The 144,179-nt window shown below is 42.2% G+C and overlaps 3 protein-coding genes across 10 annotated transcripts; 2 read left to right on the plus strand and 1 right to left on the minus strand.

The window, feature by feature from the left end:
- The first annotated feature begins 18,471 nt into the window (after positions 1 to 18,471).
- Positions 18,472 to 45,598, plus strand: LOC126041177 (hepatocyte nuclear factor 4-beta-like). The gene is made up of 11 exons (XM_049806534.1): positions 18,472 to 18,611; positions 22,347 to 22,530; positions 28,712 to 28,883; positions 30,755 to 30,849; positions 38,469 to 38,575; positions 39,697 to 39,852; positions 40,403 to 40,490; positions 41,292 to 41,444; positions 43,223 to 43,459; positions 44,122 to 44,235; positions 45,283 to 45,598. The coding sequence occupies exons 2-11, from the start codon at positions 22,416 to 22,418 to the stop codon at positions 45,417 to 45,419; spliced, it is 1,374 nt and encodes a 457-aa protein (XP_049662491.1). The 5' UTR covers positions 18,472 to 18,611; positions 22,347 to 22,415; the 3' UTR covers positions 45,420 to 45,598.
- A 5,699-nt stretch (positions 45,599 to 51,297) lies between these two features.
- ZDHHC7 (zinc finger DHHC-type palmitoyltransferase 7) lies at positions 51,298 to 75,993 on the minus strand. Of its 8 annotated transcripts, none has more exons than XR_007506660.1 (10): positions 75,861 to 75,979; positions 70,348 to 75,411; positions 68,792 to 68,877; positions 65,161 to 65,483; positions 62,217 to 62,341; positions 56,995 to 57,091; positions 56,442 to 56,523; positions 54,586 to 54,716; positions 53,151 to 53,527; positions 51,298 to 52,833 (listed from the first exon to the last, which is right to left on the minus strand). XR_007506660.1 is itself a non-coding variant. In XM_049805014.1 (10 exons), the coding sequence occupies exons 5-10, from the start codon at positions 65,464 to 65,466 to the stop codon at positions 53,351 to 53,353; spliced, it is 918 nt and encodes a 305-aa protein (XP_049660971.1). In that variant the 5' UTR covers positions 65,467 to 65,483; positions 68,582 to 68,607; positions 68,792 to 68,877; positions 70,348 to 75,411; positions 75,861 to 75,980; the 3' UTR covers positions 51,298 to 53,350. The 8 variants fall into 8 exon arrangements, 4 of the variants coding, with proteins under 4 accessions (XP_049660971.1, XP_049660972.1, XP_049660969.1 ...); XR_007506658.1 differs by having other exon boundaries at positions 51,298 to 52,876; XR_007506661.1 differs by having other exon boundaries at positions 51,298 to 51,925; positions 52,683 to 53,527.
- A 4,823-nt stretch (positions 75,994 to 80,816) lies between these two features.
- LOC126041272 (uncharacterized) lies at positions 80,817 to 91,504 on the plus strand. The gene is made up of 11 exons (XM_049806701.1): positions 80,817 to 81,119; positions 83,308 to 83,442; positions 84,683 to 84,807; positions 85,101 to 85,169; positions 85,667 to 85,780; positions 86,586 to 86,701; positions 86,992 to 87,047; positions 88,542 to 88,594; positions 89,245 to 89,372; positions 89,904 to 90,060; positions 90,982 to 91,504. Exons 1-11 carry the CDS (start codon positions 80,913 to 80,915, stop codon positions 91,082 to 91,084), a joined length of 1,263 nt encoding a protein of 420 aa, XP_049662658.1. The 5' UTR covers positions 80,817 to 80,912; the 3' UTR covers positions 91,085 to 91,504.
- The last annotated feature ends 52,675 nt before the right edge of the window (positions 91,505 to 144,179 follow it).

Below are 144,179 nucleotides of genomic sequence, written 5' to 3' on the forward strand. Positions count from 1 at the left end.
AGATGTCTCATGCCTCAAAGGTGAGTCCTCTAACAACGTAGCTCAGTGAATGCGTAGGTGAGGACTCTTACGTGGGTGAGGAGTCTGCCTCGAGGCATTTATCCAGCCATGCAGGTTGTCACAGTGAGACTGGGAGCCAGCAACTGGAGCACCCAATTCCCCACGAGGGCTGTGGCTGAAGGCATACTTCTTCCCTCGGCATTTTCCCTTGGCCAGCAGCTCCCTGCTTCCCATGCCAGCTATTTTGGAGCCTGGGCCAAGGTGTCTTGCTGTCTCCACAGACTGGAAAAGGAGCCTTGGCAGCAGTAGTCTGCTTTGCACCATAGGATGTCCTGACTGCCTCAGGTTGTCAGGGGATTTAACCCTGCCTGATTTGCCTGAAGCTATGTGTGAGCTCTGGTCTTTAGCCTGGTTCTCAGCTGACTAGAGGAGCTCAGCTCACTATTAATTCATGAGTAAATTATTCTTGCCGACCTTTTCATCATCACAGAAATCCGTAAGGAGAGGACTTGTTTTTCTCCCTGCTCCTTTATCCTATTAGTTTTTTAAGTGCAGTAAAAAGGGCTGCTGTAATTACCTTTCTCTTGCTGATGAACTGTGAAGGAGTAAGCTTCATAAAGCACATAAGCTTAATGAGAAAAAAATCTGCCCTGAGTCTAGGTGATGTGTTCTTATCATGTAAGAGAACAACGACAATCCCAAGCAACTATATGACTAATTTTCCCCTTGTCATTAATTATGTCTTATCTTGGCGGGGAGAATGGGACTCACATCACTGCAGTGTGTTTTCCTAATCGCTCCCTAATGAAAAAACAGTTCAGAAAAAAGAAAGCCAAGCAAAAAGCGAGGCCAGTAAGAGCGTATTCACAAGACATGCCTTGCAAAGCAGATCACACTCAGTCAAGGCAATAAATCACAGTGGGCTCTTCAAGGGGCATTGAGGAACACGGCAATTTGCTGGGGCTCTCCACACCTCATGGGATCAGAGGTTGGGGTTATGTGTGTGTGATAAGAAGGAAAATCATGACCTACATACCAGTGGGCAGTCCTTACTGACAGGTAGAAACCATTTCTCTGTAAGCTTCACTGGGCTGGATGCCCATGCCCTGACTTTTCTTGAACGTCTGCATTTATTTTCAAACTCTTGTTAATCCATTTGCTATTGGTCATGTTGAGCAATTTGTCCCCGTGTTGCCAAAGCAGGAGAGGAGGAAGAAAGAAGGTAGCATGTAACTTTCTCCCTCTCAATTTCTCACAGGGGAGAGAAGAAGGTCTGGAGGCCTCAATGCAGAGGGGTTGGATCCTGTCCTCTGAGCCACGGGAGGGTTGTCCCCCTCCAGGTTTCTTAGCATTGCTGAAAGCTTTAAAGTCTGTGTGGACCCCGAAAAGGGTCTTTGAAGGGACTTACATTAAGGGTACTGGGGCCCAGACTGTGGGATGTGTCTCTGCAGCAGTGCTTGAAGTACTATCCTCCTATAGAGAAAGGAAAATGTGGATATTTCCTTTCCTTTTGTGAATTTTGACTCAGGAGCTATATGAAACACATAGTATCGGGGGTGGTGCCTGAAATTTGGGCACCTATCTCCCCAGTGAGTGCCTCAGTTAATAATATGCAGTTGTGCTCTTGCTAATGCTCTTTTTCTGGCCTAGTGAAACTTGCTTTTCTTCCTACGTGGTGCCAACCAGAAGAGTCCAGAGCCCCAAAAATGATGTGGGCAGAAAGAAGTACTTGTCTCTTGGATGTGGAGAGAGCTAAAAGAAAGTGCCCAGCTTCCTGAGCGAGTCGGGAGGGTTATTGTGTAGGGCTTGCTGTTACCTCTGTTATGTGCACTTTGAAAGTGGGCCTAAGTCCTCTACATCAGTGAAGTGAGAGACTTGTATTGCCATTTCTATTTCACTGCCTTGAGCTTTTCTCCCAAGGCTTCCATGAGGGATGTCATTCACTGTTGTGAAGTCCTCAGATGCTGGCAGGGCCCATGGCCTCAATGTTACTGCAATTTATTGACTTCACTACTCATGGAAGAGCTGTGGGAAGTCCCTAAACTGCTGATCATTGGCCTCTGGGAGGGTGTATCGGGGAAAGACCTCGCACATCTACCCTTTCCTACCCCACTGTTAGCTGGGGTAGGAGCCTGGGCACCGAGCTGGGTGAACCTCTGCTCTGATGCAGAAAGGCAGTGCCCATAAGCAGCAAACCAACATCTGTCACGCACTTCAATTGCAGCTCATAATACTTTAATTTTTCCCTTTGTTCTCTGCCTTTTATCCTTTGATGACTTACCAGGCCACCCAAACCAGAGGAGATCCCTGGGTCTTCAGACCAGTCACTTAGCAGCATCTTGCGCAGAACCGCAATATCAGAGGAAAGAAAGTTCCCCCAAGTTCTGGGGAAAAGAGCAGTAACAGTTCTCAGAAGGTTTATTTAAACATGGCTGTTTATTTTTGCTGGAGATTGAATTACCTTCCCATATAGGAGTAATGTTTTTAGAATCCTCCTCGGTTCACCTATAATAAATCACAGTTGTCTGAAGAAAAGGAGCGGAGCTCTTTGTCATTTTTCTTTGCTTTTCCTCCATCAGCAAGTGAAGGAACTATCCCAAGAAGAATCATTTATTATGAACTTGCTTTTGACGTTGTTGGCAAGTCCTTGGCATGTCGGCTATATAAATTACTGCCCTATCTCTGGGCAGTCAGCGCACAAAGCCGCAGCTCTCTTGTTTCTAATTGTAGATTGGCAGGACCTCTACTATCGGGCAACACAAAGAATAAAGAAAACAAGAAGAAAGGCTCACAGCTGGATCTCAGTGAGGGTGGCAGGGGTGGAGGAAGGGGACCCCAGGTCCTGTTATGACTTCAAGCCATATTTTGTCCCAGTGGTTTCCAACAACCACACGGACAAAATTTTCTTTCTGGTATTGTGTCTTCTTGCAAATCACGGGCTTCGTTTCTCAGTGTGGGCAAACAACAATGCAAAGTTGCACCCAGGGCTCTTTAATTCTCTGCGAGGGGATGGCATTTGGGCTGAAGCACAGCAAAGGGACCTCAGGGAAGAGAAGACTGATGGTAAAGACTGAGACTTCAAAGAGGTTCTGAAATGGCTCTGACTCTTCTCATCCCCTCTTTTGAGCAGCTTTTCATTGAGATTTGCTGCTGTGGGCTAAATTGCTTGGAAGTATTTGGCTGATAGAACAGCTGGAACTGGTAATCTCCAGCATCTAACAGGCTCTGTTATGATGATCTTTTTTTTTTTTTTTTTTTTGCAATCACTCCTTGTTTTTTGCCACAAAGCTCTGAAAAGCCTGTATAAAGAATAACTATTTTTTTGTATAATTGTGAATGCGTACAGCTAGATAAACTGAGGTTATATAAGTAGGATAGAATCAGATAGTGCATCACCAAGTGGGCAAAGGGAGAGTGAAAACATAGGGTGAAAACCTGGCTGCAACAAAGTCCATGGAGCTTCTATAATTTTAAGTATAATTTCCTAGGGAAATTAGTTTTAGAGTACCCATCTCTCTAGCCCTGATCACTTCTTTAAGGATTGAGATGGAACAATGTTGGGAGATGAGACATAGCTACAAGTAAATATCTGCAGGGTGGCAGAAGTAGAGATGTTTTTTAGGAAAAAAGACACCTTCCCAGCACTGCCCACCATTAATATGGTAGAAATACCTTTATTTGGGAACCTGGCAGGCTACTCTGATTTACTTGAGCTAAAAAATTACGAAAGTTCAGTTCTTTCTGCTGGGTAGTTTTGTTTCAGCTGCCTCTGTTTGAGCCTTCAAATTATTAGACTTTTCTGAGTATCTTGGTGTAAAGTTGTTGTGCTTTGTGCGGATTCATCCACGAGAGTAATGTATATTATGCTTTTTCTGCAGTATCCAGGTAAACTTTGAATGCAGCCATACTGCAGAGCTGCCCAAGTAATCAATTTTCAATCTCCATCTCTCCTTAGTGGGGTTTAGGATTTACAAGAATTTGGAGGGTGCATGGTGTTCAGCAAAAGCATTTCCCCAGATTAGATGATGCTCATTCTTTGGTCTCCTTTAAAAATATTATAAGAAATTTCTTCAGACCATGAAACTCAGAAGGTCATATTAGAGTGTTACACAAATAATCCAGGTTTTGGGGATCTTGTCATGCTAAATGGATTCTTTGGCATCAACTAGTTTTATTATGGACAGAGCCACAGCAGAGCCACATTAGAAATGGATATTGTTACAACACTTTCAGTATCAACAATGCTACTTGGAAAGGAATAATGTATTCCAGATGGCTATTAAGAATGTCTGTCCTTTTTAGAAGGGATTTTTTTGTTTAGTTGATTTATTCTGATAAAATTTGGGATAATTTAGACTTCGGTCAAATAATCAGTAAACATGAAGATAAGGTTATTCACAGAACGGGCAGTCTGAAAAGCTACTTTCATTTAATTCAATTAGATAGGTTTTCATATCAGTTTTATTTCTTTTATTTTAAGTATTGTTGCTAATTTTTCATCGTGAAAGAGAAGGTAGAGTACAGTTACTGAAGACATCAAAACTGCTGGGTTATGTCCAGGGCTTTTCCACACAACTGGCAAGTAATGGGACCGCAGTTAACTGCGTAAGTAAGTGGGTGTAATAATAGCCATTGATAGAACAGATGAGATTTTGAGGAGCTTGAATAAAAAATATATCTCAATTTGTGATATATATCACACCAACATTTCTCACCAGGCCTGTAAGTAAGTCAGGCACGGAACTGGAGCTGAACTCTTTGAAATGAAATTAAAAAGATGTTTTAAATTTGGCTTTTTTCTTCTGCTGAAGGCATTTGAGGGAAGTCTAGATGCTGTTAGGTCAAGCTAAAGTTACTGTAAGCTTACAGGGACTTGGTTTCTACAGGGTCTAAATCACCATGTCTCTGTATGCTCCTCCTTTGTCCTGGTCCTCTGATAACACCAATGGTCTGCATAACACTGATGAGGACACACTTTGTATCTCTTTTTCCATCACTGATGTCCTTCTGTACCAAATTATCCTGCACGTGAGGAACAACAACAGACAACACAAGGCTGATACCATCCCTGGATAGTGCCGATAAGCAACAGCACGAGTAAATATTACCTGAGTAGTCTTGCATGGGACATTTTTTTTAATCCCACTCTGGCTTTCGGGTTTGGCAGGGATTTCAACTCATGGTTTCATGCCCGTCCCCAGGCACGACAGCGTGAACAAAGGCTGTTGTGACGTGCCTCAGCTTTTTATTGTCTGTTCTTCTTAAGACTTGCTGTATCTGGGCTCTCTCCCAGCTTCTCCTTAGGCCATTGCTTAGATCCTTTGAATCAGGTATTCACAGGCCCCCAGGGGTGCTGGGAAACACGAGGCATGGGGACAGCCATGGGGTTTGGGCTGGCTGAATCTGGATGTTGTTTCTGCTGAGCAAAGTCCATGGTGACCTCCGTCGATAGAGCTCAACACACATCCCTGCTCTCTGCAGCTTCTTCTCCACCATTCCCAGCAGCATCCACCCGCCTCTCCAGCCACTGGATTTTCTCTGTGAAGACTTGGTTTTGCTTTTGTGTGTTTCTCCAGCAGGCATTAGTTAAGCTGCTCACTGAAAGGCTTTTGAAGATGTTCCCCAGAGCTGGGGGCTGCTGAGCATCAAACAGTGGAAGAGCTTGAGGAGGTTTGTTAGTCCTGGACGACCAGACTCCTGTTTCATATTTGAAATAGATCTTCAGCCAGTTGGTTAACAAAATATTATGCTCAGGATAACTACCTGAGCCACCTCGCCAAGCCAAAGAGTCCTAGTAGGGTTCCAGAAAAGCCAATATTAAATCCAGAGACATCAACATTAGTGAAGTAGGACTAAATTATCTCCAGCTGGCTCTGACTCTTGCCTGAGGCACAGAAATAAGTAGCTCCCTTGAAAAGAAGAAAAGATGAAGGCTGCATTAATGAGGACCATTACAAAGCTTGTACCTCAGGTCACATTCTTTTTCCAGTCCTATCAAGTTCAGTCAATGACAATTTCTCAGCTCCCACCACTTGCTCGCCAGCCACTTCACCAAAGCCAAATTTCCTTGGCAGTGAGGAGGACAGCCAGTCCCACCGTTGGAGCATCAGAGACATGAGGTGCTCCTGCTTCCAGGGGTGGCTTAGTGTAGGTGGCAGACAGGGATCCCTTGAAGCTTATGTTGTTCTTGATTCAATTAGCTGGGTTTAACTGTTAATCATGTGTTAAGTACAATCACAACTTGCTACCAAGTGCTTCTGTCCTCACTGACCAGCATCAAGTGCAAGTCTTGAAATGTATGGGGAAAGTGATAGGTAAACATTGGCCATTGCTCTATGCTAGATGTGTTTTAGAATAGCAACATATGAGCAAATTAAAAATCAGCCTTAACTTAACCTGGATATTCAGAAACCTTCACTGTGTCTTCCTGGTCAGTTCTTATGACAAAAGTGGTCTTAGAAGGAACAGGGATTTCAGACATGAACTATTTACTGCTGTGATGTATAAGCGCTGCTCTCACATATACCATCCTGATGCCACTATCATTTGTAATTAACATCTCTAGGTTCTCTGAAAAACCCTACTTGCCATCTGAATCTATGTACATAAGTAACCACATCGAAAATGCTGTATTTACTGATACTTCCTTTATGATTAGAGACCTTTTTGCTTTTTTGAAAGCTACATGAACCCAGAAGGTCCAGTCAGACGCAATGCCCTGGGTGAAGAGCTGTATGAAAGGCTTTACTTTTGACATGAGGAAAGCTAGGAAAAGCTTCCTAACTGTACATAGAAGTGCAGAAAGATATAGCTGTTCATAAAAGTGTTGCACTTGTGCAGCACTTTGGTGTGTGTTGTTGGGCAAAGTGGAGATGGGTATAATGAGGCATGGAAAACGTAAATTCAGTTGGCGGGGATCATGGGGTGAGTAATTATCCCTATGGGAAGATAGCAGGTGGATTACTTACTGCGCTGCATCTGCAATAAGCAATTAAAGGGAAACATCTGTTTCACATCATCCGTTTCTTCTTTTCCAGGATACTCCTCCAGTTTGTCTCTCTGATATTGCAACCTGGAGACAAGTCATTTCTCTAATAAGCCTGTGCAAACATCATGTGTTCCTCTGTGGAAAGAAGTGGAGATGGCCAGGAGCAACAGGACACAGTAAGTAACATCCGGAAACATCTCCTGACTCTCTTGTTTTATTTTCTATTGGATTCTGCCTTGTTCCAATCCAAACCAGATCTGTTTCCAATGACTTGAGAACAGACCTATTCGAGGTGCAGAAAATAAATCCAGGAGCCGGCTCTGCTAAGTGTCTCATAATATCTCTGCTGCCATCTTGAGTAAGAGGAAAGCCTGAGCATCGGATCAAACTTTTCCTGTTTGATCAAGTTGCTTAAAGTGGATTTTGTTAAATTAGCCAGGCCAAACTGATACCTGGTGTGCAATGTATTGTAAAGTCTCTGTTTGCACCAGGAAATGTTACTGTGTTCTTCAGTGCTTCAGGGTATCTGTGGCTGAGGCTGAGTGTCCTTTTGCTAGTGAAAACTAATAGCAAATGAAATGTAAATGCTGCACTTGGCATGCTTTTTTTGTGCCCACCTCATGAATTATTACAAGCGTGATTTCTTTACGCTCTGAATGGATTTAATTGGGTTGTTTTCTGTTCAAAATTATGGTAAATCCAGAATAACCCTGCTTTAGGTCACACAGTTTCAATAGTGCTGGTGTAGAACTACATCCGTATAGTTAAGAGAATGGTTTTCCCCCTAGTTTTGGTAATTTCTCACTGGGGTAAGTTAGTCAGCAGCCTGAATCTAGTTGTCTATAGATTATCATGATGTGTGGGGATCTGACTGTTAACAGAACATAGACATAAAAATAATTTTTGAAGGTGTGGACTTCATTCTTTAATTTATCCAACTTGTGGTCTTGGCTGAGTAATCATTGCTTTCTCTGAAAGCCCCTTATCATTATTGCACTTGTCTGGGATTTATTTTTCAAGCAGGGATTAGGTTAAATTTCTGTAAAAAGATTAAATATACTTGAGCAGAAATGTGGGGTTTAGCAGTGCATATTGGAGTGTCATCTACTGTGTGTACAGCAAATGTTGGTTGGTTTCTTAGTATCTTGAACTAAATTCATCTATCAGTTATGCCAGTATAAAACTGGAAAAACTCAATTTGGTGAAGAAATGTATCCAACTCCCTTTAGTATGACAAAAAGTAACAAATTGCACTCTTTCTTTAATTTGAAGTACAGTTAAATTGTTGCTTAGCATGAAGTGCTTAAGCAACATTAGAACTCTTTTCGTCTAATCTCTGTTTTACAGATTAAAATACAAATATTTCCAGTGCAATAAGAATTCATTAAAGCATGCTATTGCCTAGGGAAATATGCCTCTTGGATGTGTTTCTATCAACTGTCCTGGAAAAAAAAAAACAATGTAATTAGTGTTCCATATTCTTCTAAGTAGAAAAATGGGCCGAAAACCTACTTGTATAAACTGAATATTGCAAGTATGGAGTGTAAATTGCTTACTACTGTCAGGCTGGTTATTCGTGAGGGCCAATGTAAGTTAGAAAGTCCTAGCTGGAAGCACGCAGAGGTGCTGGAGATGTCCTGGAGAAATGTGAGATGACCTGTTCTATAAAATTGGGAAAACAGAGTCCTCGTAGTGATAATTGTCTTCTTTTGTAGGTAACTTCTATGCACATCAATTAAATTCTGGCCCAAATGGACTGATTTCAGTCCACGGTGATGGTGTTTCACTCAAAGATCATGGATAGTCTCTTGGCTCGTAAGACGCTGCTAAACAATTTTCAGTAATTGCACCCGTCTCTCTTCTTCTGCATAAAGGAATCAGCACTGTGGATCAGCTCCTTGGTGCCTCTTTAAATTAAAATAATAAGTTGCATGATTAAACTCTCTCCCACACTGTGAGATCCGGATTCAGGTACATCTCATAATGCTGCAGTTTTAAAATTTTTTAAATTTTCAGTGGGAAAGACATGCATCTGGGACTGAGCAGATCTGGCCTCTGTTTTCAGCCTGCACAACTTGCTTCACTCTTCAGTTTTCCTTCCTACGTCTTATCTACTTCATTTATTATAAACAGAGACTGTTGCTTACTGCATTTCTGAACAGCACCTGGTCTAGAAGCATCCATCCCCGAAGTGCTGCTGGAATATAAATAAAAGCAATAAAAAGCCTTTTCCCTGTGCTAATATTTCATTGGTGTTTTTATGCAGAATTTTGGCCTGGAGCAAAGTATAATTGGCAGGCAGCTTTTAACTGGGGAGGCCACACTGACCTATTTCATCAAGGGACCGCAAAATAACAAACCCATGTTATGCTGAAAACATAACTGAAATCAGAAATGAAGCTTGGGTTTGAGACCTCCTCCAGGATTTAAGGCTGGCTTCCCCCTTCTCCCCCTGAAATATCTGGGGGAAAGAAAGCCAAACAAACAGAAGGACAGGGATGAGGTTATTCCACATGGCAGTGGAAAAATAGTTGTAGTACTGGGAGTTTGAGCGCATTATCTGGTACTGCACTTTAGCTGTGCCCCCCCAGATCATCCCATTCGTGTGGATGCTGCCCCTTTTTCTCCCTGTGCATGGGCTCCTGAAAGTAATTATTATTAGAGCTGGTAAAGACCTTCCATCTATCTTTCATCACTTTTTCCTCTGTTAAATCTTTCCTTCACTCTCAAAATTTTGTGTAATGTGAGGAGGCAGGATTGATGCAGGTTGGGCAGAAAAGAAAACAAGAGATGTGCCAGCTTGTTGCTGAGTTTGGCAGCCACAGGGTAAACCCAGGACAGGGCAAGGAGGGACTTCACTGTCCCTTCTGCTCTGGGCCATCAGATAAACCAGTAGGCAAAGCAAGGATGGGACAGATAAATTTCATATCCCATGTATGTACTTAGATACATATATAATATACATGTTTTATATATTCTACACTATATATACACATTATATATATTATATACAATATATACACACACATATGTATAAACTAGTAGCTAATTCTCAAAATATTGCAAAATCCTGTTTCCGTAACATGGTATGTATTGTCTCTTTCTCAATATGTGTTGTAAATACCACTGTGCTTTTTCTTCCCCCTCTTCCCTTTTTTCCTCTATTTGCAGCAGGTAAACCAGTGACACTGTTTCTGTGAGACTGGTGGGATTTTTCCCCTGGGATTATTGTTGCACAAGCAGAACTACCAACAGCTAAAGTGTAACTGCCCTGACTGTCAAGGTAAGCGAGCCCTGAGCTTTCTAGGAAACTTTTGTTGAAGTGGGCAAATGTACAACCAAAGCTGGGGAGGGAGAAAAAAGGAAAGAAGAAAAATTGGGGTTTTTTTGTTTCCTGCTCTTCACTGTTTAGCAGCATGGACTCAGCTTTGTCAGAGACATTTTCCAAAACATTGTTAGCGTTCAGAAATTGAAATTTGGTGTGAGACGTAATTTTTCACCCCCCCTGTTACTCTGAGGCAAAGGCAAATGATCATGCAATGATTCAGGTTGAGAACAACTTCGGCATCTGGAAGCTTGCAGATGGTCACTTTGGAGTCAGAGAACCAGCTGGAGGGTGCTGAAGGATGTTCCATATTTCATTCAGCCTAAATCATTGTGGTCATATTCATTCCAATAATAAAAAAATCCTTTTCAAATAGGTTTGTGAAGAACAGAGATGAGCTTCCTCCTTTGTCGTGCTTTTCTCAAACTGCGTCCCAAAAGTATCATTATGGTAAGGACATATCTCTGAACGGGCCCGGGTCTCCACGTTAGGAAGGATCTTGCTTGTCACAAGACTGGGCACAGGGATGAGAAGTAGATGACGGAGAAACTTGGTTCAGATCCATGAGGTCATTTTGATAAAATGAAGATTTTTGTGAAATTTGCCAGCTAGTGTGTCCCTTTTGATTAGATTTAGACTGGAGCCTAATAGTTTTTGCATCCGTATAGTCTTACTGAACTAAGTGGATCAGATTATGATTTGTGAAACTCTCCTAATTTCAGTGCTATTCCCTAAATAAAAGGAGTAGTTCAGTGTGATCACTGGTCATGTAAATTGGTTTATGGCATAAAAATGCATGTCAGATCTGTCCTTGAGCCTGTGACATTTACTACATATTTGGGTTCAGAAAATTTGCTAAAAACTCTGCTTTGAGGGAATTTTGACACTGTGGCTACTCATGAATGAAAAAAAGAGGATGGTGTCATTTGCTGATTAACTCCAATTTCTAAATGATTCATTTGATGTCACATACTTTTTAAGATATGAAATTGGTCTAATTAAAGACAGATGTGCAAAATATAGCCTATATGATGGATATAAGGAAAACATAATTTTCCATGTGAGTGGCAAAGCCTGCAGCCACAAATACCTCTCCCGTCTGGTAGCCTCAAAAATGCATCCACAAATATTATTCATCTCAGTGGTCTGCAAAGATTTATCAGGGGTTATAGCTTCCTGAAAACATCTGTGAAACTAGGAGTTTTGTATATGTGTGTATTTGTCACTCAGTAAACAGCCACTTTCTTTTACTATACCCACTAGTCTAAAAGAGCAGCAATTATGAGTAAGGCAGTCCGGAAGAGACTGAAGTGTTCAAAAATGGATATTATGGGGAAAATATAGCTTGATGTTTACAATAATTTCTCCAATTTAAAGTCATAAAAAGCATCTTTCCAACACGTCAATATGTCTACTTACCACTTTTTTGTGGGAGAATCTTTTAGAAAGAATAATCTGTCTGAATTTACCCCAAATACTTTTAAAATAGCTTCTCATTTTGGATGAAGAAGGCAGAATATATCCTTCTATAGACGAATGCAGTAATCCTGAAACTCCAGGAGTTGAGTAAAAGGCATCTGGTATGCATTGATTTTGATGAACAACCACTTCTTGGTTTATGGATGTTGTTGACTAACTATGTTATATCAGATTTCTTCATGGTCACTAAGGCATTTTTGAAAGATATGTCTACTAGAAATAAGAAAAAAGGAAAAGTCCCTATGGGATGTAGAACTGATAGCTTGTTCGAGATGATAGATAAAGACTGTAAGGGTACAAATATGCACCCCAACCAATACCAGCATTTCTTTCCCGCATTCACAGAGACTGGAGTGCTGTTAATGTTACTCAGAGCTTTGGTTTGTGAAGGAACCACAGCATAAGCTACTGAATGACAGTGCTGGATTAAATATTTGCTGATGATTCTTATTTTCTATCTTTCAATGTCTAGCTGCGATGGATGTTTTATAATGACTGCTTCTGCATGCGTAGCTGTAGAACAGAGACATGAAGTGATTCCTAGGAACTATTGGGTTTTCTCATCTCCTGTTTTAAAAACAGATAAAATGGGGGCTGTTCCTGTGCCTCAGTTCTCTAGACTAAACTCCCTTTTCCTATTGATTTTCTCATTTTTCTTTTTGCCTTATCCCTTTGATGTTATCCATTAAGACTGATAGATATTGTCCCCAAAGTCTCATTAATTTCTATGCGATAACCATTTCAGATAACCCATCATTTAAAAAAAATATTAATATTGCTTTAGGTTTGTGCCTACTTCAGCTTTCCAGTCCCCTGCATAACTGGAACTCTTCTACTCCAGAGCACTCAACACACGGTGGCTGAAGATCTTTCCTTCTTACCCGGATGCCGAGCTCCAACAGGATCTTTGTGTGTGTGCAAGAGCTGCAAGATCAGACTTGAAAATATATAATGGATTATTGCAGCTAAAGAGGACTTGACCTGGTTTTTTTTTGTTTTGTTTTTTTGAAGTGGTATGTCTTTTATCCTTTCTGAGCTTTTTATATTTGCACTTGGTTTACATAGAAGACAACACTGAAAGAAGTAGTTTGGAGGAACTCCATATGTGTCCTGAACTATTAATTTATCTGAAGAATGGCAAAGCTTGAAAATCTAGGGGACAAGAACAGAAACAAAAACTACTCAACAAAATGCTGCACGATTTCCCTGCTAGGAACCTTGCTTTCAGCTTCGCTGTTTACTGTAACACAGATGACGATTCATATGATCACAGCCAAAGGTCAACTCATTCTTGATGCTTCTCTGGAATGGAGCCAAAATCTGTTGGTTTCTCTCTTGTAACAGAAATACAGTGTGAAGATACAGAGGAGAATGATTTACAAAAAACTTACAACAGGAAAAGCTGGACTTTGCTGAAATTTTGATCCTCATAGTGGTAAAGCTGGACCTAGATTCCACCACAAAAGTCTTAAAATACAAAAGAAAACCAAGGAACAAGGTAAATGTTTTTAGACCCAGAACTAGGAATTTGTAAGATACAAGCCAAACCGTAAGTCCTGGGTTAATTTGGGGGAACGTTGGAGATTGCATTTTAAGAGCATGACTTTGACAGAAGAATACCTTAAAAAGGGTGCTTTATGCGATAGAAAAGGGCTTATAAAATAATAAAGGCATCCCCTAAAATAGAAAGAACAACAGCAACATAAACCACTCATCGTGCTTTCAGTGCGAAGTGAGAATTTGCACTCCTAACCTCCCACATTGGATCTGGGTCCTGAATAGCGTTTCTGTTTTCTCTTCAGCTGAGCTAATGACAGATCTGAAGAAGTGTCAACACGGCAGCCGAAAAAGCTCGAAGCGGCAGGAATGTCGTTCACAGGGGAGATGGGAGTCATAGCAAATACTCTTTTTCAAGGTTGGTTACTCCTGACTAATGGCATGTCGTTTTCAGCAAGAAAAGCCAAAAACTTGCCCACAGGCAGTGGAGTGCTCCAGACATGTCCCATGCCTACTCCAAGGAGCAGCGGGTGAGGTAATGCTGCTCCCCTCTCCCTGGCTCCTCTCCCCTCTCCCGCTGCCAGCCCCAGGTCGGGCTGAGGTATTTGCTTTAGTCAGAGGTTGATGTCACCTGCAGCTGAGGAATCCAGCCTAATTCTTGACGGCTCTGTATGTCATTTTCTCTGTTGGCAGGGGGAATTCATCTTCTGTGGCTTCACCTTCCCCCAAAAATTGCAGTTTGTGTAAGTCACCTACGTTCCCCACGTGCTCTGTTTAGAGAGATTGGCATCGCTATGCAATTCATCCCTGGTCCCTTGGAGACCTGTCTTAGTCTGGGATGAGTCACCCTCTGGACATAGGACGAGAGGAAACAGCCTCAAGTTTTGCCAGGGGAGGTTTAAATTGGATATTCAGAAAAATTTCTTCACTGAAAGGATTATCAAGCAGTTGAGTCACCATCCCTGGAGGTATTCAAAAAGACATGTACATGTGGCACTTTGGCAGTGTTAGGTTTATGGTCGGACTCCGTGATCTTAAAGGTTGTTTTCAACCTAAATGATTCTATGTTTCTATGACATGCCAGTTTTTCTTTAGTGGCTGTAGAGATACTGACATTTCCAGTCCAGATATGAAGCTTTAGTCTGGGATGGTGAAAATTAGGAGAACCGAGTTGCTCGGTGTGGTAGACGATGATCTGGAGCAGGTGGTCTGCTGCAACCCCATATTTCTCTGGCTGGCATAAATCTGGACTAGTGTGTGGGGAACAGCTCATCCCAAGGGTGATCAAGTAGGTGAATGAGGGAAGGACTGGACGGTTGGGTACTTCTCCTTTGATTTTCTTCATATGTTTTTGCTCTCTGGATGGCATGCCCCAAAGTATGTTTTCCACTTTCTATTCAGTGTTGAATATGTTAACAATTTGGAGGAGTTTGGGCTGGGTTGGTCTAAGACAGAGCAGAGCTCGGTCCAAACACTTGCGTTTATCTGAGTATGGATTTTCTCATGTAAGCCCAGCCTAGGAAAGATTCCCACGGAAAAGAAGTGGATATCATCTTCGTAGGAAGTAAGGGGAAACAGAGCATTTCCCTGCCAGAGTGTGAAACACTGTGAAAAGTCTCACCTGTGAGACACTAAAATAAGTTCATTGAAATAAGTTACACATTAATTTTGGTGAGTGAGCTGGAGTTTGACAAACGTGTTAATGCTTCCATGAGTTGATGATGTCAGATACGATCTATTCTGAATTTCTTATCTTTTCAGACAAAATGTGTTGTTCCACCAATTTTGTCGGTTTTGCTACCTGGGCCGTGAGTTTCCTCTTAGTTACAGAATGTAAAATAAAGCTGATTATGACTTTTGAAATCTCAGCCATATGCACTGAGCAGAAAGCAAGTTTCTAAGGGTCTCAAATTCAAGTCAGAAGCTGATACAATGACTGATGTTTGCAAACAAAAATAAGAACCAAAATGTTTTGTTTCTGTCCTTTTAATACTTTTCATTTTATTCATTACTAAATATTTTAACCTCCCTCCCTTCTTCTGTGAATTTGAAAGTTCAATTACAAATGAGAAATCAGTCTGAAACCAACAAATTTTCTTTTCCCCAAAAAGGAATCCTCTGAAATATCCCCAAGGAATACCCACTGATAGAGGTATTTGTTGATGTGAGGAAAAACATGCCTTTTCAAAAATATTGCAGGCGTTTCCTCTTTCTGAGAACTTACTCCTCCTTATGGAAAACAGAGGAGTTCAAACTGGTGCATGCAGGCATCAGGTGTTTTCCATGAAGTGTTTGCCAGCAAGGGACAGGTTTGCAAAGGGCATCGGGCTCCAGGAGACCCCATGTAGACTGGGAAATGAGATTTTGCTCAGATTTTACTCAGGTGTCAAAAAAAGGGGGATTTATTTCTGAAATATCAGTGACCTGTGGCTACATGAAGATATCTTTGCAAATCCAGTTGTTAGTCCCAGTGGGAGCTCCTGTTTCTCAACAGATCTGAAATTCAGGCTGTTTCATTTTTAGAAAACTAAATGAGCACTTAGCGCGTCCGAAATTCTGGCCTTGGCCAAACACACTGTAGCCAAGAATGAAAGTTATATGAACTCAGAAAGAATAAGCCATCAAGTTAACCTTTGGTCATCAGAAGAATGTGAAAACTCTTAGATTTATTCCCCAAGTCCAATTCAGTTTTCATCTGCGCCGAACAGCCACTGAAATAACTGGGAATTTCATGAACTAACCAACCTGAAATCATTGCTGGCAGTAGGGTCTCTGTGCGATTTGTGCTTGATAATTTGGAAAGACCAGAATCCATCATTCAAACCTGTTGGAATAAGTTTTTTTGGTGTGTTTTGGTGGATTTCTTTTGTTGTTGTCGTTTGGGGTTTTTTTGATGGTTTGTTTTTTGTGTTTTTTTTTTTTTTTTTTTTTTTTAAATCATCCTAAAGGAATTTTTTCAGCATACTGATTGGAGCTTGCTTAACTTTCTATTTTCCCCAAAGAGTTGCTATGGAAAATTGAATCTAATTGATCTAAAAGCAAAATGAGTACATGCTAAATGAATGTGTTTGGCAGCAGTAAAGCAAAATAAGTTTGTCTGGAGGGAAAGTAGGTGAAAGTCCTGATCCTCATGTCTTTTGCTTTTCTCCTCTCCATCATCCTGTATGATGGGTGATGTTATCCCATGTCCATCACATCATTGTCCATCATGTCATGTCCATCATGGGGACTTGAAGAAGTCTGTATGGTTAATGTCATCCCCGCTGGAGATGCTGTCAAGAAAATGAAGAAAAGCTTCTGTCCTTGCTCAGATTTTGTTCACCAACCTCAGGGTGTGTCTTATGACTGGTCCAGAAATTTGGTATGTCTAAACAACCCCAGATTTGGTGGGTTTGGACTCTAAAGGATCTCTGTCATGCCTGGAGATCTTTGAGGCACAGCTGCTGCTGCTGATGGGTTTCCAGCAGGGGATGAAGTGAGAGTTAATGCAAAACTGCCACCAAGCCAAACCCAACATGTGTTGAAGGTTTTGGCTAAATTTTTTTTGGGGGGGGACATGTTGTTTCTTGGTCAGTTGCCATTAGCTTTAATGGGAATGGTATTAGCCAGGGATGGAGGGGCCTTTTGGGAACTGTACAGAAATGAGCAAGTGGTAAGACTGGAGCCACATCTCATTTCCCCTCCCTTGTTCACATAGCTCTTCCACAGCACTGGAAGAAATAAATTGTTCAGCTTTGACATCACTAATGGAGTAATTTGCCTTTGTTGGGATTCCACCTATTCAGAGAATGGAGGAGGCTGGAACCGATGGTGGTCCATATGGCTATGCCCAGCACCACAGGGCGCTGAATGTCAGCCTTAATCCTCATCAGTGTCCTCCACGATCAGTCCTGTGACCTTCAGCTTAGGCTGCCATGACGTTGATGCTCCTAACAGGTACCTGCGTGACTGTCCTGCTTTTTAAATGTACAGCGAGTTTAAAACACAGTAAATGAATTGACCTGATGCTTTTTGGAAAAATAGAAAGATGCTACCCAAGAAATTTCTTAAACTGCTTTTATTTTATGAATAATCACTACACTGACAAAATGTTTTCAGAGGATACAGCTGGAAGAACAAGCAGCTCCTCACTATACTGTGAAAATCACAGCACTGTGGAGATGTAAGGTTTATTGTAATAAAAATACCTGAAAATGTAAAGAGATTTTGCTGCTAACTGTATCATAAATATCATTCAGTGATATGTACCATAAGAAACTGCACCCATGAAACGAAGGAACTGACTTAATAGACATCTGGTCTAGATAAATTTGTCACATCTGCCATTGTAATTATATGCTAATGGTATGATTTCACACTGCTTATAATCTCAGAAGCATACTCTTTCTAATTATACCTTACCCAGAAAAAAAGGCCTTACTGGCTTCTGTCTTTCAATTATTGTTTTTATCCAGACACCCTCTCTCCAAGTAGGTAATTTTATGGCTACCATTGCTTCTGGTACCTGAGAACCACCTGAACATTGGTGGATCCCTGCAAGTTCAGGCAAGAGTGCAATTGTTGCTGTATTTCAGATGGAGAAAATCTTCAAAACAGTGGTAGGGCTTTTAAATGTGCTTCCAAGAATAAAAAAAGAAAACTTCTGTGCCAAAAATACAGTCAGTGGCTGAAGTCTGGCTCATCATTTTGCATAGCAACAAGTCTTTCATTAGGTTTTAGAGTCTCAGAGACCTCTCCCTATGTGCAGCATAGAGTTACTTTCCTTTAAAAGCCAGCCTCCAGGGATCGATGTGCAGCTGCCATAGCTTGCAAACATCTTCTCCCACCACTTACCTCTCCAAAGAAATGTTGTTTCTGATGGTTTCCTTGTGATACTTTGTGTTCTCTCTTAATTAGTCAAAGAGTTCTTACCTTTTCTGCACTTCATCTTATCTAACAAGCATTCCCCAAAGCATCTGAATTTTATTTCTAGGAATAAGCGTGTCATCTTATTGGGACCATGTGTTCATCAGAGCCTGCCCTCTGTCCTCTCTGCTGCACATATGAGAAACCATATTGATTCATTCCCAGAGCACTATCTTTGAAAATTCATACTATTTTTATTAAACATAACTCGTTTTTTTTCTCCTTTCTCCCCTTTCCCCTGCACCCTCCAGCTATATCCAGCCTCGCTGAGTCAAAAAAGGAATAAATGGAAAACATATTAAAAAGAGGCTTATGTCCATATGGAGGAGGATTGACATCAATTTGCAAACTGGGAAGACTGTGTTATACCACCCAGTTTTGCCTTTGGTTCTCCACACACCCAAGATGCCTGTGCAGGTGAGCCAATGCCCAAGCACCCAAGGAAAGGACAGACACCCTCACTCCTGTCCCCTCGCTGGCAAACCAGCAAGGTGTTTTGCAAAAAAATGCAATTATCTCTGTATGCAATGCACTGTGGTCAACTCACCCATGTAAGCATCAGTTTTGCGGCCCAGAGGGAGGGCTCTTACATAGAAGTTCTTCCTCTCTTGTAAGGCCACTTGCTAAAACTGGTGTGTGGGGCATAGCAAACCCAAGGGGGAATATTTGCTGCTGTTGCCAGCGGGGTTTCTTCTGGGGTCCACAGCTGGGTCGCTGCTCCCCCCTCACAGCACGGGCATCTGCGCTGAGCACATGTTCCCCACTCAGGCTCTTCCTCCTCCTTTGGGTGAAAAAAGGGAGCGACATGGGGCAGGCAGATGGTTTTTTGTTTTTCTGTTCCATTCTGGTGAAAGCTCTTCAAACCCGTAGATCTACTTACTAGGGTTAATATCTCTGAATCATGTTGGAGTTACCTTTACCTGTGGTCAGTACTTGGCATATGGAAGGACCTGAGGAGCCCCATCTTTTCTCTGCACTGAGAGAAGATTAGAAACGGGTGGTGGAGAAAGATCAGAGCCTGCCTTCAGTCCCACCAGGTCTCCTCTCACCCCAGCAGCCAGGAGTTTCTCCCAAAGCCTCATGCATTCAATGTCATAGCCCTTGTTTTGACCTGGTCGGCTCTTCTCAGCACTGGCACATTGCAGGGAGGGCCAGAACATCTGCAGACACACACAGATGTTGCTGAAGTAGCTCCTGGAGAAGTGACATGTCTTCACCCCATGGGGAGCTCAAGTCCTGGGAAGAGTGTCTCAGCAAAGAGCTGTTGGTCAACCCCACAGATCTCTACCTTCAACTTTTTTCTTACTGTTTCCATGCTCTGTGAAGGATTTGAGATTCCTCCTGTTCCCAAAGTGCCTCTTGTGTCCTTGTCACATGTTCCCACCAGAGACTGACCGACCGAGGCTGATGCGTGTCCTGTGGACAATCTGGGAGGTGCTGGTGAGAAGAGCGAAGGAACTGCAGGTTTGCTGTCCTTCAGGGTGATGCCAAAGGACTGAGAGCCAAACACCAGCCCTCTCCCACCTGCCACCAGCCTGTTTCCCACATCAAAGGGAAGATTTTTTTTTGTCTAACACTTGCTTGAGGTCAACTGGAGAGACACCTCTCCCTAGCTCCCCAGCTGGTCTGCTCTCTCAGGTTAAATCATGGTAAGGTAATGGAGAAACCAGCTAGAGGTTTCTGGCTCTTGGCTGGGACAGCTGTCCACTTCATTGCAATAATGAACAGTGCTGAGTAGATGTGAGGGCACCTCAAAGTGAGCTGGATTTCTCCTGATGTTAATAAAACTCAGTCCCAGCCTTGAATAGGTCACAGCTGAATTGCAGCTGTGACTCAGAAAGTGATGTAAGAAAGCAGGAAGGGGAAAAAGAAGAAACTGTTCAACCCTCAGCAAAGTTTTAATACTCTTCAGGGCTGCTTTTGTGCTGGAGTGGTTTGGAACAGGGTGCTGACATCTGTTTGAAATAGATAGAAATGCTGCATAGTATCACTCCAACACCACCTTCCATAACAAGTCAGTCCTGATTATCAATATGGATGTGATGTTGAAATCTGGTTGTGAACTATGAAATTTGCTCTATAACCTTTTCTCATTCCCAGTACCCTTTTCTCATTCCCAGAATGAAAATTATCCAAGCGCGTCCTCATTGCCCAGCTTTCATGGGAAATAAGTCTTAACTCACTTCGGATTGAGAGATCGAGAACACTGAGGGATCTCTAAAGCCAACAACATCAGGACAGGAGCCCAGATTTCTTCTCTCTGGGCCACAACTGCCCAAAAGCATGGTAGATACTAATATGGCTATTTTAATGGTGAGGAACCCATACAAAACCCCCTGGAATTGTAGAAATGTGACAACTCTTAGCTGCCATAGTAGCAGAATGCTGAGAATCTGGCAGGATTGTGCCCACAGCTCAGTTCAAAAAAATGTGTTAGATTAATAAGCATAATCAAGACTGGCATTGAGTAAGAGGCAAGAACGACTAATCAGATGCTAACTTAGCTGATGCTGGCATTACTGAAAGCCTGGGGGCATAGTCCAAGGATAAAAACATACCATCTTATCTAACCAAGGAGTCATTTGTGTACCACTAGTTACAACATGCTCTTAAAAAAGGAAAGAAGGAAAAAAAAATAATCTATGGCACATGAAATTATTTTATGCCCCAGAAATGATAAGAAAATAAAGCTAAGTGTTCCTTCACCCAATCTTTATAGGGGAAAAGCCTGTCTAGAGTTAACCCATTGCAATGTCCTCTGTAAGTCCCTAGGATATGGAAAAATCCATTTAAAAAAAAAAAAAAAAGTGAAATGTGGATGAAATCAAAATGAGTATATCTAAGACATTTCAAAATTCAGTTTTGGCATATTTCTTGCTATTTGGAGATTGCTAGGATACATGGGGCCGCCCTGCTCCTCGGTTCAGTGAGAGTTCAGGCAGTCTGGCAATCCTCCTCTTTTCTGGCAACAGGTCCCCCTATTTCTCAAGACTCTTCTTTTCCTCCAGATTCAACAGGATGTTGAACTGGATCTCGCAGAACAGCTCATGGAAGGGAAAGGCCCTCTGACACAAACCAACGTCACTGGAGAGGGAACTGTAATGTCAGGGAAGGCATCTGGCAGGTGAAACCAGGAATAAACCAAGCACTTCAAACTATATCGCTTTGCATGGCTGTGCTTTATTTCCAGTCTTTTGCAGTACAGCTCATGAGTCTTAAAAAGGAAAGAACTTCTGCGCAAAATTCAGTAAATGAAAAAAAAAAAAAAGGACAGTCCTGTGGGGAAAAACTGGAATTGTATTTCCATAATGCAGGCCTTTCCCAGAAAAGCCAGGCATGGGTCAGCGTGAAATGCAACACCACACATCTGCGAGGGACTCTGCCCAGTTCCTCCCAACCTTTTCCATTTTCATCATTTGCCGTCGCTTGAAACCTTCTGCCCTAACAACTCTCAACCACCACCGAGCTCTTTCTCAATGGGAGCTCTGGGAGACTGGGGCTGCCTGGAGTCAGGAGAAGATGCAGGTGACAGGAACAGTGGGTCATCAGTAGGTGGGAGAAGTCACCTCCCCTCTGCCTATAGGGCAGGGTGAAATCCCATGGACGGCTGTAATAAAGTCTCATTTTTCTCTTCCAGTAGTAACTCAAGGTATGATCTGGTGTGCAGCACTTTTGGTGTTGGCCTCACATTCTCAACGCTGACCTATCTTGACGGTCTTCAACTGGTGGTCACACCGACTCTTGGTCTTCACCAGCTTCAAGTGACATCATTTGGTCTTTTTTCCCAAGGGCTGGTAGCTGAGCAAGGTGACATCGGCACGGGCATCATGTGACGTGACCACTGCTTTGCCCTGGAAGATCCGTGCATGTGCGCGAACGCCTCCCCACAGCCCTTTTCAAAATGTTTGCGCAGGAACAGCCATAAAACGGGTTGTATTGACCCAAAGATGCAATCCAAGTCGTTTGAGTCTAAGGCCTTATCTACATCATATTATCGAGACCGAGAGAGCACAGATGCACCCCGGGAAGGGAGGGGACTGCGTGCGCGAGAGGGAACGGCTTCGTCCCTTCTCTCCTGGCGCGGGGAGGGGACTGCAGGCAGAGCTGGGTAATGATTTGTCATCGCAAGGGCTGGGGTGTCTCTCTTTGCAGAGGAAACCTTGGCCGTGATTGACAGCAGGGCTGTTTTTTCGCCGCTTCCCTTGCTGTTGACAAGTAATAATGAAGCTTTGTCAGTCCATCATGGACATGGATATGCCAGATTACGTTGACTCCTTGGATTCCTCTTATACCATGCTGGAATTTGACAACCTTCGGGTGCTGCCCAATAACACCGGTGAGATTTCTGTTCGATTCCTCTTGAATAACCTCCACTACCTTTGTTATAAAGTTGAACAGCTAGGAAAGGCAGGTAGAAGGTGTGGGGCAAAGGGTGGAAGGGGTAATATTTAAGCAGCTGACCTGTCAACTTCTGTTGCATCTGCAGTTACGTTTGGGCTCTCATGGGACCCCTTCACTTGCCAGTGCTATTTTGAGATATTCTTTTCCTTGGTGGGCTGAGCATCATGTCCTGAAGAGCCCATGAGGTATTGGAAATGTTGGTAGAGCTCTTCATGGCACACCATAGGTTTATCCCTCAATATGAGTTATGAGAGGAGTTATTACCGATATTTCTTCCTAAAAATGTGTGTTTCATTCCCATATATGACCTAGGTTCATATTTTATCCTTGGGTAAACAAAAAACCCATCTCAAATGGCGTTTTTCTGTTTCTCAGACAATACACCATGTGTCCAATTTAACTTGTTCCGAGGTACTTGGATTGAGAAGCAATATCTAAATTGTTACTTGCCTTACATTTTTTTTTTCTGGCTACCAAGATGGTCTAAAAGCTTTTACAGCACACAAAGGACTTGGCTGTGAGGCGTGAGTGTTTATATGCCAAGACTTCCGCTTTGTTCACAGAAATAAATCGTATTGTGTGACATACACTTAGGTTTTGAGTAGCCAAAAATACTCTGACATAAAGTGAACACTATTCCATGAAATTAACTGTTCATTGTGTGAAAAATAAAGGACATTTTAGTCATATAGCACAAACTCAATCATGTAACCAAATGAGATTCTGATGTTTGCAATGCCTTTGGAGAGCTTTGGCAGCATTTCATTTAATTTGTTAAGAAGCTTAGTGAAATTAAGATGGGATTTTCAGGGTCTCACGTTTGCTCATCAGCTGTCTCATCGAAAGAAATCAGAGTTTCAGTAGGGCTATCATCTACAATATATAAAATCATTAGACTTATTATTGTGGGACATGGAGTGATGTCAGGAGACAAATAAAGTCAAAAGGCCCAAAGAAATTGGAATTTAAATTTGACTTCAAGAAAAACTCTGTCTGTCCCCAAATAAAAGATTTTCAATATATTTTTTTTGCCAGCTCCAGATAGACTGGATCCTATTTCTTATTCTTGCAGTAAGGTTTCCATCTGCCATCCTACTCCAGAAATGTTATTTAACACAGATGTTTCTCTTTGTCACTTGCTGCTGAACAACAAGATATTTTTTACTTTTTAGAGTGGTACAAATTTCCTCAAAATTCAAGATAATTTGGCAAGTTAACTACCAAAACCTGCTTGGGGCTCTCTGTTGTTTCACGCAGTGGAACTGACAGGTTGAGTTTTTTCTGAAGTTTATCTAGATCAGTATTGTGTTATTTGTCTAGCTGTTAATGAGTAACTGCTCTCGGGAACTAGCTGTTTTGAAATTAGCTTGTTTGACTTGGGTAAGTGTCCTCTTCTACCGTTTATAAAAATAACTTCAAAAAAGACCTGAAATGTCCATGCATGGAAATACATTGCTAACCAGCTGAGTTCAGTTCCCATATGTAACTCCAATAACAGTTCACACAGCTACTATGTAGCTGCAGAACTATTTTAAAAATTGTTAGAATCAAGAAATAATCTCATTTTAGGTATTTTTAAAAATATACTGGATGGTTTTAAGCCATATCTTTCCCGTTATGCAAGATCTGTCTGTGTCATTTCCCCAGCTAAATCTAACGGCAGTTTTGCCCTCTATAAACACAAACAGGAAGTGGTACAATATTTATTTTAATGGAATCGGGACTGTTTCTTACATTCTGAACAATTTTAAAAGCAAAAATTAGAATATTTTCAAATAAGGTCATGCTTTCTTGAAACCACCTCTTTCCTTCTTTGGAATATTATTTCATCAAAATTTGGGGTTGATTAATGATGTGCAGCGCTTCTAGTGCTAAGCCTTCTGCTTCAGGAAGCTGCTGTAATTTTGAGATTTGCCTAGATATATATTTTGGATTTTCCACCTCTAAGTACCTGCAATTTGCCAAATATTTTGAGACTAATTCAAAATAAAGAATAGAATCCATTATGGGAGTGGAGAAGGGCTGTAAAAAATTGTCTGTTTTAAATAGAAAGGATGGCAAAAGGAAATGAATGAAAATCAATGTTAATCCTGTCTTTCCTTTATAAAATATGTGTTGTAACTGCAGAAATTTCCCCAGTCTGTACAAATTTGTTTCCTTTACCTTGGCTGGCATTACAAGCCATATTCTCACTTGGGTTTTATGTGCTGTTAATACCCATTTCCTCACGCTCTTGTCAGAGTTGTCATTTTCCTTAAAATATGAAGCATTATTGAAATACTGCACTAATTCTTTAGTCAAGTGTCGGTGAACACTTTCTCCCACAGTGGTGCTCATTTTCCTGTCTCAGCACTCAAACACCACGCCGATCCTTGGGATTCTGGCACAAGGTTGGCAAAACACCTTTCCCTGCCCTGCTGTGGTCTGACCCAACTTGGACTGTGAAAAAGCCATCAAAGATATTTTGACAGTGCCTGACCATCCCTCAAGCTTCACACGTGCTTGCGAGGAGCTCTGGCCTTTCTGGCTGGCCTCTTTGTCATTGTTACTGTAGGAACACTAAATCAAAGCTGTGTTTTATCTCAAAAACTCCTCCTCTATTTGCTAAAAGCTGATGTAGAAAGTGGCTGACCTGCACGTGGCCAGGGCTTCAGTGCTAGCCCCTGTCCAGCCCTACAACCCTTGTATGCACAGGTTTCGCAATGCTGGCTTTGGCCACCAAGTTTGACTTAAACCCTCACTTATGATCTCTTTACATTCTAGCCCAGCACATGTAATTTTGTGGATTTGTTAGCTGCAAATTATGTGCACCACGACTGGCTTGGATTTCTGGGTAGATAAAAGCAAAAGTTATTCTGGAAAGTATTGCAAGGTAATTCTTTTATCCAATGTGCCTCTAGAAGAGATGTAGCCAGAAACATAACTGAAAGGAAAAGCAGCAGAGGTCTGCAGTGGTCAGATATTGTGCAGAGCTCCAGCTCTGAATGGAAGCCAGATACCATTCCCTAGCAGCATCCTCCCTGAGACCATCCTCCCTGATGTTTCTTATCACTGTAAAACTTGGCATCCTCATTTCAGCCCTGGTTAGTTAGTGACTTAGATACAGAGGCAGTAGGTAACAAAAATTTGTACGTGTTCCAGTTGTGAGCTTGGTTGACCCCAAAGCTGGTGAAGCCACTGGGATACTCTCATCAGCATTAGGTAGGCTATAGATCCCAATCTGCACGCTGCTTATATATAACTCGCAAAAGATGGTTGAAACTTCATAGCAACCTCTCTAGAGAGGCACAACAGGTTAAATGAAGCTGAATCACTGAAGTAAACGGTCTACAGTTTTCAGCTGATTTCACAGGCAGGTGATTGTGCTAGCAGGGATCCTGGCTTTCCTCTGATTTTCCTAGCAGTGATCAGTCCGTGGAAAACCCAGACATTCCTCAAATACTGGGTAGGTTTGAAAGTCACATCAAAACAGACTGCTGATGCACGCGATATCGGTTGCGTTTTTGCTCTTCTCTGAGTTAATTCTCATTTGGAACTCATCATTAGTTGGTGACAGGATTTTCTAGTTAAAATCTATCAACATAATTAACGTGCATACTGGCTTAGGGCTTTCCTTTTCTTTACTTTTTTTTTAAATTTCTGTTTATGTTCAACCAAGCTGAAAATGACACGTGGCTACCTAACAGGGACTGAACTTCTAGCTATGTATCTCCCCTAACAGAGAGCCACCCAACTTAACTGTAGCCCATGGGCTTGTCTGTGTTTTCATGGGTACAAGTGACAGCAAAATTTGGTTTGCTAACTTCCATGGGCCCTCACATACTCAGTGCTGATGGTCCTTCCTCCAGTAGTACTTGGTTTAAGGCCAGATTATTAATTTCTTCCTTATATCAACAAGTAGCTGCTCACGTCTTACTCACATAAGGGGAAAAAGTTTTCTCTGATGAGTAATTGCTTTCTAGCATTAGGAACGTTTTGCAACCTGGACCCAGCTGAAGGATGAAATGTCCACTGGAGACCCCAACTGTATGACCTTGGTTTGATTCCCCTGAAGTCAGTAGAGAAAGCATGAGTGGAGCAAAGAGAAAATTGGCCTTCTTATCTTTATTTTTGTTGTGCAAATTTTTAAAAGGAATCCAGCACAGTAGGCACATTTGTTTATGGTCATGTGTTCCTTCGAAAAAATAGATGGAGCAACAGATGCACAAATGTTTGGTAGTACAGTGACCCTTGAAGGAATATCCTAGTACAGCTCATTTAATACTGAGTGATCAAGCAAAATAAAATGAAGAATCAATGTAAAAAAAACTAAAAATCAATGTAAATTACCATTAAGCACCTCTGATGCAGACAATTTTCCCAAAGGACCCAAGTGCTACTTACTGACAAATGTCAGAGCTGGGAGCATCTTACATGGATTTTGGGAACAGGTAAATCTCAATTCCTGTCATTATGACCCAAGAATGATTTTGATGCTGTCATTCTTTCTTGTCATGTGGTTCCCATCTTGCTACAGCCTACTTATTTATTCATCCATATGTTAGAAGGTGAAATACAGATCAAAAGGGTGTTTTGAGGCAGGGAAAGGAAGTCTGACCTTTGCATTTGTGAAGTCTTAGCTAAAAATGTCTTAGCCTTAGCTAAAAAACTAACTTCCCAGTTTTTGAAAAACGAAAGCTTTATTGGCTTTTTTTTCCTGGCTTTTGATTACAATTTTCATTGCATAGCAAATATTTTCACTATATTTTTTTGATGTGTATTCATATACAAAAATAGCCTTCTCTCTCTCTCGCTCTGTATATATGCATGTTGTGTGTGAATTACCCAAAGCTATTTTTATGTATTATGCATTAGAAAACTTTCTCTAGACTGTCCGGATCAGATGCCAATTCCTCCCCTCTGAGTAATATTCTCTAAGATGTGTTGTTGCTCAAAACAACAGCAGCTGAGCTTTTCTCATCACCGCTCATCTCTTCGGCGAGGCAGGATGCATCTTGTCCCAGAGGTTTTGCCGATGTCACTGTACCATGAGATCGGCTCCCCTGGAGCGAAGAACACGCTCCCAGAGGTGCGAAAAAATTCATAAAACCAACCTGCAGTGAGTGCCCAGGTCAGGACAGACTCCACAAACATTCCTCCTCTTGGCAAGATGTAAACACTGTCATCTGCGTCTTCTCAAGTGTCTCCTTTTTTTTTTTTTTTTTTTTTACCCTTTTTTTTTTCTTCCCCAAGCAGTGCCTCAAATTAGGTGGATTAAGAGGGCAGTGAGTCTGGTGGTTAAGGCCAAGGGAGAAATTTAAAGGGGAGTTTTCAGCAGTGTATACACAGGCCAGGCAGGGGCAGAGCTATTCCTGCCCCAAATGAGTGGGTGCAAAGAGAGGACATGACAGAGGGCATTCATATGACCTAATTTTAGGTCCCTAATTTAGAAGGTCAATCTTCCTGCACACCTCTATTGCTTTCCAGTGGAAAGCAATAAGCCTCTTCAGAGGGCAATTCAGAGCAAGAACCAGACTTAGGAGAACTAAAGTAAGCCCTGTGGGAGCTGCTGTCTCTGTCTTCCAGCTGCAGAGGAGCTCTCAAGAGCAGCCTTTTATCTCCAACACCTCTATCATGTGCATGAAATAGTTTGTCCTTCCTGCTTCTGCTGTCTCTTCTCTGCTTTCTACTTATTCAAGTTTATGATGTTCTTTCCACTGTCTTCTATGGGCACCAGCTTTGAACCATGTTCTCCAGGTGTGTAACTGGGGACGTGGCTCCCCATCCCTCAAAAACCATGTATCTATCTCACATCCAGGTAAGATTTTTCTACATCCGTCAAGAAAAGTAGTGGTAATTGTTACATTCTCATGAGGATGTTGGGTTACACAGCTTGAAATCTCTCTGTGCAGCAAAGGAAAACACCAATATCAGAAGCAAAACAACTGAGTTACTCTCAGTTGAGGCTGAGAAGAGCATGGCCATCAATCTGGAGGTTTTACTAGCAACACATACTGCCTGTGCACACGTGCGTGTGGGGCTGGGTCAGTGCTTTGCTTAAAAAAACACAACTTGCCACCAGCTGATTCTGGTTTCCATCACAGAGGGGTCTAATGGTCCCTGTTCTCTGCCCACAGAGGCCATCACAGCCGAATCAGCAAACACCAACCTGCTCACCAACGGCATCGGCTCCCTCTGCTCCATCTGTGGGGACCGGGCAACTGGCAAACACTATGGTGCATCCAGCTGCGACGGCTGCAAAGGCTTCTTCAGGAGAAGCGTCCGCAAGAACCATGTCTATTCCTGCAGGTACGTGCCCCTTCTGCAAGAAATAAACACAATTTATTGACGCTGTAAATAATTTGGGGTGGAGATCAGGTTGTACAACGGGGCCCTTATCCCAAATGCGGAATTATCATTCTGTGAATGCTAACAGTAATACTGCAGTTTAGTTTCTGGCTGGAAGACAGGGAGCTAAGGAGTGAGCCAAGTCCTATCTCATCCTGGACCCTGACACCTTTTGTGACACCGAGCAATCCCTTTCATGAGTGTAAATCAAGGGAAACTTATAGACCTGAGGTTTGACTGGAGCGTATAATCTGTAAGTACAGCTTCTGGGTGTGGAGTGACACCGTAACCTTATCACAGCAAGGGAAAGCCAAGGTGGCGAAGGACCAAAGCTCCAGAGATTTCATCTCAAATGCAGTGTTTCTTGATTTTCCCGGTAAAAAGCAGCAAGCATCCAAGAACCTGCCACCCCCAAAACCTCCACCTCCCCCACAGTGTCTCCATTTTTGTTTTGAAATCATTAAACTATGTACGCTGACATATCGCTGATGATTTTACAATCATTCTGAGAACCTAGGATGGAGCAGTGATGATTCATGTCCACTTTGGCGCACAGGTATACATTTGAGAGAATTTTTTTACCGGGAGGAGGCTATAAATTATACAGCAGCTATCTTGGTTGACCTTAGAAAAATGGTGTTTATTTTAGCACTGGAGGAAGGGGAAAACAAACCCAAATACACTCAAGCCCTTCTAATTAAAACCTGGAAGTTTTTTTCTGTTCCAGAACTCTTCCTCCTTTAAGGCCATTCCACATCTTTGAGCCACCTTGTTTGTTCAAAACGATCCTGGGGTCCTTATCACTCCAGGACACACCAGCCATGAACGACACCCAGGGTGCCAGCAGCGTCCTCCCACACGGTGCCCATTCCAGGAACCATGGGATCCCTGCAAGAGGAGGCAACAGCTACTACTGATTTCTTTGAAATTTCGGCTCTCAGGCTCCTGGGAGTGGAGCTGTTGCCCCTCCGCAGGAAACCATGAATCTCTGTGGTATCTGGCAGCTCAGGGAAGATCCACAGCATTGAAGCCAAGCAAATGGCAAATGCCTGCTTGTCTGCAAATCCTTATTTGGTGAGCGGTGCTGTATTTAGCCCAGCTCAGAGCTCTGTTGTTTATTGCAGGCGTGAATTCTTTGGAAAGTCTTCGGGCCTTTGTACCTTTGGCTTTTTACCAGTCTGGAAAAATGCCTCAGCTTTTACAACCTGATGATGGTCCCAGAGCAACCCACGCCGTCTCCTCTCTGTGTGGCAGATTCCTCTTCCATCGCTTCTCCCACCATGGCAAGAACTGCCAAGGCTACATGGGCCACCCCTTGAACAGCACATGGGTTCCTAAATCCCCCATTGAAATGGATAGGAAATAGGAGGCCACTTGCCTCAAAACTAGGCTGAAGACGCAGAAGAGCTTGTGGTCCATAGTGTAATTATTCTACACAAAGCAGGACAGTGTTAATGAACGGGATCAAACGAGTCCTGATGCCTGACGTCCAATAACTGTCTGAAAGCGGGAGATGGAGTTCCTACACCACCAGGCACCAGGACAACTTGAGTCACAGTCACACTTTCACAGCCAAAACCATCACAGTCCTCGCAGGGTGGGTGGTCTGAAATTGCTGCGCTCCCAGCTGGCAGGAACGGCAGTGGGGAAGAGGAGGAACTGGGCCAAGCCGACGTTGATTCAATCCTTTTCTTGCAAACCTTTGGCTCTTCTCTGGGCTCAGGCAATGCGTAGCTCAGTGAGGTCTGGGACTGTATTTGGGGCTGCTCGGGGCGAGTAGGGTGCGGGTGCCAGGCTGGTTGTTCCATATTTTATTTCCCATCTCCTCCCAGGTTCAGCCGACAGTGCGTGATAGACAAAGACAAGAGGAACCAGTGCAGGTACTGCAGGCTGAAGAAGTGCTTCAGAGCTGGCATGAAGAAAGAAGGTAGGTGCAAAGAGATATTGCAAAACTGCCTGCTGCTGGCTCTGGCTCTACTCCCACTCCAGAGCATGATGGAGAGCAGCAGCAGCCCTGGCCTGGGGAGATAATGCTGGTGTGTCACAGTGAGAGATTTCTTGTTGAAGCCGAAAGCCCCATTTCCTATCTAATCAGGTGGGAATCTCAATTAGAGCCTTGTGACAGTATTCACCCATCCTGGGAGGCTGGTGTCTTTAGGATATATTTATACTGGGAAAGGGATGGGCTTCCTCAGGCTTTATTTAGCCTCAAACTGTTTCACAACAGAAATTCCCTTGCTAAATACCTGCTAGTGTGACTCCTAACCGCAGCTGTGACAATCTCAGCGAGGACCTCCCGTCCTCAGTCTCATAAATGCCAACAACCGACTGCTGCAGAGTAGCGCTTGGTGGTTGACTTGGCTGATGCTCAGGTAGCTTGGTGCAACCCTTAGGGCAAAGTACAACCCAAACACGATGCCTTACGGCGCGAGAGCTGCTCCTCCGTGGCGCAGGGCACACCGGGAGTGCTCCTGGGACCTGAGCCAGAGTCATACCCTTCTGTAGGTAGTGCTGTCCTCGTTGTGGGTATAGCACCATGCTAGAGCAACTGTTGGCACTACTACTGAAGGGACCACCTAATGTTGGCCGATGCTTTTTGTTGCACTTCACGTTGGCTGTATGAAGAGGGAGGTGGAGCATTGTAGAGCATTTGGGTACCAGTGACCGTCGGGAAGTGCCCTTCCAACGCACTAAAGGAAATGCTAAGTGTTACGGTGCATAATGCTAAGCAAGAGAAAAACCCACTTCTGTTAATCTATGCCTTAATTCCCTCCAACCAGCTTCCCTGGGAAAGTTTGGGACCTATCATAGCACTTCTGATCTCTGCTCATTCAGTGTTTGCATAGTGGGAGAGCATGGATGATACTATTTTACTTACTCCAAGCTTTCCGGGCAGAAGACTGTCTTTGTCTTTGGGGGGCCCAACCCACGAGAGATGGTACATCCCCCTGATGTGCAGGTAGTTGGGTGATGGTTTCAGCACTCTTCACCCTTCATTTGTGCTATTTTCCAACCCATTGACACCTAAAGGTTGAGGGAGCTAGAAAGGAACTTGAGAGTTTCTTTCCATGCCACCGAGTTAAACACCCTTTACCCACGGGGTGAAATCCAACGGGAAATTTGTCACTGATTTCTGGTAATTCATAAGATTCCACTAGTGATGAAAAAATCTTTCCAACCTTCTGACCATATGTTTTCCTGAACAAGGGTGTCTTGCAATTTGGCATAAGTCATGGATGTAGCAAAAATGCCTGCTGGTTTAGTTTAAGGGAAATGGAGTAAATACAGCAGATGGAAAAAAAAAAATGCCTCAGAGTAATAAAGACCAAACCAAAGCATATCTGGTCAGTTCTACATGGGGATGGAGCCAATTGCCGATGCAGCAAGCTCGACAGCTTGGAAAGGCTGAAATCTGGTTATCGGATCCATTCTTTTAGCTGAAGCATGATTTTTATTGGGTTTATGGTAAAAGTTATAAAACCTTGGCTCATGTCTTCATTATTGATTGTAGCTCGATGGAAGATGACTCATTTCAAGCTCCACATAGTCACATTCTTTGAAACTTTTTTTATGAGTGCACAGTCAGGTTGTGTGCTCACAAACTGCTCATGTGTTTGGTAAGGAAGGTTTTAAAGCACCTTGAGCAACTGCTTTGCGGAAATTAGCTTAGCTGACCAGAGCTATATCCAAAGCATGTGTGCAGGACTACGAATGAAATTTTCTTGCACAATTGTGTGCACAAAAAGAACACAGTTATTTGCTTTAGGGTGGTTCTAGATTAATATTAAACAGTATTGCGAAGCATTAGGGAAAAAGAGAAGCCATGTCTTGGGATAGAGCAGTATTAGGAGGATACAAATGTTTGTACAAAATCTTTTGGCGGCATGCACCAATTCATGTTGGGAGACCGCAGCTGTGACATCCACACTCAGCGTGTCCCGTTGTCCCAGCACTGGCACGCAAGAGTTTGTCACTCTCTGGCGCACACCACTTTGCAGCCAGCCCATATAATAGCAATCAGACTTTCCAGGGTGTGGTAATAGCATTGTTTGTTCACAGTAGAGGGGAAGAAGCTGGAAACGATCCTTTTCCCAGCCTGTCTGTGACAATACACCTGGGGTGGGGTGAGCAGGGTTGTGTCACCCTCGCACGCTCCCCACCGCCGGCGACCCACTGACCCACTGCTCCAAGGGTGTGCGCGCAATATCGGAAAACTTGCTGTTCCCCAAATGTTCTCATCCCAGCAAAACTAACTGATAAACTGGAATTTTGGATCCAGAGTGGGTTTGGGTTTTTTTTCCCCCCAGTCATTCTGTGTTGTAAGAAGTGACATGACACATTTGGATCTTTCTTTCTTCTTTTCCCTTGTTGGAAACAACTCTAGTCTGTAACAGATTGAGAGGGGCAATATTATCTGGCCTGGTAGAAGGGAGATTTCTGCCTAAAGAAAAAAGCCACACAATGCAAATATTCGAGCTAGCTTTAAACTGGCTGTCTATAGTGGTAGCTGAGGGTCTCAGCATGGGCTGGTGCTGGAAGCACAGCACAGTCGGGCTATAGGTTCGCTACGGGTTTGGGGCAGCTGGATGGACAGTTGTTGACAAAAGCATCAGTAGGGTCCTTTCGATTGTCTTGTTTGTACGCTCGGAATTTGATCCTGCTTTCGGAAAGGACCAGGACTGTCCCACAGATGAGCCCTACGCCTCCAGGCTTGTGCATTGAGATGGGATCCAGGTTCCATTGGCACCAGCAAGAGCAAGAAGGGGCCAAAACTTGAGTCTTGTGGGAAGTCCAGTCCCCAGATTTCCTAGAAATTAGCTCTTTCAGAAACACTCCTATCCCAATTACAGTTTTGGTATCAATAATTCCCTTTAATAACTACAAGTAAACAATCATTAAAGTTGGGACGAGGGGAGAGAAAAGGCTTGATTGAAGGCAAAGCCCTTCTTGTCTCGTGAAACACCACTATGATCAGGATTTAAGATTTTTGCAGGAGGTTCACTCCTTTGTTCTTGTTTTGTGGTTAAGGCTGGGACCACCGCAGGGTAGTTTGGGTGTTTTGGGGATTTTCTGGCTGTTCCCTTTGATTTTCTTTCTTTGCGCAGGAGAAGATTCGATTTCTATTGTTTTGCACAATGCTACCAGACAGGTTTTTGGCCACTACAGCATCAGTGGATGAGGAGTGCACCAGATACTTAAACACCCAAAGAAAACGGCAGGATGCTATTTTTAGCATCTTGCTGAGATCATGTTTAACCTTGAATAAATTAGCAGGGTGTGATTTTTCAAGTGAGCCAGGTGATCTACTCACATGGAGCTGAGTGTCTAAAAGCCTGGAAGCCTTTTGAATTGCCAGCACTGCACTGTCAGGATTCAGTTTGCTGATGAAAAAAAAAAGGGGTTAATATTTAACCTCTCATCATCATTTATGAATGTACGTGAACTCCTTTAGTTTTATGGAGAAGTAAAAAGAATTATTGTATCACTCACTGCCACAACACAGTGGGAGGATTTGAGGCTATTTTTTATTTATTTTTGTTAAATTGGCCAGGTTTACAGGACAGGTTTATTAGTGTTTCACAGGACCTCTATCTTGTTTCATACCTTTTGCTTGCACATCTCTTCTGCCAGCTTTCAGAAGGCTGGGACTGCGGTTTATTGCAAAGATGGATGGAAAAGATAAAGGATCTTCCCTGCTTTGTGATAATCATACATTAGGCCAAGAGCCCATGAAAGGATTAAATGTGCATGTACCATTTGGATTTATTTGCAGAAAAAATACACCACACCTACAAAATCAGAGGTAGCTTGGGGGAAAAAAATTATTTGTGCATATAAATTAATCAGGCAGCAGAAGGAGTAAATCTATCAGTGGAGAGAGAAACACTGTGAGCACTGGTGAACGCCAGCACCGCACTGGTGTGCTCACAGCTCCCTCCTCCTGCTCTCTCTTTATGCCATTTATTAATACATTTCCAAGTCCATTGGCATTAAATGAGGATGGTTTTAGTGGAATAATAATGGAAACGGTAACTCCCATGTAGGCTTTAACCTCTGCGGTTGCCATGGAAAGTTACTGGTTTGCTGCTGTCCCCTTCCAATCAATGCCTGTGCCTGTATTTATTGGACTCCCCAGAGGTTCCTCATCACAAGCTTTGTATGTATGTGGCAAGGCAGCAAGGACAAAATGTTTGGGAAACATTGGGTTTGTTGCAATCCCACAAACACACCGCTGTTTGCTCAAGAGCCGCTGTGCGTACTCCGCAGCCTGCCCGGCCACTGGCATCCCTGATGCCCTCGTGGTAAAAGTGCCCAGCCTTGCTCTGAATAACAAAACCCCTCCGATAGCTCCTCTATGTCAGATGGAGAATATATTTGTTTTTCCATCCTCTTCCCACAGTTAGGACATGCCGTAGCTGTGGACGATTCCCCGGAGGGAGATACGGGCACCATCTCGCCCTCTCTGCCCTTTCCCCAAGGGAAAGCCCGGGTCAGGGCCACGTTGTCCCTGGCTGGCAGCATCGGGGGGACTCGTTCCTGCTGATGTCCCCTCCTGCTGGGCTGCTGTGGCCCTTCCCAGTGGTTTTTTGGCTTTGGGAACCGGAGCATTGGGCAGAGGACAAGATTAGAGAAGAAAAAATGGACGAGCAAAATTTTGCCAGGCATATACTGGAAATAGTAGTCCCTGGGAGGGAGGCAGTGGGATCCAGCATTGGGATTTTAGTTCTTCTTGCAAGCTGGCTCAATTTTGTTGACTGCAAAGCCAAGATCACGTCTGAGCCCACACACCCTCAGGGCCAGCACTCCCCTTGAGCACTCCGGATGCCTCACCATGAGTGACCTATCCCTTCCCTTTTACAAGCACAATAAATATAGCAATATAATTACCACACAGTAATAGATTAATTTTGTGGCAGGTAAAACATTAACTCCCTTTTGTATCTAATTCTGTCGCATCTTGGGTACTTTCAGCGATAACACCCAAATCACCTTGAGAAAGTCGGTCTGTACCATCCACTTACACTTGAAGATTGAGCTTATCAGAGCATGAGGGAAGCACTGAAATATGTGCCATAAAACGACCCGGGAGAAAAACAGGCTGAGGTTTCTTAAAGGAGTCTGTGATCAGGGACTAGGACCAGGTCTGCATGGGTTTGGAGGACTTACATAAAATGTGTAACTCAGTTGGAAAAGCAAAATTTGTGTCTTCTCTTGTAAATGGGAAAAAAGAGCCCCGTCACCCACAGAAAGCTACGTGGGGGAGCACCTGATATGAAACCAGGCATAGAAGGTTGGGTGGGAACTTTCCAAGGACATCAGTGATGACATGGATTTGGGAGGGCTTGCTGCTACTCAATGCTGGATGCTGCTGCTCATCTTTCTGGTGTACCAAAAAAAGCCATGAAGGCGTAATCTATTCTGAAGATTAATCATAGATTATGTTTCCTATAACCACCTTCACCTTCAAACTGGTAGGTATCCCAGGCCAAACAGTCTTTTCCATCACCCCCCCACTGAGCCTAGGGTAATGTATTGCATCTTTTACAAATTGATGTACTTTAATTATCCAGCCCCTTGCAGCCAGTCAGGCAAGGTTGGCTCCAAGGTGCAAAACGGCTTTAGTGGCTGGACCCCAGCAGACCCCCCTCAAGCACACCCAGCTCAGAGGTGAGCGGGTGCCGACTGACAGCAAGGCTGAGCCCCACATCCTGGAAAATAAATACTATGCTCCTGCCGATAACGGGAGATATTGATTTTTTGTCACTGTGCTTGTTTTTTTCCCCTTTCACTTTGTTGGCCTCTCATCAGAGGCCAGTTAGGAAAACAGATCAGTGGCTGGGCCTGAGCTGACAAAAAAAATCCCCCACCTTCCCACTCTGCGTGCAAAATGGTGTCCACATCTCCTCCTTTGCATGAATTCAGAGAAACGTGCCCCGTGCAAAGAATGATGCGTGCTCTAAAGCAAGGCCCAGCAGCAAGGCAAAGTCTCGAAAGAGTGATGGAAAAGGATTTTGCTGACTCTGCAAAAAATTGCTGCTGGAAAAATCTCCAGTGGCCACTTTTGAGACAAACCCACACTATTTCACATCCAAGGGGTTAAAGCACAGAAGTGAGTCGCACTTTGACAGCTATGCCTAAGTCATTCCCCCTCAATAAAACCAAAAGGAGCCTGGAATTGCTGTATGAAGGAGGAGGCATGTGTTGCATTATCACCACATGCTAAATCTTCCTGCTCCCTCTGTTTTAAGGACCTGACAATTGCCTTGCTGAGCTGTACGTAGCCAAGATGTACAAGCTGTCAGGAAAATGCTGAGTCTGCATTCAGGCTCCTTCCTCCAGCCCCATGTGGGCTTGCTTGCTGCTGGATGGAGGCAATAGGGCTTGGGGGAGAAATCAACACTGAAAACAACATTGGACTAAGTCTAAATTCTGCTTTTTGTCCCTGCTGCTGTTTTACTTGAAGGCTGCAGTGGAGGCGAGTCAGTTCTTGGAGGCTGTGTTGCAAAAATAAGCTGCTGAAGCGCAGTAAATCTGTTATGTTCAACAGGCAGGGTTGACAGAGCATGGGGCTAGATGTGGCTTGTGCTTCAGGGAAAAGGATGGTTAAAGGGTGGCATGAACCTCAAAAAAAATCAGCATTTTTTTTCTAATTCACCATGGCATGGCCATGTCTTTCTGCTTGCAAAAAGCCCAGGGCTGATCTTCACTCTGCTGTGGTCACTATAGTGTGTCCAAGGTGCGTTATATCACTGTTATTAACAGTTCAGGGCGGTCTGAGCTGATCTGCAGCAGTGATTTGCACAGGATGCCGGCGGAGCTGGAGGCAAACCCTGGCTTGGTTTGTTCCCTCAGCTGTGTGCTGGCCTTGCCGCAGGGTTACAGACTCACTGAAATCACCAGTGTGATGGGCAAGGCTGAGGGAATGGTTTTAAGGGGGAATCAGCAAATGTAAGCTTCTTTTCTTTGGAGCTTCCTTGACGAGGTGACTCTTCGTGCTCTCCGTGAGCGGTGGCAATGTCCCCTGGGGACCACCGCCTGCGATGCCTCAGGGACAGGGCACACTTCGAGGCTGCTTTGAGGTGGGATCAGAGGATGGTTTTTCCAGTGCTGCCGTAGAGACAAGATGGAACCTCAAGAACATCCTGCTGTACTGGGAGCTCAGGTGCAGACATGGCAAAAAGGGTATGGGAGGCCAGAACACCAGCAGTGCGGGTGCATTGCCAAGTGAAAAGGGTCGACAACAAATCCCCAAACTCCCCGAGCTGCATCAAACCCCGTAGGACCAGCTAACATCCCTCAGGGGATGCTCTGACTGCCAAATGGCCTTATTGCCCTCTGTTGCTCCTGTGCTTGGTCTTCTCCCTCTCTGGTGGCTTTTTTCCCCTTCTCCAGGGCTGTTTAATCTCATTCCAGCCTCCAGCAAGAGTGGAGGGTCTTGCAGGCACTAAAGCCCCATCCACTCCTGTTTGGGGACCAAAACAACAGCAGCCATCGGTTGTGGGGGAATTTTCTTGCTAACAAAACCGCTGCTCACTCTCATTTCAGCTGTGCAGAATGAGCGTGACAGGATCAGCATTCGCAGGAGCAGCTATGAGGACAACGGCTCACTCTCCATCAACGTGCTCACTCAGGCGGAGGCCATGGCGCAGCAGGTATGAAATGCAGGGCCAGCCCTCCAAATGAGTATGTGGCCTTCAGCTATTCCATATGGAGTTAGGAACTCACTAAACCAACCAGGGCTGGATCTTTTTCTGCCCTTGGATGGCTCTTGTGCAAAGCCACAGGGAAGAAAATGCATTAGAGGTATCCAAAAGCAGACAGTAAAAATCCTTGGTGCATTATCAAGACAACAAGTCCTGCAAAAAACAGATGCAGCCTTTGGCATGTGAGATGCAAAGCTGAAATTCGAAGGGCTGAGGGATGTTGTAGACCCCTGGTCCCCTCTGCCCCCAGCCTAAATTGTTGCTGCATCCCTAAAAATCCATTGCATTTCATGCAGAAATTTATCCCTCCTTGCTGCACACTCTGTCCTGCTCAGAACACAATGTTCCCATCATGGTCAATTATATCTTTTCTTGTAACTTTACTGGAGCAACAATTTTAGGAGAGAAAAATAAAGGTAATAAAAACGCTAGGCTTCAGCTAACGCTGATTGCTTTTTTATTTCATGTTCCACAATGAATTTCACCCTGCGCATCCTTTAAATTCTTATGCAAATATCCTTTCTCCACTGAAACATATGGTCCAGATGTTGCATATTACATGCAGCAATGCGTCCACTTCCTTTTCAAAAATTACGATGTTTTAACCCTCTCCTCCCCCATGCAGCTTTTTAGAGCTTGAAATGGGTGGTTTGTGTCCCAGACAGCAATTCGGGGGAGAAAGGCTGGATGCATTTCATGCATTTGGCTGGCTTAAGTGATTGATGGGAAGCTGAGACCCAGTGCTGCTGGCTACTGCTGGGAAGGGGAATATTAATCAGATTTTGTTCAGAGCCAGCCTGGAGAGTGGGAAGAAGGTGGAGGAGGGAGGGGTGTCTGTTGGGACCGAGCACCACCTCGTGGAGGCTTCCCCATGGGCTGTACATTGGACAGTATATATACACTGCTGAGCAAATAAATAAGTGTGCAAACACGACGGCAAACGTCTTGTCAATGACCTGATGAGGTTAATGTCTGCGAAGGCTGCCCGTGTTATCAGTGAATCGTTGCTATCAAGGATGGCAAAACAGCCCTGATCTGGTCCCAATGCAACTGGGTTGTTTCTCTTTCAGTATTTGTCGCTGAGTCCGGCGCACAGCGCGGACATTGCTATGAAGAAGGTTGCAACCATCAATGATGTGTGTGAATCCATGAAACAGCAGCTTCTGGTGCTGGTTGAATGGGCAAAATACATCCCGGCGTTTTGTGAGCTCCCACTTGATGACCAGGTAAAATGCAAATGCCTCTTCCCTGCAAACCCACCGCCTTCGGTAGGAATTCCCAGCCATACTTTTCAACAGGAGAATCTGACATTAACATATAGATCACCCTACACAGAGAAATAAAGTAATAGGAGAGAAAGAATAATAAAGGGCAAGGGATCAATTAAAAATAAGTCAAGTAGCCAAAGTCCCCCAAAATGTAATAGAGTTGGTCACTCCAGTCTGCACAAGGATCCAGTCAAAAAAGACTGGTTTTCCTTTTACTGGTACCTGATAGTTGAATATAAAAGCCATTTATTTCCTAAGAACTGAAATTACTCAAGCCCCTCTTTTCTCTTTCATTGAAAACAGCTTTTTTGTTTAGTTGGCCATGAATGTAGCACTTCTGCAAAGTGAAGATATGCTAATAATTTCTAGCTCTTAATAGTACTTTATCTGTAGATCTGACATATCTCAGCAAACACCAAATTTGGCTTAATCGAAACAGCAACAGCTCACCGTTCTGTTCTCTGCTTTTCAAACATAATATTATTTCTTTCTTCTGTGCCATCTCCAGGTTGCCTTGCTCAGAGCCCATGCAGGAGAACACCTGCTCCTCGGGGTAGCCAAGCGGTCCATACCATACACCGATTTTCTGCTATTAGGTAAAGTAGTGAAATGCACTCCTGCTTTTATAATTTGCACACCCGTGTCATTGCCAAGTATCCTGCCTCCCTGAAATCCTCTCTGCCCTCCTGGGCATGGTCTGCACATCTGGCTTGAGAAGGTTTCTGGAGAAGTGTAAAAAAGAGCGAGCAAATTCACTGGGACTTTTGCAAGTGTTCCATTACCGCTTTGAAATTGTTGATGGGAAAGCCCCCAGTATTTAAATGGCATCTCCAGCTGCGTTGCCTTGTTTTTGTAACTGAAATTGCCAGGACACAGGCAATGAGGTATTTGGGTATCGGTGCCTAAAAACTTAGCAGAAAGGTCTTTTAAAAATTATAGTGCACATAGGTATTTCCTTTTCATGTAGCTCTCTGCCACCAAAAACACAGGTGGGATTATTCTTGGAAAAATGAGAATACTGACCTTGAAAGCCATGCATTAAAAAAAAGAGGGAGGGAGAACTTAATTTAAAAAAAAACACACCAAAAATAAAGATGCAACACCACTTGCAAACAGATGCTAGGTATAACAGAGGGTAAACCAGAGCAGAACGTGGAGCAGGCTTTGTGTACAGTGTGGGTGCACTGACATGTGCAAACGAGATAAATAAGGACCAAAGAATGAGATCGACGGCTTGCTTCTCAGTTGTGAATCTGAGTATGAAGCTGCACACTGGAAATCTGCTGCACGTGGGCACCGGGACTCTCTGGCAACGTGCCTTGGGGTAACTTCTGGATAAGACCGTGTCCGCAGAGCTAGAGAGAAAATCTGATGGCAAATTTCTCTTGTCTCCCCAGGGAATGACTTCATCATTCCAATGCACTGCCCGGAACTGGAAATCGCTCGTGTGGCCACCAGAATCTTGGATGAGTTGGTGAAGCCCTTGCGGGACATCCAGATCGATGACAATGAGTACGCTTGCCTTAAAGCCATCATCTTCTTTGATCCAGGTAAGCTTCCTTTCTGATTGCCAGGCATGTGGCTTGAAATGGAGTTGAGGGCTCTCCGATAACGAGGAAAACCCCTCTGCGGCAGCTCTACATTTCACCTGCCTCTGCTGTAATGAGCAATACTTTGCAGTGCAGCAAGGACGTGTTAGAAGTGACCTATTCCTGAACACTTTACTATTTAGCAAGTATTAACTCCAGCCAGACTGATGTGCAAGACTCTGCAGACCCTAGAGGAGTTTTGCTGCTTCTGTAGCTTGGCTTCAGGAAAGCCCATCAGTCTGAAATGAAGGAGATGGCTATTAAGGACATATATGCCTATATTGAATTATGCATAAGCAAAGTGAGTCAACTGAGCAGTAGTGTGGATCATCCACCGGAGTTCAGAAAGCAGCATTAAAAACCACAGAGAGCTGGACTGTTCAGAGTACCCAGAAATATCAAGGATGGCTGTTAACGGCTCTTGTTGGAGGGCAGGGCTGGTCCGCACAGGATGGACAACACGGAAACACACAGAGGCAAACGAAAGCTTGTTTTCAACCGTTGCTGTATTCTCATTCCACAAACACAGGGGTTTCTGTCTCAGCCTAGGTTCCCCCCAAACACTCCTGTTTCTACACGCCTGCAGCACACACAACACCTCCTCCAGGTACAACTCTCGAGTCCCTTTAGTGCATCTTGCCCTGTAGCTTGGAGAAGAGATGGGGGAACAATCCCCAGTCCAGAACAATGCCTTTTTGTCTTTAGCATCTATTAGCATGGAGAAATTAGAGGATCTTCCATTAGTTATTTTTTTTTTGCTGTGTTGGCTGATTTGAAATCAAGATGCAGGAGTTTTACAAACATCATGAACTTTGGCTCGCCAAAGAACCTGCTGTAAACCTGAGTAAGGGTGGTATTATGAAATTGAGTTTTACAAATTACCTTCTCGGCTGATCAGTATCTCAGTGAAGCTTTAGATCATTGCGACAGTGAGGCGCTGTGATTTCATCTAAAAGGAAAAAGTGCAAAGCTCTACAGAAGTGAAATTCGTTCATGCTAACAAGCGGGCATGTCATAGAGTTACATGCTGACATACAATAATTTGTTAACCACTTCATCTAATCTCTTGGTGTGGTGATCCCTAAAATGTGGTGCTTGTGGATTCTTTGTAGACTGTGAAGGAAATGGTCCAGTGAGCCAGAAATCTCAGTTTTAGATAGCAGGAGAGGCAGGAGTGGAAAGCTGTAAATTCTGGCCCTTCACCTTACCCAGAGTGCACATTTACTTGCTTAAGCAAAACTGGACCAGTGGACCATGAAGAACGAATCGACCACAGGTCAAAGACGTGAATCTAGTGTTGCAGAGGGTGTAATTACCTCATATAGGCACTAAACCTGCACGGATTTAGTGGCAGTAGTTGGGACTCAAAGTTTTCAGGGGAAAATTCCAGGCCATTTCCTTGGAAGGACAAATATGGTTCAACATCTAAATCCTTCCTCTTCACTAATGGCAGTAGCCAGACATATCCACCTGAAGCAAGCTCTTATTTTCTTACTACTTCCCCTCAAATTCCCGTTTCCCCCCCAAATTCCCCTTATGGTTTCCCTATTCCATGTGAAATAGGAAGTAGTGGCAGCCCAATGCTATTCTGTCAGATAAACATGCAGACTCTGACAGATAATTGTCAGAGGATCACTGACACCTCATCCTTTTCCCTCTACAGAACCTGATTGACAGGGTAACACTTTTTGGTTACACAGCCCAGCAATTAACTTCTTTTTTTTTTTTACCCCTCCCAGACTGCAAAGGCCTGAGCGAGCCCGGGAAGGTGAAGAACATGCGCTTCCAGGTCCAAGTCAACCTAGAAGATTACATCAACGATCGCCAGTACGACTCCCGAGGCCGGTTCAGCGATATCCTCCTCCTGCTGCCCCCGCTGCAGAGCATCACCTGGCAGATGATCGAGCAAGTCCAGTTTGTGAAGCTTTTTGGTGTGGCCAGGATCGACAGCTTGCTGCAGGAGATGCTGCTGGGAGGTACGACCCCGGCTAAGAAAGGACAGCAAAGTTGATTTATTTCAAAGCCATTACAAGTCTTTGTGTCTGGGGTTTTGTCCTTCTCTGGAGGATGTACGGTAGAGAGAACTTGGTCTTGGGAGGAGGGAAGTCAAGTCTCGGGTTGAATTGTAGCTTGAACATGGGTCCTTCTCACTCCAGACCAATCCCCAAGCCATTTTTTTCCAGCCTATCTCTGAAAATTTGATCCAGGATCAGTTTTATGGAAATGGGTACACTTTGCGGTGCTTCACACCAGCAGGGCACTTGACTTTTTAGGCAACCTACCAAACTGATGCAGTTTGCAAGAAGAAAGTACATTTTTTTTGTTAGCAACATGCAAAAGTTATAAATATATGGGAAACCTTGATAAGAGCAGTAATTGGGACACACACAGAGACAGATGAACAGTGCAGTTGAATATTAGCCGAAAGCCCAGCCATCGTGGGAGGTTGTGCCTAAACAGTGAGAAGGCGGAGAGCAAAGACGATGGCCAGAGCAGGAAGGAAGCAAAGACAAGCCAGGACATTAACCCCCGCCCACAGCGGTCTTCCACATTCTCTGAAAAAAAGAGATTTGGCCCAGAACATCTGGCTTCTCAGTAACTATGCAAAGAATGATGTCTTTTTTCACTTCCCCTGCAGGAACCACCATTGATCTCCAGTACCAGTCAGGACCTCCCAACCTCAACCTGGAACCGCTGCCAGGACATGTCCTCCCAAGCACCATGAGCTCTGTGATTCACACCGCTCCAGACCGTACGTGTCCATTTTTACGCTATTAGTGTCAGCATAATGAAGGGACTGGATAGGAAAAGCAATTAAGAAAAAGACCTTTAAGTTTCTTTATATGTTTTAGCATTACACTTGAATCAGAGTTCACAGTCCCCCCTTGCTGATGCCCTTTACTGATGCCCTTTACTATGCAGTCTGGAAATATGCTTCCAAAAAGAAGCTGAGATTTTCATGTACTAGCACGATCCAGAGGGATTTTGAGATGCTACTAAACATTACGAGATTTAAAAAAAGGAAATCAAGATTGGCGACAGTGTGTTTCTATGAATAGAGGCAGTGCTGGGAAATACCACAAAGAAGCACATGCAGTTATTAGTGGCAAGAGTTTCCCTATGTAAAGTGTCTTGGTTGCTGTGGACCAGAACACAATATAACCTGAATACAAGACCATCTTCAACCGCTCTGGGCACTGCTGCTAGGCAATGGCTATTTGTTAAGGCATTTATCCGCTGTAGTAGCAAACAGACCATGCTATTAAAAAAAAAAAAAAAGTAGAATATGAGTTGCAATTTAACAGCCACTGCCATGTAATCATGATGTCTTGCACACAGTCTCCTTCTGCCACTTATGATCATCTACCTCTTGTAGCATGTTTTGCTATTTCTCAGCCATATAAATGTTGGCATCATGTATTTGAGCTTGCTTTTTTTTTTTTTTTTTTTAAGCCACCCTGCAGCAAGGGAGTTTAGAGGGATGCTGTGTTCTGTAAATGAAGTATAGTGGCTAGCAGGTTGAGGTCTCCTCTGATGAGGAGAGGAAGGATTGAAAAGCATTTGGGGGCATTTCCCAAGCACAAAATACTGAGAAGAGTCAGTATGTGCCTATCAGTCCTCGTCACAAACAGGAAGGAAGAATACGCCTGAACATGCCTGATTTGGGATGGATTTCCCTGCCCCATGCCCAAAGCTCCTGCTCTTTGGTTCATAGGATGGTTTGCTGATTTCACTCGGGCACTGCTCCACTGAACAGTGTCCAAGTCCATTTTAATTCTGTTTCTTTTCTCTCCCACAGCATCTCCTGAACCATCCCTTCCATCTCCTTCTACAAGCACAGGCAGTGAAGACTATAAACTAGGCTCTAGCGCAGGACCCAACGCCGTAGCGCAGCTCTTGCCTCAGACAGTGATACCCAAGCAGGAGATTTTATAGGGAGAGGTGGAAGGAGAACCTGGGAGCAATGTGCAAAAAAAAAAAAAAAAAAAAAAAAGGTGCTGAAAGTGAAACAGGCCCTTTCTCTTTGCAGAAGCAAAGCACAGCAACCCCCTGCCTGTAGCTGGATCTGTCGGTCACACTCTTTCCCGTCCGTGAGTCGAGCACCAAGACTGCAGCAGGAGCCTCAGCACGGGGTCTTCCCACCACTGTCACCCTCTTTTCACAAGTGATTGGGGTTAATGCTCTTTTCGGTAGGACCAAGACTGTAAGCTCTTCGGAGCAGGGCTTCTGATTGCATTTGTTATCGCCTAGCTCGGTGTGATCACGACCCTTTTACGGCCTTCGGCCGCTATCTTCATAAAACCAAATGCCTTGCGCAGGTCCTGGTAATTGTTAATGAGTACAGCGTGTCTTGAATTGTCAGTACGAAAAGGTCTATTCCCATTAAAAATGTAGTCACACTCCCATTTCTCCTGCTGCATGTTAAGCTTTAGGATGTATATCTTCATAACATTTAGCAGGCCAGCGCTTTCTTATTCCACACAGATGTGTCTTGTTCCACATAGCCCAGCTAACATTTAATGCTGGTCAGTTATTATTTGTCATCAGGAATGGCAACATTTTGTTATTTTCTGTAATTTCCAGTATATATATATATATATATATACAGTCCAGTTGTGAGTCATTTGATGCATCCTCTACTTTGTGCGCGCACCTAACACAGCTCCGAGACGGCAGCAAGGATCTCTGCATCAGACCGTGGCTGCTGGGTCTGCTAAAACCCACAACTGGCAGGAGGCTCAAGAAGCTGTTCACTTAACTTACCAAATCACTGCTTTGTATCTTCTGCAAACTTTTACAGCAACCATATTTGGAAGAGGCAACACTTGTAACAAAAATGCCCCAAACCCCCTTTTCTCAGTATGCAGATGTGATTTTCCTGTAGCTTTGTATGTTGCTGTAATGTCATGTTTGCGACCTAAACTTCAAGGCTCTAAATTGGCAAAAAAAAAAAAAAAAAGAGGCAGGTCTCCTGTGAGCCATGTATTATAAAAAAATATTTGTATTTAAAACATAAGGTTCTTCTGCACTTAATGTAAAACTTAATCACCAGTAGGTAAACAACTATTAACCATGTTATAACTATTTAAAATAAGCCCAATAGGTGACTATCCAACCTGAAGCGTTCCTAAAGCATGGTCATTGTGTTACAGTGTTTATTTGAATGAATTGGACTTCATTAGAAAGCAGATTGCCGGATTTCTACAGAGCTTATGCTCATCTGCATAAAAGCCCAATGACCTCCATCAGACAGCTTGAGGGGTTACAGGCGGCCGTACTGAACAGCAGGGCTCGACGGGGAACTTTTAGTTCTGTCACACATCACAAATCTGCCAACCCATGTGCATCCCCGCCATGGCAAAGATGAGAAGACGGTGCCCAGCTACGGCTTTGTGAGGCTTCTTTCACTAATGCTCGTAAAGCACTTTGAGATCCTCGGATGGAGGATGCTGACTATGAAAATGCAATCTTATTGACTGAAAGAGAAGTTGGGAAGAGCATCTGAACCTTCACCGAAAGGGGAATACTTTGTTCTCAGGCTACCTTTCATTCGTTGGGGAGATATTTTAGAGTTACTATTCTACAGCACGAGAGAGAGATTTGAAAACCATTGAAGACTGGGTTGAATTTCACCTAGGATCACAACGTTTTATTTTTCTACTGTCTGTGATGAATTTGATCTGGCATTCTATGCTGATAACTTTGATTTGAAACAGCTATATCTGGAAACCAGGTTGTACTGCAAGCATTCCTGCTGCATGACAGATGCAACTGTACTTACCTAACATTGCTTCCAGTTCCTCCATGATGTAGATTACATTTTCTAGAAATTAAATGTACATTTATACTCATTAATGGTAAGAAAATAAATCTATAGCAGAAATAATGCCATATTCTCATATTTCATATGGACAGTTTGCCTTTTTTCTTTAATTCAAAGCTAAGTTTTCAAGTTTCTGTATCGATTTTTCCAATGCAAATACCTTAGGGATTTTCACCGTAGGAATTTATTTTTCATAAAAAAGAATCATCCATGGCTGCAAAGCTCAGTTTTCACTCAAGACTGATGTAATTAATAATCTAAGACATTATCTGAGAGAAGAAAATAAAATTGTCCAGGAACAAAGCAGATACCAGACTCAGCCTCCGGCATTCAGCTAGTCTGGTGAAGTTTTACGGCAAGAATAATTTACTGTCTTACAAGGGGCCTGTATTAAGGGCTAGAATAGATTCATAGCAAAAATCTCTTCCAGGCTTCCCTATGTCAAACTCCACTTTAAATTAAACCAATATTCTTATGCAAACATAGCTTGGAAGTGACTATTTTATTAGATTTCTGCTTTACTGGAATCATGATTTTGTTAACAAAAGAGGTTCATAGCCGTAATTTAAAAATATTTTAGTCATCTGGCAAGACGCCAGCTGCTTTGTCAGAACAACATGAATTGTGCATCTCAGGTAATAAAGTCTTACTTATTTCTCTGTAAGTTATCCATTTCCTTGCCAATTATAACATTTGGCTTTATTAATGTCAAATGTAGGTCTTAGCTTAACTTTATCCTGCACTACAGTATTAAGAGAAATTGCAGAAATATTTCAGAGGTGCAAAGTTACACTTAACATTATTAAGAAACTAAGACTGTGATTGTTTTGATTCATGCTGGCTATTTTCCAGAGCTCTATTTGGGTATGACAAGAGTAATGTGCATTACAGTAGCATATATGCTCCTGCAATAAAGTCAAGAAATACTGCAATAACTGAATGACAGGATTCCTCCATGAAGAAATTCAGAACACACACACACATACACAAAAAAAGAAAGAATCACGACACAAGCAAAAATATGTAACAATCTTATCAATCAAGAAGCACCGATCCATATTCAACCGCAAAGTATGTTGCATGAATTGAACTGTTACTCCATTCAGAGGAATAACACTTAAGAAAAAATAATACAGAAGTGTAATGTTGGCACATTTCATATTAACAGACTCAAGAATCATTTACAGTTTGCGTGGGCAGGGTGCAGCCCCCCCCCCCAACTTCTTCCCAGCTGGAGAAGGCTACTCAAGTGGTGGGCACTGGCCCAGAGGGAGACCCAGGTATGGTTGCCACTCAGGGGAAAGCCATTTTTAGGAAAAATGTGGTGATGCAGACAGAGCTCTCGTGTAAACCTGAGAGCTGGAGGGGAATGGATACAGGTCCCTGCTCGGGGAGGCAGGAGAATCCCCTCCCGGTCTCCCACACCTTCCCAGTTGCCCCTACGCAACAGGTATTAGGGTCTGGAATTTGAGGACCGGGTCAATGAAGATCAGGGTGTAGGTGAAGCCCTTGTCTAGGGAGGTGCCTAGGGCCAGTCGGGCAGGCCCACGCATTCTCACACCTTCTGAAAAAAGGAGGGTAATTGTCGTAGGCAACTCCATTCTGATGGGGACAGAGGGCCCAATATGCAGACCTGACCCATCCCACAGGGAAATTTGCTGCTTCCCTGGGGTCTGGGTAACTCCAGGGAACTCCCTGGTCTGGTTCGGACCTCTGATTATTACCCACTGCTGGTTGTGCAGGTTGGCAGTGATGAGATTGCAGAGAGAAATCCAAAGGCAATCAAAAGGGACTTCAGGGCACTGGGGCGATGAGTGGAAAGGTCAGGAGCACAGGTAGTGTTTTCCTCAATCCCTTCAGTGGCAGGGAAATACATTGAAAGGAACAGGAAAACACACCTGGTTAATACGTGGCTCAGGGGCTGGTGCCATCGGTGGCATTTTGGGTTTTTTGATCATGGGGAGGTTTACACAGCACCGGGCTTGCTAGCAACAGATGGTGTCCAGCTATCTCAAAGGGGTAAAACGATTCTCGCTCGTGAGATGGCGGGGCTTATAGAGAGGGCTTTAAACTAGATTTGAAGGGGGTAAGGGATAAAACTAGGTGCACCGGAGATGAGCCTGGGGGCAGCATGCCGATGTTAGGGGTGGATTCGATAACCCAGCTCAAATGCATCTATGCCAACACACGCAGCACGGGCAATAAACAGGAGGAGCTGGAAGCCATCGTGCAGCAGGATACATATGACTTAGTTGCCATCACAGAAACACGGTGGGATGACTCCCATGATCGGAGTGCTGCAATGGATGGCTATAAGCTCTTCAGAAGGGATAGGCAAGGTAGAAGAGGTGGTGGGGTAGCTCTCTACATTACGGAGTGTTTGGACTGTACAGAGCTACATGATTCTGATGGAGTGCTTATGGGTAAGGATGAAGGGGAAGGCCAATAAGGCAAATATTGTGTTGAGAGTCTGTTATAGACCACCCAACTAGGTTGAAGAGATGGATGAATCATTCTACAAACAGCTGGCAGTAGTCTCAGAATCATGTGCCCTTGTTCTTGTGGGGGACTCCAACTTTCCGGATATCTGCTGGAAATACAACACAGCAGTGAGTAAACAATCTAGGAGGTTCCTGGAGTGTGTGGAAGATAAATTCCTGACACAGCTGGTAGGTGAGCCAATCAGGGGAAGAACCTTGCTAGATATACTGTTTACAAACAGGGAAGGACTGGTGGGAGGTGTGATGGTCAGAGGCTGTCCTGGGTTTAGCAAGAGTGAAATGATAGAATTCTCAATTCTTGGTGAGGCAAGGAAGGGGGCTAGCAAAATCACGGCTATGGACTTCCAGAGGGCAAACTTTAGCCTCTTCAAGGCATAGTTAAGAAAGTCCCTTGGGAGATGGTCCTTAAGAGCAAAGGGGTCAAGGAGGGACAGACATTCTTAAAGAAGGAAATCTTTATGGCTCAGGACCAGGCTATTCCCATGTGCTGCAAGTCGAACCATGTAGAAAACGGCCGGCCTGGCTGAATGGGGAGCTTTTGCTAGGAGTCAAGAAAAAAAAAGAGAGTTTATCATCTCCGGAAGAAAGGGCGGGCAACTTGGGAGGAGTATAGGGATCGTGTTAGGTCATGCAGAGAGATAAAAGGAGATAAATTTGCAGGATCCATCCGCAGCAATGTCTGTTCCTTTGGAGAGTAAACAAGCTCTTCCCTAAAGTAGATGTAAACAGCACAGACTAACTCTTGTGGCATACAAATATAATGAAACCATTAACCTGCTTAAAAAATACAAGAAGCAGTGGCACAGAGTTTGTATGAATGTATTTGGAAACAGCAGTGTACAAAAGTGTGATATTATACCCAGGAAAGGTACTGAAGTATTTTTTAGAATTATTGCAAATGAAATATAAACTGCTTCCAGTCCTTCCATCCTTTACTGCCTTTGTAAACCTTGTTTCCTCCTCGCCCTCAGCCTTGTTGGGTCAGTTGTTCTGTTGACAATACCTGAACTGCTGCTCTCTAGGCTGCACAGTTGGCTTTGTATCTGAAGGTACAGAACTAGTGGCAAAAGACAACATTTGCACAGAGAAACTAGGGAGTCCAAAAGTGTATTTTACACCAATAGGTTGAAAGTGCGAAGCCTGAGATAACTCTGTTAAAGAGTTTTCAAGCAGTAAGTATTCACTGTGTGTTTTCCCACTTGTCTTAGAAAAACAGGTATTAATAAGATAAACAGTTACACCAGAGGATGCAGAAAAGGAAATGCCTAAGAGCAGCTAAGCAGTTAGTACAGCTTAAAACCCTTAATAAGCAGAGCAGCATTTAATTTGGAGCAATATCATCTGTTACTTGATACACATGTACATATAAGTTACAAGCCAAAGGATGCAAGATCATTACCCTGAAGTTGTTATAATCTAAATATATGTGAATATGCACGTATATGTGCAAAAAAAGTGACATATAGAGCAGAAGTTAATCAACTAAGACTTCAATTCATTACTTTATTATTTTTTTTTACATTAAAAAAATTACAACGTAACAAGGGTTTGAAAAGCCAAGTAAACCTGATTTCACACACGCACACACTTGCTAAGTCACAGGATTCAACCGCTTGAAGTGATATTTTCTGATTTTCATCAGGATATTTTATTAAACAATATACACATTAAGAGCCTCATGACAAAGCCAGACACATTTTTTCCCAATCTTTAAGATGTGCAACTGAATATGCAAAGATTCTTGTGGAACTTTCAACTTTCCCCTCAGTTACATGAGATGTAGTTTTGTTCATTTGACTGCAATTTCATTGGATGTGTCCACCTAGCAATTGTCCAGTGTTACACACCATCTCCCCCAAGCAAAGCTAACATATTACGTAGTATTGTATGTTTTGGTTCGTGGGGCCATAGGTAATAAATGGATCCCTTAGCAATTTCACCCACCCAACGGTATAAAACCTGATGAAGCTGGAATCAAGATGCCACAAACAATTACAAAGAAATGGAGAAGCAGGTCACTGGAAAAAGAATGTATAGCATCTGTAGTACGTAAACTTTATAATGCAAGATTCTTCAGCACGTTGAACTGCTTGAAGTGGGACAGATCACCAGTGCTACTGGCAAAGCAAAAGCAAGAACAGGACAATTTTAAGGCAAGTCCCAGAACAGGGAGCTATTTACTTTCTAGGCACAATTTCAAGCTATGTATCAAGGCTCCTGCTTTATCCTTTATATTGTCAGTAATTTATATAGAAGAGATTAACAATAATACAAAAAATAGTCTAAATATAATTTTTAAAGAACCCACTTTTAGCTGAATTTCATTACTTGCAGCTTTTATTTCATTACTTGCAGATTTATAAACATTTCTTAGCACTACTGTTGTCAGGCCCACATAAAGCAGTTCTAGATCTATATTGCTCTCATTTCTTGAAAGTAGTTTTTGTCAGAAAATGGTTAAATTCAAACTAATTCCTTCTATTACAGATCTTTCCACATTTAAGCTCTGTTGTACTCGAGAAAGAGGCAACTTCCCTCATTCCTCCGATGTCTTTGTTCAAGGGATCATTAAGTTAACAGCTTTCCTTCTACAAAAAGTCTGTACCATAAAAAGGGGCAGAGCAAGACCTTACAAAGACAACTGTTTTCAGTTAATTAAGTCCAATCTGCAGTACATACCTTTTAATCTCACACAGGAAGATACAGTCACTTGGTCCCACTCATCGCTGCAGCAGACTAGATACAATCCTCAAACATCTACACTTAAGTTCCTCTAGAATCAATGCATTAAGAATTGGAGATGCATATCTGAGGGCAGAATTTGGCCCACAGCTGTTAGTCAAAAGTGTTGTTTACTGAAGATTTAGAACTTACCTAAATGCCATATGAGATTAATACTGCCAAACACAAGACATGCTTTTGTGAGCCTGGGAAGACATTTGGCAGGGGTGTAACAGTGCCTCTGATGTGTTATGCTGTTGTGTGCACCAGTCCTTTGAATCACTTGCATATGAAGAATGTGTGTCTGAAGTGGGACACAAGAGTACAGCTCGGTTTATTAGGACAAGCTGAAATATAAATTAAAACTGAATAAACCACTATTCCCTGAAAACTGGATTTAGAAGGCTAGGTCTCATTTGAGATCAACTTTCACCATAATGCTCCTCCTTATGATTGACAACTGCACCTAAGTATATACTTTTTATAAAAACACACAGGTAATTCCCCAAACTTTTATCAAATAAAAAGGGTTTAACAAAAATGGATAATTAATCTCATAAAATAAATTACAGTAGCATGACATTTGGCTTCTTTAGTGTGACCATGTACTTTTCCTCTCACCTTGCTGTTAAGACCATTACAGATCCAGTTCACGTCTCTGAAAGTTAATGAGATGTCTGTGACGATAAACGTATAAAACTGCTTGCTACAAGCAAATGTCTGATATCAGTTTCACCTGGTCACAGATTATATGTAGACAGCCTTCTCTGGCCCCAAATAAATATTATATAGTATTCTTGCAAGTTCCAGCATAATTAGACTCAAACAGAAAACTCAGGTCCTCCTTTCTTTGCTCTCAGTAGAAGTCGCCTGATTCGAAATCCTGCAAAAGGATTAATCCACAGGAGTGAAGGCTGACCCCCAAAAACAGATTTCATTCCTTCCCAACGTAGTCTCCGCTCCCATGTTGGCTTTTCACTCTTCAGTCTTTCAATCTCCTGTATACAAACAGACATGCAGTGACGTACTGTTAAGTCCAAAGTTTAGTAAAGTCTAATAGCAGTTATCAAAACTGATGACTATTTTGCATTCTTTTAATGTATAGCTAGTGAGCCGATTAGTTTCTTACTGTTATTTATTTAGTAAGGAAGAAATAAGAATGGCTGATTTAGCCCTGTGGGTACAGGGCAGAAGACTCGGAACATAAAATGTGTACAAGAAGGTTGGTCTACCTCTTCCTCCCTCAAACTAAAACACAAAATGACCAGAAAAGCTGACCTTACAGTAGAGGATCTGCACACAACATACCTGCACTAGAAGTTGTTTACTCAGTTAATGAAACCAGACAATAAGGCTTCCAAGAAGGCTCTTGTACTGCAATTACTGAAGCTAGGCTTACTCTCCCAAACACATTATTTTGACAATCATTTTTTGTACTTCCCACTAATGAAGGCTGCGTATTTACCAATTGTTTTTCACAGTTACTCTTCAGTACAGAAGTACACTTTTAAACAGCCTCACATGAGAAAATTCTGAACAGCCACGAGATTCAAGTTCCTTATATTTCCTGTCACTTATCCATCACAAAACATCCTCTCAAGGCTTAACACTGCAGATCAAAGGGCAAGGGAGCCAAAGGTTCCAACAACACTTACACTCTAATAAAGTGTATGAAAGTAGAGGAAAGTGTGAAGTGTTGATACAAGATAGCTAGTTTAAGTGTAAACCTGAGAAAAGCAGACATTTCTCATGACACAAATCAGGAGTGATAGTTGAGAAGTGAAAGTCCAAACTGAAGTCAGAAGCTGTGCAATCTTTGTAATTGAAAAACCTAATTATAAAATTCATGTCCGAAAAGCAAATAATGCAAGAACTTCTCTTAGAAAGCAAACCCCAAGAAAGTATTTCAATCCTTACAACTGTAGAAAATCAAAATGATGAGCTATTTCAGATTTGGGGTTTTGTCCAAAATAAGAGCCTCCCCTCACGCAAATAAAACATCTAAACACATCTTCCCAGAATAATCATTACAGCATACAGAAGTAGAGGTCTTTACCGTTTCATCATTGCATATTGAGTGGATTTGGGTGCCAAACATGACTGCAGTGAAAGTGAGAAACAGAAAACCCTCAAGGCACAAGAAGATCATCAGGATCACAGTTACAGGTGGGGAAAAGTCACTGCATTCTGTGAAAATGACAGACGTAGTTATAAAAAAAATAAATTAAAATAATCTATAGAGCATGTTCATCCCCTCTTCAACAAACAGCAATAAAAGCTAAATATCTGACACTTGAAACAATATTTCACAATTAAAACAAAGTTCTAATTTCTAGCACTGCAGCAGCTTTATTTGCTGCCCAGAGAAATAAAGAATTTTCAGGAAGTAACACTTTTGTCTTCCTATATAGCATTTGGTACTGCATTACTGCAATCCTGCCTCAGTATTTCAAGGATCACAGAATGGTTTGGGTTGGAAGGGACCTTAAAGATCACCTAGTTCCAATCCCCTGCCATGGGCAGGGACACCTTCCACCAGACCAGGTTGCTCAAAGCCCCGTCCAACCTGGCCTTGAACACTGCCAGGGATGGGGCATCCACAGCTTCCCTGGGCAACCTGTGCCAGTGCCTCACCACCCTCACAGTGGAAAAACTTCTTCCTTATATCTAATCTAAATCTACCCTCTCTCAGTTTAAAACCGTTACCCATCATCCTATCATTACACTCCAATAAAGAGTCCCTCCCCATCTTTCCTGGAGGCCCCCTTTAAGTACTGGAAGGCCACTCTAAGGTCTCCCTTCTCTTCTCCAGGCTGAACAACCCCAACTCTCTCAGCCTATCTTCACAGGAGAGGTGCTCCAGCCCTCTGATCATCTTAGTGGCCCTCCTCTGGTCTCACTCCAACAGGTCCATGTCCTTCTTATGTTGGGGCCCCAGAGCTGAATGCTCAAATAAATGTTTGCATGTAAGACAACTTAAGTACTCGGAACTGCACATATGTAAAGATGAGAGCAGCCTGAAGTTTCATGCATGACAAACGCTGTAAAAACTATCACCACTGTCCGTTCTGACTTGCTAGTTATTCCAGATGTTCCATTTTGCTGTGATTGCTTTATTGTTTTTTCTTAATTCACCACACAAAGTAATCAGGTTCTGACTTAAGGTCACATCTCTGGAGATCCTCTGATCAACTGATTAACTCAATTATAGTTAGACAAAGAAGAAATGGGATAGTATACAGGAAGCAGAATGCTTCAAGTAAAAAAGGACTAAGATTCCATCCATTTAACGGAATAGTATTCAAAAACCAGTCCCATGGATTCCCCTGTTGCTTCAGATACCAGGAAGAACATGCGATCAACCATCTTCTGTCAAAAGCACAAGATCAGAATGAGCTCTGGCACATTGGAACACTAAGAAATGCAAGTCAGAGGCCTAAACAAACAACTGGGACAGTTTAGGAAATTTCTTTTCTACAGGAGCCCCACAGTTGGCTCCAGTAACAGAATGAGGGAGAAATTTGTTTAAGTTTCAGCTGTCGTTCACAGAACTGTGGTAGGACACAAAAAGCCCAGCTAGCAGCTCCAGGTAATAGAGTGCTGAGGTGACTGACGACCAGCTATCTGTTTCCTTCCTATTACAGAGGTAGTAAATTTTACTATGTGGAAAGGGAGTGAGAATGCCCTTGACAACCACAGCTCTTACAGTGAATGACTAAAGGAAAGGGGAAAAAAAAAAAAAAAAAAAAAAAGAGAGAGATGGGTAAACAGGTATGAAATATTTTCAGGACCTCACTTTAAAAAGATCTAAGTCCTGTAATATTTCATACGTGGGACTGAAATAGGTGGAATGCTATGACTTTCCCCTAGTATCTGCTAGATTATGACAGTGAAAGTTAAGTATTTGCTTACCAGTCCACTGCCCTCGGACACAGGAGAAAAACTGAAACCCACACAGTATGAGCGCATGAGCTGAAATTAGGGCTATATACATCTGGAAATAAGAGAGAGTGCTTACTTTTGACTGCTGCCAGGTAGTAAACCAGACATTCCTTTTAGCTAGCCTTCACAATTGCACAGCGAATACACTTTCCTATTTCAATTTTTAATTCAATACAATGATGTAAACCCAAATTCTAATTAAGCTTGAATCTAAAAACACGGGCAACAATGAAAGGTCAAGTATTAGCTCCCTAAATCACAGTACCATTTCACTAATTGTTACTACATAAACCACAGCAAAATTAAGATAGTTTAAAATAACAGCACTTTACAAGATTAAAATGAGTATGAGGAGAAATATCTTCCTGCTTGGAGAATATCTTGCATAGAAGGAAAAATGAAAAAAAACCCCAAACCAAAACAATTGTGCCCTTAAGCCATTACTCACTACTAAGCACAACCAAAATTGTTATAATCAAGGTAGACTCACACTGGGATCAAGCTGCTGTTGATTTTCACTTACCGTAAACAGAACAAAAAATCTCTGATTTTTCTCCCCCACACAATTATTCACCCACGGGCAGTGGTGATCCATCTTTCGAATACATCGTTTGCAAATACTGAAGGAAATGAAAAGAGACTTCTGTTGAGAAACAATACTTTGCATTTTAATGTAGAAACAAGGGTATCCAGTGATCATAAGATGATGTGCTGAAATCTTTCTTGACAAACTGCAAACAGTGATTTTGTACACTTTTCTTTAAAGAAACTATTTGCTCACTTACAACTCAGCTTTTGATTGTTACAAAACTGACTGTGTACATAAAATATTCTCCACATAAGAAAAAACAATATTAATATGAGAATCACTGCATATCCAAACACACAATCAGGCGAACCCGGTAACTTGTTTTAGACACTTGCAGCACTGAGTGAGCAAAGCTTCAGTTCTTTCTAGATTTATTATTAAAAACCCCACCTTTTCCTTCTGGAGAAGCTTTTTTAGACAAAGTAATTACTTCAAGTTTACAGACTTCCAAGTTGTAAATTTAGTTTGTGAATCAGAAAAAAAAAATATAAAAAAAAGGAATTCACATCTTCAAGAGAAAAATTGTCACTTGAGGTTTCAACTAGCCACACAATTCTAAACATACGCAATCAAAATCTCAAGTAAAGAACAGCTTATAATGTCACACCTCACTTCCTCAACATAAAACAAAAATAGTGAAACTATAAGCAGCACGCATTCTTTGCCTACTTGTTAATGAGTATTTTAACACTACTGTTCATTACTAGTTCAGCAACTAAATGCTTAGTTTCTGCCCAGTTTTGAGCCAAGGTTATTTCCAAAAAGAAAAGTCAAGTATTTCAATAACTTCATCCTACATCTGCTAGGCCATACAGCACCAGAGGGCTCATTTCTCTTACATTCAGGTCCATCTGCAGCCAAACATGAACAGTTATACAAGAGAAACAGAACAGTTGCAACGTGTTAAAGTTCTTCCATAAATCAATAGCTTCAGTAATGCTGGTATTTCATTTTCCTAGCTTTGTACTTAAGATAGCCACACACTCAAAGTGTTCTGGATTTTCCTGCAGAACTTTCAAAATATTAAGCATTTTCATTTCAGCAGTTACAAAGCCGAATAAACCTAAAAAATACAGGCACTATTATTCAAAATCTTTTGGTTTTAATGCATGCTTATTTATGCATGGTATCTATGAGTGCTGCAGTGACAAACCACAAAGCAAAGCTAAATGATTGTCACTAAAGTGAAGAAAAGGGATGCGGGGGCGGGGGGGGGGGAGAGGGGGGGAAACAATGCTTCAAGGCACAAAATAATTTTTAAGTCATCACATATGCATGATTATAAGGTAATTCAGCAAGAGGCAGAACATACTCCTGTGCAGGTTATATGAAAGAATCCCAAATCTCTCACTGCTTCTCTGAAGCTCCCTTTGTCCTGAGCTACCATAACCCAGCCCCTACATTCCCACTGCCTCTTGTTTCATGGACATTAAAGATGATTCATCTTCTGATGCAAATTACTTTTTAAATAGTGCCTGTTACACATGAAAATCCCGATACCATAACTAAACACCTCAACCATTCTCTAGGGCAGAATAAACAGGTATCATTCAAAGAAGTCATTCAGAAGACTCTCCAAAAAGGTTTTCATTTCACAGCCTGCTGCCTGTAAGTTCAGCCTCTCCCGAGCTCTGTGGGAAGGTGAGCTAACTCCAGTTACCACAGCCATGCAAGCCTCCTAATGTAACACAGAATATATACTGTCACTCTAAAAGGAATATTAATGTGAAGTACTGAGTAAAATCATATCCAGCCTCAATCAAGCCAAACACTGGAGGATGTGAGGTGGGCAGGACTCATTTTTGCTCATTCAGTATTTCTCACAAGCCCACGCAGAGCTCTCCAAGACATCAGATGTCTGGAACCCTGCCTTCATTTCTAATCTCACACCACGATTCAATTTCCAGCCAACAAACTCGCAGCAATGATTAAAACAGTGGTTCTGCCTTATTCCTAACCCCGCCACTTGTATTCTATTCCTTCCCCTGTCCAAGCACAGATGTTCATGGGGCAAGAGTTTGGCGGGGAAGTCACTCCATTAGCTGCAACCTGGGTCATCTCACTGTGCACCAACACTCACGCCTTACACAAGAGGAAGGAGCAATTCGGTAGTGAGAACAAGCAGCTGTGGACAAAGGAAGGTCTTTTCCAGCTTGGCGCTGCTGCTGAATGCACTCAGGCAACTGCAGGTGCAATTACAGTTTCGAATGCCAAGGACAACATTCAGAAAGACACAGCTAATGGCTGAAGAGAAACTGGTCTGGATAACAGAAATTCCCAGGAAGACTGATGCAAACATCTCAGTGACTTGACTGTGAATAACAGTTCCCCATACGCAAACACAAGCACAGAATATGCTAGAAATAATGACAGCTGTGCTCCTTCAGTGAAAACGAAATAGCATTCGCTCAGAATAAACCTCTTCCTTATGCTGAAAATGTTAACTGCTTAGTAAAATCTCAGTTTAATGTATTTCACTGAGGCTAGATATTTAGCTGCAAACAAAAGCTTCTTGTTCTTTTTCCCCATCACTGATGTGTATTATGAAACTATTTTTCCTCCTTAAAAGAACTTCTGCTGCAGTGTTGCACAACAATTTTCATAACTACATCATAAGAGTCTCTTCTGTTAATAATTTACTACTCAAAACATGCACTGTGGCTTTGAGTGTAAGTATTTCCCAACAGGAACCAACATCAATTTCCATTTTCAAGTCTCTTCTATTAGCAAATTGCCACTTTGACTACTTGGGACTAGACCATCCTTTTAATGTCCTTGGAATGGGTTTGTAAGCCAATAAAAAGTTGGCAGGATAATCAAACCAACCTTTTTTCTATTTGGTTTAGCACTTCTGCAGTGCTAAATCTATAGCAAAGAATCAGATTTTGGTAGCTGGTTTCCAGCCCATTTACCTGTCTGTGCAGTACGTATTCAACATTCAAGAAATTACAAAAAAAATCCTTTGTTTTACTTAAGAAAAGTTAACAGCAACTACTAGTAGCACCTATTGTACGAGTAACAAGAGACAAAGACAATTAAACCAGATATCCAACTGCTGAGAAAAACATGACAGCAGGCTTAAAGGATAGCGCATACACTTTCAGGCTCTTGCTTTCTTTTTCAGATGTTCTGTAAAGCCAGTTATGTACTGTGCAAGCACGAAAACGCATCCTTTGCCCGTATGTGGAACATCTCACGGTGTATTTTACAAAGGCATAAAAAGTAAAACAATTCACAAGACATGCAAAGCTGGGTCCCTTAACCAGTGGTTAGTGAAAACAAACTCTTTGAAAGTATGACAGATTTCCTTCACTGTAGACACTACCCATTCTTGCTCTGCTTTAACAATAAACGTCACTCAAATTCTTGCTATAAACAATGTATTTGAAGTCCCTACTTAGTTTATTTTTATTCATCTTCCAGGAAGAAACAATTTTTCAATCAACACCTCCTTAACTGGGATCACAGGCTACTGCAACATCCAAGATAACACAGTGCCTGCTGAGGATAATGGCCCAGATGTACTCAAGGGACTCTGCAGGGCTTGTCTGAAACCTATATAGTTGTTAGCTCCAGGTCTAATAGATAAGCACTGCCCACACAGAGCCACGCAGCTGCATGGGCTCTAGGCTGTCCAATACTCCAGCTTTTTGGCTCATATGCACAGTGCAATATAAGATGTCTTCATTCAGGGTTACTTCCAAATTAGTAAATCCTATCAGGACCGAAGATGTGGGAAATACTTTAAAGATACCTGCAAAGTCTCTGTAGGAACCAGGCTAAACGTGAGACGAGAAAATTGGCGAGATCCAACCTACACTTAGCAGAGGCTCTCAGGTGTCCCTTTACCGCATCCCATGAACACAATGCCAGGAAATCTGAACAGACTGCACAAAGCTGTTTTGGATCCCCAGAGATTAACAGCTTATATTCTGCCACAAGAAAGCAGCTGCACCGCTTCCACCCTGAGGCCCATGGAGCAACTGGTACAACTGTGTTCATGTAACGCTCTACCAGAGGTAATAAAGCCAGCCAGAACCAAAGTCACTGCACAGGAAGGCAGGCTTGGTATCTGCATCCATGCAAAAGCTAACCTACAACATACATAAACTAACTGAAGATAATTCTATACTTGACTATTTATACATGCAACTTTCCCCTTCACACTCCAGATACAAAAACCCACTCACATCTGAGAGAAGAACAAGATTTCAGTGCCAAGGCTGAGTATAATGGAAATAGCTTCTCAGCCATAACTTTCACACAGATAAGTGACATACACTGAGACATTTAACTCAGAAACCACAAATTTACATAATAATTTGAGAGTCCTGACAAGACTTCACTCTGTTCTTTTGACGGGCACTCACTCAGAGACTTATATTTAATACGCCATACAATTCAATACACATCACTCCTCATACCTAGAGAGAGCCACCAGAAACATTTACATATTTATGTAAGTCTTAATTATGCAGGCATATCTAGTTTCAATTCTCACACAATAAACATTATAAATGCATATCCACAGTGCCTGAAAACTCAAAAGATTGAGAATTAATTAAAAATGGATACATTTACTGTCTCTTCCATAGCATGTTTAGTTCAAATTATCATCACTTCTGTCCTTACTAAAATGAATCTTCAATAAGCGGAAGTGCATTTAACCAATTATGCATACAACTTTGGTAAAATAATCTGTCAATTCGCATATAACTTCAAATGATGCACTACAAAGACAAGATGACACAGATTAAAATGATAGTTTAAAAATAATCTGTATTTTCTTAATTTAAGATTGCAGGAGTCATTTCTTAAATCAGCTTCTATCAGAAATTTCCTTGAGGTTCTTCCCTTTGCCCTCCATTATCAACACTATGGCAAAATAATTAGAATGATGCACAGGAAAAAATATTCACAGATCAAAAAGTATTTAAGACACCACAGTATGATTACTTTTAAAAACTCTCAAGTCTCTTGCTTCTTTCCCCTCAACCACATTCATTTTTGGCCACAGTATATTATAGTTATAGAATACTCCGCAATGTATGAATTTGAAAGAAGAAATTTGTGGGAAAAAAATTAACACATAAATATTAGGAACATTAGTCCAAGACTCAATATGCATAACTGCTTTAAAGAAAACTATGGCATACCTGCAATGGTGTGCACGTTCAGGTTTGATACTACAGCACTTTGGACATTTGTAGATCACTTCTCCTGGCTTCAGTTGCAAATTATCCATGTATTCTTTAGTGGCATTTCCTTTGGGTACAGCCCCCTGAAATCATTTCCATTAAAGGACAGAAAGCTTCTTAAATGGTATGACAGTGTTTAAAAATACATTTTATAGACTTCACACCAGTAATTTCAGGATAATTGCTGAAATAAGTTAATTTATTCAAAGCTAGTCTGCCATAAGCCAGGATCATTTCCAAAAGAATAAATTACCTCTGTTTGACCTCAAATTCAGTTTCATTTCAGCAAGACTCATCTATGTCCAAGTATTAGCATAATTCTGATGGAATCTACTGTCACCAGCATACATAAAATGAAGAGGAAGACACATCTTTACATGCAGATACAAGCACTATAGGTACAATATTTGCTGAGAAGTTACACTGAACAAGCACTACTAAAAGAGACGTGCTTTCTTAGAGCAGCATATGTTAATTGTCGTGATGTTCAAGTATTAGGCCAAGCCAGCCACAAAAGTTAAATTAGCAACAACTACTTGAAAGATGTTATTTCAACTCTCTGAATCCAAGATTTAGCCACCTTCCCCACGTACACAAGTTTTTTAGAACCAACAGCCATCCTTTTTTCCTTTATACTTAAGCTTTTAGCTTGGACGGTGTCACCATGAACCACCACTGGCTTCTTTATTCTATATCTAGTGTCCCCTGTTGCCTTCTGCTACTGTATTAGTGTAGCTACATGGTGAACAGTTGAAGGCACTGATCCAGAAGAAAAATAACCCATCAGTAAAAGAAATTATTTCTTAGTGATTAGTTCTCTGAGCTGTTCACCACAGAGCCACATTAGCAGCTGTTTCAACACAATGAGGAAGATGATGAACAGACAGGAACAGTAGGCAGGATTGCTTCTTCCAGCAACAATATTAATCTAGAACCTCGCAAGATTGGAATCTAACTTTGGATTAGTAAGAAGAAAATAATGGACAGTACCACTGTCACCTTGCTTATTTATAGAGTTAAAAGCTCATCTGTGACAGGAATCGGTTTTGAAATAAACTGTGATGCAAAATGAAAGTGCAATTGCCTTTCTGTACTAACTTCTCCAGGCCAGCACTTACTTCACACAGGGATAGCCTTCTCCAGGTTGGCTTAAATTACCTGCAACATTCTATAATTATTTCTCATTCAAAAAAAGCCCACTGGCAACATCAAAATTTTACACAGACACCTTAAGGAAGTTTTCAGGACAGAAACAAGAAACCAGCAGGCACTTCAGATTAATTGCAAAATACCTCTCTACTTCAGCAGAAAGTTTTTGTTGCCTACGGACCAGAATAAATTTTGTGTTTGTATTGCCTGACACAGCCCACGTTCTGCCCCAGATGAACTCTTTGGCTAAGTGGTGCTTCAAACTTCAGCCAGCTGGCCTTTGCAGGGGTACTAACTGAAAGAGTTTCTTAAACACTCATGTTGTATTGCTGAAGTATTTTTTTCAATATAAATGTTCTCATTAAAGTTAATACTTTGGTATAAACATGGTGAATTATCTCAGAGACAGCTCCTGAAGCACAATTTTACCTTGTTTCAAGTAAATTTATGCTTATAAAACACATCTCACATTCACCTCTTCATCTGTCACTAAGGATGTTAACTTCAGGCCGTGCTTTTAGCATTTTGCTGATAAAAATATGCTTTACTTCAAAAACATCTTTCATCGTCTCAGACAGCCACCAATTCCTTTCAATTAAAAATCTATTTTTATAGTTATAAGAGGAAATTTTGTTCACTTATGTTTTGAGGCAGTTTATTCCCTTCTTCCTTCAATCTCAGTTTCTATCACACAGTCATGTCTTCCATTTTGGGAGTCAGCAGGAAAGCAGTGGAGGAAAAAAGGTAGTGATTCATCTCAATTTCTATCACGTTTTATCCATAAAGAACAACAGAGGTCTAGAAAGACACATAGTTTTACCAGGACATATCTTTAAGCAATCTATCCTTAAACCATTAACTTTCTTAGCTGTCACAATCTATAGAAGTCGTAACATTTCATCACTGGGTGGGGGCTAATAAGCAAATCAAAGATGTAGAAAACCACTAACTACAACACCCTGCTGTTTTTTTGAACACTCCCATAACTTCTATATACACTGTTAACGTCTCAAAAATCTGGAGAAAATAGATATTTTTCCCATCACCCTTCTCTCCCCCGATCTATTCCCTAAAAAGAATAATACATTTTAGTCCAAAATAAACAACTTAATCTCTTGAACTCTTGAATTGAAATGTCCTAAGAAATAAGTACTTTCAAGACATCTTACGCCTATGCCGTTCCAGTGTGGGTTCAACTTAAATCTCCCTTCCCACTGACTCCAAATACCTTAACACAAAAATGCATGAATCATGTAGGACAGTACAGGCAATTACTTTAGGCCAATATGTGATTGATGTTTTTCACCATGACTACCTCTAAAAGTTCTTCCATGTGTCATAAATGGAAGATACATTTCAAACGACACAACAGGATGAAGCTACAACTTCATATGAAGTTTTGAAAATATATCTGACAAAAAAAAGTAAGAAAAATTAGGACAGAAAAGACTAAAGCTTTAATAGCTTCTTCAGAACCTGGGTTAATATTTTACAAATCAACTGTATTTCTCATGACCCTATCTCTACCTTCTAAATTAATTTTATACTGCCTGCTCCTCAAGCCAAAAATTATTTATGGTTTCATTAACAGAACAACAGGAAAGTACAGATATCGTCCCTTCACTTTGAGGGTTTTGAATTTAACACTACTTTTCCTAACAGGAGAAGACTGATATAATTTCTCCAAATTTCTCTGCAGGTGATAAGCCACACGAGAGAACAATCCAACGTCAAGGAATGATTGCATACTTACTGGATCAGTTAGCATAGTTCTCAGATGCGATGACAAAGCTAGTACTGCCAAGCAGTTAAAGAGAACACCGTTGATCACAGAGTACCAAAAGTCTTTGGAAGGCAGCAACATCACAAAAGTCACTACGAAGTCTGCATAGACAACCAGAAGCCATGTCATTATAGCACAGACCATACCACAGCCATCTCGGATGAACCAAACCCTCTCTGCCATGTCGGCCTCTGAGGAAGAGGAATCGTAACTGTCATTTTCAGCAAGAAGCGGGTGGTGCTCAACATCACGGAATCTGTGCCCTGATGACTGCATGGTTTCCTGGCCTTGCCCTGCAGGAAGTAAAGATACCATTATTATGCATGAGGAAACTGGAAATATAGGTGGCTCTTGTTTTTTATTTCTGTAAGATAAAATATATCCAAGTGTAAAATAGATTACTGAGATTTTTTTTTTTAATCTAAACCTGAACAATTCTATGACTACATAAAGATGAAATATTTCCATAATCAAAAGATACTCATTTAAAGTTTCATCAACAATTTTGTAAGCCATTTACTGAGTTTTATAAACCCGTAACTTTTATTTTTATATCACTGTATTGGGTTTGCGTGGCAAGATTTTGGTAGCAGGGGGGCTACAGGAGTGGCTTCTGTGGGATGCTGCTGGAAGCTTCCCCTATGTCCGACAGAGCCGATGCCAGCCGGCTCCAAGACGGACCTGCCGCTGGCCAAGGCTGACCCCATCAGTGACGGCAGTAGTGCCTCTGGGACAACAGTTTTAAGGAGGAGGAAAAGTTGCTGTGCAACTGCAGGCAAAGAGAGGAGTGGTAACATGTGAAAGAAACAGCCCCGCAGACCCCCAGGTCAATGAAGAAGGAGGGGGAGAAGGCACTCCAGGTGCCAGAGCAGAGATTCCCCTGCAGCCCACGGGGAAGACCATGGTGAGGCAGGCTGTCCTCCTGCAGCCCAAGGAGGTCCACGGTGGAGCAGATCTCCACCTGCAGCCAGGGGAGGACCCCACACCAGAGCAGGGGGATGCTCGAAGGAGGCTGTGACCCCGTGGGAAGCCTATGCTGGAGTAGGCTCCTGGCAGGACCTGCAGATCTGTGGAGAGAGGAGCCCACGCCAGAGCACATTTTCTGGCAGGACTTGTGACCTTGCATGGGACACACGCTGGAGCAGTCTGTGCCCGAAGGACTGCAGCCCGTGGAAGGAACACACGCTGGAGCAAGTTCATGAAGAACTGCAGCCCGTGGGAAGGCCCCACATTGGAGAAGTTCATGGAGGACTGTCTCCAGTGGGAGGGACCCCATGCTGGAGCAGAGGAAGAGTGTGAGGAGTCCTCCCCTCCCGGAGAAGAAAGGAGCGGCAAAGACAAGATGTGATGAGCTGACTGCAACCCCCCATTCCCTGTCCCTCTGCAGGGGGAGAAGGTAGAGAAAATTGGGAGTAAAGTTAAGCCCGGGAAGAAGGGAGGGGTGGGGGGGAAGGTGTTTTAAGATTTGGTTTTTATTTCTCATAAATCTACTCTGATTTGATTGGTAATAAATTAAACTAATTTCCCCAAGTCAAGTCCATTTTGCCCATGACGGTAACTGGTGAGTGATCAATCCCTGCCCTTATCTCAGCCCATGAGCCTTTCGTTATATTTTCTCTCCTCTGTTCAGCTGATGGTGGGGAGAGCAATAGAGTAGCTTTGGTGGGTACCTGGCGTCCAGCCAGGGTCAACCCACCACAATCATGCAACTTCAAGGCTTGACAAAGGGATTTTAGAATGGTTTCATTTCCATCTTCTTGTGCCCATAAACCTTTCTTCCTGTTTTGTTAAAAATGCAACTTCTTTCTTTTATCTCAAACTAAAATGGCAAAGTCTTCATTAAATTACAGCTCATGTCTCTCAGAAAACAGCAAATTATGGCACCAGACTGTTGACTTTTCACACTGCTCCAGCAACCCAGGGAAGAGCAGAAGGAAGAAACAGAATGGAAATAAAGCCGTCCTAGTACATTGTTTACAACAAAAAACACAGCAAGTTAGAAAGCGGCTAAATTTGTTGACAAAAGTGCTATTGTGTTGAAAAAAACACAGACCTGTTACAAAGATATACTGGATAACTGACAAAATGGTCTCAGATCAGACCAAGCTTAAGGGAAATAAACAGCAGTGGTTAAATTAGCATGGCATTGGATTACGCGAATCAGATTTTCAAAGAACACATTAATTAATTAAGTTCATGAAAACTCTTTTAGGGCTTTGTTGTTGTTCCAACGTGGAACAAAAACAAGACTTGAAACCTTAATAGTTTTCATGAAAACAGAATTATTTTCCAGACATCCCTAACAAGCAAAGATATGGAATGGCAGAACTGAAGTACTATCAACAAACAGGAGACAAATTAAAGCTGAAACATTATGCATCAGGAATAGCTTGCTCCTTTAAAAGTATACTGTGTTCTAAAAATTGTATTGATTCATGCTATTAAAGGCCATGTCTGAGAGAAACTTGAAAGCCTTTATATTGATTGATGACAGCCACGCAGAAGTCTCCATTCTTTACCCTTATTAATGGTAGCACACATGACTGGTAGGAAATATGGCACTTCAATTTACATCCCAAGACCTGGAATATAGGATCACTTTGTTAATCTAAAATGGTCAAAGTGACCGTTACCAGGTAAAGAGACTCACACTGAGACAATTTTCAGATGAAGCTATGTATTTCTAAACCCTTTAAAAAACTCTCAGTCCCATCTACCAGCAATCAGATAAACATATTCTGCCCAGTAAATCTTTCTGATCCTTAAGCCTTAATGCAAGAACTAGGCAGGAATAATTCAAGAGACTAAAAATGAAAACAAGTATATGCAGATTGCAGTGTAGGGATCCCAGAGCAACAGTTAAAATAGCTAGCTGAGATACTCATAGGACACAGTTAAGTGTGGGCTACATTCTCTGGTTGTGAAACAGAACAAGCTGAAGTACAGCTCTGGTGCTTGGATCTAGTGGCAGTACTGCAGAAACAGTCAAATACAGTGCATTCACATTTAGGGTAAATTCAACCAAATTCACAATGGCAAAAGCACTAATTTTGCCATTTTTTAAGTATCATCCCCCCCCTTTTTCTTTTTGTTTAAAATAAGTCAATACATAAGTCATTTGGAACATTTTTTCAAACAAAATGTTTGGATTGGGTTTTTTTCCACCAAAGGACTATTTAGAAACCCTAGTCCTTCAAGACCTCCTGCTGCACAGATCTTTTGAAGTGTCTGAGAGGAATCAATGAATCAAAAACAACCTCCAAATTCTGAAACTTCTTATAGAACACAAATTTGGAATTCCTTCCAGTTAAGGTGCAATACCTCAGAAGAAGAAATATACAATTATTTTTCAATCAAGGCAAGTTTTCAGCTGCTCAAATCAACAAGTTACCTTAAATCAGAACAGACATCAAGATTCTGAAAAAAAAAAATAAAAATTCAGTATTTGTGTATTTCATAACAGATGTGAATTGTAGATCAATTCTGCAAGCCACTCCTTTAGCATACAAATGAAATGGCACAAAATTATTGTATTCGTTTTGTTTAACTGTATTAAAGACAGCCAAGAAATTTTTTAGCACAACAGAAAAAACCCACATACCTCACAAACGTTTTGTATGTTATTCTGACATCATGTCCTTCCTTTGGGCTATCATAGGCTATTCACATAGTCATATCTGATGTAATCTGAAAAGACATCATCAACAAACTGATTAGTAAAGCACTCTTGCTTCATCAGGAAAATAATGTTAAGCACAAATAATATACATGGATAGCAGTACTTTGAAATACACTGCATGTACTTAGAGCAAACAAGCTTCTGACCAAGAGGAAAAAACCTTTTAGACTAAGCTATCAAAGAACAAATGAAAAAAACTCTAAACAGTGTTTCAAGTAACATTACATCTGTCCTGTTCATTGTTTTTTAAGATGACTTGGATATGCAGGTTTTAGCATTAAAACTAATGTACCATCTAAAGACCTACTTCTGTTTCCTCTTTGCCACTCCTGTATGACTAAGAATATGCAAAAAAATAATTATCTTACTTGATTTTCTTCAGAGCCTACAGCAAGGTTTTTGGGTTTTTTATTAACAAGTATACATGTCTATCACTATTTTTAGAATTGTAAGATAAGATAGGAAAATTGTTTTAACTCTAATTATTAGAGCAAGCTATGGCCAATTTAAAATAAATTTTAATAAGCTACTCTTTCCAGAATCTGTATACAAAAGAAAATGACCCACAACTATGCCAAAGAGAATATACACTTAACAAGTTCTCCTTGCTAGAATTCCACCACATAGGCAAATAATTACCATACAACTTATGACATACAAATCAGTACAAGGACTGAAATGCTAGCATAAGCTGTTCTAACCATGCTTAATTTGACAGTACGAACGTTCCACGATCTTGAATCACATTCCTTCCTTTTCACAAGGACATAATACTCAAATCCAAAACAGACTGTTTCAAGTAAATGAGCATCAGTAGTTTTAAAAGTGTAGAAGATTTCCTTTTTTCATAATGAAAGAAGAGGAGGAAGAACTTTTTTTACTTAGAAAACCAGATACTTCAAAGCTTGAAAATTTTAGCAGTTAAGTTTTGGAAATCACCACATGGCATTTGGAGCAGGACTGCAGCACAAAACCTTGAGTTAGATGTCTGTTTGGGGAAGAGAACAGAAGAGGTGTGGGCCTGAATTTCTGACTGGTAAAGTTAGTGATCACATGCATACTGCACAGAAAGCACTGCTGCACTGGTTTCTGACAAATTAGGCTGGGATCCCTGTTCTTCACAACATTGACTACCATTGCCATTCTCTCACTCAGTCCTACTGCTGCCAACTGTAACATCTGTCTGGCAATTAAATCCCCAATACGTGATCAAGTAAAATTTTCTTGCTTTGTTTTATATATTACGGGATAAAACGACTAGCTTGCAGTAGGTATTTCAAATTTGTGTCTGATTAAAGTTGGCTAAAGTAGTACCTAGGTTTATTTCTTCAGTAGTTTTATTTTCTAGTATTTAAAATAAGGTTTGTGACACGGATGCTTCATTCTTTTATTTGGAAGGTTAATTTAAATTAATGTATTTTGACAGTAATGTAAGGATTCTGACATTTAACAGCTACAGAAAATATGAAGCCACTTACTTGTAAAGGAAAGCTTCTGAAACTAGCTTGTTCAAAAAAATACTCCAAATACAACATTACTGATGGAGTTCTTCAGTATACATTTTCAAATTTTCCCAATTCAAGGGGAATTATACCAATGCAGACTTCTCCTGAAAATGACAAGCCTCTTATGTTATTTAAAGAAACTCATATATTCTATTGCGAGCCTAAAAGGTAATGCAAATGCTTTTTATGCACATATAACTGCATGCAGCTACTGATTGCTTTCGCTTTTGCTTTATAATAAGCTTTTATACTTTTGTTAAACAAGTTTTCACAATATTGTGAAATCCACAATCATTAAGTTGTCATTGACTTGGCATTTTGTGGAAGTACAAACACACAAAAAGAAGAGAGGTTGAGTGTATCACATTAATTTGCAATGTCACCCACCCATTCTCTGAGGTGAAGATGACAAGCAATAGAAGACGACATGCTAAGCCTCTGAAAGTGAAATATTAAAGTCAGAGTAATCATCTGAAATTGTTAACAGAGAATTTATTGACCAGACAGGGACATTATTTATTCAGTCAGTTCCCTAATTGTAGATGCAATTCTGTGCAAAATTTCAGTGTTTATTGTAGCCTCATCAGTTATTGCTTTATGTGGAAGTGCCACCATAGTTCAGCTTTTGCAAGAATAATAGATTTAGTCATCCTCATGTGATTCCTTCCTCTCCTTCCATCTCCCCTGCTCCTGTATGTCATTCTCTTCTCCAGCTGCCTACACCATTACCCCCCACCTTGGTCCCCTTCAAGGGGAAGGAGATCAATGTTTGAAAAGCACTTACACTTTATGAAGAGCTAAGCACCCCCACTGAGATGCTCACAGCTTTCCTCTAGACTATTAATTTATTTGCTTCAATGCCTGTCCTAACCAAATTTACATTGAGTTCTTGTTGTATACTTGAAGTACAAACCACCAGGACTAAGCATGACACTTCAACATCTAACATGCCAAGCAACAGCTTTTATTTTGACCTTTTAAAATCTTTATCTAGCATTGGAAGATAACACTAAATTATTCAATGTTTCATGCAAAATGTCATCTGTTTGCACAGGTGATTGTGTTAAACCTAACCCAATGCAGTTCCACTCTTAGGTGTTATTTGAAATTCTCAGGTTGAGAATGTCTCATCTGACCTGCACCTCATTGTTAACGAAATGTAGGCCCAAAATGCAGATGTATTACTAGAATAAAAAAACCCAAACCAACAACTTTTGAAGATACTACATTTACAAACTCATGATCACTGCAAAGATGATCTTGTAAAATGACTGTGCCTAAGATGTTTTTAGTTTTCCAGTGGGGCTAAAGAAGATCCATGGGAACAGTAAATCTCCCTTCTTGAAGTTTACTGGAAGAAGGTAACCAAGGGCATTAGGAAGACGAGTATTACCATACAACTATTGTATCAGGAGGCCCCTGCACTATTAATTAAATTAAAAAAAAGGGCACTTCACGGTTAAGTACAGTCCTTTTCCCCGCTATTTTTTTTGAGGCAGAAAGGAAAAACATTGTTGTAGGAAAAAAAATATATCTAATTTTTCCTTTTTTTTAAAACAGATATACAGATAAGAATTTATATACAGGCTAAAAATCCATCAGCTGTCGGAGCCTAAATCGTTTTTTGGTCACTTTTTCCTTCAAGCTATACAACAGCAAGTTCCTAAGATTCCTCATATTTCAGTTACAACGCAACAAAGAAAATGCCTTTACTTCAACATTTCTGACTGTGTACTGATAAGTCAATAGTTGTAGGACACTAACAGATACTGCACAGTAGAATAAGAATCCCACAGCGCTTACATACAATGGACTGAAATCCCACCTACAAAGCACAGCATTGGTGGCAAATCAAAATCACAGAACTGTAGCCTCATTAAATTAGGTTAGAGTGTAAACATTAACTTCAAAAACTGCAAAAATTTTAAGTAAACTAAATGGGCACACCTACTACTACATCCAATTCCACGGGCAATTTGGACCATTGATTGCAGACAGCTAAATATCCATCAGATAATGTCTAGGCATAATCACGCCTAATTTAGGTGAATAACCTACTTTTTATTACAGATACATGCAATCCAAACTGCAAAGCCATTTAATAAGTAAACTATGGCTCATTTCAACCTCTCAGTGACTTCACAGCAAACAAATAAAACTACTCCAATAACTACATCAACCAGTAACTGCACTGAAAACCCTTTAGCTCAGCCCCAGCAACAGCCTAACTCTGTACAAGGAGCCCTTCGCTAGGGCTTCAAGGGTTGACCTTTCTCAGCAACCATAACATATAAGAACGGCTATAGTAGCAAGTATTCAGAAGAACCAGGCCATCAACTACAATCCCAGTTTAGCCCTGACAGACTCAGCTTTTTTTATCTGTAATTACAAAGAGATAGGCCCAATTTCAAGAATCTGGGACATAGGTAACTCAGGAGAAGAGCAGCTGAAATAGCTTGTGATGGCAACCCATGATACAACCCCGAAGTGTTATCATCAGCTTAACCCCAAATCTATCCCATACCCTCAGTGGCATAGCTCATCATCTCTCTAAATCTTTGTTGCTTTTGCTCTAACTTAATATATTTTGTACCATATTTATGCCAAGAATTTCCCGTTTATGCCTTCTAGCCCTTCTTTGTACTGACCCACACCTGCTCTACTGTGAGACTTTACAGTGGAAACACATAACTAATGTGATGCTGTTTATATGCAAACACCTGGCAACACATTCAAGAGACAATCTTCAGTAAGTACCTATTTAACACAGTCAAGTTTCAAGCTATTGTAATGATTCTCCTTACGCCAGTCTCTTATTATACAGCAAGTGCCAGGCCATAGGAAAACACTGGAATTGTTTCTTTTCGGCTTTGAAAAGGGGATATGCTTCTTCTAAATAATCTCAGAAAAAGGGTATATAGAAGTACTGAAGCATAAGTATGGATGTCTTACTAGGAAGCTGGTCATCTAATTATTTATGTCTTTATGCCGATGGCATCTTTATAAACATCCTCAAAAACCAGCAATGACAATGCAGGGTAAAACAAGTTATGCAAAATGAATGAAAAAAACCTATGCATGCCTTCAGAACACATATTTAGAAAAAGTATTGAAGAGCTTTGCTATCAGCAATAAACCCGACAGATGTGTGACACCAAGTCACTTTTCCATAAGCAAAAAAAAAAAAAATCCAAGGTGTTCAGCAAGGTATCTTTTTGATAACAGGTTTTTTTCCCCCACAGATGTGGAAGTCAAAGAAAACCTATTTCACTAGACTTTGGTGCCCAGCAAAGATACACACTGTCCGATACACAAAGAGTTCAGAGCTACAACAGGAAGGACAGAACACTTCTAGATTAAAGAACAACCTTTACTTGAGAGAAGGACATGAACACAATCTATGGCTGGGCCTTGTATCTCAGCGCTTTTGGAATAGGGCCACAAAGTAAAATTCAGATTAGACTCCAGAAAGCTAGATGCTTAAACCGGTATCAGTATTGTTATGTGGAAACTGAAAGTTTTACTCCTTTGCCAATGGCAACTGGATGAATCACATTCTACTTTAGAGGATACTTTTTCAATTCTAATTTTTGCATTCATCAATATATGCTATATCCTCACACTCAATTGAAGATAGCTTGGGTATCACATTCACTGACTGCACTGTGATATCAGGCTGGCAAGCACATTTTTCTGTCAGTTATTCTATCCATATCCACATGTGATTCTTCCTTCCAGGTTCCAAAAAGTAACATCAAGACTGTCGTGGTTTAACCCCAGCCAGCAACTAAGCACCACGCAGCCGCTCACTCACCTCCCTCACAGTGGGATGGGGGAGAGAGTCGGAAGACTAAAAGTGAGAAAAACTTGTGGGCTGAGATAAAGACAGTTTAATAGGTAAAGCAAAAGCTGCGCACGCAAGCAAAGCAAAACAAGCAATTCATTCACCACTTCCCATCGGTAGGCAGGTGTTCAGCCATCTCCAGGAAAGCAGGACTCCATCACGCGTAACGATTAATTGGGAAGACAAATGCCATTGCTCCGAATGTCCCCCCTTTCTTCCCCCAGCTTTACATGCTGAGCATGACATTGTATGGTCTGGGATATCCCTTGGGTCAGTTGGGGTCAGCTGTCCTGGCTGTGTCCCCTCCCAACTCCTTGTGCACCCCCAGCCTACTCGCTGGTGGGGTGGGGTGAGAAGCAGAAAAGGCCTTGGCTCTGTGTAAGCACTGCTCAGCAGTAACAAAACCATCTCTGTATTATCAACACTGTTTTCAGCACAAATCCAAACCATAGCCCCATAGGAGCTAATTAACTCTAGGCAAGCCAAAATGAGCACAGACCAAAGCTGAACTATTTTCACTAGCAATTTTCAATATTGACTAAAGGAGTGTTAAGGCCTTTGTTTCAATGGTTCTTCACATCAGACACATATAAAGCCTCATATTTCCTCTATATTCTTCATCTTCAGCCTTTCAACCGCTGCGGAATTCTATCAGTTTACTTTCCTCAAAAGTTCTATGTCTTCATAAAAGGCATAAAAAAGAAATCCATCAGATACAGATGATACTAAATATACTACGTTAGAGCAAAACCAATCAAGTTTTAGAGAGATGAAAAGTATTATCAATTTCTTTTAGCCACAAAGATCTTTCAGCTATTTAACTCTAATCTAAAACCACTAAAATTTTACATCAGTTTCATCTACTAACGAATCAGTACAGCTCCACTTTATCTGTCAATTTTCAAAGTCCGAGAGCATCCACTTCAAAAGGTCCAATTTAAGTCTGTTAATGTGAACAGTCACAGCGACTTCAACCTAATTATGTCTCCAGCACAGCGAACAGTTACATCACTGTAATTCAGCATCCTGATACCATCATACAACTGTATATGTAGTACAGAAAACAGCCAATGATTTCCCAATCCTTTTTTTCCACGGCACGGATCGCATACGTGCTGTGCGAGTCTACCCTCTTGTTTTTCAGAGTGTGAACTATTTGCGTTCCCACTTCCCGCCAGCGCTGTTCTTCCCTCCTGGAAATAAGAAAAACGAGCACCACATAAATCAGCAGAACTCCCTAGAGCAAGTGCCAGGGCACTACCGAAAAGCACCGTGTGCCAAATGGTTGCCGTTCCCTCCCCTTTCAGCTTCCCACGGCAGCACCTGAGACTCTACAACACAACGGTGCTGGGGCACAGGGACACTTCCACGCACTTGTTTCCACGGATGACTTCCGTCTTTTCTTTTAAATAACCCGAAAAGAGGCAGGGGCACAGCCAAACCCTAGAAAAGACCCCGTTAAGAACTGGCACCAAACACCAGTGGGGACGAAGACCAGCCCCTCCGCCCGACCTGCCCCAAAAGAGGGTCGGGAGAACAGGGAAGGCCCGCGGCGGCCAGCCCTGAGGAGAGCGGGGAGGGGGGGAGGAACCGGCTCGGTGAGGAGAAGGTGGTCCGGGGAAGGAACCGGGAACGGATTTACCTCAGCGGCGGCGGCCCCGCTGCCCTCAGAGCTGCGGCTGGCGCCGTACCGGCGGCGCGGTGGGGCGAGCCGGGGCCGGGGCCGAGCCCCCCCCGCCGCTGAACCCTTACTCCTGCCGCCGCCACCGTGCCCGCCACCGGCCGCTCCGCGGAACCGAGGACTCCCGGAAGCGGGAAGGGCAGCGCCGCAGGAGGCGGAAACCGGGAAACGCGCACTGCGCAGGCGCCCGCCGACAGAGGACTAGGCGGGGGGGGGGAAGGGGGGAGCGGTCCACTGCGCGCATGCGCGACCGAGACGGGACGTCCTTGGCGCCGACTGTCCGGCCGGGGGGGGGGGGTGGGGGGGGTGGATGGATCGCCAGTGCGCATGCGTGCGGCGGCGGGCGCCGTGCAGCGCCGAGCACCCTTGGCCTGAGGGCCTGTGGGCGTGAGGTCGCCTATATCCAGTGTGTGTCACCCCCCCGGCCGCTGTGGCTGGACGTTTTTCTCTCAGATTTTTCAGAGAATCACCATTTGAGGACAAAATTGGACTCGTAGGCTCCCGAGGCAATGCCTTGGAAGGTGCGGGGCCTGCTGACAGGGAGGCCTCGGCCTCATGCTCCCCAGGCAGAGCCCGCGGCCGTGAGGGTGGGCTACGGGCCACGGCCTGCCCGAAGCCACCGTGTTACTGCATCCCCCTGGGGAGCAGGCACCCGAGGGACAGTCCTGCCTCCATCCCGCTCGAGTCTTCCTCGCCGGCAGCATCGCAGCGGCAGCACATCTACCTGCACCTGTGATACCCGAATACAGATCCAGTGGGGTTTACTTCAGTCCTTCCACGAAGGGTTGTTGCCTTACGTCTACACACGGTTTCATGGTGATGCTTCGTTACAGTCCCTCGTCGCTTCAGGGAGTCTCAGGAGGGTGGTTGGCACCTAAGTCAAGGGCCTGTTCTGTGGCCGTTTACTAAATTTGGTCAACCTAGGCTTCAACATCAGCCGTGAAGTTAGACAAATTGTCTTAGATGGAAATACTACTGCATGAGACTCATTCAGAATTTCCCACTGCCTGTTGGGAAAAATAGATACCCAGTAGCTTTAAAAATTAGATGCAGAATAGCAAACCTTGCAGTGTGTGAGCTGAGGATACATTTAAAACATAAAGATAAAAAAGCTGAAGGGTGACAAACAAATCAGGATAGCTCAGGCATGCTTCTGCATCCTGTTTTTCTCTTGTAGCATGAACACCATCTAGTGGGACACGGGCAGCGAGCACATAAGGGGTTGTGTACGCTGATAAGTACAATAAAATACAGCAGCCCACATGTCTAGGTGTGTTTCTTTTTTTTTTTCCCCCCATTTCCTTCTGCTTCTGTGCTGAAATACTAGGGACTTAGAAGAGCTTGGGTTTTGTTGTCCTCTGTTTCCCAACAGCTGGGTTTTACATACTGAAAGAAATTAGTCAGTGCCAATGTCTCTGCTATTCAAATAAATGTCTGTGAACATCTGTAGCTACAAAATCATAAGAGCTCATCTTTTTCTAAAACTTCCATCTCCCTCCATGTTTCCCCTTAATACAACTAATACGTCATTTACCCAGGAATGAAAACAAAATGAAGAAAAGCATTTTTTCTTGGGTACATACTTATAGGGGTGCAGTGCTGATTATAGTGACCTTAACCCTTGAGAAAACTGAAACGCATTGCCTTCCTTGTGCTTTTATCTCAGGATAGCTGATAGATGACAGTTACCCAGAAGTTACGAAAAAGTTAGGTACTGTGTTGTGGTTTTTTAGCCCTGTCAGCTAGACAGGACTCTGCATGTTGTCATACCCAGGAGGTTGTATACTTCAGCAGTTCCCACACACGCTTTATCAGTGAGAGCTGCTAATTCAGTGGAAGTTTTGCAGTCGATTTGGGTGGAACTGATATTTAGTAACTTGTCACCGCAGTGTAGCTAGCACGTTTGTCCACTGGATGGTGCATCACTTATTTCTGCAGCCCTGGGGGAGCCTAAATAGTGTTAGTCATACTGGCCATATGACATTGGCAAACAGTGTATCTCCAGATGCTAATGCAGGGAGAAAAGGTCTATAGACAAGGCAGTTATGTGACAATTTTTTAAAGAAACATCACATACAATGATGTGCAACTTAAATATAGGCTGAAAGTGGGAAATTCTTTCCCAGATCTGAGTTTTCTTGAAATACAGGCATGTCTGGCTCTCTAGTATATACTAGAGGTGTGAGTCTAGCCATTATTTCTGGATATAGTTCTGAAAATCCAGTTACATTTGCAGCTCTCTGAGGAGGAGAGGCCATGATGCAGTTTTTTTCTCTTGGCTTTGATTTCTGTTCAGACACTGCTAGAGAGACTGGATAGCTTTGCACAGCAACTACAGTCAGTGCTCACTGCAGTGCAAAGTCCTTGAGAACCAGTTTGGACCTCAGAGCTACACTTAATCTGATTTTGCAGGCCCTTGATTTGTGAGGGTGCCAAAGTATTTTTTCTGATGGAACATAGTCCTAACTTACCAATTTCCTTTGCCAGGCAGATGGATTTAAAAGAGGCAGTGCTGTTTAAGGTGTTCACTATGCAATGAGAAGTTTGACGGTCAATATTGCAGATGCTTAAGAGCAAGTTAGCAAATTTATGCCAACCAGAAATGGTTAAATTCAGCTTGCTTTGTTCACAGTATTTTTAGCGCTGTGCACTCACTCCTCCTGAAATTAAACAAATCAGGTGAATATTTTCCTGCCCACATTTTTGCCAAGTGTGTGGAGCAGACCTTAGACTTGTTTTAATATGCACAGCGCTGGTTTTGCCATGCTAAAAACATTACCAGACATGTCAGGACTTTGGTTCTTCTGCAAGTCCTGCTGGTTTGGAACCCATTTCCACAGCAAACAATATTGCCAAGATAAATTGTTTGCCAGAGATAACTTCAAGTCCTCAAACAAATTACCTAAGAAATGTTGAAACATAATGCTGCATGAAGCAAATTGTTTCCATGCTTCCTGTCCTCGTAGGAAGGAACGGAGCTTATCTCTGTTACAAATTCCATGGAGACAGCCACAATACCTTCACCGATGCGTTGGTTAGACTATGGGAGGTTTTGAATACTTCACATATCAGAGGAACATATGAAATATTCATGCCCCGTTTATCCTCAGCTCAGAAATGCAAACACTGAAATTCAGATGATTTGTATAAGGACTCCAACAGTTTGGCAAAGGGCAGTAAAGCTGCTGGTGGATTGCATTAGGAAAAAAAGGAAGAGTTTACAAGAATCTCTCATTTGCCATAGGCCCTTACATCTCAAACAGACTAGAGCCGCCGAGGGTTTAATTATGGGTATGTTTGTAAAGTCCCAAAGGTTTGTCATGTGTGTGGATCTCTCCCCATTGAATGTTGCTTTGTGTCAATATTGTGTTTAAATTTTAACTAAAAATAAATGCAGTTTTTCATAATTCATTCCCTTTGCAGCCTTTCTCTGGACTGAACCATATCTGCTGTGCTGCAGGTGCAGGGTGATAACATTGTGGCACATCTCCTATTTTTAGACCGTTTTCAGTCCCTCCGTGACACAATCTGAAGTAAGAAAACAACCTCATTATCTCTCTGGCTCTCTGCCTACTGTCTGCGGTTAACTTTAAGACGTACCCCTTGAATTTTAACTGAAGCAATGGCCATTTACAGAAATAAATTTCTGAGCCTCATTGTCTTAATCTCTGGTGCCTTCTGCTTTTTAGTCCCTGCCCTTCTGCTTTTGATTTGATGTGGTCCGTGGATAGCAATAAAGCGATACAGAACGGTTGTGCTCGGTCTCAGAAAAGGGGAACTGTGTAAAAATAAGGAAGCTTTTTAAGAAGGTAAAAGGAACATCTAAGACACTAAAAGCTTTTGAAGGATAGACAGAAACATGATCATAGAGGCAGAGTAAGTGCGCATCAGTATCAAAAAAGACTAGATAAAGGGCAAGGAGAAGCAGCAGAGCCAAGGAGTTATTTAAAGCAAGTTGCATTCAAAGAAGAAAACCAAAAGAACCATAGGCACTGATCCGTTAAACACAAACCACAGCAGAGGTGGCTCTAAAACCAAATTGAGGGACAACTGAGATGAGGCATAAAAATGTACAAGAAATGCTTCTTCAAGTACCAGGAAGTTCGCTGAGAAAGTCTGTAGAGCTAACAGGGAGTCAAAACACTCAGAAAACAAAAGTAAGCATGGGTTCCGAGAGCCCCATCATTCTCCAAAGTGAGGTCAGCTATATTTCAACCCCTCCTGAGAGGCTGGGTTTATTTTAGTGTAGGGAAATGAAACTAAGTGCTTGCTAACTGCAAAAGGAGTAAAAAGATCTATCGTGCAGCCAGCCAAAAAAAAAAAGCCTTCAAAAATACAGCTTGTGGAAATGGTACCTACAAGAGGTGCTGAAGGGATGCCCGCTGCGATTATTTTTTTAATTTTTTTTTTTGGTAAGTTGGATGAAATGGGCTGCCAAGCCTTTTCGCTGCCCATTGGCCGGAGCTGGCAGCGGGAGCAAGCAAAGGACCCCCGTACGCTGAGAGCCCAATAAAAATGTACAACTGGAATTGGGATCCGAATCAAAGAGCTGGGAACACCCCCAACCTTCAGCCTTGGGGAAGAGCCGCTGATATTGCCCTCATACCCACCGATAGCCCCAGGGGGGAGACCCCAAACCCACCTATCCCGCACCACAACATTTAACCTGGAGGATTTCCTAGAAATTTGGCCATGCCTCTCCAGTGGGAACTGCCTGACCTTCCCTTTGAGCGCTTCCATCCAGCTGGGCGAAATGCGCGCTGAGATTTTTTCTCGGGAGAAAAAAATTTAAAAAGTTAAAAAAAACAATTTTTTTTTTATTTTTTTTTTTTTTAAAAAAAAGAGCACATACAACTCCCCAGCATGACCTCAGCGCTCCGGCAGCTGGGACAATCCCGCTCGCGGAAATGACCGGGACTGGTCCCGGGACACAGCGGTGAGCGGCCCCGAGGCGGCGTCTGCTGGGGATCCAGCACCCCGCTCCGCGCCCCGCTCCGCGCTCCGCTCCCCACCATGCTGGGGCTACTGGGGCTGTTGGGGCTATTGGGGCTCCTGCTCCTGCTCGGGGGACGGCGAGCGGCTGCTCCCGGCACCTGGGCCCCGCTGAAGCGCTGGGCCCTGGGTTGCCTCCTGCTTTTCCACGGCGCCGGGAGGCAGCGGGCGGCCGGCGGAGGTCCCGCGGAGACACGGCGGCCGCGGCCACTTCGCCCCGACCCCCACGTGAGTGTCCTGTGTGTCCCCTTTACCCCCCTGGTATCCCCAATCCTGGAACCCCCTTCCCCGGGACCCCCTTGCCTGGGACCTCCTTCCCCGGGACTCCCTTCCCTGTTATCTCCCTGCACCCTGGCACCCCATCCCCAGCATCTCCCCCCCTCTCCCCCCCCCCCCCGATCCCTGGAACCCCCATCCCCTAGGACCTTGCACCCCCCTGGAGCCACGCCACCTCCATCTGCGGAACCCATGTCCATCAGGGACCTGCAGCCCTCTGCATCCCCTGCACCCCAGCACCTTGCATCCCTCGGGGACCTGCATCCCTCGGGGACCTGCATCCCTTGGGGACCCCCATTCCCTGCATCCTGCACCCCCACTGCCCAACTCCTAAAGCCTTGGGACTCACACCTTTTCTCGCCCCCCCCTGTTGCTTCAACACATCCCAGGGAGGGCAGGTTGGGGATGTCACCTTGGTTGTCCCTTGCAGGGTTATCTCAAATCAGACCAGCTGATGTCGATGGGAAAAAGCAGGCACACTGCGGGACACAGAAGCCTTTGATTTTAGCACACTTAAGTGAATTGAATCTAATTTTCCAGGTGGACTTGTCTGCTTAATAAATAATAAACCCTCTACCTGCAACCTGCACCTTGCCTGTGTTCGTGTACCATCCCGTCAAAATACTCACTGTGCCTAACGGGGAGATTTGGGTGGGCTTTGCTGTGTTATTTGGTGAGAGGGGGAAGCAGAAAGGCTGATGAGACAGGATTTCCCTCGGTTTTCCTTGCCTCATCAAGATTCAGCTTGCAGATGCCAGCTGAGATTTCAGATGCTAAGCAATTTCAGTGAAAAATCAACTTCTTGCTAACATTTCCTGGAGCCTTCTGGGAATCCTTAAGTCATATTATTTAACAAATGCATTGAGGCTTCTGCTTAGCATTTAAAAAAAGAAGCTCCTTTCTCTAGCTTTTCCTTTCTACTAATTAAGCTGCTGCTTGGAGCGTTTTGAAGTGTTTTGCCAGTCTTGACCAGATTTGATAGGGCAGGAGTGACACCACCTTCCAAATCAAACTGACATCCAGGGTGGTTTGAGATATAGCCAAGGGCTCTGTGCTTTCCTCTCTGCTCCTCCAAGCAGCAGCACTGGAGCAACACTTACAGGAGAGGTCTAAAAATGGATCTGGAAAATACTTCCAGAAATGATGTCTCTGAATTTTTGCACCGGCATCCAGCAGGCTCACTCTGTGTGTATTTCCAGACTCTGTGCCCTCAAAATCCCACCTTATCTGTATGCATAAGAGCAATAATAATCTGATTTTAGGTTTGTTTTTTTTGCATTTTACAGTGAATCATTTTTCAGAAGCAGAACTTCATCCATGCCCAAAGACGCATTCATAAATCTTAATTTCCATGTTCCAGCTTGTAAAACATCCCTTTGAGCGAGTTCTGCACAAATATGTGAAGATATACATCTGCATTTGAAGTCGTGGAGTTCTGTGCCTAATAGTTTTTGAGATTCGCGGTGTTAACTGGCCCTACAGCAGCCCAGCTGCTAATCATGTTAGTAAAGTGCTGGCTTTCCTCTGATTTTCTTTCTTTCTGTTCCTTTTCCCATTTTAGTTCTAAGTTTCCCCTAAGTATAAGTTGTCCTATATACAGTTTGAAGCTAGGTGGGGAAACAGCATGGTTGTGGCTCAATTTCATCCTCACAGACACTCTTTTTGAGGGCACATTTCGTAAGGATTTTGGTCAAGGGAACTTCTAATTGCAAAATTATCATCTTAATTCAGGATAATATTTCACCTTGTCCGTGGCTATCATGCAGTAATTATATTCCCTCTCTAAAACTGCTTCTCGTCTGCCCCCTCTCTGCTTTCTGTGTCTGCCCTAATGAGGAAATGGGCAAATGAGAAAGGAAAAAGGCTTCTGTGTCAATGTGATTATTGTATGCCAGATTGCCTAAATGTTATGGACCTCTGTCATTTTCTGAGCCCATGGACTGCCCTGTGTTATGAACAAGGCTTCGCTGCTGCTAGCAAAACTCTCTGGCCGTTCGCTGGGCTGCCTGCTATTAAATATAAAAAGTGAAAGTAAAATTTGATTCCCGAGAAGAAACCTACGGAAAACAAAGAATTACTCATCTTCTCCCCCTCCTTTCCTGCCTCCACCTGCACCTAAAATCCATTTCCCTCTCCCTAGGCACTCGATTCGGTTTACTTCACCGGCTTTGCAGAGACCAACAAGACCTTTGTGATTGCTCGTCTTGCAAAACGTCCCAATGGGATCTGTGAGATGTGGCTCTTCCTGAGGGTGGATGGAATAGGAGAGTTTGAAGTAAGTGGTGGATGTGGGATGACATTCAAGAGCAGTGCTTAACTCCTGTCTTGAAGCCATGTTAGGATCCCAAGCAAAAATTCATGTCCTTTGCTGCTTCACTATATTAACATCCTAACAATAAGACATCAGTGCTGTGTCTAAGGGCAGTGTAGAACTGGCCAGATTACTGGTTATGTCTAATTTTTTGAGTAGGTACCTGACACTCATTCCCTTTTTCCCCTAATGTGCACAAAATGTATTTTTCTGAAAAGTGTCTTGGTAAGTCTTCCAGGCAGAATTTGAGCATTCAGTCTTTCTGATAATGTGCAGCACCTGGTTAATAAGTTACGTTGTATGGTTATGGTTGATTTTTTTCCCCCTTTTTAATGAATGAAACCTATAAAAAACATTGTGGAATTGCCTGCATAAAAGAGAAAGGAAAGCTTTTAGGGAGTTATATGTACATCTGCTTCATTCTTGCCAAAAAGAAAACAGTGTTAATCATATATTTTGACTGTGGATTTTCTTTTTTCTTAATAGGTGACTACATAGTAAAGAAGGAGGGAAGATCTGGCATAAATCCCTTTTCACCCAACTATGTTTATGTTCACAAATTTGTTTCTCTGAGTAGCCATGACCAGAAAAAGCAGGAGACATCCTATTTGCAGAAAATAATAAAAGAGAAGATTGATATGCATTATTTTGTTTTCTAGTAATATTTAGTGTAACGATACTACTTTGTGGCTTTGTTACTGCCAGCCAAGTTCAGGACCTTCTTAGATCCTTCCCTACAGCAACAGGCTTAAGTTCTCTTTTAGTAAGGTGGCAGCTTAAGGAAACAAGACATGGTTTTCAAAGAGCAGCTGAAGAGTTTGGGGAGCTTGCATGCAGTAGAAGTTTAAATCATTTTAGAGTTTCATCAGATTCAGTCTTAAAAATAAATTTACTCCCAGAGCCCTGTATCAGCTTGGCTGTAAGCTTGACAGTCACTAGCATAAGGAGCTGAGTTATTGCAGCGACCTCCCGTCACACAAGTAATTCAGTTGTATTATCTGAAACAATAATGTGTTATCTTATAACTCAGGTGGTTTAGATGCAATTTCCCCTCTCTGAAAATCTGATTACTAGAAAGCAGGTAGAACTGAAAAGCCAATTCAACCAAATGTTCCTCCTGCAGAGGACCGTCAGAGCAGGAGTTCACCCACGTTGCATCCTCACAATTGAATTAAGCAAATGTTTTCCTGAAATGTCTTTTTAGCACCCTCAACATCCAAACATGATGGTGAGTGATGAATCTGAAGAGATTTGGAGTGGAGGAGGGCTTACTATTGAATACTTAGAGCCCCAAACATGCTGGAAAATAAGCTTCGACGGACTACTCAGGTATTGCAGCACTCTATAGTTTCATTTACCTACACTGAAGACTAAGGCTTTTTTAACACTGTCTGGAAATACATTTAACCGTCTTGAACCAAAAGCTATTTGGTAACAATAGCACGCATTAGTTCTTATGGAATGAAAATACAGCTACTAATACATACCATTACTATTCTACCTTAGCACACAATAGTATCATTCTTCTGCAGTCTCTCCTATTGCATCCGTTTACATAGATGTAAGAAACATTTTGCTGTTTGTTTAGGAATGATACGCAATCATAGTGCTTTGCCTTTCAGAAAAGGACCCTACCGACAGCAGTGGAGCGAAGAGGAAGGTGAACTCGTACCAGTTAAATTCTCTTTCCAGTAAGAGTGTTTCACATTTACTTTGGGATGTATAGTGAGTTCATGCTTAGAGATTTGGTTACGGTTTTCAAAGGGTCAAGTGCACAAAGTAACACATGAAGCCCTCGGCTCTGCTTTCTCTTTCTGTTTATGGACTCTGTTTGTCTGATAAAAAATTATTAGCTGTCAAAGTAGCACAACATGTCTGGAGTAATGCTGTATTTTTACCTCTGAACAGACTACATGAGAGAAAGCAGCATGCTTTTCCTTGGGGCTCTGCCCTGCCGGCTTCCCTTCCTAGGTAATCTGTTGACTCTTGTAGGCTGTTGTTGCTCTTCTCGGTTTCCTTTTGTTTTCCTCCTTGAAAAGTAGTTACAGATTTAAAATGACAAAAATCAGAATTTTCCAATAATCATAAAATACAAAGAGTGCCACTGTCAGGGTAGCAAGTGCACAATTTGGCCTAGTATGACCTGAAAGCTAATAATGTCTTTTATTTTTTCCCCCTCTTTTCATAGTTGGGAGAACTTCACAGAAGTCTTTAACTTTAGTGTCGACAGTCACCCCAGCACATTTGCACGTGCATTTGCCCAGGAACTGTGGACCATCGAGTTCTTCCAGAGGGTCAAAAAGTGAGAGGCAAGATTACTTTCTTCTGGGGTTAATAGTAATTTTTCTACGGATCTCTTCAGAGTCTGTCTGTTTTAGGTGATTTTAGAAGGTGGGTTTAATTTGAATTGAGCTAATAAAGAACATGGCTCATGTCAGGTGTCTCCTGGATTCATTACCATACCAGACCTGACAACCTCTAAGGAGGATCTTCCTAATATGCGGGTGGAGGGATCTGCCCACAGTTTCGGTCTCTAAAACCTTGAGCATTAAGGAGTATTTCTTATTCTGTCTTTTTTCATTGCTAACAACCTGATTTAGGTCGCTTCCAAAGTCAATGGTGCAGGTATATCTAAGCAAAGGATCGAATATAATTGTGTGAAAGGAGAGCCAAAGTGGGTGTTTTAATTACTATACAAGCTTCAGAGAGCTGAAAATACGAGAAGAAAATATGAGTATCAATAGCATGTTGTCTAAATACAAGCAGAGAGTATGTATACCAATAGTGTGTTGTCTTTGGTGATACCTGATGACTTCTAAGCAGCAACTGTTTGGTAGTACAGCGCTTTTTCAAACAAAGGGCATTTTTGTAGTCTGTCAGGGTGGGAATTTGTTGCTGTTTCATTCTCAGGTGTCTCATAGACATTATGTAGTGGTAACTGGGAAATGTAAAAGTGGTTAATAATGTGGAAAATCTGGCATAGCCATGATCCAGATGCTCTATCTCCTTCATTTTGGGATGTAAGTCCATCAGATTGGCATTGAGGCTGCTTGAATAGGAGAATCGTTGATTTTGCCTGTGCCAATTCACTCTTTTCTTTCTTCCAGACAAAGGGAACAACATTTTCGACATGAGCAGTGGGGCCAGTCTGTTGGAGAAATTGAAATAGAAAATCATGAGAAAACCGAACTTTCTCTCAAAGGCGTTCGGAGCCACTCTTACGGTAACAGCACCAGAAGCAACTCACTCACTTGGTTACCTTCCCTATAGCCGGTACTGGTAGGACAGTGGGGCTAAAGATTATCTTTAAAAATAACCAATTTCATGACTGGGCTTGGAGTTAAGACATTTCAGAGGAAATGCCATTACTGTTCTGGGGACATGCATATGCTTCCCATGTTATCAATTACAGGATATCTATTTATCCAAAGTTGATGTCAAGTCAGGTACTATTAGTTCATGTTTTCCAGCAATGGTGAACTTTAGGGTGGGTGATTTTGTTCTTTTTTGCAGGTATCCGGGACTGGTCTGAGATTTACCGTTACGTCATGATTTTGACACACTTTGAGGTGGGTATTAACATGCCAATATGCTTCTTCACCATGAAAATGGTGATGTTCCTGAGCTTGTCAATTGTATTTAAATAACTAGAAATAAGGCATTGGGAGCATCCATGGTGTGCAATCAGAAGTTCTAACTGGTGCCATCATGAGCCCGTATCAGTGTTGGGAGCAGCTCTCAAAAGCAGAGCCGTGTTTGTAAAAACTGAGATTTTGCTGCACGGGTTGAACCAAAAGTTGTTTTGGTAACTTGCAACTGTTTGTTTTGGCTTTTTTAAAGAAAAATTAGGTAGGCAGCTTTACAGGACAGATTCTCGGCTGCCACAAATATCCAGCGCTCTGTGGAGTTGGTGCAGTGCCGATTCACACTGATTGAGAGCCTGAAGTGTTTGAAGGCATCCTAAGCGTTCATGACAGCAGTCGGCAAGTATTTCTGCCTGTGCTGAGCTCTAATTCTTTGCTTTGCCGTTGTGGCTACGCTGGAGGAGAGTCAGCGCTGTGGCTGCTGGGAGCACACAGCCTGGGGAAATGCTGAACGCCGACCTTACAAGCTGGCATGCAACCCAAACAGATGCTCCTGAAAAGGCCTTCCTTTGCCAACACAGGCGTAAAGAAATCGGAACTCTCTATTATAGGCAGCATTGCAGGAGTTAAGGCTGAATTCAGAATAAAAGTTCTTTTCCCAGATATGTGGTGGCCAGCACAAAAACTCACCTTGGAAAATCCCGCATATGTGCAGATCCGGTACCTGCTGTGATTTAACATATACCTGTGTACCTTTTGATAAGACTGTGCTTTTGCACTGCTATGTATATAATCATGTAGTAACCTCTCCCTTTTCTTCATAGTTATTCAGGACTCAAAATAATTGTGGCTCTTCCTCTCCTAATTAAAAGCTATCTGACTGTTTGTTAAGAAGGAATTAAAGTTTACCACTGATTGAAGTTTGGAGTCCTCATACCCTGAGTGTCTGTACATATATAACATCACATTCTAGGCTTTTATTTGCCTCAGAGCAGCCTAAGTGCAGCATGATGAGATTCAGACTCAGGGATGGAAGAGAAATGAATAAAAACATGAGATTCCTCTTTCTTAGTTAACATTTTTCCTGTATGCTGCTCTCAGGCATAGAATAATATAGGTTAAAAGAGATTTCTGGTCAAAGCAGGGCCAACTTTGGTAGCTTGCCCATCAGTTTTGTACATGGCTAGCTGACATCTATGCAGGTATTGTTTCCCTTCTCCTCTTATGTCTGCTTGCTGTGGACTTTCTGTTGTCCTTAACGTCCTTAATTTGTCCTTAACGTGTTTGGGTTTTATTCTTGGACTCTCATTTGCAGCCAGATTTTCAAGGATGATGTATTGAGAAGATTTAAAAGTATAAAGTCATAGCACGTTGCATAACCTGAGATATATCCAGTGTCATCTTGGTCAAGTCAGTGTATGACCCACAGAAATGAGTCCGCTCAAATTAGACTGCTTTTTCTTTATCGCTCTCTTACAGGATGGGACTGCAGCACATTTAACAGTTATTAATATGCCAGCTACAACAACTAAGTAAGTAACCATGGAAGTTTAAGCTGCTAAAAACATATGTCTTAAAGGTGGCAGAAGTTGCTCTGCAGGATGCTTATATGCACATTCTTGCTTTGAACCCGTACAGCCCGATTTCCATCCACACCTTCTTGCTCCCCACTCCCTCCACCCAATTTTCCATTTGAAATCAGTCACAAGGACAGCTTTTACCTTCAATTACTTCCTTTCCATTCAATTACTATTTTGCTGATTCAGCTGCCTGTCTTTCTGTCTAGATGAGTTAGAGGTACAAATTGAGCACTTCCAGCTATTTAAGAAGGTGTGTCTCCATAGTAGGGCATTATGCAGGGAGCCCTGCCTCGCTGGCTGGTGTTCTCTGCATCCAGAAGCTTAAAGACCAGAGTTCATGGCCATGGGACCAAGTGGGACCAAGTGATCTGCCTGTCCCACTTGCCCACCACAATCCTTCCTGCAAGCCTCATCTTTCCTGCGTGCGTGGCTTCCCCCGCTCAGCATTTGCAATATCCCACAATATAACCTTTTTTATTTATTCCTACTGCTTTCCAGGGATGAAGGCCATGCTCAGCGTTGAGCTCCCCTGGAAGGCCAATGTGCTGGTCCATTTGAGTTTTGGTTGAACGTTAAACCTGCTCCATTTCTTTCCCTTTCAGCCTCACTGTAGGTTATGTCTTTTTCCCCGATGGGAGGAAGGCTGGCATCGAGTGGTCCAATGCCTCACTGGCTGAGATGGCTGATGATGGTGTTATCAAGGATGAATATGGAGTCAGTTTTACTGCCGGTAAGCTAAATGTAGCCCAATTATATCTGCCTTCAGCTTTTTGGCATGCAGCTCATTTGCTGGAGGAAAGACTATTCAGTGAAATTCTATGTGATCCTTGGAGCAAATTGGAAAGCTAAATGCATCATCCTACACCCTGAGAAATTTACCTCTGTGCTTAAGTTAAGTCATATGTAGTGTCCCATTGGTGAACAGTGTTGTGTCCACTGCAGGATCAGGGCCACAGGCAGTTGTACCAGAGGGAGAGTTACAGTTTCTATTTGTGGTGACTGTTGCTTATGCTAATCCAGATAAATGATGCGATTTTCACTTTTTTGGATGTCAAAACGTATTATGAGGTGGATTCAGCTGCTCTGGAAATAGGGCTTGATCAAAGATTTTACTTAATTTACAAAGCAGACAGGAAAACTATTGCTCTTATTCTTATTGCATAAGAAGAAACCATATGCAAAAATAATAGATCTTGGGATTTTTTGAGGTAAAATAGTACTGAAGGTTGGAGACATTCTTTCCTTTTTACTCTTATCGAAGGTGGCAAGTACTTTGATGTTTCTGCAACGCTGGATAAGCAAGCTTGCCCCATGGTGTATAACGGCCTGACTGGAAGTGGCGTTTTCCACGAGTGCATTGCAGATTTCCGACTGAACGGGTTAATGCAAGGCTGGGGCTTGGTTGAATTTTATTACAGGTAAAATAATGACAGGCAAGAAGAGGTAAAGAATTCCCATCCTCCTATATTGATGTGGCTACAGCTCCACAGATATTTGAAGCATAAATGCACAGATTTTTTATCTGATGTAAAGATATGTTGTTCATTTAGTTAAATTGACAAACACTCTATATATTATTTGAAAAAGAATGATTGTGCAAGCACTTCATACATACAGACAGACCATGGGCACTTGTTCAGTTGTTTGTGGTATAGGTTTATGTAGGATTTTGTATAGGTCTCCATACATAAGTTGGTGATGGTCCATTCTGGAGACTCTTATTTCAGCAATCGGTCACATTATAAAAATAATGAGTCCTCTACCCCAAACAGCAGGCTAACCTTTTACAGGGTGAAATTTGCTCACACAAGTATTTGTCAGACTAGAGCACAGAACAGATAAATGTTCAGAAAATCAATACAGGAATGCCTCTTTTAGGGGAAAGGATTATATTGAGAAAGTATGTGCTTCTCAGTGAAGCGCTGTTTCTCCTGCCACGTGATTGTCACAGTCTTTTACCAGAGCCTTTTTCCTATTGAGTCTTTTCTCTCATGAAACAAAGGCAACTGGTTGAACTTAAGAACCGTGGCTGTAGCTGCTGCCAGGTACCTGCTCCACTCCCTTCACTGACTGTCAAAACCTGCATGGTGGAGGATGTGACCTAGCACAAAAAATCTCAGCTAAAACCCAAAAAAGGCACCTTCTGCAAGTCTGGACAGTCCTGGACATTTCTAGATCCACCCCAGGAAGGCTTAATTTGGCAACGCTGACAAAATTCCCGTAGGCTCTCATCTCATATCTGCTTCCAAATCAAAACCATGTTAGAAATTAAAGAGTGGGTGTCTGGTTCTTCCCCCTCGCCGCAGGATGCCAACTCACCATCGCTGCTCTTCTTACAGGGATGAAGCCGCCCAGCTGGTTCCAAATTTGCAGCTTGGTTCAAAAGCCAAACGACCCGACCTTTCCTCCTGGCACCCTGCGACCAACAGCACTCCCCCGTGAGCATTTGCAAGCTTGTCCCAGCATCGTTAGCAAGCAGCAGCTTTCAGAAAAAAAATAATGTTACTCCCTGCAAAATGCACAGTTTTGGGTGTGGAACTCATTGTCACAGGATGCTGTGGAGGTCAAGGTTATAAAGGGATTTGGAGAGAAATGAGATACATTTTTAGTTGTGCAGCTTTTAGTGGTTGCTAACCATGGTGGTCTGGAGGCAATTTAAAGGAAACCTCTGAACAGCCGATTGCAGGAAGAGTGCACTAGGAGGGATCGCTCTATGCTTTGTCTTTTGGTATTTTTCCTAAACTGCCAGCGGCTCCCCACCGTGAAGACCAGGACACTGGGCTACGTGGATCTCTGACCCAATTTAGCAGTTCCTCTGTTCTTTCAGATTTGTTTTTGAAATAAAAGCTCTATCTTTCTGAACTCTCTGGTTTTTATAGTCGTTAAAACATGGGAAAAAGCTGTTAGAGGAAACAACACTGATTTGATAGTCTTGTCTATGACTGTATGAGAGCTGAACTGGAACAAGTAGGAGAAAGCACATCTAAATGAGGTGTCTTCTAGGGGTAGCATTAATGGCCAATTAAATAAGTGGTACAAACATATTTTTCCCTGGTCTGAAGGAAAGCCAGGGCCTGGTAGTCCAATTTAGAAGATCTGAATACCTCGTCATTCTCTTGAACTTAGATGCCATAATAATCACAACATTCCTGTTAGTCACTGATAGCTGCTGGCCCAAGGTAGCCTACAGTGTGTTCCCTACCTAGATGCATCTTGCCATTAAGTACTGAAAATTAAACAATACTTATGATATGTAAAGAAAAAATAGTTATGTTGGAAGATCTGGATAGAAGGAATTAAGGAAAAATGCCTCATTCTGTGTACCAGGCAGCAACGCTATGCAACTACTGGGAGCATCATAAGGATAGGTTGTAATAGCACCACCACTCCATTTAAGAAAGCAGTGAAATCTGGGTGCATATATATATATTTATAATCTCTGCTTAGGCTGACACTGGAGGAGACTTCAACAGACTTTAAAGAAGACTTTCCCCTTTCTGAGATAGTTCTTACACTGTTACTGTAACAGATTTATATGCAGAATAGGTGCATGAATGTAAAATTATTCAGCCTATATATATCATGGCATGACTGCATGTTCAAATTTGGGATGCATTACTGAGCAAGGCTGGGATGATGCCAGCAACAGCCTGATAACGATGCAATAGGCTGATTTTATCAGCAGTCTCTTCTACAGCTGTGCAGTAGGGTAGAGAGATTCCCACTCCCTGATGAATAACATTGTCCCTGTTCTGCATTTGTGCCTGTGAGCTGTACCCCGCCGAATGCACAGATTTGTGGTCCAAGTGCCGAGCCCCTCCTTGCAACCCAAACCATCAGCTGTATGGGTAAAGCAGACTTAACGACTGCATTTCTTTCAGTATAGTCATTGATTCAGACCTTTGGATTTTAGCTGGACTTCTATAAATACTTCCTTAGTTACAGTGGTATTAAGAAACGCATTCTTGTGAGTCTTGCATAAACTTAAAGATGTCTTCAATCTGTCTGTGTGCTGGTAGTCTCAATGCACTGAAACAGGGAGCTTCTAAATTACTCGAGACAATGGTACTCTGACAGAAGGGAAGGCCTTATGCCTCTTTTTACACATAAGAAATCAGTCAAATAGGTAATTTTAGAAAGGTTAGAAAAAGAACTATGTTATACGTTACAGTTTGTTCCTACTAAGTATGTGGCTTGTTTTGCTATGATCTCAGGATCGTCTGTTCCTTTTTTTCTGTAGAGTTTTTGTCATGGCTTTCCTTTTTTTTTTTTTTCTTGAAGATTAAAACATTACCATTTAGAAGAAGGAATACAGGCACATAATCAGGTGCCTGTCTGGAGGTGTTGGACAATGTAGATAATAAGAAAAATTGTTAATTATTACTCTGGAATGATAGTTTGAGAAATTGATGTAAAAAAATTCCCTGTCCAGGCCAAAAATTAAAAATCCATCCCATCAAGGAAGGTATTGATCTGGCTGTTTCTGACCCACAGAAACTGGGCTACAACTGGGGATGCTGTGGAGCAAATGGCAGGTATCTCCCCCGAATCGTAGTCTCTGAACTTCATGTTCCTGCAGTGGAGGAGGCAGAGGAGGATGACGTAACCTTCATCGCTCTCCTTTTGTCCTCTTGTTTCTTTTGGTACCAATGGATGGAGAATTAGAGCACTCCTGAGTTCAGTTTGGAAAAGTTCAAGCAGGTTACAGAAAATGATTAATAAAGTTTTGAGCTGGCAGGTTTATTTGCCAGGTGATGAACTACTGGTACGGTATTTCAGCTTGAAGGACTGAAAAATTGACTGTTGGGGGTTTTCTCCCTGGATTTCAAATTAGTTTATAGTAAGCTTGTGTCCAGGACACATGGAATAACTTATTTAATTTAAAATAAATCTACCAAGCCCCACGCTTTGACCATATGAAGTGGTCCTTCTCTTGTGGCTCCTTTCTCGGTGGAAAAATCCATCTTGGGAAATGCTTCTGCAGCCCAAAAGCATTAATTCTGAGGAAAAAAAAGCAGTAAATGGAGGCAAGTCCTGGCCAGAAGTGAAATGTAGCATATGATCTGCTCTCGTCCGGCATGAAGAGAGGCAGCTGGAGCCTTGTCGGGATGAGCTGCTTTCCAGCATCTGCATTTTGCACGTCTGGGAGGAACTGAACACCTGTAATTCCTGCTGCTGTCAATGGGCCAGCGCCTGACACGGCAAAATACTTGCATAAAATACTCGCGCGTCCCACTGGAGCTCACATGCACGCTGAATTTCAAGACTCAGGCACTTGTAAAGAGGTCATTTAAAGGCTGTCACCCCCAAACTAAGCAGTTCCCATCAATCTGGCCTTGGCTACTGATGTCTAGAATGGTAAATATTTTACTAGGCTTATATATTCTCCTTCCTTTTTGCAATCTTTCATGTATTCATAGTATAGATGTAAAGGCCATTTTCAGTGACACTGTATTTCACTGGTAAAAAGAAAGGAAGAAAAAACCCCTTTTTTTTCTCTTTGGATTTATGTCCTAGCTTTACAGTTAGTGAAGCAAAATGTAGCCCAGGGAGTTCTGTAATTTATTTTTTTAAAAAAGTACTATATGGCCGAATTCTCTCTGCAAAGCAACCAATTATTTCAAAAGTAGACTTTTCCCTCCATAAGAACAAGCTCAGCAGCCAAATGACCCAAAGACATTCCAGACAAAATGACTGATAACAACCCACTCACTTCTTCCATGTACTGGAACCCTGACTGCCTCACGCTCCCTCTTGTTTACCATAAAAAGCCACATCAGTCTTTCTCCATCCAAAATTGCTCTTCCCTAAACTGTGGCTGTTTTATTGTCGCTGCTCTCCTAACATACTTAGACTCAGAGCTCAGGTGTCTGCAGCAGGGCCTCCAAAGGGATCTGTTCTGGGGGGCTTTCTGGGTCCTCCCCTCCCATTTTGAGGCATTTTCCTTTCCCGGTTGAGGCTGTAACTAGTTACAGCATTGATTTTTGCTTTTATTCAGCATAAAAAGCTTTACTAAAACCACAGTGCAAATGAAGTTCATTCTAATCTGGCCATAAAATTTTACGAGGGATGTAAATCAAAGGGAGGAGTGGCAGCTAATGCTCTGGAAGAGTTGAGCCCTGTTCAAGTTTTCTCAGTAGGGTTAAATCCCTCCAGGAGCAATTAGCCTAACAAGCTGTTTGGTCCACTTATAAATAACGTCACCAATGGAGATGTCTGGAGGTGTCTGCTCTGTGCACAAGAGACTTTCCGAATATGCTGAGTGGTGAATGACTTTTTTTTCTTGATCCACAGCATGGGGGTGGAGATGCATAGCTGACATGTCCCAGCAGCTTCGCTCACATATTTGTCATGTTTTCCAGGAAAGATATAGAGGGGTAAGTAGGAGTGCCATGCTCTTCTGGAGTGTCCTCCTACATTGCTTGGTAGCTGTACATGGGTCAGCATTTCTTAAGCGCTGACCCCAAATGCTTTGGTCAAGGTGACTTAGAAATGACCCTGTGCACAACAAACCTGGGAGTGGTTCATGGCTGCAGTCCTTGTCACATCTCCTGGGACATCTGAGACCTGTGCAGGACTTCTGTTTGCTATAGGTGTTAGAAATGTGATTTGCAGAAGGAGGTCCATCAGATGCCATTTGAGCAAGAAGATGTTGATAGGAGCGAGGGTCTGGGTGCCGCCCATTGCTGTGCCAGCCCTGGAGGGCTGAGGCACGGGGGAGAGAAGTTTTACCTCTACAGAGTGTCTTTTCTGCAATTATTTGTCTGGAGAGACTCAACAAGGTGGAAATTTCTTTTGGATGTGACCAAGTGACTTTGGTTTCTGCATTCAGGGGCAACTCTGACACATCTGGGCCCCACCACCTCGACTAACTCTATAGCCTCATTTTTCCCTTCTGCTTGAGAGATGACCTTAATTCTCCTACCTGTACCATTGGCTTGAAGCATCTTCTTGGGTTTGGTTTTTTTTTTAATTGTCATATATTTGTCTTTCTTCTTCTGAAATACATTGTAAATCTCCAGCCTTTGTGGTCTTATGATCATGGAGGAATCTTCTGCAGCACATAGAGAGCTCACCCCATAAAACTGGCTTTATAAAATGCTAATTGGATGTTTTCAGTTGCAAGGATGAATAGACCGCCCATATCCCTTTAAAGTTTGATTTTTAAAAATAGAACTGAAAGGGGCTCTTAGCCGATCTCTGCCAAAGCATGAACTCCACCATTGGTGAAAAAAACACCCATATAAGGAGAAGACAGCCCTGAATAATCGCAGTAGCCTTAAGCTGGTGCCTTTAACCATCAAAAATGGAGACTTTCATAAGCAAAAAAACCTCAGCGCAGATGCTGCCTTAATTTCAACCCTCATATGACTCTGTCGTTTGAGTTTGTTCACTGAACCCAGCAAATTTCCATGTGTCAGGAGGCATTAATGCTTTTGGATGAGAGGATGAAAAGGATGGGAAAAGGATGAAAGGTCTTCGGTCTCATCCTGTTTGCACCTTGAAGGGACAGACCTGCATTCTGCATATCGCATCCAGTGCAGAAGAATTGCTGTTGTGGGTGCCTAAATATGCTGATATCTCAGTGTGAGTGAAAACAGTGATCATCTCTTTCAGAAGGAGTTCCACCATAAAATCTAAGTTGCTTGACACCAGGTTTGGTCACGTCCCATGTCTATGGGGATAGGATACGACACATCCAGACAGGACTATGCAGCTCAGCACCAGTAGGATAAAAATTCAGCTCCTTAGAAATCCCAGTAAGCCCAGGTGCCAGGGCAGGGCCAAGCAGCTGGGGCAGGAGCAAGGGCAATGTCATGGTTGAAGACATGGTAGCAAGCACACGTCTGTGGTGACATGAGCCAATATTGTATATATAGATCTATAAACAGAGAAAAAGTGACCATGAGGACATCTGGAAGCTGACTGACTTACGCCTTTCTACAGGTCAAAAATGCTATTTGTATTTTTTCTCTGCTCTTAAGGCTGTGAAAATAGCAACTATTCAGGCAAGGAGACAATGATGGTTTTTACTCCTGTCACCCCTTTTCAGTGGAAATCGCATTTTTTTCCTTTGGCGAAACAACCCAAATTATGCACACTTGATACGTTTTGATTAACTTTTTAAACCTTCCTTTTGGATGAAGCACGGGAAATTCCACTGTGTGTTGTTTTTGTTGTCAATCATAAATGTCCTTTGAGTAAGGGCTGGCTAATCAGTTGATAAGGAATTAAAAAAATTAATTACATGTCCCCAAAGTTTAAGAATATTTAATAGCGTTTTGCAGAGATGAGGAGTGGGAAAAGCTCTGAGGTTACACAATGTGCTGTGCTGTTGGTTGTCTTTACTAAAGCATCCAGATCTCAATGTTTCCTTTCCCAGTCTTGTTTCTGCTGTTATTCTAAGGCATGCAGGCTTCTACCACATGTTTATAAGCTGATAAAACCATAATGCCAGGAATGTTTTCCTTCCTCTATTAGATTAACAAAATAAGTGACTTTTCAGATACAGCCCTGTTGACCATACTCTCTACACCAAAACAATAGTTGTGAATAAATGTCATAACTCACGGAGAGGTGATAAAATAAGAGTTGCTCGGTGTAAATGCCGATGTGAGATGTATCTGTGCATCTCCATGCTGATGAGAAATGTTCTCCTCTCCTGACGGTGGTCTTCTCGCGGGACCCCTGGTATCGCACCACTGCTTTTCTGGGCTGGCAACCCTCAGCCGTGACAGGAGGGGTGACATAATGTTTAGTTCAAATATCTAAGAATAAGTCCCATCAGACATGACCGAGTCCTTCTGCAGCTGCTGTTGAGCAATTCATAATTGTACATGTCAGGCAGCTTTCTGACGACATGGGGTTTGACTCCCATTAAGACAAAGCAGCCACACAAAATGCTTTTCATAATGAAGAAGGAGTTTTTAAAATGATCTCTAATGTGATTTTCCCAAAGCCATAAATACGCTCCTCTTGATCTGTCGTGCACTTAGAAGAGCCGTGTGTTGTGTGAGGCTTTCAGAACAAACACCGACATAGAAGAATTTTGGGGATGGGGAAGAGCCTTGAGCCATCAGAGCCAATTACACTAAACTGCCAAAATACATAAAGCATTTCATCAAGGGAGATCAAAGTGCCTTTCATGGGAAGGAAGAGCTATGGTCTGTCTTCTACCCATGGGAAAACTCGGGGGAAGAAATTGTCTGGCCAATTCTATAGCAGCATTCTTTAAATATTAACCCGAGAGTTTACTTTACATTCGTCGCAGCTTCCCATACGCCCTCGCAGCCTCTTGTGAGCTCTGCCCAGACCTACAGGAGCCTTCACGCCTTTTGGGGTGGGACACAGAGCAGGCAAGATGAAGAAGGGGGGAAAGTCTGCAAAAGAAACAGAACGCAGTCAAACCCATGAGCAAAACAAGGTAGCACCCGCTGTAGATATCTGATGTGTGTTACATCACGTAAATGCTGTGCAATCGCTCCCAGTAAAATAGTTAAAGCTGTGACTGCAAAGAATGATGAAATATTTTTGCTGAAGTTGTACTGCACGTTATCTGTTGGAAATAGTTGCTTTGGACTGTGGAGACCCCAATGGCTATGAAGAATCCTCAGTTTTAATATATAGTATGAATATACCATGATGATAATACCAAAGTTTTTCCTTCAGATCACTGCTAGTCTTTGGGTTTCATAGTGATGACTGGAACAGCTCAAGCAGCACAGTTAGCATTATCAGGATATTTAGCGGAGCACCTCGTTCCTGGATAATTTGGTATTCTGGAAATGATGGAAAAGCACTGAAATGAGTGATGATTAGCTCAGTTATCCCTCGCCTTAATGAACTGTGGATGAAATGTTCCTCAAACAATATTTCCATGTTTTTACATTTGTCTCAGCGAGAAAAGGACGTAGTGGCAAAGCATGCAAAAGAAGTGCAGCTCTACACACAAACGAACAGGCATGGAGTGATGCTCACAAGAAGACTCAGGATCTGTGTTCACCCTTATGATGTCCAAAACACAGTAGTTTCTCATGGACAAGGCAGTCCTGATATAACCAGAATACTAGATGTTTCTGCTGTAGGAAGTGGTTGTGGAGTTTGGTTTCAGCTCTTGGATCCTGACTTTGGCCAACGCTAAGCCCTTCCAAGGCTCATTTGGGAAGTGCTGGAGCACAGAGAAGCTCTGCTGATGTTTGAGGCTCTTCTGTAACTGGTATAAGCTGGATGATGAAGACCCATTTCTAACCATCTCTTTCTTCCTCCGGCTTTCTCAGCTTCATTGATGAGCTGTGATTCTGCACTTTCTTTTACATGGACTCGACTGACTCTGTCTCAAGGGAAAAATATCAAATCATTACATGGAGATTCTTTTCTGCATTTATTTTATTTAAATCCTCCCTCCCTCACACCAGACATCTGATTTAAAGGCTATTTGTTATCATTATTTAGCACTATTTCATAGAAAACAATATAGTTTATGACACTTTATTAGTTCTCACTGACTGAGGAGCAAAGACCCTGGGCAATTTTGTGCAAGTGCATGGATGAACGGGTGCCGGGAGCAGGAAAGCACCCAAATGTGCTCGTTGCCTTCCATGTTAACTGGAGCTCCGTTGACACAGCACAGTCTGTTGTGGTGGAAAGCTCCTCCGAGTCTCTTGGCAATGCCATCCCAGAGGAAAGCATCACCCTGGCTGTCTCTTTGCTCACTTCAGGTTGCTTCTTTCTCTTTTTCACAAGTTCGGGATGGTTTTGCTGTCTCTCCCCCCTTCAGTCTGCTGGGACTTGCACTTCCAATTTGTCTTCGCAAACGACTCCGGAGGGTGTTTCCGGGAGGACCTTGTCTCTTGAATTTGTTTCCCCTGTCTGATTCACAGAGCCTGAGCTTGTTTGATCTCCCAGGGCCAGCATTTCCAGCAGCTCCCTGGGGCTCCATGAAAGGGGAGTAAGGAAGAAGAGTTCACATATGCTACACAGAAATCTCCATATTTTAAAGGGTATCCTGTATCCCTGCTGGAACATTTTTAATGGTCCACAAATCAGGAAAAAAAAAAAAAATAAGTCGAAACCCACACTTAAGGCATTCATTGTTCAAAGCCCAGATCTTCTGGGGGCCGCCGTCTTCGCGAAGGCTCCACGGGGCCGTGATCTGAGGAAGTCTGTGCTGAGATCGGACTCCGAGACCCCGCTCGCCCAGGGGCTGGGTGGGGGTGCCGCTCTCAGGCACACAGTGTTTATTTTTCAGGGGTACATTTCCATTTTTGGTAAAGGAAGCAAACGAAAATATTTCCAAGGAAGAATATGTGAAGGTATTAGCTATGGAGATTTATGCCCTGCTTATGACAGCCAACGGGGATTTGGTGAAATGTGTGTTAGAAGAGGTAAAGACTTATTTTATTCCTCTTTAAAACTCCTAGAGCAGAATTCCGCTCTCCTCGTGACATCCTTTGATAAGACTTAAGAGTTACCGAGGTTGGCCAAGCCAAAAATGGTTGCTGGGGTTTTCAAAAGTGCTTGGTAAAACCAGCGTTAATTCAGTGCATTGCAGCTTCTGTCTTCCCTCCACGTTCTCCGTTCGTACCCTCTGCGAATCCCAGCCACTGTGACTAACATAGAAAAATTAAGAGCTCCAAAATTAAAGTCTGCTGTCTTTAAGCGAGCTGTTTGATACGTGTCTTCTGCTTTAGTCTTTGGTCACAGGGTGGTAAGAGGAATTGCCAGGTGCTGAGAATGCTCCAGCTCTTCAGCAAGGAGATATATTTTGTGGGAAGGATACCCAGAGACTGGATTTAATCTCACCTGTACTCAGAAGAACAGTTATGGAGACTGAAGAAACAATATCCCACAGGAAGTAAATGATGGCCAACAAGTTACAACTTACTGTTTAGACAAACAGAAAAAAACGTAATCTTTTATTGTGAAATTGTGAGAAGGGATTCTCCAAATGTGTCCACTATCATCTATAAATACTTTCAGAATATGTTTGTTCTACAAAGTCTTCTTGCGATGGGATTTACATGTAAAAGTGTTTGTGCTGTGAACATTTGGTAATTCTTCTGTTTCCTGGTCAGGAACTGACTAAAGCAGAAATAGTTGGTAATTATACAACCAAAATGTAATTTCATTTGATTTCTGAATGTTCCAAATCAAAATGTACCTTTTATTAACTAGTCTGCAAGAATAGGACAAATGTTTGTAAGAAGGTCAAAATCGATATTAGTGTTTCAATAGTAAAGTTGTACAAACCCTTAATGATGTTGACAATCTAGAAAGGTCAATGGCTCATAGGGAATTCCCATTATATCAGCAGAGAAATTGCTAAAGTAACCACTCATTTGCTAATGCATCTTTTACAAATATCCTCCAGCATATTAGAGGTCTCCAGTTAAAATTTAAAAAATTACTTGACACTTTTCCTGTCCTCCCACAGCTTGCAGTGCCAGCAGTGCCACCGTTGACTGACCAGTTGTTTGGTAGTAGAGAAGATATTTTCACAAGGACGAATACCTTTTCCCCTCTTTATCTACGGGACAAGCAAGCAATACTTGCTCTTTGCCTTAGCTGCATAAGCCTGGGGCTAATGTATACTTTTTCTGTCGAGGGAGAACATGGATGCAACCCCTTGCTGCCCCAAATTACTTCTTCCTCCCCTTTGGAGACATTTGCCCACTCCTCCGGCAGATGCCCCATCCATCCTCCTCCTCCTGGCTGAGGAAGGCCAAAATGTGCCAGATCCAGAGGGGGCACACATGGGGAAATCCCCATGAGCTGGTGAAGGGACATGAGCATCCAAACATCCTTCTGATTTCAAAGCAGGAGAAGAGGAATATATGGAAATATCCTGAGATTATACAAGGCTCTAGAGACCTCTCGTGGACAAACACATTTGTTTCCTTCATGTTACATATTTGCATTAGAGATAGGTTGCATTTATTTCCCTAGCCTTAACCCAGTGTGGTATTATTAGCAGTCCATGGTGACGCAAAGGCTGATTCTGGCCCTATGGTGATGATCAAGCAAATAATACTTTGAATACTTTTTATCTACTTTCTCACTTTGCCTTGTTCTGCAATTTATTTGTATGTTATGATCTTTGTATTCTGAAGTGGTATACAAGAGTGAAAATCATTCAAATTCATGTAGTTGCCTTATAGGTCTTGACCAAAATGGGTTTGTTCTTTTCTTAATATTTTTACTTGTTAAACAATATAGATTCTATGGGAGTAAGAATTAAAACAGTGACACTAAATTTTATTCCTATGTATATACTGTTGACCAGAAATTATTTAGAATGTGCTATTTTTTCTCATCCTAAAAACCTATCAAGATTCATCAATGTTGTTGACTTCTCCCCCTCGCCCCCCCATTTTTTATTGACAATTTTTTCCTCTGTCACAAAGCAGAAAATTTCCATCAACCAGAAAGAAATCTGGGGTTACCAAGCATTTCTCAGGCTGGCAGGAGTTGTTCAATGGTTGAAAGGCACCACTCTTAAACAAGAAATAAGTCAGTGATTGAATTTTTATTTACTGATGAAAAAAATTCAAAATTTTTCCCTGAGAAATGTGTTAATCTGGTTGGGTCCAGGCCCCGGGAGGTGCGTCCTATGAGACGAATGTTATACCAAAATCCACATATCTGTACCCATCTGCCAATGCAGGGATAAATTGCTTTTTCTCCAGAGATTATTCAATTTTTTCCACAATCTGTCTCATTTTCCAGTTCCATCCTTTCCTCACTTAGGGGAATTATTGGTGACCCTTGATGTTTTCACTTAACGAAAAGCATAAGGAGAAATGGCTGTTTTCTTCACTGCCCTGGCTTTGCATGAAAGTGCTGTAAAATTAAAGGCAGACAAAAAGTTTTATATTAAGGAGATATAATTAAGGAGTGCACTCAGTTCTCAGAGCTTATCTCCAGCCTCTGTGAGCAGCCCACTGTGTGGAAGTCAAAGGCAAGGTAATTTTTCTTTTTAATATTGCAATAACTCTAAGCTATTTTAAGAGAAAATCCGCTGACAATTTTGGACAGAAAGCTACATTTTAAAAATAAATTAAAATCTTGGCAGGAAGCGCCTGATTTCGCAGGAAAATTTTGATGTACCGGAGAGCTGAAAACCAAACTAGCGGGACATATTTCAGCTGAATACACTTTGATTTTTGCCAGGGGAAAAACACAGATTGGGTGCTTCTTTTTTAATGCTTTTCTGCCATTTTTCTGCAGGGGAAAGGACCCACCAATATTTTTTCATTGTCCTTCATGGCTTTGGTTGTAGGTGCAAAGCTCTAATGGGGCAATTGGGAAGAAGAGGATAAAGCTGTTGAGGTATAGAGGTAGCTCCACTTTTCCCAAACCGTGATAGGAATGCTTTATATACTATGCTCTAAGCAGATTTTAAGTGGATTTTTAAGTGCATTTTAGAGGAAATGTCTCTCTCCAGTGGGTTGCTCTACTCAGCCCCTACACCTGTGTAATTTTAACCCCACTTTTTAATTTATTCTTGTCCCTGTGCTGACTGTAAACCAGCATATTCTCACAATAAAATTCTGGGTATTTTTCAGACATCAGGGAAAGGCTGGAGCAATGTGGTAGTGGGATTTTTAAATTTTTTTCTTCTGTTTTTTCTCCTTTTTATTGCAGTCCTGGATGTCAGCTGTGTCCAGGCCAGACACGGATCTGGAATCCCAAATTCTTGCCCCATTTTGCTTTCTCTTTTTGCCTAAAGCTTTCTCATTTCAGTTTGACAAACCACCAAGAAGTTTGAGTCTGGATATTATTTTTTGTGGTACATCTTATCGGCCAATTAGTGTTTTAATTTAAATGTACAAGTGCCTATCTCTCCGTTCACAGTTATTCTGCCTGATATAAAACAATTGTTCGGTTACAGACTTCATGAATCAATGTTATCACGACTCGTGAAGTATCTTATTTGCTTTGTGATATGAATGTTTAGCGTATTTTTAAATTCTATTTTCTTGGTTTTTACTTTTATGTGCCATGAAAACCAGAGTGATCTCAGCAGGCTATTTTCCTGTTGTTAAGCCCTGAACCCTAATCTGAAGGAAACAAACCCAGCTCCTCTTATTTTCAAACAGATAAGATTTGCGAGGTTATTAATCACAGGTTCAAATGGCTACACTGGGAATTGAAAATGATATACAGTTTTATATAAAACTTGTCAACATTTATTACAGAGACGGACCATCCGTCCAGTGGGAGCCTTAGAAAGTCATTATGTGTCTGGTATATGATAAAGAGCGATTTAACTGCATAAACAGCCATGACATCATGCTGAACTTACATGTTCTTTCATCTGCCCCTAAAAGATACCATTTCTTTTTTGGCTATTGCCTGAGCTTTGATTTTGCATGGGGGAGTTCTTTCTCCTCCCATGTATCACTTAATCTATTTATCCTTTTTTTTTTTTAAAAAAAAAAATAGAACGAATTGCTGTTGTGTGTTTTATTTTTTCTCAAAGACCTGAAAAATCTTTCTGGCTGGATTCAGAGGATTAGCTCCTGGGCAGGTGTAAATCAACATTATCCCACAGAAGTTGGCTTCCGTCAGACAAGGGTTTAGCTCGTGGTCTTTAATCTTGGTGAATTTGTACGCTGGAAAACATGAAATTACATCCTCCCCAGATCCTGGTAGGCGCTGAACACATTGAAAGAAGATAATTTTCAGATAGTTTTATTTCCTTTCTCAGCGTTGCTCCTCAGATATTAAAGCTATTTCATGGGTAACTGATACATTAGGGCTACCCGACCCACTGGCTATACTAACAATTAATGACACAGATAACGTAAAAAGGAGATTAATTTCTTTCTGCTGTAACTGCCGTAAGCATTACAAGTGCTGAACAGCCTTTAGCTAGAAGGGTTTTCAGCGTGCCGTGTAACATCACCATTACTATGACAAAGTAGTTTAAAGCCCTCATAAATATCCCATCAAAATCTTCCAGTGACCATTTGGAGCCGAAATAAATTGCCAACATTTCTTGAAAAGGATTATATATATACATATATATATATAGGTGCAGAGGTACATTGCAGAAGCTTGTGGTGGGAAAGGATCCCTTGCATGGATGCCAGGGTGCAATCGCAGCTGCTGTGGGACACCCCAAATGCCCTCCCCATTTACTGCCAAAGACTGTGCTGGAGTAGCTGGTGATAAGATCACAGTATGCAATAAACCTCCCAAGTTCCTTCCAAGGGATAAAAGATGGGAAGCGAAGTGTTTCAAGTGCAGCCAGATTGCTGTCCTAGGCTGGGGAGAAAAAAAGAAAAAAACAATGAAACTGGTATTTGGAAAAGTGGTCTCTGAACCTTGTAAAATTGTACTTGGCATTGAGAAATTAAGTTCTATGGAGACTAATAAATATAGATTTTTGTAACTGGTAGTGCTACAGCCTTGAACTGGCATCCCCGGGGCTGCGGGTACCAACGGGCAAAGATGTGTCAGAATTGAAGTGGAGAAACTGAGATACGAGTCTTGCAGAATGACAAAGATTTCTCATGTTCCTTTCTGTGATTCCTCACTCTGAAAGGACAAAGTGCAGGAAGACTGCTAGAGGATTGATGGATTTTCCCTCATGCGTACAAAAAGGTTGTTGTTACAGCAGAGAGGAAGAGCAGTGTGTCTTACAACAAAGGTGTCAGGGTGGTTTTTGCAAATTCGTGAAGGAAAAATAGTAACAGTTTGGGTTTTTTTAATCCCCTATTTAAAAAAATAATCTTCTCTGATCACTGGCCATTCTTCCTTTATGTGTATGCTTATTAAACACCATTGAAATTGCTGTTTGGAGCTCCTGTATTCCACTCGCATCCCTGATAGGATTTGTGTCACTTCTAAGTAGAAATTTCTTCAGAAATCATCCTGGATTGTCCTTCAGAGTAAAGGATAGTCTCAATTTTCCATTTTTTCTGGAGAAAACAAGGTGTTTTCTATTGCTCTCTGAACTTGATGAACATCTAGTCCTTCTTCCCTGCACAATGGTAGAATGGTCTTATAAGGTTGACTATAATCTGGGAGAAAATATCCCCAGTCTTTAAAAATCTCAGAATAGCAATAAAAACAAAAAACAATGCAAGGAGAGGAAAGAATATCTTGCTGGAAATGAGATTTCCACAGTGCATTTCTCTGTCTGCCAAAAGATGGATGCTGACGTCCCCTGAGATCAGAGTCACAGAAGAAGTCCTTGGGATGTGACCATGGTGTAGTTAGCCGTAACCATGTCAGCTTTGAACTGGTCACTAGCTAAGCTCCAAAATATGTACCCCACATCTCAGAGGAGTTTTAAAGCCTGCCCTGAGCTTCACATCGCCATAGCTAAGTATAGCTGATCGGCAGATGTAAAACAGTAGTGCAAAACACTGACAGCAAACTCTTCCCTGCAGGGTGACTATTCAGTGTAGATAATCCTCCCTGTAGCCATCAACTGAGGTTTTCTTGTTGCCGCTGTTGTTAAAGTACTATACTTACTGTTATTTGGAAGAAGACATGGTCACGAGCTGGCTGCTCGTGAAGTCCCTGGTGGTCATGAGTAGCTGAAATGGCTGTATCTGAGGATAACATTTTTGGGGAATAGGAGTGGTTGGCATGAGTAAAGCATCTACAAATGGGTTTTATCAAAATCTGCACACTGCGTTTAAAGGGCAAAGCATGTATGTGGGAAGAGACATTTTGTTGAGGGTTTCTCTGTCAGTGCTTTAGTCTTACTGTAAGTATATTTCCCTGAAATGTGCATATGATTTTGAATTTCAAGGTTTTTTTTTAATACAAAAGATGACTCGATTATTGGCTAAAGTTGGTGCTGTAAAATGCTCCACTCTTTGGGAGAAAAAGGTTCACTGTTTATGCAATTCTAAATTCATCATTTTAAAATAAAATTTACAGCCTCCTGAAATGGCTTGCACAGACCTCCCAGGCTTTGATTTCTTGCAGAGTTTTTGAAATGCATATTAACCCCGAGACTGGTAACAGACTGAAATAATTACACTCAATGGTAGGTGTTAATGCCTTTGACATTGCTTGCCAGTTGCCTTCGTGCTTGTGCGAAATTTATGTACCAACTGCCCACCATTTTACTGCCAAACTGTATTATTTCCATTCCTCTTAGGGATTACCCTTCATGCATGAATCTACTTGTTAATTTATCTTAGCAATTCTTCAAGTCAGATTTATTTCAAAGAAGAAAACAAGGCGTGAGCTAGAAATTGCTCCAATTATGGTGAGGTTTTCAGAGAAGGTTAATGCATAGTACTGGGCACCCTGTGTGGGCATGGCATTGGCTCGTGCATTTACTGTGCACTGATTGCAAGACAGAGGAAAAGCTGGTGAAGATAGCTGGGGTGTGCTGTAACTTCAGGTGACGTGCTGAAAAGCAGCCTCCAGATCTGCTGAGACAACATGGATTTGGGAGGACATCTAACGACAGCTTGGTAAACCTCCACCTCTCAGTCTTTGTCTTGCCTAGGGAAGACAGGGTTGTTGGTTTTCCAATTCCCTGGGTTAAACATTAGCTGTCCCACTGCAAAACCATAATGGAGATGAGAAAATTCAGTGTTTCTGTAGAGTAAACTCAGCTATGGTGGCACTAGGTCCATCTCTCAGATGGAGCTCACTGTCAGCGCACCTGGAGCCTCACCTTTCTTCGCTTGATCTCATGAAATCCGTTTCTTCTCTCCACAAACCCTACCTCCTCCACCTCCATTTCAGACTTTACAGTGTGATAATGCCTGTGTTATCTCAGTGTTTAAAAACAAAACGGACCAAGAGGAGGCAGGAGGGGGACAGGTAGTGGAGGGCTGAAACCTCCACCCCAACCAGGCTGGGCTTTCACGGGCAGCGTTGGCATCCTCTCCTCTCAGCTCGGTGCCAGGTCTGTAGTTTTGTAAAGACAAAATGATGAGGATGTACTTGCTAAGGTGCAGGTTGTTCCCATTGCTCGTGCTTTATTGGGTTTTCATCCAAGCTTTAGGTAAGAGGTGGATCCAAGGTGCCGCTGCTGTGTGTCCTCCACCCGCCGCTCCCAGCGATGCACTGGGGCAGGGTGTGAGATCAATCACTGCACCTCCCAGTCACGGACACTGCTGCCATTTTATAGCCGGGTGGGACCACACGTCCTCTCTGATGTCTAGGAGTGCTAAGCCAAAATGTCATGACATGAACCGGTATGAGTTCATCGCCCTTTTGTTTCCCGGCACATGAGCGTGTGCACCGTGGTGCAGGAGCACGTTTAACCTGCACACGTCGGGTGATTTGATTCTCTTCTTGGTGCTCTTGCAGTGGCTTTGCTTCCAAAAGGCAAATATGCAACTGCACTGGGGTAATTTCCAGTTTGATCGTCTAAATAGGGGCAGGAAAGTAATGTGTTCACTTCCAATAAATGACTTTGAAGGGAGGGTTGTTCATGCAGGTAACTGACCTTCGACATAGACACGTCACCTCACCCAGCGAAGTCAGACCTCGATGAGGTTTTGCATTGCATCCTGATTCCAGAAGAGCTGAAAAATCTGCGTTTTAGTCCATAAAAACCAGCATCAAGGTGTGGCAGCATCTGCCAACCCATTTGCCAGAGGCAGTAATATGTCTGCAAGAAATGCTGATTTGTGCTGGGCAGCTCGGATCTGGGCTTTATTTTTCCAGGTAGTTGAGGAAGAGGCTCGTTCTGTACATCGTGGTGGTGAATGTGGCAATTTTCCTATCAGGTTCTGACATGTTAAACTCTTCTGGGTGACTCTGAGGAGACTATGAGGGGATTTAAACACCTAAACAACTAAAATTATCTTCAGCCAACACACTGGCCTGTCGATACTAATGTTCAAAGCGAAAGCGTTGAGTGAGAACTGAGCGACAAGTAGCAAAAAAAAGAGGCATGGAGAAGGAGGAGCAACATGTCCACACCTTCTGTACTTATCAGAAGGGATTTGTTGGGCGTATATCCCGTGAAGCAGCATCTGCAGCCCACATTTATTGCTCGGGTGTGTTTGAGGACGTGCTCTCCAGGAGCTCAGGACAGCTGTGTGCAGCCTACACAAACTAGCTGCAGGGCTGGAAAATAAATACAGCATTTGTCACCTTCCACAAGTGTTTCACCAACTGCCTTACTCCTTGGCGACATCTTGTTTTGACTGTTAGCTTAAAGAAACCTGATGCCTCGTGAATGCCTTGATGGGTGTCTTCTGCTCTCCAGGGGTACGCTGGTTCTTGTCCCTTTTTTTTCCTGTATGGGGACTTTTGTAGTCAACCTGAGATTTAGTTATTTCAGTGTCTACTGTTCATGTACCGTAGGTAACCCAGACAATCTTTTTGTAGACTGTTTCCAGAACGTTAGATTCCTTTTGAAGTCCAAAAAATTTGATAACAAGTATTTCAAAGCTCTTGCTTTTAAATTCATCAGAAGTGAGGAAAGGGAAGATCAGTGGAAAGCTATTTTCCTCTTGGTCCAGGGATCTTTGAAGAGTTTTGCTAAAACAGTAGAGTTCTTTAATAATGTTTTCAGCTACACTCCATCAAATAGTGTGGCTAAACAGGGAAACAGCCAGACCTTTGAACTATTTTTGTGGCTCCTCATCACTCACTTCTGCACAGGACTCTCTCATAACAATGATCCTGCATATTTAATACATGAGCAGTGTTTCCTGCCAGACCTTAGCTGATCTCAAAGAAATTGTAAATGATCCTACATCTAGGCAGAACCACGGGTTGCATCCTAGTCATTTTATTTTCATTAATACCTTAGTTGGGTGTAAACCCTGAGGAGGTCCTTTGGCTTAGACCTCTGTGGAGGATGCGATACAGATGAAACCTCCCTATGGGTTGAAAGAGACCCTGTGAACCAAAAGCTATGGGATTTATGTTTAAAAAAAAATGAGAACTATCCTCAGACTCATTTATCTCCCCCTGCAGTGAAAGTGCCAAAGGGATTTGGTTCCTTTGAAGTCCAAGTTAAGAGGGGAGGTCGATATCTGGGGGGAGGCGTTGATCCAAACAGCCGTCTCTCCTGGGTTAAGAACAAAATAGCAATGGGTGAGCTGGTAAGAAGCAGCTCTTTTTTGGACACGGGGCCCACAGGGTGGTCACGCAGAGCTGAGAGCTCTCCAGACCTCCCGTCTTACTGTGCGGGAAGTTCATGTAGAAAACCATGGTGTCCCAGTGTCCACCTTCCACCTCCTCTGCCAACTTAGCACCAGACTACCTTCCTGAACGAAGGAGATCCAAAATATTAATGAGCCTTTAGCTGAGTTTACAACCCTCATCCCAAGGTTGGGAGATGCGAGTCCCCTTTTAGGCACGTGGGAGCTGGAGGGTGGCCACAGCCACGCTGATGGCAACCCAGGCTATGGCTGGGTGTTTCGGGTCCCATTGTCGGCCGGGGGTAGGAGAATGCATCTCTCTGTTACATACGAGATAATTAACTCTTGTGGGACGCGGGCTAGCAGGGCTGAGCCAAGGGCAGCAGTCGGCACCGCTGTGGCATATTTCCTCTCGCAGATTAAAAGCCCTTTCTATAACCTCAGCAACACCCGCTGCCAAAAGCATTGTTTTACAGAGTGCTGTAGATGCTGCCCATTAAACAGCAATTAGTCTGTGTTGGATGCATAGCCTGCTCTCTCTCCCAGATGGCTAGTTATTAAGATATTTATGGTTAATATGAATTTCCCCTGCCATAAATCACCAGCCTTTATACCTGCAGGGAAGTCATGGCAATCAGCGACCCCGCTCAGTCGGCCTGGCCAGTGAGCGCTGTCTTGTAAAATAAAGATTGTAACAACTTATCGTCATCGTAAAAACAACAGGAGAGGGAAAAATCCCAGTGCTGGTATCTGATAACGTGCTGTAATCAAGCGCTTGCATATCCTCTTTGAGGAGGCTGGTAAATGGAAAGTTACACAGATTCATTTGTCACTCGGGGACTTCTGGACAAGGAGCCAAAGCCTGTTGCAATGGGATGGGTGGGAGGATGGAGGAGCAGTAATGAGGATGCCTTGCAGGAGGACTGCATGCTGGCAGGCGTGGGGTGCACCTCAGCCAGCACAGGGAGATGTGGGAAAAGTTGAGTTTTAAGTAACTTTGTCGGGAAATGGGAAACCACCCTCTGGGACATGCTACCGTCGGTGCTGCAGGCTAAAGTTATTCCCAAATCAAGGTCGTCCTGAGATGTGTACATGTTTTCTATGCAGTTTATATGCTTTGAAAACCTGGGTTATATGTATGTCTCAAGATAACCCCCCCTCAGCAGTATTAGATATGCACATGGCACATTGTATTTCTCTCATGATTGGCATTTGGGTGTAGAGCGGTTATGAGCAATGTGAAAGTACACAGACTATTTCTACATTTGGGGCTGATCTTGTTTTTACCTCGTGATTTTGGTGTTATCAGAAACTAATTTTCATATCAACACTGACCAGTTCTAACCACAGATCTCTGAACCAGGAAAATCACGCTCCCTTTCATCTTTTTTTTTTTTTTTTTTTAAACCTATATGGGAAACATTAACTCTGTGATATAACTTTCTCTAAGGTGCCTTAACTGGCAGTGGATGGCAGCAGATGACACATCCTCCTCTGCAGGTCTGCAGCTCCCAAGCAGGCTTTTTTCCCCATATATAAGACACCGGTGGCCCCGCTCATGTTACTGCCACATTGCCTTGTCTCTGGTCCTTCCATTCAAGTGTTTCCTCTTCTCTTAAATAACGTGAAAAGGGATTTCAGGTGCACCTCGCACGACAACATGACTTTTGAGGACTGCTGAAGACAACTAACCATCCTTGCGTTCTCCATTACTCTTCGCTCCCTCTTCCTTGCAGTTTGCAGAAGAAAATCTGACAGCCCAGTATCTTTGCTTTATTACTGAGGACTTTGGATTGACACCAGGAGGTTTAATCCCTTGCAACAGTCCTGCTAGCACTAGTATATGTGCTTCCAGTATCAGTTTACGGCTGCTTTAGTACCATTTGAGCAGCAAGCCCTGGTTAGAGAGTTAATAGGATGATGAAGGGATAGAAAAATCAGCTTTTGAGGTCTGTGCCGAGTACACAGGAGTTGTTAAAATGCAGTGTCAGTAGATGGCACTATTTTATACTTTATGAGGGCCCAGTACAGGTAGGGAGGGAGCTGTAAAGCTCAGGAGATGTTGGAAACACAGATTTTCTCTTTCTCACTCAGTGCAGAAATGCTCCACGAAGATCAGTGCAGAAGAGGTGAGGGGTTTGTGATTTCCTCTCTTCCCTTTGCTTGTACTGAGCCCTTTGCAAAGGTTAAGGTTTAAGGATGATCTCTGTCCTTTATGGTTCTTGGGATGCTAAGCTCCCATTGCCACATGAAGGCAGAGAAGCGTTCGTTTGCTTATTAAACATCTCTAGCTAACTCTGCTCGGAAAATATTCGCATCACTGCAAACGGCTGCAGATGATCTCCTTTGCTCCCAGAAACTTGCTCAAAGTGGGCTAAAAGGGGTGACATTTTTATTCCTCTGAGGCCCAGAGCTGCTTACGGAGTAAATGAGAACAGCCTTTTTTTTTCAGCTGGGCAGGACTTATGGGTCTCTCTAATGTAAAATGGCTCTGGGTGTTTTATACCTTGGCATAAATTATTCTATGATTAATACTGTGTTGTAACCTCACTTAGGCAAACTGGAGGAGGGAGGAAAGGTACAAAATGGGGCAAAATGTGACTTTTCTGGTATCCATTGTAAAGCAGAGATAATCACAGTCTGTCTCCCCAGCCTAATTCTGTCACCCGCTGCCATAATGCCAGGATAATCCTGGAAAAATCCACCGGGTGACTCCAGTTGGAGGCTGGGACACAGGAGCAAAGTTTGGCTGCTGTCTCTCTGTCTGTCTGTCCACAGGAGCCGCTGCCACTGCGGTGGTGCTGGACGCAGCCAAATGATGCCGCGGGTGTGCAGCCAAAGCCGCCTGAGGGACCGAATCTGCTGTTTGTTGCCATTTCTTCGGAGTTGGCTGGCTTTTATTTTGGAGGCTTTAAAGGTCAGAGAGTTCAAAGTTCAAAAATGCTCGTCAGAGTTAACATATATTTTGCCTGTAAGTAAAAAAAAAAAAAAAAAGGAATCTGTCCTTCACTGCTAAATCCCATACATTAGGAATTCCTGTCATCCTCTGACAGTGACATTTTTATTCCCTTTAGTAACTGATGTTTTTCCTTTCTCCAGACCCTCCCTTATTTTGATTCTTGCCATTTATTACTTTTCTTTTTGCCTGGCATCTCAGGAAAGTGTTGCCTTTCCACTAGTGTGCTGCTCTGTCCCTTCGTACATATATTGTCTCTTTTTCTGTACTAAAAACAAATAAAAGACATGCCTGAAGAGCAGTAAAACCTCCTGATCTTTGCTAATGCTGGTCAGCAGAAAGTCTCATGCCCATTTACACCCAAGTCATTTCCCCCTCTCTGCTCTCCCGCCTGCTCCCTTTCCATTGCTGATGCAATGCTAGATTTGTAAAAAATCCTGACTACTATACTGTTTTTATCTTGAGGAACATCTAAATCACTTAGAAGTCTGTTGGCTGAACTCAATAAATAAATAGCAGAAAGCTCACTAGTAGCAGTGAGTTATGGCTTTTCTGTCACTGCTACGCAGGGCTGTATACAGCAGCTGCACTAACAGCAACCCCTCTATTAGCATATGTTTCTTTTAATCCAGTTCAGAAGAATTAAAGCAGTGTTCCCTGCATTGGGGAGCGTGGCGTTTTATAAACTATCCAGATTAAGTTCTGCCCAGGCGGCCTTTTGCTGCCAGTGAATAGTCACAAGGGTTTGTCCGCCGTCCCCTCTCGCTGTGTGCAGAGGAGATGCTCAGACCTAATCACACGTGCAGCCCCACTTGGATTTGATGGAGAAAATCATCTGTTTATTGTGAAAATCTCCAAGGAGTTGGCAAAGTCCAAACCGAACCAGAGAGTAAGCAATGCCTTCTCCTGCCAAGGAGGTAAGGCCAACTTCATGAGAAAAGGAAAGCAGAGTAACACCTGATGCTCTGAATTTCTTTCCATGTCTCCGTACGTGTGTGTGTACAGCCATATAGATGCAGATATTGATACAGATGCCATTAAGTCTATAGCATAAAGTGAGCACAACACATTTATTTCCACTATGGCTGTACACACAGTTTGATTATATAAAAATAGGTATGATCTCTATCCTAGCACGTCCACTACATGTATTAACTATATCATATGTCTACAAGTCATTCTGTACATGTCTATCTATGACAGAGATCTAGTGTAACGTATGTTTCTGTTATATACTGTGTCAAAAGTACACAGGACATCTGTGATTTAAGGAAACAAATAGCTCATTATTCACTTGTCTTCTCTACACTGGTTATAGTAACCTAGGGTTTAGTTATCTACATTTTGAAGACGTGTTCTGTGCCACTGAACAGTAATGGCTTAGGTTTTTTTAATATTCTCAATTTTTGTCGTGCAAAAAGCATACTAAGATATAGAATACTCTTTTTTTTTTTTAAATCTAGGATAGCAGCATGACTTGGTCCTGTTCTCAACTTTTGACAAAGCTTACAGTTTTAGGTTCAATTATGGGGGTTTTATATTACAACCTCATAAAAGTATTTGCAATATTTCATTATATTTTAAACCAAAAGCACTGAAAGAAAATGCTTTAAATAAAAATGCCCATAATTTTCCTGTTCCCTTGTCACTGTCTGAAAACCTTATCAGAGTTCCTCATTACTTTGATGGCGTGGGATTAAGGGTAATGAAGAAACATTCAGGGTTCTGCAAATCACTTTGATTTCATTGTATAATGTAACAGCACTTCTCTTTGATTTACTACTTGGTTGTTTAAAATAGCCTATGGTATTTATCAGTCTTGGAGGAAATTCTGTTTCCTTGAACAATTAACTACTCAGACTAAAGTTGCATAACTCTTTTCTTTTACTCCTTTTTTTTGCAGAGCGTTTGTGGATGAGAACTAATGAATGGTCCACTGGATCCTAACTTGATGTTTAGTGGAGTACAGATGAGTATTTTTATTGCAAATTATTTTGCAAACATTTTGTCTAGACATTTTTCCCCTTTATGAAGGCTAAAGCTCACTGCTCGTTATTAAATTGGGTTTACTTCTTTATTTTTGTTAATTTTTATTTGCTTGTTTTGATTCTCATTTTTCATTTGGCTTTCAGTTCCTCATTGCTTGCGCGGATTTTTCAGCTTCCTCAGTGAGGGGGGTGTTTCTCAAGTTAAAAAAAATGTTTTGAAATAAAACACTCGCATTCAAACAGAACAATAACATTTCTGACTATTACAATGCTCATAAAATAAAATAAAAACTCCAAAGAGCTCCAAAATCACCCATACAAAAAACCTTGTAAAAATGTTGCAATTTTCACGGCAATTAATTCCGATCTTTCAGCTTTTCCTGTTCATTAGCTACTGAAGAAAGCGTCCTTTCTCCATCGAATTTACCAACTTCTGCAGGAAGATGTCCTGCCTTGAGGTCAGTATGGTGGTATAAAACCAAAAAGAGGTGGCTTCTTGGCTTATATTTCTGTTGGCTCAACCCCTGGCACACGGTTTCGGAGCCATGCCTGCTCCTGCACTCTCTACAAAGCGATTTCTTCCGCTTGGGATTCAAATTCCTCTGTGGTCGGAGCTGATGCTGCTGCATGACCTGGGTATTAGGAACGCTGAAGCCACCCCGAGTTCATGGGTAGTTCAGTGCATGCGGCGGCATGCAGGGCTTCAAACAAATTGCTGCAGTCGTGTCTAAAATGTTTCAGAGCTCCCCAGTGGAGTAAACTCCTTTAAGCAATTTAGTAATTGAGGATTAAAATAATGTATCTGTGGTTTTGCTTTACTAGGATGAGATAAATGTGTAGCCGGACCAGTTCTTTAATTCCCTTTGATGAATTTTTCCCATGGTATGCACTAGCCAGGTAAAATTCATTGTCAGTTTGGAAAACCTTTATGTAAGCACAGACTCACTTGAGGTTCAGCTCTTCCCAGCAGGATGATGAGGAATTGGCCATGACGTTATTGTGGTTGCAGAAAATGAATTCTATGGGGTATCCCCAGCCATAAAGTGTTGATCAACACAACTTCTCTGGAGCTGGAGATAACCAAGTGGAGTAAGTGGGGAAAGAATACCAAGAGGTCTAGGAATGCCTCTGAAGGCTAGAAAGTGGTGAATATTGTTAATAAGGCAGGTGTGTCCTAACAGGGACAAGAAATTTATGGTATGGAGGAGAGGGTGCTGGGCACGATTCTCTTTCTGGTCCATTTTCTTGGGGCACAAGCTCTTGTTGTAATTCCTCCACCGTAAGAAACAGCCATCTAAAGCCTTTGAAGCAGCTATCTACAAAAGGCATTACAAGCACCCATGAAAAGTTTTTCTCTTGAAAAATAAGGAATATAGAACATAATCTCATACCCAGCAAGACCACTGTCAAAAGCATATAAACAATGTAAGATCTTACAAGCCACACCAAGTTTAGCTTTGTAAGATTTGGAAAAGTTTAATCCCATGTCTGTTGTTTGGAAGTTTCTTCACTGAATTCACTAAGCTCGCATTAGTGTCTGTTAGTTTCTAGCTACTTGCTTTATAAATTTTCAATGGTTTCTTTTTAATATCCCTGGTCTTGTAAGCAGAGAAGTAGCATAGGAACCATAATATATCATGTGCTATATTATACCAGCAGTATAATCCTATATTGCTATTGGGAGATAGCAATATGCTTAAGAACTTAAGGAATCACAGAACAATTTTGCAGTGTAATCAGTGCTACCAAAACCCCTTCTCCCAACATTTTTTGTGGGGGGCAGGAGGAGGGAGAGATTTCAAGCTAATTCTTTCCATCTGGGCTTCATTTACTGATTATGTGGGAAAAGGCGAGATTTATACATCGGAGGAATGAGCAGGCATTAATTTGCCATCTGTGGAAGTAAACAGGAAGCCCAACGCGTTGCGCCTTAATGCTTGCTTATTGGTTTAGTGAGGAAAGATGAGTTGACGCCATGGGTCTTATGCTGAAAATATTTTAGTAAATTCTAATAAGATATTATAAACAAATGTCAGTCCAAAGCTTTTCCAAAAAGAGGAAAAGAACATTTTCCTTGGATACAAGCGCAGCTGATAGGAGGGAAAAAATTCTTTGAATGAATTTGGCAAGAAAATCTCACTTGTTTGAGATTATTTTTCTTGAAGTTTGATTTTTCTTTTTAATTTTCTTTGAATTGAGCATGCAAATGCACTCCCATATTCAACTTTTGAGCTTCTGCTGCTCCTTTTAAAATTTAATAATTGGCCTCGAGGACTGACAATGCTTTTAAAGCATAAGTTTAAGAATAACCCTTTTGTACTGTGATGGCTGAGTGAAAGAGGGATGATTTTCTCCCCTGGCCTTTTCTTTTCGTTTCCCCTGTATTCATTAAGACTGGCCCAGACCACCTACATGAGGTGTAACCCGGAGGTCTCCCCGCTTTGCTCCCAGGTGACGAGATCCCATCTCTTTCCCCGGTTTCACTCCCTGAAATACATATCCCTATCTTTCCTGACCGCATTTCTCTGGAGAGGTGGAATCCGAGTAGTTAAACAGAGCTGACACCGATTCTTCTTTCCCAAGACCCGTAGCTTCACTCCCACCTTCCTCTCCCGCAACAGGGGGGGTGGCTGCTCCAGCCCCGCTGCCTCGTAACCGCAACCGAAATTTCGGATTGCTGTTTCCCATCATCTGCACATGCGGAATGCCAGCAACACCCCACGGCAGGGCAGGAGCGGAGGCTTGGCAAGATCCCGCTGCAGCATCGCACCCATGCAAAATTGTGGAAGGGGTCCCACGGGGTCAGCAGAGTTTTGCTTCCCTTAGGCTAAAAAAGCCTGCATCAGGTTGTGTTTGCTCCCAGATTATCCAAAGGAGGGTTTTTGCCTGTCCGGGCAGTTGCTATCACACTGAGGTTCATAAATAGTCCCAGGGAGAAATACTCTGCAGACAACTGATTCTTTCAAGCCAGGAGTGTTTATTTGCTGTCCCTGATCTGAGACAGTGATTGGGACTGTGGTCAATAGATGTCAAGCCCTGGCATTCATAGTTTTAGACAAAGTTCATACGAGAAATTAGGGCAGGTTGCTTTTATGGATGGCTACAGAACTGGCACAGTCCCTCCTCATTTTAACCTGTCTGTCCAGCTCTCAGGATCTGCTGTGGACATGGACATTCCCATCCAGCAAGGTTTTCAGGGTACGATGCTCCTCACACTTGAATGGGGTGCCCTCCTTTCATCCCCATGCACCCCACATGGCTCCTTGCCCAGGAATCTGCTGCAGGGATGTGCTTGGGGGTGGTACGGCATGAATTTCATTTTTAAGTAACGTATGAGGCTCTTCAAGACTGCTAGAATCCCACAAACCTAGAAGATAACTCATTTAAACCTCAGAGCAGTCTCCTTTCCTGTCCATATCCCATAATTATCCTCTATATTAATATTTTTTCAAGTACATGTGTGTATGTGTGTGTATGTACTCATCTACCATTAATTGTGGGGTTTTATAAATTTCCATTCCTGTCTAATGACTTTTTACAGGCAATGTAATTACCAGTTCTTTTTATTGCTATTATAATGATTCAAACATGCATACAAAAAAAGCATAGTCCAGCTAAAGAAATGGCTGCTGTAAAATTCTATATATATTTTCTCCGCATAGCTTTAAATTAATCCATTTTTATTAGGGTGCTTGGCAAAAAAATTAATCGGAAACTGAGTCCAAACAGATTAGGATTTATTGCAGCTCTATAACTCTGGAGAGTGACTTGATGGATTTAAACCATTTTTACAATTTTTTTTTCTTTTTTAAAAAAAGGCAAACAAATTATCCTGGCTTAAAAGCTGGAAAACCGTTCTCCCTTCTTGTGCTCTGCAATTTGAACCAGCTCAGACAATAAAGCCCAACTTTGAGTCTTTCAGCAAGGAAGTCTGATGAACTCGGACCAAATGGCGTTTGGGATTTCGGCTCTCAGCAGCTGCGAGGACTCCCAATTTCCCCGCGGAAGCTGCTCGGTGTCACAGCACTGCTCCCTCCGGACCTGCAGTGGAGAAGTTGGGGGGCAGAACTGGATGCTCTGTGGGCACACCTCAGGCCAGGAGGAGATTCACTGAGTTCGGTTTTTGATCAAATACGCAGCAGGTTATCGAGGTTTAGCAATAAGCGCTCTAAGCCTCAAGGATGTTAAACTATCCCTTTCTCATCCCTTGAAATATGATGTAATTTTGTGCCCCTTTATTTCCCTTTGAGTTCTTTGTGCAGGAGAGCGAACCCAGTTAAAGCAAGGAGATGCCATTATGTCTGCGATGCCCCGTAAGATCCAGTGCCTGTCTGTATCCTGTCTTGAAAGCTAATCCTGGTGGCAAGTCAGCGGGTGCTGAGGGCTCCTAGCATGGCCTGTGGTCCCAATGGGCTGGGCAAGTGTTAATTAATCCTCCAATCCTTTGGAGGAATGTTTTCCAAGCCTCATTTTACATGCTTTAAATCATAGCAGAGAGAGTTTCCTTTGTATGCTTTGATAAATGCTTTCTTATTATTTATATTACTGCGGTGTTCAGAGGCCTCAGAAGAGATTGGGGTCCTGTTGCAATAGGTGCTGTACAAAACCTCTCTGAAGAACTGACAATTTAAACAGCTAAGGCAAAAATCAGAGGTATGGAAATACAGGGAAGTGACCTTCCACAAACGAAAGGAGGCTGGGAGCAGCCCTCCCTCCCCATGGCTTTGGTCACCCAATGGTCCAGCTAAAGACAAGACCCAGCTGCCACAGGTGTAGCTGTAGCCAAAATCATTCCTCTTTCTTAGATGTTGACTTTAATACTGCCTTGGGATCCCCTTTGGAGAAAACAAGGTCTTGCAATGTTGTTCACCATGTTGAAATTCAGGTGCTGCAGGGACAGAGCATATTGGCATACAGCAGAAGGAGAAATGAGTTACCGCAGACTGCGAGCCACCCTGCTCATCACATTCCTCTGAATATCTCATTTCAGAAAATGAACTTGCAGATTACAATACCTTTCATCCATTTTATGGATTTTTCAACCTTTGGAGAACTAGGAAACATTTTCTCTACACCCTGAGCAGTCCTTCCCCCAATAAATAGTCACTAAGCCTTTCCTTGCCCAAAGGCAGCTGCCTGTCCCTTGTCCCTAGCAGCGTGCCTTGGACCACCACACTCTGTAGTTGCTTTCTCTCACACAAATGAGCAAATCAAGTCACTCAGCCCTCACTGGGGACTTGGTCTTCATAATGGAGCACAAACCCATTTATAATAACAAGCAGGGGCTGATCCACATGCAAGATATGAAACCCCAGTGCAAATGTACATCTGGCCACCTCGGTTTTTAAATGATGTATTTTCTTCCTTCCCCCCACAACGTTGCCCGTTATCCTGACCAGTGTGGACAAGACAAATAGCACCACACACCAATGTGTCTCTGTCAGAGGACGGAAGCGGTAACGAAGGCTGCAAATGCCTTCTCAGAAGTCACTGTTGACCTTACTACTACACAGACGTTTCTGATTCAAGAGGCGACTCCCCCTGTGCTCCTCTGAGTTCACAATTCCTGTATTTGCTTGGTTATTTTTCTTTATCTCCCTGCTTTTTTTCTGTTAACTTCTTCCACCGGCAATGGCCATCACTCACTGGGTCACCCCAAGTTGTCCTGAATTGGAGCATTGGCAGCACTTCACTTATTAGTCAGCCAACTCATGGGATCCTGGCAACCTTTTTCTCTCTATAAGGATAGGGTCCAAGCTGCTCTTTGATGTTGTCAAACCATGACTTCCACTGGTCTCCCCGCTGATTTCTTTGCTCTTTCTCCCTGGGAGTAGAAAGCCACAGGGAAGCATTTTAGTGTTGTATCAGGCACCACGCCAATATGGTTTCAGTCTTTGTTACTGTGTGGAGCAGACAGCCTGTCCTGTCCTGGATCTATACGAGGGATGCTTTCATCTTATAAGAATGCTGTGCATTTCTGTCGGTCAGGTTGTTCCACCTATAGAGCCCATCCAGGCAACCTCTGTAACAGTCAACCTTCAGGAATAACAAAATTCTAAGTCAAACCCAGAGAGATCAAAGTTTGCCCAGAATTTATGTTTTATGGATTCAGAAACATAGAGTACAAGGTGAAATCTGCATTTCTGATGGGATATTGATTTATTTCTATTCCATTTGCCTCCTAAGGCTTGAAATATGTGGACAAAAAGGAGTCATTCACCATGTCTGAGGCAACACGGGTGAAATTCTGGACCCCGTTAAAGTCAATGGCAAAACTCCCATTGACTATGGTGGGGCCAGCATTTCGCCCCATGCTTTCTCATCTTGCTTTATTTTATTGACCTTTCTCTTGAATACTAGTGAAGTGCAAATATTTTTTTCCAGCACAAGTCTTTGTACTCTATGAACTCTGCTGGATCCAAAGTACTTCATATGTATATAAGAAAAACAGTTAAAAACGAAAGAGAGAACAGTTAACTGTACAAATAATGATCTCCACAATCTATAAAAAACGGCCATGTTCAAAAAGAGATAGTGGTTTAAATGGTCAGAATAAATAAAACAGGCTTAAGGCTAACTTTTGTACCACAAAGAGCATTCTTAAGCCTGCATGGTACAGACCACACAACTTGGGAATGTAGATCGCCTCCAAGGCCACCTCAGCATGGCTCCGTGGTGGCCATGAAATCACAGACACTTTACTATCATTTTAACTTCACACTGATGTCCAAAGCCAGACGAATCCAACAGTTCTGATGTGAGAGGATGGGGGATGCTCCCATTCTTTTGGCATTATTCTGGCTAACTGTTCACAGTGGAAAAAATGGATGTTTCTTTCTGTATGGGTTCAGTCTCAATGTGGAATGAATAAAAATAGCTGATTTCAGAGACAAAGAATTGCCCTCTTTGCTTTCTCCTAAAGCCTTGTCTTTTCCTTAAAATAATTTAGGATAACCCCCTCTGTGTTGCAATTGTGAATCCAGGTAGCATCACAATTAATGAAATTGTTATTTTGTCTGTTTGTGGAAAAATGCAAATTGTCAAAGCTGTTTTTCACAATAATCTCACTTTTCATAGTACCCATCCCTTGCCCACCAAAGCCAGAATTTCATCACAAACCTTTCAGCCAGCATCATTCGTAATATTAAAGGGCTGTGATGGACCAGAGATTCAGGCAGCACGATTGGAAGAGACCTTCTAACAGCAACTCTGGCATTTGCAGGTGGTTTGCACAGTTCGGTCCAAAACAGTAGAAGGATGTGACTCCCAAAGTGGACATAGTATTATAATCAACACCCCGATATGACACAGAAATGAGGAATTATATGACCCAATCATTTGGAAAGCTTGCTATGGCACCCAGTGCCCCAGTGCAGAATGAGAGCAGAAGGCTTCTCTCATGCCAGTCTTCATCTGCTGCCTCAGTGCTTTTCAGCATCCTCAAATCCATGGACAACCTCACTTTTGCAGGTTGTGAAATCCAAGGGCCATCCCCTGTGGTGCTTCTGTGAGGGCTTTCCTTTATAATCAAATAAAAATGAGGCTAAGTTTTAAGTGCTTTGGGCTTACATTTTCTCCCCTTTCATTTATTTTTGTTTCAGAATGTGCCTTTTTATTAAAAAAAACAACAACAACAACAACAAAAACACAACAAAGAAATTTCTATCATCTCTTGAGCCGTGTTCTGATGCCTTATGGACCACCAGTGGTTTGCAGACCACAGGGTGAGTAATGGTGCACAAGAGCACATTGCATGTTAAGTCCTCCGCTCCGGCTCCTTCTGCCAAAATAACTCTGTTCACACTAGCGTGTTCGCCCATGCTTTGTCAGACCCAATTCTGCGTGATTTGAGTTACGAAGCTTCCATCACGTCTTTGGGGAAAATTATTTCACTGTCTACCAGGTCTCTCAGGCCAGAATGTGGATTCGTGAAGCCCGCGGTGTGTATTTAGTAGAAGAGCACTTTGAAATTAATAAGGTTGAGGAAACGGGGCCAAAAGTCTGTCTTCAGCCTCACCAGTGTGGTGCTTGTTAGAGCGCAGAGGAGCCGGCTGAATGACAAGGGGTGGAGAATGGGGGCTTCTATGGGGGCTGGTGCATCACTGAATTTTGTGACCTTTGGGAAATCCTTCGGCTTTAATCACCCCAGCTGGGAAACCGAATAAACCATCAAACCCTAGCTAAAAAGGCAGCTTATGCACTTAAATCGGTGTTATCACTTACATAAATAACAAACAAATCACATGGTTTGGGCTCTATTTCCTGGCTGGAAGGAGCGTGAAGACTGATCACTCACATAAAGCAAATTTCATACCAGTTTTGCTTTATAACAAGTGTTGTACTGCACTTGTGAATATGGGTTAACAATATTGTTCTTTCTGAAAATGTTAGCGCTCACTGAAATGTTTCAGACAAACATCCTATGAAGTCTTAGTGGCCTCAGCTTGTTTGACTTGGAATCACACTTGATTTCTAATTAGCCAATCTTCAGCAGTCTGTCAGAAAATGCAACGAGCTGCCAATTTTCACACCTTAGCCCAAAAAAAGATCCCAATAAAAGTCTTAAGAAAAATGGCCTACCACTTCTACTGCTAGGAAATACCCGATATGTTCAAGGTTCTCCTCCTCCGTTCACATAGACACATACATGCATGCATACATACAGGCACATACGTGTATGTCCCTACACACTCATACAAGCCCATCACCCAAATCTTAATATATATAAGCTTAGAGAGGCCAAGGTAAGAACATTTTCTTAATTTCCTACAATTTTCCATAGAAAAGGAAAGTTCCATGTATTTAAACAAGCCTCAACCATTTAAAATAACCAATGTTAACCAGCATTTTAGCTGTTTAAATCAAAACACATGCACTGATGTTTTTATAACAAAAATCTATGGGGAAATGAAAAAAAAAAATAGAGAGTGGATAAAACATGCTGAAATATAAGCTATCAAACAGCTGTTTAGGTCAAGCACAGAAGTGGTATAAGTAGCATAGCTCAATGGAGTTGAAACTGCGCCCATCATTATTTTAAAGGTCTTTAAAAAATTCCATCGCAAGTTCCAAACGTACCCATAGAATTTTCCTTCCAAATTTCATTCATTTGGATTCATTGTTGATCGTTTTCCATGGCTCCCAAATCTCAGATGTGAGTGGCTTCCAGGGGGACACCAAATTACAACTGCTTCCAGGGAGAAAAGAAGAAAAACTTGTTAATTTTCATTCAATCTTTTCTCTGGGTTTTGTCAAGATTTCTCTTTGGGACACATTTCATGATTAGTTTTGTTCACTTTTTAATTGCTTTTTGTCTTCATGCTTTGATTTTAGAGCCTTCATTTACAAACATATAACAGTCTTCAGCATCTTGCTTAGAGAAATGGCTGAGGGTTTGGCTCCATCAATAAATGTATATAATTTTGAGTCAGATCTAGCTCAGAGGGAATCCTTGAATGCTCTGGGTGTATCATGGACCTCTTGTGTTGTCCTCTTCTACAAATGTGCCTGAGAAGCAGCAATCTGTTCTCCATCTGCAATGCCCAAATGATCATGGGCATAGCTTAGTTCCCCTATACTTCCTGATCCTTCTTCTTTGAAGACGTTGTTTGGAGAAGTAACTTTTTCATCATGGAGATTAAAAATCTAAAAGCCCACTAAAAAAACCCAAAGGAAGTGTTACTGTCCTTGCTCCTCAAGTGGTTAATTTTCATGGAGGTTACTTCTCTATCTTCACCCCTGAGGACCAGAATAACTTAACGTGATATTTTATGGAAAATGGTAGAAATGGAGATGAAACAGCAAAATATGTGCTCTTGATGGTGTTGGCAGACCCAGAGATGTCGCCATCTAAATTTTTGCTTGTGCTTCACATTTTCAAATATGGTTTGGTCTTCTTTTCTCTCTCTAATGCTGTTCAGATGCGAGGGAAAATATTGTTCAGTCAGCCACAGTGGTTGTACAGCTTCAAGCCCATATCCTTTGCCTATAAACTGCCTTGTGGGGACTTCTTGACACTTAATCAGAGCATCTGGTACAAGAAAGGGCAGTGGGTTTTAGTCCTGAAGACCTTTTTGAGCTGTTACGGAGCCCCTAACTCAGGCAAATTCCAACTGACTTCAAGAGAAATTTTGGCCAATTAAAGTCGAGGTGAGAACTTCCAGATTTGGCCAATACTAATAAAATTAGAGAAATGTGACTCGCTTCCTCAGCTAATAGTTTCCTTAAAGGCACTACCACATGCCGCCACATTTCTCTAATCTCTCTCGGCAGCCCAAACCCAGCTCCCCTTGTTGCAGCGCCTGCTCCCATAGATGTCAATGGCAGTCATGTCTGCTAGGGATTATTTGCATTCCTTAAGCAAGCATTCAGCCCATAAATTACAACAAGAAAGGCTCTTCTTTGAGCCCTCATTTTTAAATTCCTCTTTAGGAAGGTTTTCACTCATATCACGATCCATTAACTAAGCCATATGTAGGATCCTCCATCCAGAACCATTCCACTCCCAAAAACACAACTGCTAGGGAGAAATGAATATTTGGATCCGTTCTTGTTTTCCTTTCTGGCTGTTTATTTAACACCGGAAAGATTATTGAAGATGTTATCTCAGAGAGAGTTCACTGGGGCATTTTTCTGTGACGGTATTATTGCAAGCGCAGTCGGCTGGCTGTTTATCTTCAGCTAATAAAGGTGCATTAAGCAGGCAAAGCTGATCAAATGTGCATTGACCATAATTTCATTTGAGCTTTTTCTGTAAAGTAAAGATTCTATTTCTTACTTCTTTTGTTCAGTTTTAAATGCTTCTGCTTTGTTTTCCCTACCTAAAAACTTGAGGACTATTTGAGTGTCTGCCTCAGTTCTTCACAGCCACTAGCACCAATGTAATGGCAATGGTAATTCAGAAAGGTCCATATGTTCCTGATGAAAAAGCTCTCCAGTACACCACAGCAAGTATGAAGTCCTTGCTAGGAGAAGAACAAAGTATTTCTAAATTGAGGGAAATGCCCAGATGGGACTAACGCATGATTTGCAGTCCAGGCTACTGCAGAAAATCGTCTTTCTGCACCTCCACTCTCCCTGGAGACTCCTGCGTGTTTGAGGTGACGGAAAATGCATTTCCAGTTGCAGATCTGGCCATTTGTAGTCACTCAAATCTTGGTGCCCCACAGAGCTCCATCAGAGCCTGGGCCAGCCGTTCTGATGCTGCAGCAAGGGATTAATCCATGCAATAAAGAAACATGGGATTATTCCTATTAATGCCATATAAATAATGTGCAGCAACTATCATGCAGACTTTTAGAAAGGCCCCAACATCACCTTTTGGGCAGATGAAGTTTAACTGTGCTGGTTTTTTTCCATATTTCCAACATTTTTAACAGACTGAGGCTGAATTTCACAGTCTGTTGGTAATTTGTATGCATTGTTACCACTCAATGATCGTATTCTTTCTGCTGACCTCACTTGAACTTGCTTCCCTTGAGTCTATGGCAAGTCCAGGAGGCGAGGGCTTGGTTTACTGCAACAAGCGCTCGGTGGGACGACACCTTTGGACCACCCAGGAATGGCAGCGAGCCGTAGCCCTGCTCGTATCTGGAGCACACCTGTGCTCCTTGACCTGTGTTGGCTTCCCCTTCATTTTTTTGGTCTCATTCAGACCAACCGTTCCCCAAATGGTTCAACTCACAGGTACCTCAAAGACCTCCTCTCTTTTTCCCTCCCTCTCTCTCCATGCAAAATTGACTTCAGTGGTGGAGCTGACTTTATTTGACTTAACTGAGAGCAACTGAGTGCAGCTGGTGTGAATGCAGCAGGCTTTGCTGGAAGCCATGGGAAGTCCCATGCCAATTTGCATCCTCTAAGAGCCTGGCCCAGGATGTTTTCTATTTTAAATTTTATGTCTGCACCTAGCGTTCCAGTTGGATGTATTTTAAAGTAAACAGAGTTGATAAATAAAAACTTGTGCGTTTCCCAGTCATCCCAGAGTATTTCTGTTCCTCCCTCCTTGCCTCCCCTCCTAGTCTTTTACTGCTTACACAGATACAACAATTAAATATTCAGCTGGCATGCCAGTTTCTTCTTGCGCGGTTGATTCATCCTGAACTCTGGTTTTTGAATGGACTTCTTCTAAAAGAAGTAATGCCAGAGTGGAGAATTTAGGTTCTTGGGTCGAAAACTCCTTATGCAGGACTTTTCACCCCAAATTAGTCATCAATCATCAACAACCAAGTACATTTTACTCTGACCTTGGGCTTTGCCAGAACCAAAAGGCAGAGGTTTAACGAGAAGGTTGGGAACAGTAACACCCAGCCGACCAGCAGCCGGCAAAGAGCCCCGCGATTTCTTCTGGATCTGGATGATGGAAACAGCAGGGGAGCATGCCCACATTCCACGTGAAGGTGAAGGGGGGGTTGGTGGGGACAGGTCTGTCTTCCCCATCAGCTCTCGTGATGCTCACCTTCCCTGGCCTTCTGCATCACCAGCTCCACGCTGTGTGTTTAGGCGCTTTTCCAAATCTGCGACTTCAAGAGAATTTGCCTTAGTTTGAAGCACCAGCCTTTGATCCTAGTCACCAAGGTCTTTATTTGTTTAAGATGGTAATTAGCTGAAATTAGTAATGGAAAGATTTTTTTAACTTAATGGGCCCTTAAGTGTTTGAAAAGCACTGTTGGATTTTTTTTTTTTTTTAAATATAAATCCCACCCTTTTCCCACTTTGTGAAACTGGTTTCTATTCATCCTTCTCACTAAAGACCTTAGAGCTAAGTGCTGGGGCTTGTGTCTTGGGAAGCATATGGCTTTTACAGTCCATGCAAACCGAAAGACGAGGCATTCATCTGCACAGACCGTTCCTGTTTGTTTATTGTCCCAGCAATGGGACTTCTTGGCTCGGCAGCCATCGGAGCACAGGTTCCAGACTCTTGGCTTTTCAGGCTCTCGCTGTGTGTCCCAGCTGCATTAAGATCCTGGCAGGTCTAATTCTTCTCTGACGGCCACCTTCCTTCACTTAAAACAAGCCTGGGGATCGTCAGGCCTTGGTTCATTTCCAAAGTCTATTAATTGAACCTGCAGGGCTTAGTTCTCCTAAAACACAAGGAACCCAACTCTGCAAGCTCCACACAGCTGCTCTGCCTATTGCAAATGCAGAGCACATGCCAGCCTTACATCCCTACGTGGGAAATATGGGACTATTCCCAGCCCAGAGGGACTAAAAGAAAAAAATATTATTTTTTTTTTTTAAGAGAAGGTTTCATTGAGAGTATGTTTCCTGGCTATGAAGAAAATATTCCTATACAAAAATTGTGTTTGTGTCCAAACAAAGCTGTGGAAAGGGTGGGGTGAGAAAGAAGCTTGCCTCAAAGGCCTGCTGACTAAAGGGAGACTTTCTCACACCCTGACATCTGCTGCCCGGAGTCCGTCCATCCCTGCCCAGAGAGAGAGCTTGGTGATGGGAGCAACTGGGGGAGGGACAGGAACTCATTGCCTAAAGTGGCCTTTTTGATGCAACGTGTCACAGCTCAAACAGGAGACATCCCAAAGCCAGCAGAGAACCTCCAGAGGCTTCTGAGCTGCTTTGCCCACTTCTTCAGCTTTTTTTTGTAGCTGTGGTTCAATTTTTTTTCAGACACATGGGAAAATAGAAGAAGAAATTCAGGCTTTGCATTGTATCTTCTCCGAAGCAAAGGGCTTATTCTGAGGCAGTGCGGAAGAGCTGCAGGTTTCTACCAAATGGTGACTGAGCAAAACAGTCTCCTACCGGGGTCCTCACCCTTCTGAGGAGTCTTCATCTTTGCTGATGAAAGCAAATACCTCCTGCCTCTGTGTCTCCTTTGCATTTTCCTCTTTTGAGCAGTAGTCACATCTCTTTTCTGTTTATCTTCTTTGGCTGGGGATTTTCTGAGTCTCCACACTTCCAGCCAGTCTTTGGACAGAGGGTGATTAAAAGGCTCAAGTTATCAACCCTCATGTACCTGTTTAATGTTTGGGATCTCCTCAGGGGTCTCTCTGACCCTAACAGTTACTCCCAAACATTATGGATCTCCCACAGGTCCTGAATCAATTCTGGCAGCCCCTTGTAGGTGCCACAGATATTTCAGGATGTCTCCAGGCAATATATTCAAGCCCCAAAAGTCTATGGCTGGGTCAAGGTCAGTCCTCCACTGTCCTCATTGGACGAAACTACTCAATGTCCATGACCCCTTGCAAGCCTCGCTTCACCTTCCAGTCTGCTTGGCCCCAAAAAGCTGGAGGTTCCCATCACCAGCAAGAGTTCACTGAATGAAAAAGGGGTGAGAAGCAGGCACAGCCGTCTCCATCAGCCTTTGCCAGGTAGAACCAGATACCACAAATGACTGGGGAAGGCAGAGAGCAGAGGGGAGCGAATACACAGAAAGCCATTTGTTTGAAAACTGGGACACACATTGCCTGAAAATATTTTGCAGCATTCACTCAGCCCTAATAGGAACTCACACATTCCTTGAAATGGGCTATTCATTATACAGCAGCTAGTAAAAAAGAAGGTCGTCCCCCCTCTCCCTCAGCCCTTAAACATATGATTTTTAGCTCCAACAAGGACTTTACAAAGCTCACGTGGAGAAAATTCACCAAGGGCAGCGCGGACTGCCGTTGGCCGTGCGCGGGGCTGGGGCACTTGCTCGGGGCTCGGCAGTCCTGGTGCAAACCCGTGTTCATGGGCCCCTTGTGCCTGGGAAGCCGTGCCAAAGTCATGAGCTTTTATTAGCACTAACTTTCCATTTAGTCGGGAGGGACCTTTCCATTTGCTTCCCCGGCAGTATAGCACTGGCTCCACCTCAACATTTGCACCTTATAAAGTGTTGTCATGACCCGACTAGAGCAGTTTATACAAGGCCCTTCAAGATCCCCAGTAATGAAGAGTAAATAACCGAGGAAAGCTTTCTCTCACTTTGCAGCTTTCTTTCAGTCTCAAAAGAAATAAAACAACTTACTTAACAGCATTCTTTAATCTTTTGCACCAGTGGCCTCCTTTATAGGGTGTTATACAGAGCCAGTGTAAATCCAACCTCTGTAATGGGGTCAGTGTTTCTCAACAGGTGTTGGGTGGATACAGTGTAAGATCTATTTTTTCAATAAATGTCAAGCCAGAAAGCTTGCTGTTCATACACAGGCAACGTTAACATGTGGTTCTCTCACGCGCTTGCCCTCCCTGGTACCCCTTTCCCAATCTTTTTTTTTTTTCCAGCAGCCCACCAAGGTTTCCAGTTTAATAAAAGAAAGCAGTACATGCCCATCAGCCAGTCATAGGAGAAAGAGCACACAAGCTGCTGACCTTGCTTTGGGCATGACAGACCCCCAGAAGATTAGAGAAATCATTCATCTTCTGGAAAGAAATCCTTCCTCCTGCTTTCTTTCCACAAAGAGGCTGCAAAACACAATGATGGTGCAGGGGAAGTACAGGAGACAGAGTCATTCGAAAAAGGCTCGCTGTGTTGTTTGGGAGCAGCCCCGGGCATGATCCTGAAGCTCTGAATTATTCTTTTACCAAGGCAAAATGCTCTCTGGAGCCAGCAGAAAGCTCACCTGGATAAGGATGACATTAGTGAGCCCACGGCCATCAAGTTACAGCCTGAACCGAATTTGTTGACCAACAGATTTGTTTCAGCATGGTCACAGTGTTACGTCTCCTGTGCAATGGTCCAGGAAACTATATCATAGCAGCATTAGGAAATACAATAATTAGCTATACAACTAGCTCCCAGAGAAGCAAGTTATCTATATAATGCAAATTTATGCTCATGCATATGACCATTATTTTAAATGGGTCTTCTTAAATATTTGCATTTTAATATAAATAGAAATCTTTGTATCCATCTTCTTTGGATCATGCTAATGTTCTCCAACTGGTAACTGCCAGGTAATTAGTGATGTAGGCAGCTCCCTTGGGGCTGGTGCTCCTCCCGGGTGCCAAAACCTGCCGGACTCCCCATTCCCCAAACGGTCTGCCCAGGGAAGGATGGGTCCAGAGCATGAAACCTTCTTCACAGTATTTACTTGTGGCTACAGTAGACCATGCTACCTCCCTGCTTGCTTGTCCAAATACCATATGGGAAATTAATGCAAAATATTTCCTTGAGTATTCATTTGAATTTCAGGGGGGGTGGAATCACACTATGCAATCATTTGGGCTTATTCAGCAAAGTATTTACTTATGTACTTAACTTTAAGGATGTTCTTAAGTCCATCTCCTGCTCATCAACACATTTCAGCATCTAAATAAATCCTTAAGCACTTTGCTTTATAAGGGACTACAAGGATTGAAGTATGTTGGGACAACATTTGTGGAAAGCAGTTTGCAAGGTATTATAGAAACCAGACCTTAAATTTGCAGGTTCAAATATCCTTGCTATACTCTTTCGGTGAAAAATACTATGTGGTCTGCCAAAACTGACCAACAAAGTTCTGTATTCCAACATTTCTGAACAAACTTAGGGTCTGATGAATTAAAATATCCATATAGATCATCATCAAACAAAGCAGAACAAATAAATTCAAGGGCATTGGAAACTGCTCACAGATATTCCATGAGCCAGTGGAAAAACACATTTCAAGACACATTAGATATTTGTTGTTAATTTTTATCTGGTGGCGGGCATAAAATTACCAGTGGTATATAGCAAATAAAAAAATCTTTGTTTATATCAGATTTGATTATAATGGTATTTTGTGGCCACCAATCCAGTTTTGTCTGGCTGGATGTTAGTTGGTTAAAAAAGAAGGGGTTTCTTTCTGCTCTGTTTTTATCTGGTAAACCAGAAACCAACTTACTCATTATACATTCTGAAAGCAGTTTTAATAATCTGAGTAAAGTGCTGCAAACATTTATATATTTGGGGAGGAAGAATGAAACTGGTGCGATACAGTATCATGTGGCCTGACTGAAAATGACATTTTAGTTTTTGCTTTCTTTTCTAATCCAGTTTGAATAGTCAAACTACCAAGTGAGTTGGTATCTACCATTGTTTTTGCATTGATGTTGCTCAGTTCCAGTGGGTTTGGATCACGTCTCCACTGCTTAGTTGACAGAGTTGCAATAGAGTAGAATGTAGTCCAGGGATCAATACACTTTCTAACTAGTTAGGGGGAAAAAACCCTACACGGATATAAGTACTTTTAAAACACAAATAAACAAAAAAATGTTCTATGCTTTAGAAGTATTTCACTTCAAATGTCTGTAGAAATTTAAAGGACTCACTCCCCCCAGTGAAAAAAAGGCATTTCCCCCACAAACAACATTCTGGTTGTGTCTTGGTGAATTTGAGTCTGCTTGAATACTCATTTCTGATTTACAAAGAAAAGCAAGGCACCAATGCTGTACATGCCATCAACTTTTAACTCTTTCTCAAAGCCAACTTAAGGAGCACTTTTAACAAAAGATGAGACTTTTCACAATCATAACAAATTCCACCACATGCTAATGTTTAGATCAAACCAATTGAGGTTGTAAGTGAAGTGTGATGGTAAAGTGACTGTCCCCGCTGGACAATGAGAAATTCATCCCAGAAGAGCTATTAGTGAAAGCAAAATTAGTGAAGCCATCATAAGAGAGAAGGAATGAGGTAAATAACAGCTGTAGATCAAGTCCTTTATTGGTAACTTCCAAGAATGTTTGGATGACATCAAAATCAGGAAGGCCCTCCATCTAAATGTTTCCATGGTTGAGTAATGATGAAAGTGGTTTATTTCTAAAGAAGCTACAATCACAGATATTTTGAAGTCAGATGGTATTATGAGGCTATCTAGTATGCTATCGAGAATATTTTTTTTTTTCTTGATGAGTGTATGTTTGATTGAAGAACGTAGTCTTGATTGCAAGACTTCAGAGTTTCAAGTGGCATGAGAAAATACAAGATTTGAAGATGCAGCAGAATGTAGTTACTTCTAATTTTAAATTAAACATGGATCATTTGGAACAATAATAATAATGATAATAATAATAATAATAATAATTCTCTGTTAGTAGCAGACAGTTACTGGTTAGGGAAAAGAGGTTGAAAACAAGGGCAAGAACAGAATGATCCTTTCCCTGGTTTGTCCTTCCAGCTCCCGGCAGCTTCGGAACTAAGGAAACCAGACATTGCATCCAGACTCCCATGTTTGGTAGCCACCAGTGAACTTACCCACTATTAATTTGTCTAATCCCTTCCTGAAAGCATTCTTTTGGCCCCCATGACATTCTGTGGCAGAGATGCTGAATCAATATGATCTCTGGATATTTGTTCAGATTTTGCAAGCATAAAACAAATAGTAACATAGGATTAAGTCATGATTGTGCAACTTCAGCCCTCGTGGATCTCAATGGGAGTTTCAGCTGTTAGGTTTCATTTGCAGTTTGGTGTTTCTGTAGGACAGGAGCTACATGTTCCTCTAAGTTTCATTCAACACTGTGTGAGCTAGCATCACTGGGAAAGAAAAATGGAGCTCGTTTCAGTATAGAATTTGGACAAGGGCACATTATTATCCTTAGGACATGTTTGTTAAAAAAAAAAAAAGAAAAAAAAAAGAAGTTTGTTTTCCTAAAAATTACTCATGCATTTACAAACATTTGCCACAAAAGCAAAATGCTACTATAATTGCAAAAATCAAGAAATTACTAAGAAAGCCCACATCTTTCAGTTTTCATGGGAAATATTGCAGAAACCCCGCAAGCTTCTAATTAAAAATGAAGGAAAACAAAGCAGAGACCTTTTGGAAAAACTCACTGAATTAAAACCTTTAATTTGGGGTTAAATAATGGTTTGGAAGAATGTTTTCAGGCAAGGCAAGTAATGAGTAACTTTCATTTCTTTACTTCCTTATAGGGATCAAACCCTTAGACAATGTCATAGAAGTTTCTTTCAAGCAAGGAAGTTGTTCCTGCTTTCAGGCAGTGGGACAGCCTTTCACTAAGTGTGATAGCAGCTCTGAAGGCAATAATTATACGTCTTTCTCTTGCTGTATATGTGTGCATGGGAGATTTAGAGAGTAATTTTCTTTATTCTCTAAACATAGGGATTCAAGGTACTGTGGATGTAGACAGACATATCATATGAAGGATATTTCCAGGTTCAAGGCTGGTATTGTTAGATTTTGTTGGTGAGCTCCTCAGTCAGAGATAGCTTTATTTTATTCATTTTATAATACCCTTGTAGTACCTTGGTCTGTTATTTAAGGTATACTATGTTATCCGTCATCATGACAGTAGTATCAGGCTCAAAAGAGTGTTTTTAATTCTCAGAAAACTGTTCACATTTTAGGGTTTAAACAAAGATCTGAAATATTATTAGAAAATGTAATACCACAAGGAATTGTTTCAACACGTGAGATTATAACTGCCAGATACAGATGGGAGGACAAACATGACAAGTAATGGCAAGACCTGGTTACCCTGAGATGTAATTACCAGTAGATACTTTTACCAGAAAACCACAAAAGTAAGTACATTTTAAGCTTTTTTTTCTGGCCCGTAGAGACAATCCTCTGAAAGAGGAGACTGAGAATCAGAATAAAACTTCAGCCACTGTGAGCTGACCCAAAGAAGAGGAAGGAATAAAAATCCCAAAGTTTGCAGCTATCAGGTCCACTTGCTTGCTTGATTTTATTTCAACAAGTGATCTCTGATTATTAAAGGCTCTGATTAGGGCAATCATCTCCAGCTAAGCTTTTGCTGACTTGTTCTTGCAGGATGTTTGAAAATTCTGTGCACCAGACGTGGAAAACTGATGTGGGTCTCACATTGCAAGTAAGAGAGGAAAAACTTGAAGGGTCCAGAGCTAACTGGCTCACTTCGTAGGGTCTGTTCGGGCTAAGAATGGAAAAAGAGATGAATCTGCAAAGGAAGCTGCATTTTAGAGGTCAGCAAGCATAGGGGTAAAGTGAGAACTGCCAAAAGTCAAGCTGAGTTAGACCTTGCAAAGGATATTAAAATAAACAACAGAAGTTCTTTAACCAGAAGAATAAAAAGGGAACCAGACAAGAAGACGTGGGTTTGCTATGCAGTAAGGATGGCGATGAGATTAAAAGAAATTGAGTATAATTCCCAAAATTAAATGAATGCATTGCATGTGTTTTCAGTAAGGGTGTATAGAATATGGGGTAAAGGCTGGATGGCTCATGAGTGGCTGGGAATGGAAGTTACCACATCTGAGGTGGGAAGAAAACTCAGAGGACTCAATATGCTGAAATCAGTGTACAGAGGGGAAAAAAAAATCACCCAGAATAGTGGAAAAACTGGCACGGTCCATTAGCCAGGATAGAAATAAATGTATCCAACTGGGGTGACCTGAGCAACTACAGATGCCTGCAGCTGTCCTCAGTAATCTGAAAAGCTTTAGGAAAAAAAGGAGAGAATAAGGGTGATTACAGACAAAAAGGTAGAGAAAAGAAACAAAATGTGATGTGAGTTTACTTGAGGCAATTCTAACATAAAGATTTTCCCTGATCTTTTTGCATACTCTAAGCAGAGCTTAAAAACCATGTAATGCTTCAGAGGAAGTCATTAGTTAAAGGGAAGAAGATGGGAGCTTGCACCATATTGTGCCCCAGTAAGAATCCTGCTAAACGGGAGCTGATTACATTTTCTAGAAACATTGGATGGTGGGAGCTTATAGGCAATTCCCAAAGATCCATCTTGAGACCAATTTTAAGTGGTGGTCTCAAGAACCATAGTACCAAAGTTCAGACAAGATTAGACAAAGAAGCAAAATTAAGCATGGAGACCTAATAATTACAACAGAGGCTCAGCATAGCACCTAGAAAGAACTAGAGGACCCTGAAGGTTGAAGTAATATAAGAGTTCAAGATATGAAGTTGAGCGAATGAGTGTGAGAATTTCTGCAAGTCAGAATCAAATCTATTCTATTCTATTCTATTCTATTCTTACTGGTGGGAAAAGATAGAGGAAAAGATAGACCTGACATATACACTTATTCTCAATAAGACTACCAGCTGCTAGTGTGACTTTCTTTTGAAAGAGATGGGTGAAACACTAAGGAATGCATTGAGAAGAGGAAAATAGGAATGTGATGGTGAAAGATACTGGTACTCACCTGGAATACCACATGCCTTCAGTTATCTGATCAGAACCTGAATGGATGCAGTGGCAAGGTGTGAGGTTTTTCAGGGGAATAGGGACCTTGCTCTCTTTAGCTTAGCAAAGCAGAGATGGAGCAGGGACACAACTGTCCCCTGAGACTGCATCCAGGGAAACGTGCTGGCGAGTAGGGAGAACTCACTGGATAAAGAACAATATTGGCATGCACAGCACATGCTGGCCAGAAAGGCATTTACAGGGTTTGAGGGAAAATAAATGATCTGAAAATGTCTAGTTTGCTGAATTTGGTGGTCTCTTCAGACCAAGTCATTTCCATTGGCAGCAAGAGGCTCTGGAACAAACTTCCTGCAGAAGTAGCAGAGTAAGAAGCAAAGTAATTACAAAGAGGAAACAGACCCCAGAAGTTCTTTGCAGTTCCTTATTTCTGGACCAGTAATTTGAGGCTTTGTCCAGAGCTTATTAAATTGTGCAGAATTCTCCATCAAGGCCAGCGCTTAATACCTGTCCATATAACAGCCATTGGGGATGAGGAGGTACTAAATATAGGTATTAAGTAGTCTACTGCTCTATTACATTGGGTTTCCATTCCACTTGAAACTTCTAAAGTCCTCTCCTTCCCTCCCAACCGTACTTTTCAAACAGACACTTTTAACAGAGAATCAGGACTGAGCCATAAACTCATTTTCACAGTTTCTAGGCCAGTTGGCATAAATCACTGCCACCAAGCTGCTGACTAAAAGCAGCATGTATTTAACAGATAATCTTTGTGAAATGCAGTGATAGTTACAGTTTTACACAGCCACATAATTTTAGCCTCTAACGAATATTACAAGGAAGGCTTTATACTGTTTAACCTTGAGTCACTATCAAGAGCTTATTTTTAAAGTGTTTTTCTCTGCTTATTTACCTTCCTAATGTCATCACTGACATTCAAAAAAGTTTGTAAAGCACTGACATGTAGAATAATAAAGAGAAGATCAGTTTTTAAACACAGGAAAAAATCTCTTTCCATTCATATGAAATATTTTCAAATTAAATAAAACAGTTTACTCTTACCAAGTTTGCTTTTGGTTTTTCACAATTTACTTTTTATGGGCAGTCCTTTTCAATGTTTTAAATGTTTCAATGTTTTAAAACTCATCTTCTGAGTACCTTTTAATTGAGATAAAATCTTTTAAAATCAAGTGAACTATGAATAAAATCTGAGGAACACAAGTTTAACTTCGCAACTTCTCTTTCTTTAATCTTTCTTTGCAAGGTCTGTGCAAATCAGGATCAGGACATGGGATAGTCACTTTCTGACCTGAAAAAGCAATGAAACACTGTCCCAACATATATAGACTTAAATGCTTAGATATAATGAATTGCAGCCCAATACTAAATCTGCGCAATTTCCCAAGCTCCAGATATGCTGACCCAATCACATGACCAATAAATAATAAAGAAAAAACCCAATGAGGATTTCTCAAGAGAAAGCATCTAAGTGCTATTTTAACTGTGCAAACAGGCTACAAGGTGCCTCTTTGTGATTAAAAGCTGTAATTCATTCTCTCAGGCTAGACTCTGACCGACACAATACACCAGATTCCATCCAGAGCCTAAATTCACAAAATTTAAGACCAAGGGGGACGATTAGATCATCTAGCAAACAACCCAGACTCTTGCATTTCACCCTGTTGTTCCAATATTGAACCCTAAAGCAAGTGCTTAGTTAAATCATATCTGTGCTCAAGGTATGCTGTCCCTGATACGAGACCATGGAGCTTATTAGTTCAGGAGATAAAACTGCCCTTCGGACTTGAAGCTCTTGGGCTGATAGCTTTCTCTTTTATGGAATGACAGCCTTAACAAGGAAAACCCACCATCAGCTCCGAGGTAACTGATGGAAATAACGGTGGACTGCCTGCACAAGCCCACAAATGCCAACCCCTGAGCCAAACATTTCTCTATACAGGCAATGTTGCTGTAAAGATGTACAGGTTGACCCATAGCTGTGGGACTCCAAGAGTGTCCTGATCTTTATCTCTGCCTGGGAAGAAAAAATGCTTAATGCAGCACACAAAAGTGAGATCTCCACACAAGATGACGAAGGCTACTTGTTCGATGATGGCAATTTGGGGAACATGCCTTGCATTCTGCAAGGGCAAGGGACATAATTAACCTTTTTTTAAAAAAAAATCTGTAATTAAGAATATCACTCAACTTTCTGTTTTAAAACAGTGTGTTCTCATGAGAGCTCCACAGGTTGTTTGAAATCTGGGCCTCTTCCCAGTATTTTTCAGCCAGTTTCCTGAGCTTGCTGACAGAGCTGTCTGGACGGCCACTGGCTCACATTCCTCGCAGTCTCTGCTCCAAGCCAGCTTCTTTGGGCCCAATTTCAACAAATACAGACGGACCACCACAATCCAGAGCTCAACGTGGGACTGGCACCACATGCCTTCAAGATATTAAACATAAATCAGCTGTGGCGAGCAGAGACAGATGTGGGCGTTAAGAGAACTGCCAGCTCTATACGCTAAATATGGAGTTTTGTATAGAGAATGCCAAAGATCGCAGGTCTTTCTTTAATGTAAATTCGGCCAGAGGAGCAAGAACAGCAGCCAATTAAGCAGCTTTCGATAGAAAGCAGGCAGTTCCTATTGAATTTGCAGCTGGGAGGCCTGGGTTCAAGTCAAAAGAGGGGACAATATTGCAACATCGAGTTGCTTTGCTTGAGACCTGGGAGAAAGAAGTCAATTTTGTGTTAAAAGAACTCAGGCTGGGAGAGTATCACTGCTGGAGACCCTGGTAGCCCTCCAAGGGTTTCCCTGCCTTTGCCTTCTGAACTGGGAGAGCAGTTACTCCTCCGAACCCTTGGAGGAAGCACAAAAGCAAACCTGGTTCCAGAAACCTGCCCGAAAGGACGTGACTTTGTCAAGTACGACGTGAGACTAAGAGGGAGGTGGAGCACAGTGTTGTTTCTGGAGGTTCCACTAGCAGAGGGAGCAGCCCTGATTCCCAAGGGAAGCCACAGGGTATCACACTGTGGGCAGCTGAGGCTTTGGGACACACGCTGTTGACTGTCCATCCTCATCACAAAAGCCTGCAAGACTCAAAAGCAAATATAGCCTTGCGTTTTAGGTCAACCTGGTATTCCTGGCACACTGTTGACTTCATTTCCAAAGCACTGCTGAGTTTGTGATCTTTAATTTCGGGGGGTGGGGGGGGTGTTGCTCATATCTCACCCTTGCACACCTGCGAACACCAAGAGGTCAGGCTGGGCTAAGCCATCAAATATGCCACTCTATTAAACAGCCAGTGTGTCTCCCAATAAAATGACGCTAAAGTGCCGTAATAAATTGTGCCTAAATATAGTGCAGAACCAATGTATATTTTTAATGCCGCTTAATTATTAGTTCATTTATTGACATTGACAACAATACTAAAAAACTTGATTTGTGAACACACTGAGAAGCTCACTTGTAAATATTTATGCATGTGAATAGCTTTTCTCATATGCCTCAGTCCCACTGAGGCTGACGGCTCTCTGGCATTAAAGAAAGCTAAACCAAAGCTTATGCGTATGTATTGATAGCACTCAGTCTGAGATGCTGTCGGTGTCCATAAGGCTGCGAGTTGCGTTTTGGTTCCAAGATACTCTAGCTGCACTGACTGGTGTCTATTTGATATCTCCCCTGCCAGCTCCATCATGTTTTAAAAAATGTTAGATGACAAAGGAAGATTAGAAACTGCTTTCATTTCCAGAGCTGTAGCTAAAGCAGGGCAACATTATGCTTAGACAGAAAATGAAGCACTGAGTGTTTTATTCAGGAATCGGGACATTCCACCAGATTTTGTATGGGAAGTTTACATTGATTACAGACCAGAAACATCTTGTTAAAACTCCTGAACCAAAAAGGGATAGACCAGCCAGCAGTTGGCAGATTACGCAGGTGGACTCTCATGTTAGCATCTTATTACCATTACATCAGGTGCCTTATAAACAGAGAAATGCTGACACACTCTCCTGAATGCCGTTGCAGGCTCCACAATCACATCTCACTTGCTAGATTTCCCCTTGTAGGAAAGTATTATTACTGCAAAAGATGTTCTAGCGAGTTGGAAGGTGACAGAGTTTTAGAAGAGATCTATCTGCATTCATAGGATGGAGAGCAGTCTCACCTCGCGGCAAATACTTCTGGTGTCTGGTGTCAAATTTATTGAAATAGTATGGCTGCCAGCGTCAGCTCAAATCTTTGTCAATGCAAAAGTTGGCATTGGTACCAGTTCCTGCCAGAGATGGAAAGTTGAGACCCGAAGGAGTTAACAGGGGGTTGAATATAGATCCACCTTTTAGTAAGATGACAAAGTCAGGGGAAGGCGACCTTGTCCTTTGTACTTCTGAAACCTCACTTACCCCTGTGGGCACCTTGCCTGGAAGCAAACGAGTCCCCTTCAGGCTTAGTTACTGAGCATCAAAACTCATCTGTGAGAACTGTCCATCTTTGGTACAGAATTTCCGATTTTTCCATCGTATTTGTACATTACGGCATAGAACTCAGTAAGAAAGGAGAACTCATGTGAAGTGCATTTCCCCCATAGATAGAAACATTAAAATTCTTCAGACATGAAGATGTTGCCTTAATTACTAAAAAGGATTCTACCACTTTCTCACCCCATTTTCTCTCACCTCCAGAATAATTTATCTGAAATATTTGATATGAAGAATAGAAAGTACTCTAGAGAGTATAAAAAAGGAGGTGCATTTGGAAACCCCTGTAATTATGCAAACACTTGCATAGTTCTGCAGTTTATATCTGTGACTCCCCTCTCAGCAATAATAAGGTTTCTTGAATTCTCAGCAAGTGAGCAAAAAAACATCGGAGGCTTGACTTTAATATCTCTTAGCAAAATATTTTTTCCTCTTCAAAGACAGCAACAAAGATATCTGTCCTCAGGAGAGCAAACTTGGTGTATAGGATACACTCTGCTCTCTGGGAGGGTATTGCTATAGATTAGGGTGTTTCTGAGCTGGCAGGCAGAATAAATGCCACAGCCTTAAAACATGACAATATTTTCCTTTTTGATACCAGGCTTATTTTAGATATACAAGTTCGGAGGGGTTTTACGATATAGAATTAAGGCAGTGGACAAAACTTGTTTTCCAGTATCACTGCAAGCTTCATATGCATCCATTTAATAGAAGCCAAATTTTGTAGCGGCAGACTAAAAAAAATAAGAGAACAGGATGTTGCCAGGGTTCATTACAAAAGGTGAGCCTATCAGCAGTATTTCTGAGGAAGTAAATGTTTTCACTAATTTCGTTTGCTGAGAGGAATTGCATTGCACTCTCAGTGAGTTCGGAAGAGAAAGAGCAAATTCCTTTTGAACTGGAAAAGAGGGAAGAGTGGAAGTTGCAGCTCCTTCTTTCCTTTTCATATAAGGAGAGCAGTAACTTGAAGTTATCCCTGCTGCAGCCTTGGGCTTGTACCTCTCTGCAGCCAGGCTCTCACCAGCAGAGACACCAGCTCATGTCTGTCCCTGAGCACACAGTTATCCTCCTTTAACTTTTAGCATGTTCCCTGAACTGAAATTTCCCTCCAATAGCATGTGCGAGATACAGGGAATAAGATAAGAATGGTAATATATCTAATTTCTTTCCTTCCAGTGACGATAAAGAGACACAACTGAATTCTTTCTCCACTCCTCTAGCAGCAAAAAGAAAGGCTTGCAAAAAATCCCTTTTGAAGAGTTTATTCACTGTTAAAATATTGCTGTAACTCAGCTGAAGCTGGAAAGACAGACAAAATACCTCCATTAAAAAAAAAATCAGAAAAATAAAGCTTATCAAGTTTTAGTTTTCCTCACTAGGATCATAAAAATAAAGCTACTTTCTTGGAGACAGAAAACAGAAGCGTTTTCCTTTGTGGAAAGGAAAAGAAAGTAGATTAGTTACCTGCTTCCCAAGAGGTAGTTAACAGCTAAGCCTGGAGAAGGTACCTGACACTAATTTAAGGGCAGTCTCAGAAAAAAACCCCTCAACATTAGCTAAGATAACCCTGCAAGAGCACAACTTCACCACAGCTCTTTTAGGCAGAGGCTGCAAAGAGAGACTAGAAAAAATTTAGAAAGACCTCATTAACATCTAGGCAGCTGGAAATTATGCAGCAAACTCAGAAAGCTAATGCCCTGATTTCTTTTTTTTCCATGTCCCCATTAAGGCAGCCTTATTAGGGGACAAGGGGCAATTATTTTTCAAACCTGCCCCACCTGCTTTTTCAGGAATGCGTATTGATGCCAAGCTCCTGCTGTTTGATAAAATAAATTAGTATTGGTGGTGGTTTCCACTGGTGTGTCATGGAGGCACCTTTGCTGTTAAGAGGGTTGGACCTACTGGTGGGGCATGCACTGGTGATGGACAGTCCTCCCCTTCCTCCCACCCAAGGCATTTCCAGCTGTGAGTCTGACACAGGGGAGCTCTTCCACAAATAAAAGGCTCTGCCCATGCATCTGGTTAAGGAAAACAAAAGTAAGTAAGTAAAGTAGTTCCTGTGCTGGAGAATAATCAAGTTATTACTGTTTTGCCATGGTAGAAATAAACAAAAACAGGAAAGAAAGATAGATAAACCTATAAAGTTATGCTAGTTAGTTAAATAAGTATGCCTCATAAATGTATCCACTGCCTCACCACTCCAATATTTGGGGTAAGCTTTAAGGAGAGTTAGGATTAAGGAGGCATTAGCGATAGATTGTGCTAGATTGATAACTTCTCCTTGCTGGATTTCTGCTCGTAGCAGACAAGTTTCAAAGATTCTGTTTGTTTGATTTTGGTTTTTTTTTTGTTTTGTTTTTTTTTTTAAATTAGTTCAGGAGTCAAGTGCAAGATGTTAGAGGAGCTTGGTTATATGATGGATTTTACAAGGTAAGTCTCCCATATAACTTAGGTGTGTTTTTGGAAAGCCTTTTCTACAACAGAGCTGTAGACTACAGCTCTCAGAAATCCTGACTGTAGTACTTTTCTCTGTCAGTAAAAGCTGACCCATGCCCCATCTTGCTCTCTGTTATAGTGTGGTTCTGGTTTTGAGTATGTTCACTTCTCACTGTTGCTGAATTCACATCTATTAGCAGCAAAGCTATGCAAAAGAGGTGAAGAATACTGTCCCCTCCTCAAATTTTAGGGTTTTTTTCTCTGCTTTTTACGATTACACCGCTTGGTAGTTTGAGCAACTGCATTGTTTCAGATCAAGTCATAAGGCACTATGGAAAAGGCTAAGGAATGATTTATATTAGCACCATTTAGAAGCATCAGGTCATGCCAAGAGATTACGATATGCCAAAAAGTTACAAATATTCAGTACAAAACCAAAATCTATAGTGATGCTGCTGAAAGTCAGGTTAAATATAGAAACCAGGTTTGCTAGGAAAAAGCATTCAACCAGAAAAATGAATGCAATTTTTGACTGATCCATATAGAGACACAGGTGCTGTGAGGAGAATTGCTATGCCAGATCAAAACAGAAGCCAGTTTTTGGAGGTTAATAAGGTGTCATAGCTTGAAATCCCCATCAGGGATTCAACTATTGCATTTTGGTTCAGTATTGAGCCAGTGTGACTGAATTACTACTAACAACCGCTAATGAAAAACTTAGCAAACCTCATGGATAATTTGTAAGGTCTGAATCTTGGATCAGTATTAATTCCCAGCCACTTTGTTATCACCAGTTCTGGAGGCCAAACCTCTCTTTTTTTTTTTTTTTTTTTTTGGTTGAAGTTGTAGCAAATTAATTATCTCCTTTAATCCTGTAAAAATCAACACCTCCAAAAAAGCGCTTCCTTTACCCGTGCTCGATGGGTCTCTCAGCTTGTAAATCAATGCTCCTTGAGCACTCAGTTTTACCCTTTCCAGATTTTAACCCTCTTGCATTTATAAAGGACACTCTTCTTGAATAAGATTCCTTGATTTCTGGAGTTTAAGTTTTCCTCTCCAGTGTTTTCAGCTGTTGCTGGTTTTACTAGTGGGTATAATGGATGCTAAATTTACCATGAGCACGATATTTCCAGTTTGAGCTGCCTTTGATTAACTGGCACTCCAGTAATTCAAAATGCTCATGGCTGTTGCACCTAACAGACCTTTGGCAGCTTGTGTTGGCTGCCCATTTTTCTTGGGAGCATTCATGGGGAAAGGAATTCTATGTTCACTAAAGCCCCTGATGGTGAAAAATAAAACACAGCACAACACAACCCCAACCCCCCACCCCCCCCCAAGAGGTCAAGAGGGCAGCGAAAAAAGCCCTGACACGATCGTCCTTCGGAAAGCTCTCCGTGTGAGTCGTAAATAAATCCTCTGTTTCCTTGCATCTCTGAACCTCACAATTCACAGACTGCTTGGAAATTGGGTAAGTGTTGGGGTTTTTTGTTGGGTTTTTTCTTTTTTTTTTTTTTTTTTTTTTCCCCCCAAACTTGAGTAACCA

The sequence above is a fragment of the Accipiter gentilis genome, chromosome 7, assembly GCF_929443795.1.
Source record: "Accipiter gentilis chromosome 7, bAccGen1.1, whole genome shotgun sequence".
Taxonomy (NCBI): Eukaryota; Metazoa; Chordata; class Aves; order Accipitriformes; family Accipitridae; genus Astur; species Astur gentilis.

Bases quoted from the DNA above. Each gene is read 5' to 3' on its own strand.
- ZDHHC7 (XM_049805013.1), bottom strand. From the start codon at position 65,466: ATGCAGTCATCAGGGCACAGATTCCGTGATGTTGAGCACCACCCGCTT. The intron at 56,524-56,994 runs GTAAGTGAAAAT...TCTTATTTCCAG, and splicing joins GATTTTTTGTTCTGTTTACG to ATGTATATAGCCCTAATTTC. The intron at 54,717-56,441 runs GTAAGCAAATAC...TCATTTTCACAG, and splicing joins TGTCCGAGGGCAGTGGACTG to AATGCAGTGACTTTTCCCCA.
- LOC126041177 (XM_049806534.1), top strand. From the start codon at position 22,416: ATGAAGCTTTGTCAGTCCATCATGGACATGGATATGCCAGATTACGTT. The intron at 40,491-41,291 runs GTAAAGTAGTGA...TTGTCTCCCCAG, and splicing joins CACCGATTTTCTGCTATTAG to GGAATGACTTCATCATTCCA. The intron at 43,460-44,121 runs GTACGACCCCGG...CTTCCCCTGCAG, and splicing joins GCAGGAGATGCTGCTGGGAG to GAACCACCATTGATCTCCAG.
- LOC126041272 (XM_049806701.1), top strand. From the start codon at position 80,913: ATGCTGGGGCTACTGGGGCTGTTGGGGCTATTGGGGCTCCTGCTCCTG. The intron at 87,048-88,541 runs GTGGGTATTAAC...GCTCTCTTACAG, and splicing joins TGATTTTGACACACTTTGAG to GATGGGACTGCAGCACATTT. The intron at 88,595-89,244 runs GTAAGTAACCAT...TTTCCCTTTCAG, and splicing joins ATGCCAGCTACAACAACTAA to CCTCACTGTAGGTTATGTCT.